At 41.1% G+C, this 121,929-nt stretch overlaps 3 protein-coding genes across 3 annotated transcripts in view; 2 read left to right on the top strand and 1 right to left on the bottom strand.

Moving 5' to 3' along the window:
• The first annotated feature begins 1,339 nt into the window (after positions 1-1,339).
• Positions 1,340-30,331, top strand: Arl8 (ADP-ribosylation factor-like protein 8). The gene is made up of 4 exons (XM_068393166.1): positions 1,340-1,529; positions 8,718-8,872; positions 20,403-20,564; positions 27,801-30,331. The coding sequence occupies exons 1-4, from the start codon at positions 1,407-1,409 to the stop codon at positions 27,919-27,921; spliced, it is 561 nt and encodes a 186-aa protein (XP_068249267.1). The 5' UTR covers positions 1,340-1,406; the 3' UTR covers positions 27,922-30,331.
• An 86-nt stretch (positions 30,332-30,417) lies between these two features.
• On the bottom strand, positions 30,418-93,871 carry BBS1 (Bardet-Biedl syndrome 1). Its single transcript, XM_068393164.1, has 12 exons — positions 93,550-93,871; positions 89,395-89,542; positions 78,958-79,057; positions 73,355-73,470; positions 62,703-62,876; positions 50,693-50,824; positions 48,898-49,125; positions 44,643-44,871; positions 44,211-44,366; positions 41,508-41,641; positions 38,143-38,277; positions 30,418-30,876 (listed from the first exon to the last, which is right to left on the bottom strand). Exons 1-12 carry the CDS (start codon positions 93,567-93,569, stop codon positions 30,703-30,705), a joined length of 1,746 nt encoding a protein of 581 aa, XP_068249265.1. The 5' UTR covers positions 93,570-93,871; the 3' UTR covers positions 30,418-30,702.
• A 5,327-nt stretch (positions 93,872-99,198) lies between these two features.
• Positions 99,199-121,929, top strand: part of LOC137658442 (cytochrome c oxidase subunit 6A, mitochondrial-like) — a 23,344-nt gene continuing 613 nt past the window's right edge. Inside the window, exons 1-2 of the mRNA XM_068393163.1 lie at positions 99,199-99,356; positions 111,409-111,554. Coding sequence (XP_068249264.1) covers positions 99,263-99,356; positions 111,409-111,554 — 240 coding nt within the window. The 5' untranslated portion in view covers positions 99,199-99,262. The remainder of the gene's footprint in view (positions 99,357-111,408; positions 111,555-121,929) is intronic.

Below are 121,929 nucleotides of genomic sequence, written 5' to 3'. Positions count from 1 at the left end.
CTCTCTCTCATCTCTCTCTCTCTCTCTCTCTCTCAATTAATGGATTGAACTTAATCCTGACACCCAACCATAACTAGTCCGCTGTTAGACAAAGACCTCAGACATGTCCTTCCACTCCCATCAGCTTAGGATCTTTCTATGTTATTTAGAACCCGCCAATATTCTTAGTTCGTCAATCCACCGTCTTCTCTCCCTTCCCTTGCTTCTTTTAGGTATCTCTAGGGACCCATTCTGCTGTTCTTAATGTCCGTCTGTTATCAGCCATTCTCAGTTTAAGTCCTGTCCATGTCCATTTCTTTTTTTCTTAACTGTTGTTAGAATATCCTCTACTTTAGTTTGTTCCTTACTGTTATTCCCATTATTATTCTTTCCACAGCTCTTCAAGTTGTAACTAGCCTATGTTCTAAGGCTTTAGTAAGGTACCATGTTTTTTTATGCATAAGTTAATACTGTAGGACCATCTCTTCAAAATACTTTTCTCTTTAGAGAATATATCTTTCAATATCTATCTGTCTATCTATCTATCTATCTATCTATATATATATATATATATATATATATATATATATATATATAGAGAGAGAGAGAGAGAGAGAGAGAGAGAGAGAGAGAGAGAGAGAGAGAGAGAGAGAGAGAGAGAGAGAGAGTTTCGAAAAAATATGACCTTCGAAGATCGGATTTGTCAAGTAAAGAACGTAGTTTTTCCTCGAAATAGCAGTTCACGTGGTTGCATGATTATTATTCGTGTTAATGGTCTCCTCTTTTGTACAACACAAACATACTGTACGTACACACTCCCCAGAGAGATGAGAGAGAGAGAGAGAGACGAGAGAGAGAGAGAGAGAGAGAAGAGAGAGAGAGCATGTACGGATATTAGTTCATTTGCTTTCAATGTGTTATTGCATATTATTGTGAATTTCTTCGATTTTCTTGATGAAATCTTGTGATCAATATAACAATTTACGGAGAATTTTGGTCATTGGTTACTGCGCTGGGACCTAAGTTCCAGATGTTACTCCAAGTAGGATATCAATCGTTTCCTTAAAGCGTTAACTCAAGCATAAACACTATAGTCACGTGTTCTAATTAGTTTATAGCCAATATACATCGTAATAACTGTGTTCAGGTAAACCCAATAGATCCCATTTTCACATCCAGCTCTAGACTCGGCTAAAGATACGAAGAAAACCCAACCAAATGAACTGGGTTCACCTTCGACACCTTATAAATCAGGTGTAGGAAAGATCTGGTAGATAATGAAGCGATGCTCTTTTGTTAGTAAGGTTCCCAATCCCTTATAGATAATCAAAGTCTTCTTTCGTCTATTGGTGTTTGGGTGCTGCTGTTTAGTCATAGTACAAGTGACAGCGAATCGGGTGTTTTTCCAGTCTCGTGACCCTTCTAAGATGCTGGCCTTAATCAACAGAATATTGGACTGGTTTAAGAGCCTCTTTTGGAAGGAGGAAATGGAACTTACTCTCGTAGGGTTACAATATTCAGGAAAAACGACTTTTGTCAATGTTATTGCCGTAAGTATTGGTGTTTTCTTTAGGCGTTGGCGACGTCACTTATTGTTCCAAGATTGGTTTCGGCTTAGCAAATACTGCCCTTATTTTAATATTTAATCCTATATTATTTTCGTAAAACGGAGTTTTATTTCTTTATCAAGTAATTAGCTGTACTGCATTTCATTATGATACTTTTTTCATTATTTACGGACCTTGAGAGTAACGGGATATAAAAGGTATAGCCTGGCGGCGCCTTACCATTGATTAAAGCTTTTGGAGAAGTCTGTCTAGCCTAATTTATGTCTAGGTAATATTTCTTCTTAATGTTTTGAGTTTTATATTGAACTTTTAATGGGAAATCAATGAGCTTCTTGTTCTTTTACTCTTTTTGACAAGCCGATTGTAAGAGATTTTTTTTTATCAAGTCCAATCTGTCATGTCATATTTGACATAATTTGCCTTGTGTAATAATTAGTTATTATATAATTACTCTTGCTTTGGTATTTAATTTGACATGTGGAGTAAAATAATAAGTAAGGTAGAAGCTGCAGTTCTCTGATATCATAATTTCATGTTTGGAACAAAGCCTAACCCAACCTAATTTGGTGAATGACCCTTTCTAACATCTGATACTACTTCAGTTCCATTCCTTCAATAGTTTAGCTATGCATATCTGAGGTATTATTCTACTGTATTACAGGGCATTGTAACTAGGAAAAAAACTACTTTTTTCCTATAGAAAAAATCATGTTATTTACTACAGGAAAACATATTTTCTGTTCGAAATCAGAATCTTTGATAAAGTAAAACTTTACCATATCTGATACTCTACAGTCTGCAAACAACACTTAAAAGTTCTAGACTGACCAAAAATCATGGAATTCCTTTACCCTCACAATTCCTATGTTAGCACCTTACATCATATTGGTACTAAACTTTATATTAAAGTGAGGGAGCCTTTGTATATCAGCGGCCAGTTCCTCCTGCTTGTATAAAAAATAGACAACTAACCTAAACTACAAGTCGTGTCCTTACCTAAGAGGGGACGCCTAACGCTCCCCTGCGACCCCCCTTTTGACTGCCGTATTCTAAGTCAGCCGTCATCATACATGCAGGTGGCCGCTATCATACATGCACCCCAAAGTGACAAACTACATTGAAAATTGGCGGTAAGGAATATTAAGTGGTGGTCTCAGTATTTGAGTTGTAATGAATCTTAATTAATTGATGTTTTTATCTAACACCCTAATTAGCTGGCATACGAAGGTACCCAATTCTTGTAGGTTCCAAAGGTACCCAATTCTTGTAGGTTCCAAAGGTACCCAATTCTTGTAGGTTCCAAAGGTACCCAATTCTTGTAGGTTCCAAAGGTGCCCAATTCTTGTAAGTTGTTTCAAGATTTTTATTCTTATTGTCAAGTCTGCCTTGATGTTTTGGTTTCTGTTCCCAACAATAACAATGATCTTATTGTCGATATTGTATGTTCGTGCAAATCAAACTTCATAGGAGCTCTCATCATGGTTGATATATGAGGATTTATGTTTTATGCTTTTGTTTCAATATGAGGTGATGTGCCTGTGATCAGAAATCTCAGGGTTTTAGTGTTATGTTGCTCTCAAGGCATCCTTGGGCAGCCTATTGGTGGAGATTAGTTTTTGTAAACTGAGTATAATCTGTCATATCAAATCAAACTTACTAAGCTAAATGTGATTTTTGGTTATTGTATGATAGCTGTTGTTTGGTTATTTAACTTCTCGTCAATTACTTTTGATGTCAGGATGTCAGAGAACTTCAAGTGTTAGTTTCGAACGAGACTTTGAATGAGGTAAGGACTGTAGTTCTCCGTTATTTGTTTTCCATATTTCGGACAAAGTCTAAGTCAACCTAACTTGGTGATTGATCCTTTCTGATATCTGGTATTACTCCAGTGCAATTCACTCGACAGTTGAGCGATATAGATCTGATACCCCTCAGTCTGCAGACAACACTAAAGTTGTAGATTGACCAAATGTCATGGAATTCCTTAGACCTCACACTTCCTCTGTTAGCATCTGACATTTATATTAATAAACTTTTATTAAACAAATTGACAAACTTGGCCATTGAATCCTTGTAATAATTAATATCAAGTGGTTCTCATGACAGGGGTTGTAATGAATATTAATTGATTGATGTTTATATCAGACACCTTAATAGTCTGTCATAGAAAGGTACCAACTTCCAGCAATTTGTCACAGGGTTTTCATTCCTTTTGCCAATTTAGCTAAGTCTGCCTTGATGTTTCTTTGTTATCAACAGTAACAATCATCTTATTGTCTGTAATGCTGTATATGTTCCTGTGTATCAAACTTCATAGGAGCTCTCATGTTTGGGATGTTATATCTTGGTTTCAATATTATTTGTTATGTGTACTGAATTTCATAGATACAGTATTATTATTACTAGCTAAGCTACAACCCTAGTTGGAAAAGCAGGGTGCTATAAGTCCAAGGGATCCAACAGGGAAAAAAGCCCAGTGAGGAAAGGAAATTAAGAAATAAACTGCAAGAGAAGTTCAAGAACATTAATAACATAAGTAAATCTTTCTTATATACTGTAAACTATAATTTCAAAATAACAAGAGGAGAGAAAAGATAGAACAGTGTGCCTGAGTACCCTCAAGCAAGAGATCTCTATCCCAAGACAGTGGAAGACCATGGTATAGAGGCTGTGGCACTACCCAAGACTAGAGAACAATGGTTTGATTTTGAAGTGTCCTTCTCTTAGTAGAGCAGCTCTTCTACCCTTACCAAGAGGAAAGTAGCCACTGAACAACTACATTGCAGTAGTTAACGTCTTGAGAGAAGAAGAATTCTTTGGTAATTTCAGTGTTGTCAAGTATATTAGGAAAAAGGAGATGTGCCGAGATTCATTCGATACCACTATCAGCACGCTTCATTCCAGGCAAGAAGAATGTGCTCGCTGACAACCTGAGCAGAGCAGCTCTGATAGTGAGTTCCGAATGGTCTTTGGATCATCCAGTAGCCAAGAAAGTCCTGACTTTGTGGGGTTCTCTGACGCTGGATCTCTTCATAACGGCTCTGAACTTCAGGCTCCCGTTGTATTGCTCCCCAGTCCCAGACCCTAAGGCTCTCTGGCAAGATGCATTCCAACAACGGTGGGACAACATTGACATGTACGCCTTTCCCCCGTTCTGTCTGATGAGGAGGGTACTCGACAAGACCAGAACATCAATCAACCTCTCAATGACCCTCATAGCTCCGCTGTAGGATCATGTGGAATGGTTCCCGGACCTTCTGCAACTCCTAACTGAGCCTCCAAGATAACTCCCTCCACGACATGATCTGCTCAGACAACCACATATCAACATCTACCACAAAACCGTAGCTTTGTTACGACTTTTCACCGGAAGACTATCTAGCATCTCCTCACTGAGAGAGGATTTTTGCATTAAGTTGCGAACAGGATGTCTGGATACCTGCGGAAATCAGCAGCAGCAGTCTACCCGGCAAAGTGGAATGTCTTCTTTGGGTGGTGTGGTGGAAGGGGTATTTCTCCACTTGATGCCACGATTCCAGCAATAGCGTAGTTCTTCGTGTATTTGCGTGAAGAAATGAGACTTTGTCTCGGTGGTAAAAAGCTATCGCTCAGCCTTAAGTCTCACTCTGAAACTGAATGGAATAGACATTTCCTCGTCGCTAGATCTTTCCTTACTCATACGGAGTTACTAACTTACCTATCCTCAGTCTGAAGTGAGACCTCCCCCATGGAACGTGGTTCGAGTTCTTTGGTCTCTAAAGAGGCATCACTATGAACCAATATGCCAGGCAACAGATCGCCACCTGACTTGGAAGACTGTGTTCCTGCTCGCTTTAGCTTCAGCCAAACGAGTCGCAAACTTCATGGTCTCATACGACGTCGTGTATTCAAGGGGATGGGGGTGAGGTATCGTTCAGCTTCGTCCCTGAGTTTGTTGCCAAGACTCTGAACCCGGGGGGTGCCAGATCCCCGATTCGACTCCTTCCAGATTACGAGGCTCTGCTCTATAACAGACAACCCAGACCATCTCTTACTCTGCCCAGGGAGGAGTTTGAGGCTTTACCTAAAAAAGACAGCAGCAGCCCGTCCCCATGTGCCCTCACTATTCGTCAGCACAGGGAGGAACAAGAGGAGGATCACCAAGAATACCATCTCTGGTTGGATTTGCAGGGTCATACACCATGCCCTGAATCCAGATCATCCTCCGTCACGTCGCCCCAGAGCCCACGATGTTAGGGGCTTAGCTACTTCTCTGGCCTTCAAAAGAAATTTCTCTGATGCATGTTGTACAGGCTGGGGTGTGGAAACACTAAACCACTCCAAGACGTGTCCCACAGGAGGCTAGATACGTTTTCTATTGGTCCTGTGGTGGCTCCACAACAGCTGGTCTAATACCTCAAGTTCCTTATTGGACAAGTAGTAGAAGGTTAAGGGCACTGTTACCCAGATTTAGTCTTCGTGAATGAAAAGGTATGATTGACTCTTATTCTTTTCTTCATCCTTCCCTCTCGAGGAAAGCAGCAGCCAGGGTTCTCTGCACAAGCTGACCTCAAACCACTGCAAGTAAACCATGCACCCTTGTGTACCAATTATTGGGTCATTACTGTTGCGTCCCCATACCCTATGAAGGTGGTACAGTATTGGGAAAGTCTCGGTTATAACAGTTTTTCCTATAAAGACTTTGAATAACTTTTACCTTGACAGTCACACTGCTTATCTTGAGACACAGCTTGCGTAGGCCGCAGACTTTACGTAGCAAGGTATAGCGTGGTGTAGGGACTCCTTATATTTGGTACCAACCTACTCAAGGAGCCCCGGGTAAAGCCAAGAAGCCAGATTGGCAGGGATGTCCACTCTCCTAATGGGGGAGTCACCCCTAATAAACAGCGTAGGTTTGTACTGTATTCCATTGACGGAACAAATGATGAATTCGGAGAAAATTTGTATTTTTCCTAACGATACAAACCTTTAGCTATTTATACAAACTTGCTCGCCGACTCTATCCCCCTTGAAGTCCTACCTCCGAGCAAAGTGAGCATAATTACAGGCGTGAGAGTGGGACGGGTAGCTAGCTACCCTCCCCCCCCCTCACCACTAATTAGCGGTATGGGTAGTTAACCCCTGCTAAATTTTAATGGCTCATCCTTTCAGTATCCCCGAAAGTAATATCTCTGATAAATAGCTAAAGGTTTGTATCGTTAGGAAAGATACAAATTATCTCCGAATTTGTCATTTTTATACAGTACTGTAGGCTATTTGTCATTTGAATTATTTTTATAAACTCACAACTGTTTGTTCCTATGCATATACAAATCTTTTGTCCTTTAAATAGGTAGATGTTTTCAGCATGAGTTGAAATGGCTGTTAATGGGGTAGTTAACAAGAGGGGATGAGAAGCCCGGCCCCTCCACTTGTCGGAAGAGCTTCATGTTGTTTTTGGCTGCAACTGAGTACAGACGTGCCTTAAATCAAACCTTTTATTTTCTTTTCTTTTTAATAAAATGAATGCTGGCTGTTGTTTGTTGTTGCAATGTATGTGAAGCAAGAGAGTTCCTCTAGTGTTCAATTTCTGGCCAACAATGGTGACACTCAAAAGTAAGAGATTCTAGATAATCCATTAAGAGACTTTACTATGAGAAGCTACCGTACGTCCATAGTACCTTCTCAGACACAAGATGATGCTGACGAGGGGAAGAAGGGTGGTGCCCATCAACTTCAAATCGGCAGCAGCAGCAGACACTCCTTCCCACTCGAGAGGGAGTACTCTTGCAAAATCTGAACTGCCAATAATGATATAGAAGGAAAAGCATAATATTAAAATGGCTAGTTGATGGAGCCTGCAGTATGTTTGTATTCTCCGATGGGTAATAACAAGGTGGATATTCAGTTTGCTGGATGGGGCTGGTGCTTTCCTGCCTCCTGTCAGTAACTACAGACATCTCATTATAAATTTCAGAATCTTAGTCCCAGCTATGCTAAAAACATATTCCTATCAAGTTAAGGAGGAAGCTTTGTATCTGTGTAGGAACATATATGAATAGAAATATTCCAGGCCAGGCAGAAGACGTGATAGCCCTGTGCAAGGCTCTTTTTAGCAAGAGCACTCTTCAAGTCATACACGCTCAATCGTTTGTGGCTGAAAGGCTTCAGTTCTCTCTCTCACTTGACCTGCTCATAATGAAGAAGAATAGGAAACTTCCTGGATTCTACCAGTCCCAGACTTTCACAAAAGTTCGACGACACCTTCCAACATCTTAGGGAATCCTAGACACTTACGCTTTTCCGCAATCTCGTTTCTCAGTTCACCAATTTCCCAAAACTTTAGAATCGGAGGGACCTTGATTGCTACCAAGCAGCCACATATCGAATGGTACCCAGATTTGACGTTTCTCTCTTTCATAGTCGGAGTTCCTTGATTTTCATGATAAAGTTACCACTTAGTCTATGATCCAGTTTTAAACTTGGAATCGGATTTGGACACTTAATGAGAATAGACAGGACTCTAGAGGAGGGGGGAGGACTGGTGCACAGTCTTGTCCTAGATACCTTGAGCCATATGGAGCATGGTGCGAATACTCAGGTCTTTTTAACAGACCCTGTTGAGCCACACGAACCATGTCATGAGTCCTCAGGTCTCTTAAATGGACCCACTCAAGTGGGAAATATCCTCGGCAAAGCTATGACTTATCCTTCAGTATGGAACAAAATAGGAAAGAGGTCCTAACAATGTTTTCTTTCTAGTTTTATGAAACTATCCCCTCAAAAATATTTACTTGTCTTGGGGATCACTTACAATAGAGTTCCCGTGTGTCAATAAAATTACAAAATATACTGTAATTAGAAAAAGAGGTCTATAAAATGATTTTGTGAAAGGCTCATAAGGTATTAACCATGTATACAATATGTATCAGTGTCATTAGTTTTATGCCTAGTATTGTAGTTTTATGTTTTTTGTAGGGTTAGTCAATTCATATTTCAGAAAGTTATTGGCAGTAGAGGAATTTAAGGGTTTTTGCTTGTGAGAGAGAGTTTTTCCTTTACACAAACTTAAAAATAGTTCAAGGTTTAAATATTTCAATATTAATTATGCTCTGTCTTATGGCAAAAATCTGGTCATGTTTTTGTGTTTAACATAATTAGCCTAAATTAATTAAAATGTGTCTTTTCCAGTCTGGGCAGTTCAGTGAAGATATGATACCAACAGTTGGTTTCAACATGAGGAAAATTACAAAGGGCAATGTTACCATAAAAGTTTGGGATATCGGAGGACAACCGAGATTTAGATCTATGTGGGAGCGATACTGCAGAGGTGTAAATGCCATAGTGTAAGTTTCCATTTTTTTGAGAAAGGTGGTTTCCGTGGGTAAATATATTATGTAGGTATTCAAAGAATGTTTTTCTTTTTTTCTAACTTTGTTCCCAACCACATTTTGTTATCTTATCTGTTGTTGATTTTTCTATATTTGCACATCAGTTTTAGACTTCTTTTTTTTTTATAACAGGCTGGTTAACAGTATTTTAGATTATCTTTATACTTTTTTTTTTTTTTTCTTGGTAACAGGCTGGGTTAACACTATTTTGTATAAGTTTGGCTTAAGGTATCTTAGTCTGGTAGACCCTCTCATTAGTCTGACCATAGCAGTATCTAGTGTACTGTCCTCTTTATTACATGTACTTGGTTTTATTTATTGTTAGTACGATATTGGCATCTCCAGATGTACAATTGTACTATTCCCTACAGGTATATTTATTGTTGATGCTGGTTTCACGATTTACTGAGTTATAAAGTAAAAAAAATATTTTACACACTGGTGGTTCACATACTTTGCACTACTGTTGAATATGAAATTGAATGTGCACATGGAAGAAATCTAGCTAGCTTGTAATGCCCCACACTAGAAAACTGTTGTACAAGAATATTTAATGGCTTATTATTTACATGCATTAATATGTTTTTGTACAGTATATTTGATCCTTTATGGTCGTGCCCTTCTGTTTAGATTTGCTTGACAGGTTTATGTCCTTTTTCTCAAAGTTTTCAATTTAGTTATGTTGAATCCTGTTAGATGGTTTTGTAGGTAGTTGGGAAGGAATTAGATGCTTGCTGATATAATGCATGTAATTTTGAAATAGGTTGACTCAATGCCTATGTATTATTGTAAAGAAAGTCATATTCCTTAGAAGGTGATCCTCATTTTGTTTTTGTATAGGTCATAAAAAAGCTTCAAGTTATGATATTACAGTACTGTGATACATGATCCTGTTCATATTTTGAAGGAAAAAAATTTCCTAATATGGTTTGACAAAGAAAAATGGTTTATCTTGAGGATAATTAATTGCATAAGTGCTACATCCTTGAAAGGCAATTGATGTCACAATCACCACATTGAACTTACTGTATTTGAAATTTTAGTGTAGACTACAGTAGTATTTGCATAAAAATAATTGCTCATCAGTTTCTGGTTATGTAAAGCCCATCAATTTCTGGTTATGTAAAGCCCATCAATTTCTAATAGAATTGGTCTGCTTTAGAACAGTTGCCAGGTGTACTGCTTTTCTTCATTAGGTTGAGAAGATAGAATAGATGAAAGGTGGTTTAGGGAAGTCAGTTTATATCTTTACCTTTATTATTACTCTGTGATGTTTTAATAACATTTGTTCCTACACATATACAAAACTTTTCTTTTAACTAATTAGACGAAGTGTTTTCAGCAGAGCTGGATCAGCCGTTGAATTTGTTAATAAGGTAGTTAACGACAGATGGCGAGCACTTTTGTCTTTAGCCTACTTTTGCGTTCTAACCAAAAGTTTTTATCTGCTTCTTTTTTTAGCTGAAAGTGAATGTTTGCCATTTGTTATGGACGTGAAGGAGATTCGTACTTGCTAGGGAAAAGACTTATGTTGTAACTGGTTTGTCTAAACTGGCTGTAGACACTTTTTTTTGTGCGTCGTGTAAGGGGCATGGTTGCTCGCAGTGATCTCCAAGTGTTAATTTAGGCCGTGGCCTCCTGTTCAGTGGCAAGTGTACATCTTAAAGGGTAGGAAAAGCTAAGCCTTCTTCAGTGTCTGTCTTGGCAATACCCAAGAAGACGCCAAGGAAGGCGCTGCTTCTGGGCGTACACCCCTGGCTCGGTCCCTGTTGTGAATGTGTCAGGAGCAAGGAGATATTGGGTCTATGTCTGTGTCCTTTACAGGTTCTGGTGGTGTGTGAGGCTCCCCCAGTGATTACAGCACACCATTGGAAGATGGAATCTCTTTTCCTGTTGCGGTACGAACTGCTGATAAGTGTGACCTAAGGAATGCTTGAGCCCCCTTAGATCTTTCTACCTTGTCCCTGTGTTCTTGATGTTGACACCAGTGACTAAAGGTATGGTTTGGTGTTACCCAGTGGTGTGGGATTTCAGTTGGCCCTCCTTATACACGGAGTATGTTAAGGTAACAGACAGGCACGAAGATGAGAATCTAAGAATGCTTCCTGCCCTAGGATGGGACTAACTCATAGCCTACCAACTCGCTGACCATTGCCTGCCTGCTTTTGACTAACACGCCAGGTAACTAACTGTACTGTGCTACGTTTTTTTCACATGCTTTATATCATGGTATTTTAGTTCGTAAGACTTTTCTCCAGTAATTTTACGTATTAACAGAGCTTCATTACAAGGTAAGACGTCACATAACACAAAAGTTATCGCACAACATACGATGTATTCATAATAAGTAAAAAAAATACTTGTTAATTTCTAACAATACAAGTCATGATTTTTTAGAATGCAATAATTTCTGCTTAAATTTGTCTGTCTGAGCTAACGAAATCTATTGTCATGTTTTAAGGTTTTATATACTGTACAGTATAATACTGTAAATGGCAAATTTGAAAGTAATTTATATTTTTCCTAATGATACCTTGAGCTCTTTGTTAGGGATATACTTTAGGCAAAACTGGAAGACTATCCACAAGACTTAGCGAGGTGACACGCACAACGGTTTTGTCTCGTTGCTTTTGATTGCAGGCAGAACTTAGAGGGGGACAGGTGATGGCAGGCCAATCTATATACAGAGCTCAAGATTTGTATCAATAGTAGTACCAGCCGAACTCAGTTGAGTTCCTCATCAGGCTGGGAGGGACGTAGAGAGGAAAGGTTCCTTTTTTTCATTTGTTTGATGTCGGCTACCCCCCAAAACTTGGGGAAGTGCCTTGGTATATAGATTGATAGGCTTTTCATGTAGGAGCATCAAGAGTGCAGGTTGCAAATTTCCTTTTCTTTTACCAAGAGAAGTGCCTTTCTGTTGCAGCTGTCAAAGGCTACTGCTCAGCCTTGAGCATGGTCTTTTGATTGAAGGGTATGGACTTCTGCTTGTGAGAGTTTTTAATGCGCATGAGGAGCTTGAAGCAGTCTTGCCCACTGCCAGGACCTAAATCCCCTGGAGTAGAACATGACCCTTGTTCTCAAGGTGCTTAACACAAACTCATTTCAAGCCATTGACAAGGTCATCAGACTGGGATATAACTCTCAAGATAGTCTTTGTTAGCCTTAGCATTAATGAAGGGAGTAGGCCAGTTGCACTGTTTCATACTTAGTTACCCATGCCGAGTGGTGGAAGGAGCTTTCCTTTAGTTTTGTGCCAGGGTTCATGACCTAAAAACCAGGTACTTTGGTACACAGTCCCAGGTTCGAGACCTTCTCCATCTCCTTTCTAAGGGAAGAGTCGAGTGGTGATCAAGAGGTAATGCTTTTGTGTGGTGTGAGGGCTGTGGCGCTAATGGAAAAGGATCCGACATCTCGGGCCCGAGTGTCAGTAACTCTTCCTTAGCACGGGCAGGATCAAGAAAAAGGTGTCAATGAACACGATCTTTCTGGCTTTGTGAGGTTATCCGTAGAACGTAAGCCTTGAGCTCTTAGAAGGTCAAGGTACAAACTAGGACCAGAGCTCACAATGTTAGGGGTATAGACCCCACCCTGACCTTTTAAGAGGAATCTTTCAATCGGCCAGATGATGAAGGCTGGGTAATCTCGTAATGCCAGACTACCTTCACTGGTTTCTACATGTGGTATTATACCCGCAAGTCCCTCGACACCCTTCTGCTTGATCCTGTGGTGGCTGCTCAAGTAATGGTGTAGTAAGGTTAGGTCCCACATGGGATAAGATGCATCTTGTTTATGGTAATTCATAGATGTAAGTTGGGAATGAAAGGTAGATTACTGACTTTTTTCATTTTTCTGCCCCCTCTCTTTGGGACAAAGCGGTTGAAGCATTACTTGGTGGATCTGACTTGATGCTAGTCAGCTACACTTCTGAGCCTCATTCTTTAGAATCTATAGAGGTATCTCCCCCATACTCCCTAGACGAGGTGAAGTATGTGGATTAGATGTCAACCTGTTGATGATCTTACACCATGTACTGTATAGTATTCCAGACTGCTATCACCTTTTTGAGGAATGGATTAGTCCTTTGAACACGTGCCAATCTTTATAGATAGATTATGTTCTATCAGCCTATTGTATTATTTGATAGACAGACAGATAAAGAAGTGGTTGGAGTCATCACCTTTGTTCCCATATGGTGCCTAGCACATTGACACATCCTGGGAAGAGAAACAACCATTTCTGTTCTAGGGTACCTTTCAAACCACCAAACAGTAAGACAGTTTTAAAGGATGAAAGGTATGTATATGTGTAGGAGCACATATCAAATTTTATAAGTAATTTGCATTTGTTCCAACACAGAGACTTACCTCGAACTACTTTGTTAGGAGGTACCTGGAATCTCCTCTCAACCGACCAGAGTTTTGTGTAGTTTACCCTACTTTCGTTTTACTGTGAGGACTACCCCAGGCGGAAGGATACGTGCCCTGAGGCTAGTCCCGGGCTAGGTCGCGTGTTTGCTTGGGTCTCGACCCTCAGTAAGTTCTCTGGTCGTGTCGTGATATCATCTCGACCCTCTCCTTGTCTCAGTGCGACCCTTTGTGTCCCCGACTCGTGTGTCCCACGTGGTTCCCGCGTGGCCCGCTATACTTTCCCTTGTGCTCTCGCGTGTCCGCTTGTTTTCCGTTGTGCTTTCCCTTGTGTTTTTAAAGTGTTCTCTTGCCCTTATTATTCTTTCCCGCTGCATTCCTGTGTCTTGCAGTATTGTGTTAGTGCAGTATGGAGCATCATCGCCGTTGTCCTGGGCCTAAGGCTGGAAAATCGTGTGGCGCCTTCTTGTCTAAGCCTGAGGTGGACCCGCACTCCCTTTGCTCTTCGTGCAGGGGTAGAGTTAGCTCTCCTTCGGACACGTGTCTGGAGTGTGTGTCGTGGACCGAAGTGCAGTGGGTGAGGTTTGGAACGAAGAAGTCGTCTTCTAAACGCTCGCCCAGGAAGTCCAGCATTTCTTCGACCGCGACGTCTACAGGAGAGAAGTCTGACAGGGTCCCTTCTTCATCCCCTACCCAGAGTAGGGGACGAGGGAAGTCCGTTGCGGGGAAGAAACCAATGGTTCTTCCCCAGGAGTCGTGTCTTCGGGATTCTGGGGTAGCTGATCCTGTGGGAGGCCTGAAAGTTTAATTTGTGGGGGTCCGCAAGACGATGCCCTTGTGCATGGGGGGCACGTCTCTTCGGACGACCCTATGTGGAATAAAGATGTCCCTGTATCTTCACCAGCTTCGTGGATTTATGTTTCAGGTGCCTCCGCAGCTGAAGGAGCCCCAGGAAAAGAAGATTCGCCGTTAGAAGATCCCTTCGGAAGGGGGCCCCCTGAGAACTCCCTGTACAGTAGGTCACCTTTGAGGGGAGAGGACGGCCTTGGGTCCTGGTTTTAGAATATTGATCGTCCGATCTCTCTCCCAGCCCCTCTATCAGCGGTTCCCGACGTCTTCCTTCAGCCTTCGACATCTGGTACCCAGAAAATGGTGAAAGCGGACGCGCCCGTCTCTCGGAACTGTTACGAGGAGTCGTCAGAGTCCTCGGAGGTATGCTCATCATTGTCGTCAGAGGAGGAAGCGTGGAGAAGACACCGTCGAAGGAGGGACAAATCCAGGAGACGGCGCTCCCCTCGAGGTCACGGCATGGGAGGAAGCGGTCAAGGTCCCCGAAGAAGAAAACCAGGAGTAATTCACCGAAGGAGCAATGGGTCCTCGTCCCCCGCATGAGCTCGCGGACTTTACTACTCTCCCGAGCACTGCGGGTTGGCTTCCCGGAGAGAGTCCTCCTAGAAGGGCCTCCACCAGCCATAGAGTTGACCCTCACAAAGACCCAAGGAGCTCTTCGGACAGGCGTAAGGCCGCGAAACAGGCTTCTCTACCTGCCCAGCGGAGGGAGTTGCCTTTTCGGATGGGCAGACTCGTCTAGTTGGCTCAGCCGAGCGATATAGATGGACGGCTTCCTCTGTCGGGCAAATCCACGGAAGCCTCGCCCCCTTTGAAGAAAGGAAAACGGAGGACGGAGGTTCCCGCGCCCTCCTCAATGCCCATCCTCGGACCACAACCTGGTGCGGAGGCCCCCGTCAGTACGGTTCCTCAACCTCGGACGGAGGGCGCGGACGCCCCCGTCAGTACGGTTCCTCAACCTCGGACGGAGGGCGCGGACGGCGACACTGAAGTCGCGCCAGCGGAGGACTCCGCTTATAGGAGGGTTATTGGTCTGATTCGCCATCACCACAGGATCGAGGAACAACTTCCTACGGACGAGGATGCCTGGCGGTCTAGCCTTAATAGACTAATGGAGGAGCCCGTCCAACAGAAGCCCTCCTTAGCCCTACCTGTAGCCAGAGATGTGAGGCTTGGCCGTGCTTACATAGACAAGGTTGTGGCACGAAATGCTGAAGGTTCCAAGGTTCAGGGGTCCTCTAAGTTACTCCAGGGGTTGAAGTCCCAAAGTAAATACTATTGGATGGAAGGACAGCCACAAGGAGCCAGCAAATTGGAAGACTCCTTGGAAGTTTTAGGTCAGGGAACTTCGGAAGACAGGGCTTCCTCAGCTCCTATCTGTTTTTCTCCATCGGAGGCGACGATGATAGACGAGATGTCCAAAGATCTCGTCAACGTTGCCTCATGGTTAGACTGGTGGGCCTCGACACTAGTAGGCATCGAGGCTTCCACCGACTCTGCAGTGCCGTCCAACCAAGCACTGTTAAAGGAACTTATCAGCTCCGGAGGGCGGGCCTTGAAGTTCCTAACTTTTCAGTCCCTAGCGTTATCCACCAACTGGGTTCTGCGACGAAGGGACACAGTCTTAAATAAATTGTCCAGGCGTATGCCGGACAGGGAGGCGAGGACCTTGAGGAACCTTTCTGTGTGGGATGACGGACTCTTTCCCCTGAAGCAGACAGAGGAAGTGGGGGAGAAACTGATGAAACGGAAGGAAGTGAACACTCCCAGACCTCATACCATGAGGAGGCCCACTTACAGAAGGCCTTCTCCGGATGGACCGTCGACGTCTCGAGCCCCCACTAACCAGGTGAGGAGAGAGGCCCCGGCTTCCCTGTGGTCTCAGCCTTCGCAGCCCTCCCTCAGGGGCGATTCCACAGGCCCAGCCTCCTATAGAACAGCCCACTCAGCTTCCAGGAGAGGCCAGTCAGGTCACTCCTCTAGAAGGAGGTAGGGTGAGAGGCTCACCACTCCTGCCCAAGCCTCAGGTAGGGGGATGCCTCAAACGATTTTGGCAAGCATGGAAGAATCACGGAGCGGAACCCTTGACGGTAACAGTGTTAAAAGAGGGGTACAGGCTCCCGTTCCTGGCAGATCCTCCACCTCAGGGACCCCTTGAAGAGGGAGGTCTTACAAGTAGTAGTCTCCACTATGTTAACGAAAGGGGCGATGGAAACGGTGCTACAACCGGGTCCAGGTTTCTACAGCCGTCTCTTCCTGGTGGAGAAAGCGACGGGAGGTTGGAGACCAGTCATAGATCAGTCAGCCCTCAACAAGTTTGTGTGCAAGACCAGCTTCAAGAAGTTGGTCCTGGAGTCCTTGAGGGAAGGAGACTTCATGATTACCATAGATCTCAAGGACGCCTATTTCCAGATCCCCATTCACCCCTCCAGCAGAAAGTACCTTTGGGTGAATTGGGAAACCCAGATCTTGCAATTCAAGACTCTTTGCTTCGGCCTGTCGACAGCACCTCAAATCTTCACAAGAATCTTCATGACTGTCTCCATATGGGCTCACGAACGGGGAATTCGTCTGATTCGCTACCTGGACGACTGGTTACTCCTTTCTTCCTCAGAGGCAGTTTTGTAGGAACAAGGTGCGAAGCTACTGCAATTCTGCAAGGTTCTGGGTATCACCATCAACCTGGAGAAGTCACACCTATCTCCCTCACCAGGAGGACGTACTTGGGGATGGTTCCAGACTCCCGACTAGTGAGAGTCTTCCCATCAGAGGAAAGGCTGAACAACCTGGACCAGATCCTCCGTCCCTTCCTATCAGGTCAGCCCAGGAGAGCGAAGGATTGGCAGAGATAGATAGGCCATTTAGTTTCCTTGGAGAAGCTGGTTCCCCAAGGGAGGATGAAACTCAGGGCCATCCAATGGAACCTGAAGGGGCTCTGGAACCAGGTAGGGTCGTCCTACGAAATAATTCCTGTTCTTCCAGGGACGAGGCAATCCTTGGAGTGGTGGAGAGACCGAGCAAACACCCTCAAGGGGATTCCCTTCGCAGGGGAGCCCCCGGAGATGCTCCTCTTCACGGACGCCTCCAAGGAAGGATGGGGAGCTCACCTTCGCGGGGAGTCAGCAAGGGGCTCTTGGATGGAGGTGGAAAAGACGCAGCATATCAACGTCCTGGAGATGAAGGCCGTTCAAAAAGCGTGCCTTCAGTTCGTCGGCCTTCTAAGGGGAAACGCAGTGGCGTTAATGTGCGACAACGCCACAGTAGTAGCCTACATAAAGAAGCAAGGCGGTCTAAAATTGAAGGAGTTGTGCGATCTCACGGAGATTCTGGAGTGGGCCGAGTCGTAACAAGTCGTAATAACAGCAAGGTTCATTCCGGGAAAGAGGAATGTCCTAGCCGACGGACTCAGCAAAATGGACCAGGTGGTAGGGACCGAATGGTCCCTTCATCCAGAGGTAGCAAGTCTCGTCATCCAAAAGTGGGGTTCACCGGTGATGGACCTCTTCACGACCAGACTGAACGCACAACTCCCCGTATTCTGCTCTCCTGTCCCAGACCCAAAGGCGGCATTGGAAGACGCCTTTCAACACAGGTGGGACAATCTCGACGTATATGCCTTCCCTCCCTTCACACTGATCAGGCAAGTGCTCAACAGAGTAAAAACGGCTCTCAATCTAAGGATGACTTTGGTAGCGCCTTGGTGGCCGGAGAGGGAATGGTTCGCGGATCTAAAAGAGCTAGCGTGCCTTCCCCCGTGGTCTCTGCCAGACAGACCAGATCTCCTAAGGCAACCACACTTCCGAAGGTTCCACGACAATCCACGATCTCTGCGCCTTCACGCGTGGAGGTTATCCAGCGGCTCCTGAGGAAAGAAGGTTATTCGGCAGGAACAGCTGAAAGAATGTCTCGTTATCTGAGGCACTCATCGGCAGCGGTGTACCAGGCAAAATGGGCCACTTTCACGAAATGGTGCACTTCCAGAAACATCAAGCCCTTAGGACCCTCGATTCCGGACATTGCGGATTTCCTCTTGCATCTCAGGGACGTGGTGGGCATGTCAATTCCAGCCATCAAGGGAGTCCGTGCAGCGTTAGGCCAAGTTTTCCTCTTGAAAGGCATTGATCTGGGTTCCTCTAGGCACATATCTATGCTTATCAGGAGCTTTGAGCAAACCTGTCCTCCTCATGCCTCCAGGGTGCCACAATGGGATGTAGCTAGAGTTCTGAAAATGCTGAGCGAGCCACCTTTTGAACCTTTGAAGGACATTGTAGATAGAAATCTCACGCTCAAGACGTCTTCCTGTTGGCCTTGGCTTCAGCTAAGAGGGTGGGCGAGATCCATGGTTTGTCCTACGAAGTCTCGCACACAAGAGGTTGGCGAGAGGTCTCCTTTAAGTTCGTTGCTACGTTTGTAGCTAAGACACAAAATCCAGCTGTCTGGGATCCGAGATTCGAAGGGTTCACTGTCCCAGCAATCCAGAAGATTTGAAGTTGTGTCCAGTCAGGGCCTTAAGGAAATATCTGGAGAGGACTGCTAGTTTCCGACCTGGTATCAAGAACCTCTTCGTCTCCACGGGCACAGTGAGAAAGCCGATCTCTAAGAATACCCTCTCCTTTTGGCTTCGACAGGTGACCATCAAGGCCTATAGTAGTGCCGGTCTTCCCCTTCCAGGTAAGCCCAGACCACATGACATTAGAGGTATAAGTACCTCTCTTGCCTTTGAGAGGAACATGGCAGTAGCGCAGATCCTCAGGGCAGGCACCTGGTCGAACCAATCTATTTTCACAGCCCACTACCTCAAGGAATGTTCGAGGAAGTCTCTAGACGGGTTCTTTATAGGGACAGTCATCTCCGCGCTACAAGCGATTTAACGGCCAAAGCCCCAGGTATAATCGCGGTTATCAAGACCAAAAAGACACTGGTTCGTTTTCCCTTTTCCCCTTGTCTTCTCTTTTCTCTCCTTTCCCCGGAGATTTGACCAAGTAGAGACTGAACAAGACATGGATTCACAGTTTCATCACTGGACACAACAGCAAGAAATTTTTGAAGGGTGAGTACTTAGACACTAGTGTGAGCTCTTTGTTTAGTTTTCTTACGGTTTGTTTTCTGTCAACCTTTGGAACCTAGTCTCCTATCTAGGTTCACAGCCGTTCTGCTTAGTTGGGTCTAGGTCAGGTAGACACTCCCACCTCCTAAAGTGTAAGTCTCCTAAGAAAGTAGTTCGAGGTAAGTCTCTGTGTTGGAACAAATCACAAATTTTTAGTAATTTGTATTTTTCCTAACATACTTACCGAGAACTACTTTCGGGTAATGGCCCTCCCTTCCTTCCCCGAGTGCCCTTCTGACCCTTAGTTAATTTTTAACTTCCAAGAACTTACTGAGGGTCGAGACCCAAGCTACCGCGCGACCTGGCTTGGGACTAGCCTCAGGGCACGTATCCCTCCACCTGGGGTAGTCCTCACAGTAAAACGGAAGTAGGGTAAACTACACAAAACTCTGGTCGGTTGAGAGGAGATTCCAGGTACCTCTTAAGAAAGTAGTTCTCGGTAAGTATGTTAGGAAAAATACAAATTACTAAAAATTTGTGATGTTTCCTAGCTATGCAAACCAGATTCATTTAAAGTTAAACTTCCCACCTCAACCATGTGGGCCAAAGATCAAAAGTGAAGAACTTCCAACAGGTATGGGGGTGATTACTAATCCATCTATCTATCATTAACTACTTTAACAAATTCAATGTCCGTTCCAGCTTTGCTGAAGATGTGTTCTCTATTTTAAAAGAGTCAGGTTTGTATGGCAAGGTAAAATACAAATTCCTTTTTAAAGAAAATTATTTTTCATTTTTTTTTTATACGGTAACTTGAAAGTATATTTGGTTCCTATAGTGTATTTTAACCTTTTTTACTAGTTTATCCTTTTGGAAATTTTAATAATTCAGAATATACCCTGTAATTAATATAATTTTAGCTATTTAGGTAAAGAGGTCTATATATAATTGTTGGTTTAGAAAGAGCATAAGATTGAACTTATTAATTTTTCCATTCACATTATTCTTCCACCAAAATGTAAACCATTTATTTGAAGGAACATCTTTATTCAGTTAGATCAGTTAATTTGAAAGATTGGTTATTCATATCTTTTCAGCAAGGTTAAGTAACTACAGTAATTTTATAGGGTTGTTACTTACAAAAAGATAAGATAGCTATTAACAATAAGGATGAATTTGATGTATCCTGTTGTCTTTGGAATGACTGAAGAAATTCTTTTTGCAGATATATGGTTGATGCAGCTGATCCAGAAAAGATAGAGGCATCACGGAATGAGCTTCATAACTTGTTAGATAAACCACAGCTAGCTGGTATTCCAGTTTTAGTTTTAGGTAACAAGAGGGACTTGCCGAATGCACTTGATGAAAAGGGTCTAATTGAAAGAATGTAAGTATCTTTTTAATGTTTTATTACCATGGGTGCTTTTATTAGTAGGAATTCAATGATAATTTGCAAGTATGACAATGTATAGTATTGTCCTAATTACCTGTACCATATAGAAAATTGGGTATTGTATTAAACATATATAATAGACGAGTACAGTGGTGACATGCCTAAATTTAAGTTGTTAGTATTTCTTTTTGCATTAAATATTGGTCAGCATTGCAATTATCATGTCTTTAATAGATGTGTAACAAGAATTGTTTTTATAAAACTTTCATGATGTTCATAATGCTTCTCCTGAAGTGTAATTTTCTATTGATGGTTACTTTAAAACTAAAGATTTTTTATTTTCTTATATTTTAATCAGCTTAGGTTTCTAGTTCAGTATTTAGATAATCTGACAGTTAATAGCAATAACCTCGGCATGAGTATTCTGCAGCTGTTTATCTTTTCAGTCCTCTTGTTGCTTCGCGTGGGGTGATTTTGTTATTTTCTCCCTCTCAATTGTAGTGTATCATAGGTTATTGGTTATTGTAAGGTACGCGGTCTTGTGGAATTGTTAGCAATTCCTTTGAGAGTTGCTGTAGGTAGTTATTTCTGTGCCAGTATGATCCTCACTCAATTTGTCTCATGACAGGGGCAATATTGTGACAAATAATGGTAGTGTAGAATGTACTACTTATAACATTCCTCGTATGGAGACATATGTTCAGGTGGTAGCATGTTATGAGTTCCAAGTGTAAAAGGAAATTGCTGTGAGCTCTGGAAAATCCTGAGAAGAATATGGTAATTATAGTTGGGATGATGATAATGCCTTTTCAGTTGTTATAAGCTTTCAGGGTTTGATGGTAAAGAACCTGATGAACTCTTTTGCTTCATTTGGTAAATCTAAGAAGACCAGCGAGTCCTGAGTCAAAGGCAGTGATCTTAGCCTAACCTACTCGGCTTCAAACCATTGGTTAGCTCCTCAAGTTTTGCCTAGTGGTTTAAGTGCACAAGTCAGTAACGTTTCTGATAGTGCTCAGCGCTGACTGATTTGATCGCCTATATATGAGCCTGGCACTCTTTTAAAAGTTACTTCAGGTCCTTCCAGTTTGAAACCTTCAAATTTCTGTTATCAATTTTGTTCTTTACGTACAACCATCAGATTCCAATATAAAAGATCAATCTGGTAGCTTGGATTTTAGTATCCCGCTGCTTGCTGAAGTAGGCCCCCATGATCAACCACTTTAGATAAGTCTCACTACGGGTGTTATTGCGAATATGTTTAGATCTTTGGATACTGAAAAAAATCCAGTTATTAGAAGGATTTATTAGAATCTAGAATGTAATATTTAAGGGTTTTCATTGGGCAAAGGGATCTTCTTTTATGATTAAATTATGATAAGTAACATATTTTTAGTGAATTACCAAAAAGGAATATAAAATTCATGATAATCATGGTTTATCAATATTGTCTTAGTAAAAACCATAGAAATACTTCTGAACAGTCATATCTCAAAACTATACTTTGGCCTTCAAAGTCTATCTTCTCCCTTAATTTTAAAGCTATAGCATTGCAATATGTTATATAACTTAGGAAGACATTATAGAACAATGAAACAACACAATTTTTTTCAATTTTTGTTTCATTTTTTCTTTTTTTCCCTTGGTTTATAGGGCTTATTTTTTTACCATTATGAAAAAAATCATATCTAGCAAAAAATCACTTTGAAGGAAAAGAAACTCTTCATTTGGTGGGAGGTCTGTATCAGGTCTATATATGGTAGTAATCAAAGGTCTTATATTAAGTATAAAGGGAGTAGAAAGAACGTGAAAAAATCTTATTTTCTGGACAAATTGCATGGGCATCACAAAACAGAATGTCAAGAGACATAAATCATTTGCAGTTGGGAGATATCACAAGTAAGTGATATTTGAACAAGACTAAATATGTAAGGGGGAGGTTTCTAGTTTCTTTGGGGTTAGGATGTCAAATCGTCCCCTTTCAAAAAATAGTATATCATTTCTTGTTGGAAGTTTAATTGCAGAAGCTCAGCTAATTCAATCCAAGTGAGATGACATGCTTGGAAGGAAAATTTCATCATAGAGATGCAGCTACATTTCTTATTGTGGAAATCCTATTATAGAGGTAGTCTTGGCAGCAGCTTATCGACCTACCAAGTCAGTGTTTGCTAAGCATTATCCTAGAGAAACATGGTTTTTCTATGAAAATTGATAGGTTTTAGGTGCTGTAGAAGCAGTGGGGGATGGGGTTTAATGAGAATTTTCATTTGTATAAGTTTAATAGTCACAGTATTAGTTTTTTTTTTTTTTTTTTTTTTTGTGAAAATACCCTGTTGAGTAATTTTTTAGTGTATATTTTGGTATTGGAATTTGGAACACAATCTGGGGCCTCAAGTTATAATAATACAGCTTATTTGGTGATCATTGGTTACCATGGTGCTAGGCCAAGAGTTGAGTGTCAGGTGCTAAACAACTTTATTATTTAACGACTTAACATTTAATTATCACTTTCCTTCAGTGACCCCTTCCATTAGTGTAAGGGAAGCAAGATTATGAACAACAGGGTATTTTCATGAACAGAATTTTTATAAAACTGGTTTATTATTTTTAGATTCATCTAATGTTCATATACTATACATAACCCCCTCCTCCCCATTGACTAGTCATGTCAAATGGATAGAGTTATATTTTATTAGGATAGCAAGAGAGGGATATCCTTCTTTCTTCCCAGCAGTAAGAAAAATAAGGCTATTACTGAAAATATGGGTCCCTAACCTTTAAATTTTAATGAAAAAGTGATGAAGTAATTTAAGATTAAGAAGGGGACATACCCATATAAACAAGTAAATCCTTACAAATTGAGTGGTAAACATTCTTTCTTTATCAGGATTTGCTGACCATGAGCTTTAGTATTTGTAAATAGCCCTCCAGAATGATACTGGCTAAAAACTTAGTCAATAAATGTTACAACACCTCCTGCAGCACTATAACTTCCCCCTAATTATATCATACTAAATTACTCATGTGAATTGATTCAAATAGATGCCCCATGTAGGATTTTCTGTTTAATGATATAATTTTTTAGTGAAATAGAAAAGTTTTGTCACCTAATGATGCATCTATTTTCCTAGCAGAACTGTTTGTAATATGGTCAGAAGTCAAAATAACAGTATTAAAATCAATCTGCATAAAAAAATTTTAAATCTGTTATGGGAAGTGCTTTATAATCCCTTTTAAGTAATCGCTCATAAAATACTTTCATTCAAAAGTTAAATTACACAAATTATATATTTTGAAATATGTTGGATCTTTACATTTACAAATATTAAGTTAAATGAGGATTCATATAAACCAACTATTTATAATATTTTACCTATCAAAATACCTGTTTCTGTAAGTGATTTTGAATTATCTCCATAACCCAACATATCTAGCTAATGGCAGGCATTATGGAATAATGAATCTCATGATAAAAAATATTAAATAGTCAAAACTATCTGATATTGGGGTGTTCTTCACAAAAAAAAAAAAAAAAAAAAAATGCTACATTTATTTAATACCATTCTATGACATACTAACTCTCATAACTAACAACTCATGCTCCCAATGTAGGACAGCCCTTACAATCAAACGAGGGGTTTTGACGTAAGAAAAACTTAATTTTGGGCAGGGGCTGTATTATTTTTATGCTTGCCAGTTTTCAATTCAGAGCTCTTATTCCCTGTTGGTGTGGTTAGTAATATTAGGGCACCTTATACAGTGCATATCATTGATAAAAAGTCTTTCTTTAGCTCCAAACTGCACTCACTTTATAATCATCTATTTTTTTCTTGTTTTCTTTCTTCCGTCTTACTATCCAACCTCTTGACCATTACACTATAGCCTCGGTATGAATGGCCTCCCCATTCATATGGCCCAAAAGCCCATAAATTTACTAAGACTAACCCTTTTGGGCAGCCCTATGAGACCTAAGAAAATCATGTCAAGTGATCTGGTTAGTGAATTTATATAGTAGGGATAATTAAATGAAAAGTCCATGTGATAGTACTGTATAAAATTATTAAAGTATGTTAGATAAAATCTCTCTAAACTCCTTTGGCCGGGCCTATGAGAGGAATGCTTTTCAACTTTGTTTGAATTACATGTTGAATTTTTGTTAAAATTCAAAATAAACTATCATGTTGATGACTGAATATTTAATGTTCTTAAAACACATCTCGATAGAAAATTTCAAACTTTGTGAAGGGATGAATCCAATAGCAGCACATAAGCCCTTGGGCTTATAGCATCCTGCTTTTCCGACTGGGATTTTAGCTTAGCAAATACAGATCTATTTTAATGTTGTTACTGTTTTTAAAATATTTTATGATCATTATTTCTTAAGTAGTTTATCTCCTTTCATCACTGAACTATTTTTCCCTGTTAGAACCCTTGAGCTTATAGCATCCTGCTTTTCTGACTCGTATTTTAGCTCAGCAAATACAGATCTATTTTAATGTTGTTACTGTTTTTAAAATATTTTATGATCATTATTTCTTAAGTAGTTTATCTCCTTTCATCACTGAACTATTTTTCCCTGTTAGAACCCTTGGGCTTATAGCATCCTGCTTTTCCAACTAGGGTTGTAGCTTAGCAAGTAATAAAAATAATAATAATGTGGTTATTGTAGCTCTAATCCTACCAATTACCACCCAATTTGCGTAACTCATGTTATTTAAAGTTTATGAATGTTTTGGCAAAACGTCTTAAATAGGTATTCTGAATGTGGTCATCTTTTCTCTAATTTGCAGTTTGGAACATGTGATGACCTTTTTACAATTTTTAATGTTGTACAGAAATCCCTTGATTGTTGTCAGGGATTGCACATGATTGGTCTAGATTTAGTGGTGCTTTTGACTTGGTTAATGATGAGGCACTTGTTTTCAAACTTTTAACAGATGGGAGTCGGTGGGTGTTTTCTTAATATTATTGAATTTTTAAGTAATAGATTGCAGAGAGTATTGATGGGCACCTTAGTGACTTTTGGAATGCAATATCTGGTGTTCTTCAAGATAATGTTCTCGGTCCATTACTTTTCATACTAGGCTATATACGTATATGTGGTTTGGCTTAGAAAACTACTTTGTTGCTTATGCAGATGATGCTACTTTTTTCGCATCAATCCTAACTCCTAAATGTACACTTTTGGTTGCTGAATTCCTTAATAGAGTTATAGCTAAAATTAGTGTATGGTGCAAATTACTATCTATCTATATTCCAAGGCACATCCCCCAATTTTGGGGGGTAGCCAACTTCAAAAATATGAAAAAACTAACAAAACTAAGTATGAATGCAAGTACAGTAGGTAAAGGATAGTGGCACCTCAACATTTAAGATCTTTGCATTGACAGTGTCTCTTTAACTATATACAATTAATTTAAAATTTGAGGTGTGGTTTTTTATTTTGAATCTAATTTTGAGAATCACATTCGGTCTGTTGTTTCTTCTATTGCACAAAAAGTAGTCCAATTGAGAAAGCCCTGAAGAAATTTTTTTTATTCTACCATACTTTGAGTATTGTTCTGTCTGTTCTTCAGCTACTGACTTTCATCTTAATTTGTTGAATAGAAACCTGCGGTCTATTAAATTCCTTATTCCTGATCTGCAAAAGATTTTTCATAATTCAGATCTTCCAGACTGTACCATCCTGTACATAGTACTAGGTATGCAGTTATTTATAACAGTCATGTCTTCTACTATCATAAGGCACAATACCACAACATATTCTTACAGATTTAGTCCATCTGGGACCAAATTAAAGAATAATTTACCTAATCTGGCCAAGGAATCGGTGGAACTTCTTTAGTTGATCTAAGTCATGTCTTCTCCTATCATAAGGCACAATACCACAACATATTCTTGCAGATTTAGTCCAGCTGGGACCAAATTAAAGAATAATTTACCTAATCCGGCCAAGGAATCAGTGGAACTTATTTAGTTCAAACTTTTTTTTATAAATTCAATTTTGTTGAACAGGTTGACATAAGTCTCATTCTTTACTGTAGCTTTTATACGAGTGATGTATTTCAACGTTGTTACTGATCTAGAAATATTTTGTAGCTTTTATTCATTACTTAAACTTACTTTATTTGGCATTTTCTTCCCTCAATGGGCTACTTTCCACATTGGAGCCCTTGGTTTTGTAGCAGTCTGCTTTTCCAACCAGAGTTGTAGCTCGGCTAGTTATAATAATAATAATAATAATAATAATAATAATGAGGATAATGATAATAAAGGTCCTTAACTTACAAACTTATGGGTTTCAAGAAGCTGCTTGAAAGTCAATTTTTTTTCTTAATTTTGGCCTAGGCTAGGCTTAACGTGACTCCAGCTACAAAAGTCAACAAATACAGTAGCCCCAGTTCATATGAAATATATATCAGGTTATTACAAATGTTGTTTTGCTTACTGTTTTGAATCATATATTGTTTTATTACTGTGTTTCTTTATCTAATTACAGTATACAAACTTTTGATACAATATCTGAAATTTATGATTTCAGTTGGATTTGTGTTTGTACTGTATCTGAATGTTTGCAAGTTGAGGACCTTTTGTAATCATAATAATATGCATTCTGGTACTCTAGCCCATTGATTTTTCCATATTACTGATTTCACTAAGGTGATGAATGAAAGATAATGAACAGTTATATTCCAATTATCCCCAGTTGCTATACTAATTAAATGCTGATGAAATGGATAGAGTATATTTCCAAAATTAGTAGATATCATTTTCGAAAATGCTATATATATTGTTAATAAATTTTAAGAAAGATATTAATGTATGAATTTTATACAATACCAGTAACATGGAATTTTTGTGACTGTTTTGTTTAGTACTTCTAAAAATATGGATGCTTAAAGGGTTGTTTGTTATGCATCAAAGGCAAGCTATTCTACTCTAAAAACTTGAATTAAGAAAATTATTCAAGCAGTTTATTAAGAGCATGTTACAATGCAAGAAGAGGAGGGAGTCATTCCCAAGTGGTTATCCTAGTTTCCTTCGAAGAGCAACATGGTCTGCCCTTCAGGTTATGATGTAATAGTTTAAGAAAGGCATTGGTTTGTATTTAAGAAGAAATAATTCATATTTAATTTCATGTCTGGAAATAGTTTCTTAATTTGCCGAGGGAAAGACATTACTGTACAATTTATCTTTAATTTTACACCTCTGAAATATATTTTATAATTCCAGGAATTTGTCTGCGATTCAAGATCGAGAGATATGTTGCTATTCGATATCATGCAAAGAGAAGGATAACATCGATATAACACTTCAATGGTTAATTTCTCACTCAAAGTCTGGAGGTCGTTAGGTCATGATTGAGTGGTCAGATGAATGCCTATGTAGAACTTTTGGAATTGGTGACGTCCAGAGATTTTAAGGATTGACATTTCTTGCTGTAGTTTCTAAAGGTAAAATTTAGTCCAACATTTGATAAAAAGTAGATTGAAATTAATTAATCAGTAGAAAACATATGCTTTGATAAATTTCTAGTTTATTTCAGATTCTTGGATTGACAATTTAAGTTAACTACATTACATGGAAAATAATTAAGTGGGAATGAAAATTTAGGAAATTTAATTAAAGATTTTTTTATCAAACTTGGATATTCGGTCACCTTTAAAGAGATAGAGGTAGACATAATACTGTAGTATGATAGTAACCGAACTTTTTAGGAGGAGGGACTTGCAGCGTGTTGTGAGCGCAAATAAATTACATGTATCTTTTTGTATAGCTTTTATACTGTCAGTATTTTCTGCTGTTGGTTTGGATCAGTGCATTTTAGTTTGCAAGTGTTACCCTTACGTACTCCTTCAATTCTGCAACTTTTCTCTTAATCTTCTTGTAAAGCCATTATTAAGTTTAAGAAATTTGTGAATATTTTTTAACTTACGCTTAAATGTAATTTGAAATGTAACTAGTACAGTACCTAATTGTATTTTATTAATGTCTCCTTGAATTTTTCTGAATATATACAGCATAAGTGAATATTAAGTGTATAATTCATTATTAGATTATGTATATTTGTAATTTGGAAGTACAGTTGTTTATAATTTCTTAATTTACCTTTAGTATGGGAAATATTGCTTAGTGTCTTGCCCTGTATCTGGGTAGTACAGTATAACCAATTTAAAATCCACACTGGCAATTTGTGAAAATGAGTTAACTAAGGTCATCTCATGGAAGAAATAATTTTTCTAAAAGTAGCTAAAGATTTATTTTATAGAACATAGCCCCCTTTTTCCTTCTTGCTCTCTTTTAATAGAAAGAGTGGACCATTCCTCAGCACTTGGCTTGAAGTTGTCATATCAATTGCTCTGTGTTTTTGTCTGGTGCATGTCTGGTCTCCATAAGTATGTGTATTTTGGCTTGTAAGTGTGCCTGTGTTAGGTTTGTGACTGTTGTAGAATGCCTGGTCATCTTTTTGTAATCCATCACAGATTATTGAAGGTTTATGATGAACTTCTAAGCTTCAACGCCAGAGTTTATGGTCTGACAGGTTGGTTGCTATTCATGAGAATTACATATTAAGTGAATTAGCACGTATTAGTGCTCCAAGTTGCTGGTAGCTGGTAGCTGGTCAGGGTGTCTCGTTTACAGGTTGATAGGAGAATCCCGACGGAAATGGTTAGAATTAGTTAACTGTTACCAATTTTTTCTGTAGTCAGACGATGTTAACTACTTCTAAGCATTTTTATAAATGGTCTTTTATATTTGACTCCTAATAGATTATGAAAAGACAACATAGTAACCCATCAGGTAATTTGTATTTTCAACAACATTTACATTGAACATATTCCAAGATTACTTAACCTGATTGATGTGATTAGTATTCAGTGTGGTGCAATTAATGAAGGCTGAAAGAAATGCCTTTCTCCCTGATGTACATATTTTTATCTCTCTGAGGTATTAGCTCTTAACCACATGTGTGGCAATGACAAACTTTTTTAGACCAAATTTATTCTACAAAATTTGATTTGCTTTTTGCTAGACCCTGACCGTGTAAGACATATTTTTTAGGAAATATTTCTAACGTAGCTCTTAAAAATACCATGTAGAATTAGAAAGAGAAAGATCTGATAAATATATTGACCCTAGAGACTATATATGCTAATAGTACATGTAGATAAAGTCACACACACAAAATATGTTGGGCCAGATTTAGTTCAGGAGTTGCGCAGAATATAAAATCTATATATATGTATACACATTTGTATATACAGTATATGAAAGCAGGTGTGTGTTGATTGGACTGTCTGAGCCTTAGAACTTTGTGCTATTACCATGAATCATGGACATTGCAGGCCTAAAATGTTTTCTTATGAATAAATCTTTCAGTAAAGCACTTGGTCACACTCATGTCACTACACTTTTGTGAATTATATAGGAATAATTAATGTTAGTCTATCACCCATTTTAGTGACCTGAATTAATAGTGCTTGCCATTTGTTATAAATGGTTCTTATCTGCCTACTGAAACTTGTGAATACAGCATGTTCTGTTGTCAAAAGTATATTAGTTTATTTAAGTTTGTTAATACAGTATGTAGAAGTGAATAGTCATTAAAGCTTATTATGATTTCCTGTTTGAAAACTGAATTGATGTTATTGCAATTATATGTTTAGTCTGTGATGTTTTGTTATAACCTAATATAAGATTTTTCACATTATTATTTTTATTCATATGATGTACATGTTAAAGAATATATGCTAATATTTGAATTTTTTGTCAGTTACCTCATTGCATGTTGAAAAATTACCTAAAGATTGTAATTTATATTACTTTGGAAGGAATTGAAACCCAAATAGTAAGAAGTGTAGAGAATATATTAATTTAGTGCTTACAATTGTGTAATTGCCATCACATTTTAATATTAACAGTTTGTTCCTTTAAAATTTGTGCATTCAATTAAATGCTCTGTCCTATTGCATTAATATAAATATACAGTATACATTGTACAAAAGTAACATGGTAACTTTGTTATATCTAAAATAGTAAGTGTTTTTATATTCAACTTTGCTATATCATATGCTCACCAGTTTCATGAGATCATAATTTCTTGTCAGCATCACAGTTGTCATTGACATAGATTTTAGGATGCCATGAAGACTTCTGCAACAGGCATATTAATAACTGCTGTAAGTAATGGTTTTGTTGTCTTGCCCTTTACCACAAATACGCGTACAGTGTCTGAGATTCCTAGCTCAGATATACAGGTTACCAGTGTTTCTGCAACATGGATGATGCCAGGCACAAGCATTGGAATCTGAAAATAGAGAATTAGAAAATTACAAGAGGATACTGTAATAGGTCTACTCATTTGGAAATTTATTTGTTCCGACACTATATACAAACCATTACTCTGAAAACCACCGGTTAAGCTTTTTACAAGATGTAATTACACTCTGGAAGGAGCAGGGTGTAGACCAGCCACCCCACTCACACCTGCACTAGTAGCAAATCATTACTTTTCATTTCAGCCCTCCCATTAAAAACCACAAGACCAATACAATTGAAGAACAGACATAAAAGCAAAAATTTCTTTCTTTTTCTTTTCAGGTGTGCCTGTCCATGGGATTGGTAACCATGCAAGTTTGTCCTAGTGTTGAAGGGCACAGTTGCAGCACCTTCATGTCTGCTGTGGAGACCAATCCTCACTGCTTCTGCCCTCCATGTAGGGATCACCCTTGCACGCAGGATTCTCCCTGTGAGGAGTGTCGGGAGTAGTTGCCTTCATAGTAGATGAGGTTTAGCAGGCAACGGAAGAAGGTGGCAAAGAAGGATTCTTCCCTTTCAGGTTCATAATTGAAAAGGAAGAAACCTTGCCATTCCGACTGCTCAGTTAGACTTTCTCTGGGGGTCGGTTGAGTATTAGTGTCGCCCATATGACTGGGACAACCCTGCACTCCGGAGGAATCTGTTGCTTCCCCTAGCGAGGTAGCGCCAGCCAGGATTGCATGGGAGTCGCATCAGCTGTGGCCCTCCTTAGGGCTCAACGGTCCCCTGTTAGGATAAGGCTTCAGAGTTCTTGTGGTTGGACACGCAGCGGGACCATATAGTGTCCAGGTGCTGATTTCCATCTTCCTCCTCGAAACTTCGTAGATTGTGAAGCGAAAGTCTTTATGTGCACGACCGTCTCAACCTCAACCCCAACGTTAGTTCTTCCTGGGTGGACGGGCGCGAGTTTGGGGGGGAAGGGGGGGGCTGAACCCTGGGACCGGGGGGAAGTAGTGTGAGCTGCCCTGAAGTCTGCCTCCAGGTGTCGGGCAACTTTCCTTTAGAGTTGGAGTTACTCTACAAGAACTGCTGGCAGAAGCGAACAGCTTTTGACCAACCATCCCGTCTGAGGGAGAGGCAGCCTTCCCCGTAGTCGTCTTCACTCCCCTGGGGATATCGTTGAGGGGCATTGGCCTTGTCCATGCCCTGAAGTCTGCCTCCAGGTGTCGGGCAACTTTCCTTTAGAGTTGGAGTTACTCTACAAGAACTGCTGGCAGAAGCGAACAGCTTTTGACCAACCATCCCGTCTGAGGGAGAGGCGGCCTTCCCCGTAGTCGTCTTCACTCCCCTGAGGATATCGTTGAGGGGCATTGGACTTGTCCATGCCCTGAAGTCTGCCTCCAGGTGTCGGGCAACTTTCCTTTAGAGTTGGAGTTACTCTACAAGAACTGCTGGCAGAAGCGAACAGCTTTTGACCAACCATCCCGTCTGAGGGAGAGGCGGCCTTCCCTGTAGTCATCTTCACTCCCCTGGGGATACCGTTGAAGGGCATTGGACTTGTCCATGCCCTGCTCTAGTTCTTTGAACCCTGGGACCGAGGAGAAGTAGAGTGAGCTGCCCTGAAGTCTGCCTCCAGGTGTCGGGCAACTTTCCTTAAGAGTTGGAGTTACCCTACAAGAACTGCTGGCAGAAGCGAACAGCTTTTGACCAACCATCCCGTCTGAGGGAGAGGCAGCCTTCCCCGTAGTCGTCTTCACTCCCCTGGGGATACCGTTGAAGGGCATTGGACTTGTCCATGCCCTGCTCTAGTTCTTTGCAGCTGGATGACAAAGGAGTGAGGTGATTGCCTGCAATTCCTTCTCGTCAACATTGTGACAGTGCTTGTCCATCTGCAAGGCCAGGTTCTGAAGAACTTGCAACTTTGGCTTTTAGCTCTCGCGAGGTAAAACCTGCTTCTCTACTTGCGCACAAGCATTCAGCAGCTGCATGTCCTTCCTTTCCCTTGCTGGATAGGAAGGCTGCTTGCCTATTCCCTTGATAGGATTAGAAGAGCAACAGATTTTCTCTCCTTGACACGCTAACCTCAGTCTAATGGACAGGTCTCGCGCGCTGCTGTGCACTGAACCACCTAGTGAGGTGGGCAGGCGAGCTCTTATTCCTGATAGGGGTGCATGTGCTACCCCTACAATGCACGCGTTGCCAATTATGATAAATCTTACCACCTTAACTCGCAAGTGCAAGAAGGGTTGACTACGCGCTCTACGTCTACTTCGCGCTTCACTCGTTATGACAAGTCTTACCACCTTGAACAGCGAGCGCTAGAAGGGTTGACTACCAAAGCTCAGCTGAGCTCTCCTTCGCTAGCACGCTCGGCGCAGGTGACTAGGCAAAAACAGGTAGTAGACACTTTACCTGTGCTCACAGATGAGGCTGCATGTGCTAGCATACCTTATCAGCCTTCGCCTCACCAGTGCACACCTTATCATCAGTCTTCCTACCAGGGTGAACAGCAAGTTCCCTTACAGAGTGAGAATGATGTGCCTTCATTACCTGTTCGGCCAAGTAGTCATCATGACAGCACTCTCTTCACTATGGAAGCTGAGCTTAGGGAAGAGCACAAGAAGACATCCACTCACGCTCTACCTGTCCTTGACACCCCACTGAAGTTAAGGAAGCAGTCTTCAGACGCCCCTTCAGGAACAATTCCATTCTCAAAGGACACACCTGGACCTAGTCCAGGCAGTGAAGCAGGCTGTCGCCGGAATGGCTAACCTTCCTCAAACAGTCCCACCTCCGGACACCCCCAACCATCCCACTGGAGGTGTTGAGTTCCTCCAAGGGAGTGGAGGCTCTACTGACCCTAATGCAGTGGTTCTGCTGCACAGGTTCCTCCTCGTACTGCCACCAGACTTCCTTCTCAGAAGTGCTCGAGGTACCAGAAATACTAGGCTCCCAAACCAGAAATACTTGGTTATCAATGCTTATCTTCCATCGGCCATCACCTTATCTGGGAGAACCTGGGCGATTCCCATCATCCTGCAGAAGAGTAAATGGGGTCATAGGGTAGAGATTCTCCCCGCCGGAGGATTCGGTTCACCCCCGAACCTGAAGAGGATCAAGATCTCTAAGGAAGGTCTCTGTCATGAACACCTCAACTATAGTCTGTCGCCTACGGAGGAAGCCCTACCATAGCATTGCGCTGCAGTAGCAGAGGCTCCTCCTCCCACTTCCTTGGAAGGTGCAGGGTCTAAGGAGGCAGAGAGGAGACTAAGAGTTCTTCTCTTCTCGCAGACTTCAACATTCACCCGCAAGAAACGAAGTAAATTAAGACTATTCCTAAGAACTGGCACTCTAGGCCTGAGATCCCATTTCAAGGGAAAGGTCAATCGGTTTTAGTGTCTGTTTACGTAAGATTGGAACATAGTGGCCTTCCTCTGAGGGCTCATTCCTCTGCGAGAAGGACCTAAGTTAACAACCTAGACCTTTCCCCGGACAGAGCTATGGGTGCAAGCTCGGAGGAGGAAGAACCATATGATGACAGATCAGAACACTCCAATGGGGTGCTGCCTGTGTCAGCCAGCCCGAAGATCTCCCCCTTGGAATAGAAAGATAGTCATGTCTTTCTGCAAGTCTTATCTTGCATTTGGGTAAACAGGATCAGCTTCCAGAGTAGGGCAAGGGCAAAGTCCTAGACTTTTTTTACGACATCGCAGTCCCTCCAGCCTGTGAACTTGTCTCGTTTACTTCCTCTGCCTAGGTACGTCAGAAGTAGTTTTACGAGATAGTAGAGGACTCTCATTCTCCACTACCCTTGGATCTGGCCATTCTGGCCTTTATGCAAAATTCTTCTATGAACAAACTGCTTACTTTGCAAATGAACTTCTCTACGGCGCACACTGTCAACATGGAATAGGTTGCGAAGTGTGCTCTGCAATATGTTACATGGCTTGACCACTGGTTAGGGTCAGTGGGCTACCTCGTCAAGAATGAGGATTCACTACCCAGAAGAGGGAAGTTATGTCAGCCTTCATCCTCTTAGGAGCTGGAATACTGGAGTTCCTGACGCAAAACATCGTTAACCAGTGGGTCAATTGAATTTTGAGAAGGCATGACGCACTTATCTCAAAATCCAGGGCTAAGACTTTACAGTACACCCTTACTACGTGGTACCACTACCGCATAGATAGTACCAAACGAAATGCCAGGGTGCAAAGAAGATTGCACAATCTCAAGGCCCTAAGCAGCCCTTTTGATCAAAGGATGCAAAAAAGGGCAGAGGTGGCAAAAGGGGGAAATGCAAACATTCCTAATAAGGAAGGGCATTCCCCTGACCAGTCCACAGGGTGGGGATGCTCCACGAGGCTGAAGCTTGGTCGGTCTCCATACTTCTAGAGGGATATAGCGTACCGTTCATGCTCTCTCGCTTAACTCTAACCCTCCTTCCAACTATGTCAGGTTCCTACGTAAAAGATCCGCAAAGGAACAGGCCCTTCAAGTCGAGTTCCAGACTGAGCTAGAAAAGGACGCTCTCCGAGAGGTCCTGGACGGGTCTCCAGGCTTCTACAGTATCGACTTTGCAGCCCTGAACAAGTTTGTCCAACAAACACTGTCCAACAGTGGGTCCCCAGGCTTCTGCAGTATCGACCTCTCGGCCCTGAACGAGTTTGTCCAACAGACTCCATTCAAGATAGAGATGGCCCAGACGATCAGGCAGTCTGTTAGACCAGAGGACCACATGATACCGTTAGATCTCAGGGATGCGTTCTTCCAGATCCCCATTTATCCATCCTCAAGAAGTACCAGTTCAAGGTGCTGTCCACAGCACATAGGGTGTTTACTCGGATTTTTACCCTCGTGTCCACTGGGGCCCACAAGATCAGTGCAGGTTATCAACGGTTAGGTTATTATTGAATAATCCAAATGGTTGTATTTCATTGTGTTTAGTACAGTTTATCCTTATAAAAATTCAATGAGGTGTTTTTGTAGGGCTTGGAACAAATTAGGCTATTTATTATTATTATTATTATAATAAGCAAAGCTACCACCCTACTGTAATTGGAAAAGCAAGATCCTATAAGCCCAAGGGCTCCAACAGAGAAAAATAGCCCAGTACAGAAAGGAAGCAAGAAAATGAATACATTACAAGAGAAGAATACAAAAAAAAAATATTTTGAGAACTAACAACATTAAATTAGATCTGTCATATAAAAACTTAAAAAGCAAGATAAATAAGATAGAACAGCGTGTCCAAGTGTACCCTAGAGCAAGAGAACTTTAATCCAAGACAATGGAAGGCTATGACACTACCAAAGACTAGAGAACAATGCAATTTTGGAGTGTCCTCCTAGAAGGCAACCCATTATGTGAAAAAATCACGGTACAAAACACACTGGAACCAATTAATTTCGTATTGTAAAGCCCTGTCCACATGGTTGAGCATGCCCGACGGGCAAACAGTGATACCCAGGCCACAATATTTGGTGAAAATGAGGGTTGATGACGTCAGAAGCGGGAAAACTAAAGGCAGGGATCTGGCAACACACTATGATGCTAGATCCCTGTCTGTGGTTTTCCCACTTCTGACGTCATTAACCTTCATTCTTAATAACTATTGTGGTCTGGTATCACTGTTTGCCCGTTGGGCATGCTCGATCGTGTGGACAGGGCTTAAGGCATTACTGTAAAGCCATACTGCCTTCATTAACCAACAGTACTGTGATAGAAAACCAAAAGCAGCTGCAGCTATCCACTAGTAATGCTAAATTACCAGTAGTGAGGACCCTATGGGATGGGTACCTGTCAGTCACATGTCTACGCAAGAAACCAGCAAAGGTCAAAATTGTTTGATTTTGGAGTGTCCTCCTAGAAGGCAACCCATTATGTGAAAAAATTGCGGTACAAAACACTATGGAACCAATTAATTTTGTATTTTAAGGCATTACTGTAAAGCCATACTGCCTTCAAAACCAACAGAACTGTGATAGGAAACCAAAAGCAGCTGCAGCTATCCACTGGTAATGACAAGTTACCAGTAGTAAGGACCCTATGGGATGGGTACCTGTCAGTCACATGTCTACACAAGAAACCAGCAAAGATCAAAATCTCCTCCTGTCTGGCAATATCCCCTGTGGACCAGTGAGCCTAGAGAGAATGAGCTAGAAAAGCAGAATAGGAATGAAATTTTCTACTCCAGGTCTAAGGGAGGGGATGTTACTGCCAAAGATTCAAGCAAAAACCTTTTGGCCTTTTACGCTTAGTTCCATACTTCAATCACTGCGAACAAGACTAGCCAGTTTACTTTTGTAATAAAATCCTACTGAAATTATAGGAAAAATTGTATATCTAAAATAAAAGTAGACAAAGTAACCATATACTCTCCCAGGACACCTACTCCCTCTGGATGGTATGAAAAACTTTGTTATTATTCACTGTTCAACTAATAAAATATAAAGCAAAGATGATTCACACTCCTACAATACCTCCAACAACAAACTAAAAGATTTCCACAACAATGAAGATAATAGTACTTAAAAGCAGCTGGAGAACAGATGTCAACAGTCGGGCAAGTGGTGGGTGGACCACTCGCCTGCACGCTATAAATTAACTCCTATGTTAACAAACCAGGCAACATTCCTGTATAAAATATGAGTTTGTACTGTATTCTCGTACGAACACCTAACTTGAAGATAACGGCAAGTTTATCATTAGCTAACAGGTTAGAAATTAGGTTAAAGTGAGCAACTTACCAAACCCTAATTAAACATAACAATAAATAAAATCAATACGCAATATTGTTTCCTCTGAACAGGCAAAGCAGTTTGAACTGAAATAAACTCGTAGAAAAGTCTAGCAAGGAAATGGAATGAAGTAGAAAAAGCATGACTAGAATAAATCTATCTTTATATTGGAACTAAGTACGCAAAAAATAACAAGAAAAATATCTGGTATATCAGGGAATGAATGACATCAAAACTGAGCTTCTGGCAAGTTGAAGTGTGTACAGTAAACACTACTGACATCATGATGAATGTGGTGAATCATGACATTAAATATTATTCATAACATAGGACAGTTTATGGGAACTCAAAAAAAAGGTTACGTAACTATACATGGATTAAGTAGTCGATTCTTGCTCACAAATATGATGCATCATGGAAGTTTCAGACAATTCTATTATCATGGGAAGAAATGGCCCAATCCATATAATAGTTTGCAGTATTATACAATGTCAAACATAGCCTTCCCAGATGGTGATTGATGTTCAGCCAAAAATGTTAAAATTTTATCAAAGAATACTATACTATAAGTACTTTACCTGAATATAAGATTTGTTAACTGTGTAAATGCGGTCATCACAGTGGAATACAACTGCAACCTGCAGCGAAGGCACTGAAACTGAAGTATTTTGAAGCTCTACCCTTAACTTGAATGTTGGACCAAGACCAAGTACCTAAAGAAGCAAACCTTGTTTAAAAAGCAATGTATTGAGATAATTTCCAAACATCAGGAAAAGAAATAGATGTTAAGAACTCGGATTCAATATTCTAAACAAAATATGACTAATTATGAATAAGAATGTACATAACTCATACTGTAGAGTAATATATTGATTTACATGTAACTAAAAATACCAGCAAGTCAATAGGCCTTTTTTGTGGACAAGTATTAATCAGACTAATATGCAATGCATAGAAAAGTCATGCAGTACCCATACACCACCCAAGCAGTGTTACCGTAATTTTAAAACTATTTTGTTTCACCCTAGCTCACATGGGACCCCACTCAAACCTGAACTCCTTCACTATCTCCACAGTACTCATACAAGCATCACCTAATGTTATCTTTCAAGTGTCTGTAGAGGTGCTCCTTGTAATGTTGTGACTGCGTGTTTTTTAAAGAATTGTGATTGCTATTGTTTAGGTCAAGTTAACAGTATGATTACCTTATAGAAGTGAAAAGATTTGCTTATGGCAGACCTGGTAAAAATGTACAATCATATAACGTACATGTGTTATAATTTTTAAGAAAAAAAAAAGAAGTACAAACAATTGATGCTGCAAAAACAGTGCTTACAATAAAAAAATAACAGCCATGTGTTTTTCATAATGTGGACAACGTACTTCTCATTTGGATCAACGAGAAGTATTTAACAGGAGATAACAGAAAACATTATTTTGTATGCTGACCTTTTGAAAAATGAGTCGGGTACATCAGCAGACAAAGAAAAAGGAACATGAAGAAAAGGTAATTTCAGGTCACAAGCTCATGAAAGAGCGTCTAACCCTGATGTTATGTGCTAATGCCAGGGGGAATTCCAAAATCAACCTCTCCTGGTGTATCACTCTGAGAATGCACAAGCCTTCAAAAATACAAGGTGCTGAAGAAGTAACTGAACTTTAAATGAAGGTCAAACTACAAGGCTTGGCATTTTGTTTGCTGAATGGGTCAATGAGGTTTTTGGTCCTGAGGTCGAAAAGTACCTCCCACTCCAAGCCTTGTTGCTTATGGACAATGATCCTACCCATCATCCAGCCATTGAAAAGTCCTAATGGAGGAATTCAAATTCAGTAGAATCAAGTTCCTGTTGCACAACGCCCCTCCAATTCTCCAACCCAAGAATCAGCAGGTGATCTCAAATTTTAAAAACCTTTACACAAAGACAATGTTCCACTGATATTTCGAGGTAAACGAAGGGACCAAGCTCCACCTTCCAAGAATTTTGGAAAGAACAATTCCACCTTGCCAGCTACCTCAAAATGATTTATAAAGCCTTTATTTCTAAGGAAATTCTTCTTAGTTTATGAGCCTTTATGAACTACTGTATCTGCAAATTTCAGGGCTAAAATCTGTTACTGTCATAATGATAATGCAGCCACTTTACGTCTTGTTAAGATGAGATGGATTCAAGAATTTGAGCCATTTACCTGGTATTAGGGGCAGTCATTCACCACAGGACAAAACCCCTAAGTTATATTATGAAGTAAAAGTTGAAGAGGTCAAATGGAAATATGGAAGAAAGGACGAGGGAACAAAAGTAAAATCGACGACTAAAAAGTGGATATTTTAGGGTCAAAGGGATGCTACAAGGACTTTCTAGTAATCTTTAGAGTGCACTGAGTGAGGTGCACTGAAGGCATTTGACCTCCCTTGGGTTCACCTTGTAGTGTGCAACTGACAAATTATTTTCTAAATAAAAAACTCTCAATCATACACTTGATTCTCAACCTAGAACTTGTATTTTGTATTCACAAAGAATTCTAAAGAGAAATTTTTAATTCCAATAATCTCAGGTGTGAAAAATATGAAAGAATGGCCTAAACAATGTTGTTAAATTGTTAGTGGAATTGCCCTTATGTGTGGTGACAAATATGCTGCTCAACCTTAGGTATATTTAATATATCTAATAGGCTTGTGAATTTCTCAAGTTTCAAAGTATTGCATTACTATGGTAACAATTTTGCTACAATAAAATATCATTAGAAGCAAGGTCTGGCACTTGTTATAGCACACAAGAGGGGCAAAATATTATATGACTGAAGAGAAGTGGCTAGTGAAACATACTGTATACAGTAGAGACAAAACTTTTAAATAAAAGTGATTAAAGTTAGGGATTCCACTGAGAGAGGCTACAGGTAAATAAAAAAAAATCGTGAATGGAGACACCTATAAGGTACTGGAATACTGTACAGTACTTTGAGAAAGAGGACATTTATCTGGAGAGGCATAACAAGAACAAAAAAAAAATCAATCTGCTACTAAATCATAAGAATATGGCCCTTAAAAAAATACTGTTAATAATCAAGTCTGAAATATTTACTTTCATACATTATGAGATAAGGGGAATAAAGTATTATGCATGGAAATTAGGGAAACTGTCCTTATACAGTATAGCAGGCCATATGCTGTGCCCTTAAAATTTCATTTTGCATTACATGAATCTACATCCACAAGTTCTGAGAAGTATCTGAAAATTGGCTTCAAAAGAAGGATGAGCAGGCTTAAAAATTTGTCCGATGACAAGAAGTGGTAATAATATATAACTCTTATTTATTTATCCTATACTATATACAAACATCTCCATCTTAACTTTGCCTTACAGGACAGGACTTCTTAATTAAAAGTCAGATCATTCTGTATATTAAAGAGAGCTTAGTTTTTAAGGTATCCAACTATTAAGAGGAGCCCTTCACCATAAGAGGAACTCTCTACTCATCATTATTTGATTCCTTGGAGAGTTGAAGCAGATGAGAACACTCCCATTGAAATTAAGAGGCTTGAATTCGAGGAACATGAAAATTGCCTACTATTGTATTCATACAATGTACAAACATCAGACTTCGCTTAAAATGAATTGCTACTCAGAGACGCTTTCACAACTCTACAACACGGTTAATCGATTAGAAAGTTTACAATAAGTAGCTGCATTCTTTGGAAATACTGAACAGTATGAGCATTACAAAAAGGCCAATACAGTAACTTAGATGATATTAACTTATTTGATGTTTGGCTCATACTGGTATGTCACATACATAAAGTACATAAATCAAAATTGGTCTGAAGATTTATGACAAGAGATCAATAATGAAGAAAATTTTTTGTAAAATAATATTTCTTTTAATACTGTACTCTACAATTTTCATCAAGTTAGGAGTGATGTAACTTTTAAAACCATAATCTTACCTGAGCCGATAATTTTAAGGGTTCTGTCTGTGATAAGGAAACTGGATTGCTACTTGTCTCTAAAGCTTGCACATATGCTCGAGCTGTGTTCAGTCGAAGGCGATACAGATCATGCTGGAAAATTCGATGCATCACTAAGGGAAAAAAGAAATTAAAAAGATAATTAGTCTTAACTTCAAATTCTTTTGTCATTATAGAAATAGAAAACACACAAGTGGTAATACTGATCTCTTTCCTCTCTTGAAAGGTAAATATTGTTATTCTTAACATTAATATATATACCCAAACAGTTGTAAGAGAAAAAATTCAAGTTTCAGTTTGAGGTTCTTGATGCATCTCAAGACTTTTTATTCATATAAAGCAATAGCTAAAACTTTGCAGATAATGGATAACAAAATTCCTAAGTACAAAACTGATCATCCCCAATTGACAAAGCTGGATACCATTTATAAACTTTTTAAGGTCCCAACAGCAGGACCAATGTAAAAACAGAGCCAATATTTTTGGGGTTAGGCTGTTGTGTGGTCAGCAGATTCTGTCCTGTTAACGCTAGAACAGGGAATCCAATACAGTATACAGTATATTAAATAAATATTGGGACCAGTGTATCAATGTATAAAGCACAGACTCAGTGTGTCTAACAGAGATCCAGAGTTCAAGTTCTACTGAACCAGCCACAGCTTCTCCAATGCTAAAGCTGAAGACACGGCTTACCAAGATTGTTTTTTTCCCGGGAAACCATTTTTTCACTGGCCATCGCTCTGAGAAGTTATATCACTTTGGCCTCTTTACTCGATATTCATAGTATTCTACCTCAACTTCTAAGCTAAGTACAGTTAATTAGGTTCTGAATTTATTATTGATAAGTTTTTAGTGCTAGTTAGTAGTGTTGATCATAGTTAGGGGTAAGCATGCACTGCTATTTTGATTGCTTTGCTTTGATAATGAAAACACAGTCGCACGTGACAGCCATTACAATTCCAGCTCTCAGACAACACAGGAATTGATGATGATAGATTAATTCTATTTTGTTACAAAAATCAATTTTAATTTTGTTACATTCTCTTACTATGAGTTTTAATTTGGTTTCATAACAAGTAGATTTAGCATAGCCTAGATTTGTTTGTGACAGTTTATATATAAACATACAAAGGACAGCTTTCTACTTGGGATATTTTTGCGAGTGATATACCAGAGAATTTTACCTGTAGAGATATCACAGGGTTATAACCCCGGAGCAAATATCTCGAAAGATAATGTGTATGTAACAAGGACATGTTTAAAACAACCATGGCTATCCTTCCCCGAATAGAGTTAACCTTGTCAAGAAGGATATGGGACAGGATTGGATACGTGGGAGAGCCGTTACGATTCCGATACTAGTGTATTACTGTAAACGCGTTCGCTGGTTCGCCATTCCTTTTAGCAGTGCCCTTTTGGTTAAGTACTTGGAAGTTTTCGGCTTTGTTTTCTCAAAGTTTTGGTGAATTTTGACGAAGGATGCTTCTACTTCTGCTTCACCTTTTAAGTTGAGTACTTTGTGGTTTGTTTTGGGTGAGAATTTAATTTCTCCCCCATTTCATTTTACGTGATGCGTACGTTTTTCTATTCCCTTCCATCGTGTGGTCGAGGCCGGGGGCTCATAAATTCAAATTCCTCAGTGATTCATATGAATTTCTTAGCTAACACTTTTGTCATTATTCTAGGTTAGGCATTTGCATTTTTGCATGCTTGTCTTTCCTAGTCTATGCCTGGGCTAGCTTTTCCCTCCAAACCCCCTCCCCTTCTTGCCACAGGATTGTATGATTCACCTCCTTGAAGGGATCCCTTGGGAGTTTATAGATAGGTGGTTCACTGTCGACCTAGGTCTATCCTAGCCTTAGTTTTTGGATAGGCGGCACTGGTTGAGCGAATTCGTTCCCTTTGCCTACTTACTGTTGGTCCCTTAGAACAAACTCGGCTCTAATATCAACAGGTAGGCCTTCCTTTCCTGCCGCCTTACCCTTCTTCTAGGCTACTGTCCTTAGTCTCTGATTAAGCGGCAGCTGGTTCGATGAATTCGTTCTCTTCGCCTACTTACATGAACAAATTCGGTTTTGTTCTAATACTGCAGTTGGATGGATGGAGTGAAGAAAGCTCTAGGTAATAGGAGGATAGATGTGAGAGGAGCAAGAGAGCGTGCTAGAAATAGGAATGAATGGCGAGCGATTGTGACGCAGTTCCCCTATGCCCTGCTGCTTCCTCCGATCGCCTTGGATGACCGCGAAGGTAGCAGTAGTAGGGGATTCAGCGTTATGAAGCTTCACCTGTGGTGGATAATGGGGAAGGGTGGGCTGTGGCACCCTAGCAGTACCAGCCAAACTCAGTTGAGTCCCTTGTCAGGCTGGGAGGAACGTAGAGAGCAAAGGTCCCCCTTTTTTTTTTTTCATTTGTTTGACGTTGGCTACCCCCAAAATTGGGGAAAGTGCCTTGGTATATGTATGTATGTATATGTAGACCAGTTAGTTTTCCAATTATTTAACAGTAGGATAGTATACTGTACATAATTTATACATACTATACAATCATATGATACATGAATAGTCTTTGAATAAATGTTGAATGACCCACAAAGAAATTTTGAATACGCTTGAGGTACAGATGGATAAATTTAAAAAAAAAAAGTTAATACTGTATAAAAAACTATCAATGTACTGTACTTACAAACTGAATTCTCTCTTTCTCGCATTGTCTGGTCAACAAATAATTTAGTCTTTTTAGGGATATTAAGCTTGAGAGCACTGGCATGAGTGGGTCCTTGATTCTCATCTATCTCAAAACGAGCAGTTCTCTTCAATATTTTGATGATGAGTCCTCCACCTGAAACAAAGAAGTAAACTATTTTTCTCATACTGTAATTTTTTTGGTCACCTTTATTACACAACTTTTATGGGAAAGAAAAACAGCACAGATCCTTTATTATATAGATCTTTTTCCTGACAGAGCTTTCTCAAACTGTTAAGTCATGAGGACACCTACTAATTAATGGGTTAAATGGAAGTTATCAAAAGCCACAGAATGCAAAACGCTATCAAGTTATATTTACTCTTTCTATAAATAACCCACTTAATTATATTACTGCATATAATACATTACCTTTTAAAACTAGTATCAACGTGTTATCTTCTCTTCCAAAGCGACCAAACCGCATTGCTGCTACACTGTCTTCTGTATGGATTGTATCAACTAGATGTTTATCCCGATAAATCAGCACTCTGTTATCAGACATCCCTAAGGCAGTAAGTTTGAGGCCTAATGTTCGAATCTCTAAGGTTTCTATGCACATAACAGGGGCAGGCAAGTTTAACGACCACAAACGTTTACCCTGTAAAAGACAAACCACAGTATATTGCCATGGCAAAGAGTAGTTTCACGGTAATATGTATTTCACATAAACTATTTCTGAGCTACAAAGTATTTCCGTGTTAGTGTTTCTGCTAAAATTCCCTTGACTTCAATTCTTTTTAATCCTACAAAATGTTTTATAAAAATCCAATCTGTTATATGAGATCGATAGACATATGAGAATCACTGAATGTAGCTAGTAATGTAGAACCTGATGCCAGTGGTCCTATATATCACTAATTCTTTTTGGCTATATTATCAATTAACCGATTTAAAGGGTTGAATGGTATGTGCTCACAAGTGTGAATGGATAATTTTTATCCTGTATTATGAATGAAGTATTTTAAGACATAGGACTTAAATTACTTGCATGCATAAGCTGGTTAACAGTAACATCATTGCTAATGGTTAAGGAGAGAACAAACATTAAGTTAAATGGCTCTAATAAAGTAACAAATTAAATCATTTCAAATGTTACTTGTATTGCCTAAAGATTAGAAGCTATTAACAGGAAATATCACCAATCACTCACATTTCTACCTGCATTTATCCTGGCTCAACAAAAGCGGAATATCTAAGTCATACCATAGAATGGTGATATGAGAATGGCAACCAATGAGTGAAAGGAAAGGAAACTCTTGTGAATACAGAACTGTCTTACAAGAATCAACAAGTTTCTTTGTTTTACTACACCTACAAATGATCATAAACCATGTCTTCTTGTTCAACCTAGATTTACAATCTGTAAGCAGACCTTACAAAAGAAATTACCAATAAAAAGAAGTTACTTTTAAATAATCCAGTCATTAAAATTTATAATACAACAGAACTACTATTCCCATCAACATTATATCAATAATAAATACTAAATCATGATGAAGGGTAGACGGAGATGGTTTGGGCATGTTCTTCACACTCCCTTACGAAAGATTAGTTCACCAAACATTCAGCTGGGCTCCACAAGGCACTAGAAGAGTTGGAAGACCCAGACCTACATGGCTGAGGACTATGAAGCGTGAAGTAGGAGATGATCAATGGAGCAGTATTGAATTACAAGCTCAAGATAGAGACGACTGGCGAAATCTAACCGAGGCCCTTTGCGTCAATAGGCGTAGGAGATGATGATGATGAAATCCGCCTAAAAATTCATCATCATCTCCTTCTACGCCTACTGACGCAAAGGGCCTTACTTAGATTTCGCCAGTCATCTCTATCTTGACCTTTTAATTCAATACTTCTCCATTTATCATCTCCTGCTTCACGCTTCATAGTCTTCAGCCATGTAGGTCTGGGTCTTCCAACTCTTCTAGTGCCTTGTGGAGCCCAGTTAAAAGTTTGTTGAACTAATCTTCCGTAAGGGAGTGCGAAGAACATGCCCAAACCATTTCCATTTACCCATCAACATGATCTCATTCACATATGGCACTCAAGCATTCTCTATTATAGTTTCAGTTCTAATCCTGTCTTGCTATTTAACTCCCAATACTCTTCCGAGGATTTAGTTCTAAAATCGACAAAATCTGATGGATATTGTTTCATTGTCATACCATGACTCATGTCCATATATTAACACTGCTCTCACTAAACTGATATATAATCTAATTTTTATATGTAATTTCAGGCAATTTGATTTCCAAATTTCACTTAGCCTAGCCATTGTCTGATTTGCTTTTTTTTTTAATCTTTCATTAAACTCCAATTCTAAAGTCCCAGTATTTGAGACTATAGTTCCTAAATACTTAAATTATTTTACTTCATTATTCCTTTCTCCCTCTAATGATATTTCATCTTCCATTCTCATCCTCTGTCTGTCTTCTATTTATCTTGAGCCCAATCTCATGTGATTTTTCATGCATTCTGGTAAGCATACATTGCAAATCCTGTGGTGATCTTCTAACAATGATAGCGTCATCAGCATACTCTAGGTCAGCTAATCTCCCATTACCAATCCAGTCCAATCCTTCTCCACCATCTTCAAATGTTTTACGCATTACAAAATCCATGAAAAGGATAAATACGTAACATAGGTGACAACATATTCCCTTGAAGTACTGTACTCCACATTTCACTGGAAATTCATTTGATAGGACTTCATTAACATTAACTTTGCACATGGTATGCTCATGAACAGACTTAATCAAATTTACATATTTATGGAGAACTCCATGATGACGCAGGACTCTCCACAAAACTGGCCGGTGCATATTATCAGAGGCTTTTTCAGTCCACAAATGCCATCAAAAGTTAATTTCTACATTCTACACACAACTTGTACTTTTTCTAAATCCTACTTATTCATCTCTCAGCGTTTCATCAATCTTTCCCTCTAGTCTCTTTAGAATATGCGTACTATATAGTTTCATGACAACTGACGTAAGTGTGATGCCATTGTAATTATTGCAATCAGCCAGATCTTTGTTTGCCATTTTCACCAACACTCCTAGCTCCCACTCATCAGGTTTTGCCTCTTTATGCAACATCCTACAAAATAATCTTGTAAGTATTCTGGGAGACACTTCATTTCCGGCCAATATCATCTCGGCACTTATTCCATCGTATCCAGGGGCTTTCCATCGCTTGAGATTTTTAATGATAGCTTCAATTTCAAACACACTGAATTCATTCATGGGCACATCAAGGTCTTCCTCAGCTTTGGTACATCAATCAAATTATTCCTTTCATATCTTCTATGCATGACCTCACTAAAGTGTTTCACCCAACATTGCCTTTCTTCATCTTTTGTTGCTATAACAGATCCATCTCTCTTTTTGATAGGTATATGCTTCTTCTTCTTTGCCCCGAGTAGAGATTTCATTGATAATTTTAAGAGCAATTCTTACCCCATAGCCACTCCCTGAAGTCATAGCTTTGTCAGCCTCATCTGCTTTCCTGTCTAAATATCCTTTCCAGTCATTCCTGATTTTTCTTTTGACCTCCCTGTCAATACTGGAATACTTAGCAGGCTTTACCTTGTAATTTTCATTACTTCCTCAAAAACTTTCAACACTAAATTTGTCTTTGTCTCCTTTTTATAGTATCCAAAGTATCATTTGATATCAATGGCTTTTGTCTTGTAACTGCATGTCCCAAACTTCACTTCCAACTGACTGATATATGTCCTTAATATCACACCATTCTTATTTCATTGTCTGCTCTTCATCTTTTGAAGTCTCTAAGACTGCAAATTAATTCCTACATTCAATTGCAAAGGTTTCTCTGAGCTCATCTTCTACAAGCTTAGTTGTATCAAACCTAGGTATTCTATCTACCTTTCTGTTTGGTGCTTTCAGTTTTAATTTCACTGTGGCAGTGAGGAGCTGTTGATCACTACCAATATCTGCACCTCTATAGCTTCTTACATTTCTTAGAGTCCTCATTTTCTCTTTATTTAATGGCTATGTGATCTATTTGATGTTTGTAATTGCATCATGGTGAAATCCATATATATTTGTGGATGCCCTTGTGCTGGAAAATAGAACTTCCAATAACAACATTGTTTATTGAACAAAAAACTTATAAAATATGCTCCATTTTCTTTTGCAACTTTGCCAAGACCCTCAACATTCATCACATTCTCTATACCTTGATTATTCATTCCAACTTTAGCATTGAGGTCACCAATTACAATTTTCAAATCTCTCTCTGGGATCTCATCTATTACACTGCAGTTCTTCATAGTATTCATCTTTCCATCCTTCCTTCAGTGGAAAATTTTTTTTATTATTATTACTTACTAAGCTAAAACACTAGTTGGAAAAGCCAAGGGGCTCCAACAGGGAAAATAGCCCAGTTAGGGATGGAGGGGTGTTAAGTTTAAACACATAGTATACAAAAGGGATATGACTTTGGTATCACAAGTACTGTATTATACTAACTACTTAAATGCTATTCACTTGTGTGCCGTATTATCCTTTCAAAAGTTACAACTTTTGCATTTCCATTTGTTCATGATCATATATAGGAGATTCTAAACTAACATATATATCAATTAACTAATATATCTTACCTTGTTATTGAAACAATGAAGATTTTGGTCCATTGTGACAACGACAATACTTTTGTCTCTACGAAGCAATCCAATTGGTTGCGATGGTAACTCTGCTGTAGGACGGCCTACCTTAGTCCCACGTTTCAAAGTATAAACATGACCATTACGACAGGCTACAATGATTCTATATTCAACGTCATACAAACCTGACACTGATAGGAATACAGGAACACTGGGCAGAGTCATCTGAAAAGATTTTCAAGTATTGTAAACAATTTCAATTTTAAAAATGAATATTTCCATACCTAAAATTTTGAGTAAAACTATGTTACAAACACACAAAACAAAAGAAATAAAATTTCTAACAGAATTTTTAGCTAATATTATTATCTCCTTCCACAAGGGGTGAAATATTTACACATACTGTACCTCTGTACCTGCTATGATTGATAAGTGCAATGCAAGGTGGTTAACAGGAAATTTGTTAGAACTTCTAGAATAAAGTATAACAAATGTTAAAAGCAATTTTTATTTTTCCTTTAAAATAGGGAATATCCTCAGTGAAGATGACAAGCGGTAATGGAAGACAGGTAGCCCAGCCCAACCCCATGTTGAAGACTCTCAACTTCTGTCCTTTGGCTCAGGACTGAGAGGGGTAGTTGAGATGGGAATTTTAACGATAAAGATCTCAGATTTGTAAAGTACGAAAAATTACAAATTACTTTTAAAATCTATATGTTCCTACATGTGTATAAACATTCCAACCTTTAAAATAGGGAGATACACTAATTGGTGTGTCGGCAATCCAGAGAGCTGTACTGATGGTGGGTCGGAAATCCCCAGAACTGAACTGATAAGTTTCTTTTCCCTGGAAATGTCAGTCTCCCTGGTTCCGTATGGGTGGAAAGGAGATGACTCCAGCAACCCGCTATCTGCCTATCATTGGGATGAATAGGCCAATATGGCTTGGTCTGTACCAAAAACATTGGCATGTGGTCAAAGAAGGAATCCCTTCTTTAGGTCAAACTACTCATTGCCAGTCAGGAGAAGAGCTTCCAACCTTTGTTAGGGTGCGGCGATCACTGAGGGAACTCCATACACACCACCAAAGCCTTAAAAATCCACCAACACAGTTACGAGACCTCTTTGTCCCTGCTGCATACTCTCCAGGGACTGATCCAGGGACGTATATTAAAGAAGCCACACTTGCTTGCACAATGGATGGGGGAAAGCAAAAGTTTTAAGAAATTTACTCGATGTCTTCTTGGGCATTGGCAAGAGCTACCTCAGAGGAGGCTTAGCTCTCTTAGTACCCTTCAAAGCATGCTCTCGCCACTACACAAGAGGCCACGATCTATGCTAGGCACAAAAGAATGATTGCAAACACTGATGCCTCCTACAAGAAGCGGAGAGTGGATCCACGGTTTAGCCATAAACCGATTGCAGCACTTATCTTTCCCTCGCAAATACGAATCTCATGCTTTACATAAATTGTCAACAAACAGCATTCACTTCAGGAATATAAAATAAAAAGATCAAAGCCTTCGGTTCGGTCGCAACAGTACATCCGTCCTCATTGAGACTGAAGAAAAAAAATTAAATCTTCGACAAGCAGGTGGATAGGACTACTTGTCCGCGAACACCAACTGAAGACATTCCTATTTGAAAGGATGAAAGGTTTGTATACACATACAAACAATTAATAATAAATACCAATCACCATTCCACACTTTTTTACAATTGCTCACAACAGTTTCTTATACCCATACACTTTCCTCTCATGTAAAATGTTAAAAGGTTATGTCATACTTACACTATTCAAAATTGTGAAGGCTTCTGGATCCAAAATAAATATATTGGCACTCTCTGTGCCCAGTATTAAACAGGATATTGCATCATCTTCAGCATGGCTCTTTTTCATGGTAGAAAAACATGTTACCACAGTCTGAAATATAAAATTTGAAGTGGTGATGTGTACTTTGTTGTATAAAAGATAATGTTTACAATGGTATTTGGGGCAATTAAAAAAGTCTTCCTAAACTATAATGCTGTATATATTGATAAATAAGATCCACAATCTCATATATTAACTTATTACCGAGGCTAGTTGGGGTTGAGACTATATAATGAAAAAGCGTGTGATTCAAAATAAATTTGACATACCACAGAAGTTTACTCAGATATACATCAATTCCAAGGATGAAAACTTTCAGTTCTAGTGAAATGCTTCTAACATTTAGAATGAAAGAAGAATCAGACCTTTAGTTATCTTCCATTCCTTATCAGTTTGTCTGAGCTTTGTCATTCTTTTCCAGATGAATGGGAGATCACTAAAACATTACAACCAGAAATAATTGCGACCAAGTAGACAATATTTAGGAAATCAGGTATTTTATCCATTTTGTATTAAAATAAAAATATAGGAATAGTAGAGGATTACAGACTAACAGAGCATTAAAAGTAAAGCCAAATTCATAAGTCCTCCTTTCTATGTTGGTGAACATAGTGCAATCTCTACACACGTGAAGTAATGATCTGAGTGTGTCATCACACTATTGAATTTAACTGAACACATCATATGATCCTATGGGCCCAGAGCAACTCCATCCATCTGCCTATCTGCCTCAAAACATTAATCCTTCATTGCCTTAGTAATAGTTGCTGCTGTTACTGTTGTGCATACTTGATTGATTGATTCATTGATTATGAGTTACCTGGCATCCTGACATTTAAGGTCATTGAGGCTGATATTTCTAATAATTAAATAAATAAATATTTATTCAGTTTAAAAAAATAAAAGCAAAATCATCCTTATAACAGTTAGATAGCTTTCAGAAGACCTGCTTATGAAATAAATTTAAAAATACCACTATCATTGTACGACACATGTCCGAGAATCTTGGCAAGGATGAACTTGCCATCCTTACCTTGAGCCTCAAACAGATGTGTACTTTTTTCAGTACTATAAATGGGATATTCTATCAACAAATGTCTCACTGTCAAGGGCACCAAACAGTTGTCGCAATAGGGTTAGTGTTGGCCACTTAGCAGAAACTTGTGTGTTAACCGAGTGTGACCAATGCGGAGACAACAGAGACGTCTCCCACTTTCGGGGCATCATGTTATACCTCCAAGGAGATATGCTATTTGTTACTACTCTCATTTTATTGTCATTTACATTATCCCAGTGTTGTTGCGTATTATTATGAAACAGTTTCTTGATGGTAGGTAGGAAATCATTACAGGGAATGGGATACCTTCTTGGCAGCAACTCGGATGCAGCATTCTTTGCCAGTAAATCTGCCTTCTCATTCCCAGACACACCTACATGTGCTGGAACCCAACAAAATCAACCCAATATACCTCTCAGTCCAATAATAAAAAGCCATTCTAAAATCTTTAAAACTAGAGGGTTACTAGAATTAAAAACTTCTAAAGCTTGAAGGACACTCTTTGCATCACTAAAAATGTTCGGCAGCAAATATGAAAGCTGTTAGAGGAAGTGCACCTCTATAATTAAAACCATTACTATGTACATGTGAAGTAATGATCTGAGTGTGTCATCAGACTACCGAATTTAACTGAACACAACATATGATCCTATGGGCCCAGAGCAACTCCATCCATCTGCCTCAAAACATTGATCCATTGCCTTAGTAATAGTTGCTGCTGCTGCTGTTGTGCATGCTGGATTTTACTGATAGTTACAGTCCAGTGGTCTGTTACTCCATTGGTATTTAAATGACTACTTTTAATTTTTACTAATGCAGAAGATATTTCTAACACAGGATCAACTATTGATAAACAAAGAGGAGGTGGACCTTGACGTGTAATTTGGTTCAATGAATAGGGGGCCTTTTAAGATATAATCTAGTTCAAAGATGAGGTGGCCCTTAAGTTATAATCTGGTTCAATCAGGGCTAAAGAATTTTGGTGCACTCTACCCTTTCCTGGATGGAGAAGCAGTGAATGGGTAATCCTGGCCTGGCAGGGAATGACAAAACGCTGATGCAAAGTAGAGTCACGAGAATTACAACAATCTCCATGTAAGCTCTGCGCTTGAGCCTGCTCTAATAACAATTTTGTATTATACTCCACTATACTGCCAAAGCTTTTTTTCTTTTACTCAAAAGGAAACATAAATGAAATTGGGCTAGAAATCTAAAGGTACTTACAACACACAGTATACCACCTAAGCACTCCATATTCCAAGCAAGAATTACAGTTTAAAGCCCTTTGAAGGAAAATTTGATTTGCCAAATTAAACTCCTATCTGTGAAGAGTATGTGCTTGCTATTTCTACACAAGTGCCAATATTGACAATAGGGCTGTAGAATAATTTCTCCTATGCTGTAATTTTTAACTATGCCATTTGAACATCTCATACTGTATTTCATTAGAATATTACATCTAACTAGGCATTAAAACTATTCAATATCTACTTCAGTCTCATAAAAAAAAACCCTTTATACTATCATGAAAGAAATTTCAAATCCTAAATACCTCTATACAGTCCATGTCTTTTTATCAAATAACCTTACATGATCGAATTTACAATTATAGCACACACCAAATGTATCCTTAAATACAGTACAGTACTGATGTTCGCTTTTTATTAAATCAACTTCCTGTGATGTAATCAATATTGAAAAGAATATTTCTATCTTAAGTTACATGTATAAGCTATAGGAATACTTTTGTGCATATAAAGATGGAAAAATGACAAATTTGGAAATCATTTTTATTTTTCCTGACTATATAAACATTGAGGTTTTTACAATGAATATCATTTTGGCGAATGCTGAAATCTAGCTATAAGACTTTACAGCAAGGTATAACTACCAGCTACTAGTTAGCAGGGGGGAGGGGGGTTAGCTGAGGTAGACTAGATGCTCCGCTAATGCACTCACCGGTTGAGTAAAGTCACTTTTTAAATTGCAGAAAGGACTCGCCCGGGGGATAGGTGATAACGGGTCAGGTATATGTAAAGAACTTCAAGGTTTGTATAGTTAGGAAAAATACAAATTATTTCCAAATTTGTCATTTGTTCTGACACTATTACAAACTCTTTTGCTCTTTACAGTGGAGACTCATCCTTAGGTGGGTGGAAGTCCTAAAACCAATTGGCTGGTTCTTGTCCCAAGGTGTTAATTTGTACTTCGCACAAGCTTAATAGATACACCCTGATACCTCGCTAATTCTGCAAATGTGTGAGAGATTTAACAGCCTGGGCAATCTAGTGAATGTGTGAGAACTCAGCAATGTGACTTGACCAGGTAAGGTAATATTTGGAGCTAAACTCCACACTTAACCTACCTAGACATTGCCTGATTCCACCTCGCAGGGATATCGGGGACATAAATATATGCTTATATCAGGTTGCCCAAGGGATGATGGTACCCACCTGCACTTAGAGGTCAGCTTGTAAAGTTCCTTGGTTGCTGCACTTCAAGAGAGGAGAATGAAAGATGAAAAGGCCAGTCACTCATACATTAATTCTAGTCTTATACCGGATAATATCTGCCTTCAACCAACTTCTATTTGTCCTACAAGGGAGCAGAGGTGCTTGTGACCACATTTTGTGCCGCCACACAGGACCTATGGAGAAAGTGTCCAGGTTCCTGTGGATTACATCTTGCAGGTAGTGAGCTGAGAAGGTCATTTGATGCTTCCACACCCCACCTTGTAATACCTGCGCAAAATAGCAGTTCTTTTTGAACGCCAAGGATGTGCTTATACCCCTGACGCCATGAGCCCTGGGTCTTCGAGTCTGGAATAAGAGCTCTTTCTATCACTTGCCTAATCCAGGCGAAGATAGTATTGCATGTTATTTTCCTCTTGACCCTGCCCATGCTGACCAAAAGTCTGTTAATCCCTGGGCGAGCTCCTGTGGTTCGTTTGAGATAAGACCTCAGCTCCCTAATAGGGCATAATAGTAGGTGATCTGGATTGTCTGCTACATAAAGTACTCTCTCAATATGGAAGGGACCGAATCTAGGACCTTGTACAGCTGGATATTGAGTCTTAGCAACAAACTCACGGACGAAACTCAGTGTCACCCGCTCCAATCCCCTTGAGTGGACGATGTCGTATGATATACATGTGACTCTCTTTGCAGAGGCTTGGGCTAGGAGAAAAACTGTCTCGAGTGTCAAGTCACGATCTGACGACTGATGTAAAGGCTCATAAGGTGCTCCTTTCAGTGCTGATAGTACACATACTACGTTCCAAGGAGGGGGCCTAACTTCTAACTGAGGGCAGGAGCACTCAAAGCTCCATATGAGGAGAGACAATTCCATCAAGGAAGAAATGTTAACTCATTTCAATCTCAAGGCGAGGCTCAAGGCTGAGCGATAGCATTTCACCGCCAAGATCGAGCAGAGTTTTTCCTCCCCGAGGTATAATAGAAACTACACTATCACAGCGATAGTGGCTTCAAGAGAAGCAATACTCCTTTCACAACATCAATCACAAAAGAATAGACTACTTCACAGATAGCTAGGTTGGTAGCGTCGCGGGCTTCTGTTTCAGAGGTCCCGAGTTCGCATCCCCCCTTAGGCACGAATAGTGCGAGACCTTCTACCGGGGGTACTCCTCAGGGTGGCGCCTGGGGGGGAGGTTATAGGGGGCTAGTGATAGTCCCAGCTGGCTCATGGTTGCCCGAAGAGATGATGAAGATCGTTTCAGGGGAGACCTAAAACGCGCAACCTTGACTTTAACCTGGTATACGGCAGCTGAAGAGTCCCAGAGGTATCCAGAAATACTTTTCAAAACTGGTTGTGAAAAGCCTCTCCTAGAGAGACGCTGGATAACCTCCAGGTGTAAAGTTGTAGCAAAGCTAAGGCTTTGTGAAATATTTTGGCATATGGTTGTTTGAGTATCTCGGGAAGAAGTGGTAGCTCTCTCGGAGCTTCTGTGAGCAGATGTAGAAGGTCTGAGACCCATTCTGCATTCTGCCACATCTGAGTTATGAGGGTCATTGAGAGATCTTGTGGTGCCCTTACTTTGTTTATGAGTAGTCTTACTAGGCAAAATGGGGGAAACTTTAATGTACAACCTGTCCCATGGATGTTGGAAGGCATCATGCCAGATGGCCTGGGGATCTGGTATTGACGAGCAATATACCGGAAGTTTCCAGTTAAGGGACATTGCGAAGAGGTAGATTGTCGGAGAACCCCATAGAGTCAGGAATTTTTTTGCAATCTGATGATTCAAAGACCAATCGGAGCCAACTATCCGCGTCTTCCTGCTCAGTTTGTCTGCCAGAACATTCCCCTTGCCTGGAATGAATCGGGCCGAGGGCTACAGATTTGTCCTCCGTCCATCTCAACATTTCCACAGCTAGATGGCAGAGGGACTGTGATAAAGTACCTCCTTGTTTGTTAATGTAAGCCACTACCATGGTATTGATGCTCATCAGCACCACGAGTATCCTGAAAGGAGCTGGTGGAATTGCTTCAGGGCTAGAAAAGCTGCTCTCATTTCAAGGAGGTTTATGTGGCATTGTCACTCAGACTCGGACTACACTCTAGAGGCCGTGTGGTGCAACATGTGAGCCCATGCTCTTCTTTTAGACACATCAGTAAAAAGCATTGATTCCAGGGTAAGAGAGAGAAGGTCTACTCCCCTGAGGAGTTTGGTGTCTGACACCCATCAAATTAGGTGTCACTTTTGCTCTAATCCTATCGGAACCCGGAGGTTTGGAGGGTCTTTGCCCTGAGACCAATAGGTCTTCAGTTACCACTGTAAAGAACGGATACAAAGACGGCCATTGGGCACCAGCCTCTCTAGTGAGAACAGGTGACCTAGTAGCCTTTGCCACTGACAAGCTGGTAGCTTGTCTTATAATGTATTAAAAATTGGCTATTTTCCTGTCTCGATCTTTATATTCTGTGTAAGCACAGGAAGACTTTGCCTGGCTTTGTGTTGATACTCATTCCAAGATATACCAGGTTCTGTATAGGGAGTAGAGAGGACTTCTTGTGATTTACCACAATTCGCAGATTGTAGTAAAACTCGAGAAGTTTGTCTCGATGTAGGAGAAGGATCTCCATCAAGTCTGCTATATGCTGTTCTTGTGCCCTCATGTTGACACCAGGAAAGACACCACTGTGAAGACCTGAGGTGCTATGGACAGGCCGAAGCACAGGACTTTGAACTGTTTATATCCTGTTTTTGAAGACGAACCTTAAATACTTCCTTGATGACTGAAGGATTGGGATCAGGTAGTATGTGTCTTTGAGGTCTAGCCTTATCATGAAATCTTATGGTCTGACAGCCTGTCTGACCGTTTGAGCTATTTTCATTTTGAACTGAGTCTGCTGAAGAAACTCATACAGAGCTGAGAGGTCTATGACTGGTCTCCAGCCTCCAGACACCTTCTCGACAAGAAAGAGTCAACTGTAGAAGCCTGGAGACTTATCCTGGACCTCTTGGATACCATCCCTCTCTAGCATGGTCTGAACCTTGGCCCGAAGGGCCTGTTCCTTTGCTGATCCCATTGCATAGAAGCTCAACATTGCTTGATTGTGTGTTAGAGAGAGCGTGAATGGAATGAGGTATACTGTTTGGAGGTTGGAGATTGACCAAGGCTCAGCCCCGTAAAGACTCTGTCTCTGCTACCTGCTCTTCAGGCATCCTCCCACCATTGGACTAGTCAGAGAAATGAACCCCCTAGCGGATGCGACCGCGTTTGCCACCTCTGCCTCCTCTCCCTCTCGGGCCTCGGGAGCAAAAAGATAGATTGGGTCCCTGCTTCCTAGAAGTCGGTTGTCTTGGGGGTTGAGTTTTCTTTTGCCCCTGTCGTGGTACTGGTGATGACTTCCCTGGCTGCGATACTCCGGATTATTGGCGAGATGTCACTACCCTATGGAGGAGAGTCGTAGCTCGCCTTCTTCCATCCTTGTTTTACAGGCTCAATGTCCACATTAAAGAAGGAGGTGTCGTCCATCGAGGAGTTTTGAAGCTTCATTGCTTCTCTCCGAGATACCTGCTTCTTGAACTTTGAGAGCGAGAGTCTTCTCAAAATCCAGTTGACCCATTAGTTGAGGACATTGTGGTTGAGGAATTCCACCATCCTGGTGCCTAAAAGGAAGAATGCTGACATAGCCTCCTTCTGGTCAGGGGAAATGTTTTCATTCTTGAAGAGGTAACCCACTGTCCCTAACAAAAAATCAACCATGAAGTGGGCTGCAAAAAGCACTTTACAACCCACTCCATCTTTGCAGCGTCGGCACCCAAGAAGGTCACTGGTAGAGCTGCCAGCTTGTCAAATAGCATATTCTAGATTAGAGCAAGTGGGAAGCCTTGTAGGTAAATTTTAAGATACGGTAATTGAAGCTTCACGTTTTAATAATGTTAATATGAGTGAATTTCTATTTAGAAATACTATATATTACTCTGTAAAGGGCAAAATTTTAAGACCAGTTTTGGATGAAAAAAGTCAGGGTTTGCTCATTAACACGAGAGATGCTTTTGGAATTATGAAAATATTATTTTTCTTGACATCTGTTTTGTTGTTGTTAGGGTATTCTAATAGCATAAGGATCATTAATAGGCTAGTATTTTGGAAGGATTGACTTAAAATCATATAATATACTCATCTTAATTATGGTATATAGTTTTATGTTTAAGTAAAATAAGAATATTTACCAGTACTTTTATCTTTATTTATTTACAGTGCTGTATTCGGGCTCGGTTGTGTAAATCTGATGTTAGGCTAGCCTAATTGTCCGAAACCTAGAATTTTCCACATTTGTACCGGTAATTAATTTTTCAACTTACATAATGGTTGGGAAGGATTAACTTAACAGCGTATATGCTCAGCATAATTATACACTGTAGTTGTGTGCTTAAATAAAATAAAAATAACAATAATTTTTTATTTATTACGATACTTCCGTCACCAAAAACTTGTTTTGGACAACTAGGAATGTTTACATTATTTGCCAAGAGGGGTGGTTGTCCGAAACCTCAAAATTTGCAGGTTACGAGTACCTTACTATGATATACAGGAAAACAATAATGCAAAGAAGTTTAAACAAAGGAAAAAAAATTAAACTTAATAAACTTGAAATTCCCGGTAGTTAGGTAAGCACCAGCTGCTGTATAAAAATGGTTGTTTGCCATTTAAGGGCTATGGCAATCAGGTATAGCAAAGTTGCCAGACAACTACTGTACTGCTAGTTATCGAGAAAGCAGTTTGGAAGGATTAACTTAGAATCATATATGCTTATTACAATTATATAGTTGTATTTAAAGGTAAGTTTATTAAAAATAAGACTATTTAATTCTATCTTTATTGCAAAAAATTTCGCAAAACAGCCGCTCCTTTATGACCGTGAATCACCTGCTTCTCGGCGGCAATTAGACACAATGCTTTCACACACAAGACGAGATTATGTCGTGTCTACTGAACTGCGTTTCTCAGCGTATTACGTCACAACTAACACCTATTCACTCACTCACTCTCGTCTTTCTCTAAAATCTAATTTACAGTATTTCTTTACGATATCAACTAACTTCATTTGTCTCTCTAACTCTTAATGAAAAAAGTTATGAAATAATTAATTACATACATTTATATCTCATCCAATATGAATATATATGAAATAACTCATATCCTGACACCTCTTAATGGACCTCTGTCTGACCCTCATCCCACTGCTGCCACCAATTTGTGAAGCCTCATAGGTAACTTTTAAGATAATTGAAGCTTCACATTTTAATAATGTTGCCAAGACAATCTTATATGAGTTAGGGGGTCCTTTGACTGGCCAGCCAGTACTACATTGGATCCTTCTCTCTGGTTACAGTTCTTTCCCTTTGCCTACACAGACACCAAATAGTCTGGCCTATTCTTTACAGATTCTCCTCTGTCCTCATACACCTGACAACACTGAGATTACCAAACAATTCTTCTTCACCCAAGGGGTTAACTACGGCAATGTAATTGTTCAGTGGCTACTTTCCTCTTGGTGAGGGTAGAAGAGCCTCTTTAGCTATGGGAAGCAGCTCTTCTAGGAGAAGGACACTCCAAAATCAAACCATTGTTCTCTAGTCTTGGGTAGTGCTATAGCCTCTGTACCAGGGTCTTCCACTGTCTTGGGTTAGAGTTCTCTTGCTTGAGGGTACACTCGGGCACACTTCTATCTAGTTTCTCTTCCTCTTGTTTTGATGAAGTTTTTATTGTTTATATAGGAAATAATTATTTTAATGTTACTATTCTTAAAATATTTAATTTTTCCTTGTATCTTTCCTCACTGAGCTATTTTCCCAGTTGGGACCCCTGGGCTTATAACATCCTGCTTTTCCAACTAGGGTTGTAACTGCTTTTCCAACTAGGGTTGTAACTTAGCATTTAACAATAATAATACTAATAATAATAATAATTGTTGGTGAGGTAAACGTTGTCTCGGAAAGCGTTGGCAAGGCGAATGCTGTCGAGGAGAGCATTGGTGAGGAGATTGCTGGTGAGGTGAACACTGGTCAGGAGAATGCTATTGAGGCGATTATTGACAGGGAAACCTCTGTCACGTTGAATGCTGCCGAGGTGAGCACTAGCGAGGGGAATACTGATGAGGTGAACGAAGTAACCTCGTTGATTGCATGCAGCATATCTGGGAAGACATCGAAGCCAAAGGTTTGCGAGGAGGCGAGGATTGTAAGACAAACTCGTTACTCTGGAACAGCGAGGATATGGTAAAAGAGTTAAAACATTTGCCAAGCAGAAAAGTTTGCCCACCCCCTCTCTAAGAGTAGGTGGATGGGCACGCTCTCCAGCAAGGTGAGAATCTGTGTCAGTTTGCTCGTAGAGAGACGAACTAGACACTGACTGATGAGGTTCACGCTGCCATGATTGATTGATTGATTATTAGATATCATCTGGCATCATAACAGCAATGGTTATTGATGTCAAAATATTTACTTAACGATCATTATACTACAGTATATAATTCCTATCTCAAATCATGATTGGATCTTATCAAATAAATTAATCGCCACAAGAAAATTGAAAAGACAATCTTCATTGCATTCAGGTCCAAAAATTTTAGATAACGTAAATACCACTGCTATCCTTGCAATTATGAAAATGGCGCAATCTCTCGGTCAAGTAACTTGAACATTTGGTTAATATAGGCTTTACAGTCAATGGCACCAAGTAATCTTCAAAGAATGGCCGATGTTCTCAATTCATCAAAAAGTTGTACAGTATGTTAATCTGCTGTGACCAATTCTCATTCGGCACAGCAACACTCGCCCCTGGACGAGATAACAACAATTTCTCTCATTTTCTGATTTTCCAACTCCCAATAAAAATGCCAAGTTTCTCTAAGTATGGACTGTATAACAGGGTACATATCTTCAGCAAGTCCCATAAAGTTATTTCTTATACACCTATAAACTGCCTCCTTTTTCAGACAGTACCCTTTCTCAGAAGGACCTTAGGTGCTATTCCCGGAGAAGTAAGCGTAACAGGACGGAAACTGGCGAGAAGCGGGAGCTATAACCCACCACCAGACCCTTTCATCATCTCATTCTGACAAGCTAAGGTCTGAAGAGCTTGAAGGCAGCATGGAGGAGTCTCGTACTCTCTTGTGTAAACCTCTGGGTGGTGACTTACCACGAGAAGGGCATCAAACTTGTGGACATGACGGGCGGACATCTGTTGATAGAGGAAGTAAACTTTGCATACCCTCAGCCTCCTGAGAAAACTCAGGCTGAGGGCGGGCACTGAAAGCAACAGGTAATCTGGACGCAGCCAGTTTCTGGATTCACCACGAAGGGATCCTCCAACAGGAGCACTAGAGGGGTACTCGTCAACAATGTCTCTTGTCTCGTTACCAAAGTAGCTCAAATATGAGATTGAGAAGTTAAGACTACTGCTGGTAAGGACACTGGAGGTTCCTTAGGCATATGGCCTTTAGAATCTCTAAGGGGGGGGAGACCAAACTCTTCCCCTTGCAGGGCAGGTGTGCATTCCTCCTGTGTCCCAGCCCAAGCCTCAACAAGCAGTTCCTTATAGGGGGAACCCGAAATCCCCAAGTAAGGCCATCACTTCCGCAGAATGTCAGAAGAATGCGACTACTTTACATTCGAGGGTGACACCACTTCACAAGGGGAAACAACGGTGCCTTCTACGCAAGATTGTCCGCCATCAAAGGGCCACTACTCTTACTCGAACAGTCCCCAGAGGAAAGCAATCGAACAGATTCGGAACAGCAAGATCAAGCCGACGAAGAAGTTATTCTGGGCTTCTTCCCTTTCAAGGATGAACCAGAAGGGGAAGCGTCCCGCTTAGACTTCTTTCGCCCGCCTAGCAAATCTCTGCAACTCGAGGGATGGCCAATCCCTACATAAATTACATGGAGATTCTTTTAAGCATGGATGGCTCCTGCAGGAAGGACACAGTTGTAGAATGCGCAACAATGCCCCTCCATACCAGGGCAAACCCACATAGTTTGAAATGTCACAGCACAACACTTTCACTCCTGAAAAGAAAAAAAGATTTCAAGAGAATTAGTCAGTCATCAAAGGTTGATGGGAGAGACTGGAAGGAGCGTCCGATCTCTACCGAGCCTAAATAAAAAGTGATGTTACTCGAACAGTGAGTGTATGAATCGGGCGACTAGTTTAACCCTCGCTAAAATGTCTTTTGGCTAGTCTTCAGCATTCGCAGAAATAATATCCATTGTAAAGAGTATTCATGTCGGAACAATCAGATTTTAACATTTGTTAGAAAAATACATTTGTTGACATCTTATCCCATTAATTATTGAAAATAAATAAAAAATAAAAGTTTGCACTCTTTATACTGTACTTACTTGTCGTTTAAGAATGAACCCTTTGTGTTGATCAAGGAAGGCAACTTGTGCAGCATTATCGGAGCACATCAGAAATCGCTGAGACCTAGTAGTAAGGCCACACTCTCCCACCTCTTGTCTTAAAGAGTCCAAAATTTCATACAGCATAGCAACATCGAGTAGTTCATCTCTTGCCTAATTATGGAAAGAAGTTAATTCTCTTAATAACTGTACAGAAAGATTCAAATCAAAAGTTATGAATACAAAATTCATTGAATATCTGGAATTAGTCAACCTACTATAGTAATAGTTTAAAAAATTTACATTAATTTTGAAATAAAATACACTTAACTTCCATAACAGTAACTGGTTTACAATTATAGTTGCAGGCCACCTATAAGAATCAAAGTTTGGCCTAATTCATTATCATTTGCTTCTCAAATTTTAATACTACCTATATATGTATGCATTCTCATCTGGAACTCCTCTCCCTTTGTAGAGTGACAAGTACTAAACAACAAATCATATAGTTGGTATTAGATTCACTCTGCTCCAATTACAATGGTTCTTTATCTATACTAATAAATCTGGTGATTGTCTGTGTGTGTGTTTCTGCGTGTTCGCTATAGAAAAATTGTACAAGGAACTTACAGAATATTTAATGATCGAATCTTATGTAATATTTATCGAGAAAGCTAACGCCACTATTTCCATTTTGATCAAAATCCACCTTGGGGGTCTACGGGCCCCATAATTACAGAGCCCCTAAAACTGTATTCCATGAAATCGGGCCAAATAGGGCAGGCTGCCACCGTAGACTTCAACTTTTTAAACATAATTATTTAACAATCAAGAAATCTAACGTTGCTATTTTTATTTTGATCAAGAACTACCTTGGGGGGTCTATGGGCCTCATAATTACAAACCCCCTAAAACTGCATTAAAAAAATAATGAACCAATTACAATGAATTTCAACATAGCGATTGTATGAACATAGGAGATTATTTAGGGCTACATTAATTTGGAATTTACCCCAAAAAAGGGGATCCTTGGGTGTTGGCACCACACACACACACACAGTATACACTGATTTTCTTTATGTGATAAAAATTACTAAAATTTACAGAATATTTAATGATTGAGTCTTATGAAATTTATGTATTTTTTTCAGTTTTCTACAAAATGATGCCTCCTATAAAGAGGTTCTCATTTGGTATTTCCGATAAAGCAATTTCAGTGAAAAGAAGATAACAGGAAACAGAAGACAGAAGGGTTTATGGAGGGAAAAAAATGCAAAAAGAATGGCATCTAGACATGAGACAAAGGATGAAGAACAAAGAAAAACTCATGCAAATAGAATGTAAGCTAGCCATAAAGTAGAAAATGAAGAGCAGATGGATATAAAAAGGAACACTAATGCAAGCAGAATGGCAGCTAGACGTGAGGCAGAGGACAAAGAGCAGATGAATTTGAGACCGAACACTAATATAAGGAGAATGGCAGCCACACATGAAGCCAAAGATGAAGAGCAGAGGAATTCAAGAAGGAACTCCAATGCAAGAAGAATGATAACACAAAAAGAGATTCTACAGAATATTTAATGGTTGAGTCTTATATAATTTTTATATATTTTTCAGTTTTCTATTAAATGATGCCACCCAAAAAGAGGTTTTCATTCTGTAGATCCAATAAAGCAAATTCGGTGAAAAGAAGATAGCAGGAAAAAGAAGAGCAGAGTAATTTACGTAGGGAAACAAATGCTAGAAGAATGGCAGCTAGATGTGAGATACAGAATGAAAACAAAGAAAAACTCATGCAAGTAAAATGGCAACTAGGCACAAAGCAGAAAATGAAGAGCAGATGGATTTAAGAAGGAACACTAATACATGCAGAATGGCAGTTAGACGTCAAGCCGCAGATGAAGAGCAGAGGAATTTAAGAAGGAACACCAATGCAAGCAGAATGTCAGCTAGACGTGAAGGAGAAGATGAAAAGCAAGTGAATTTAAAAAGGAACATAATGCAAGCAGAATGGCAGCTAGACATGAAGCAGAAGACGAAGAATAGATGAATTTAAAAAGGAACACTAACGCCAGCAGTATCGCAGCTAGACATGAAGCAGAAGACGAAGATCAGATGAATTTAAGAAGGAACACTAATGCAAGAAAAATAGCAGCTAGATGTGAGGCAGAAGACAAAGACCAGATGAATTTAAGAAGGAACACTAATACAAGCAGAATGGCAGCTTGTCGTGAAACCGAAGACAAAGAGCAAAGGAATTTAAGAAGGAACACCAATGCATGCAGTATGTCAGGTAGACATGAAGCAGAAGACGAAAAGCAGGTGAATTTAAGAAGGAACACTAATGCAAGCAGAATGGCAGCTAGACGTGAAGAAGAAGAAGACGAATAGCAGATGTATTTAAGAAGGAACACTAATGCAAACAGAATGGCAACTAGACGTGAAGCACAGGATGAAGACTAAAGAAATTCTCGCCTTAAAAATAATAAACAAAGAATAGGAGCTATAAGAAATCAGGAATCAAGAAATCAAAGAATGACTCGACTTCAGGATAACCAGCAAAGAATGATTGTCCACTGAAACCAAGAAAAATTGAAAGGACCCGGGAATAGTTACCATGTTGATAGCCATGCAAGCGAAAGCAAGAGCACGTCTTTTTAATGCTGTACAATGGCATCTTGGTGACTTCACTTATAATCCAAGATACATACATACATACATATACCAAGACACTTCCCCCAATTTTTGGGGGATAGCCGACATCAAACAACTGAAACAAAAAAAAGGACCTCTCCTCTCTACGTTCCTCCCAGCCTGACAAGGGACTCAACCGAGTACGGCTGGTACTGCTAGGGTGCCACAGCCCATCCTCCCCGTTATCCACAACAGAAGAAGCCTCATAATGCTGAATCCCTTACTGCTGCTACCTCCGCGGTCATCTAAGGCACCGGAGGAAGCAGCAGGGCCTACCGGAACTGCGTCACAATCGCTCGCCATTCATTCCTATTTCTAGAAGACATAGTACAATTTGGCTTATTGTCACAACAATGTAATCATTGTGATGCTCAGAAATGGAAGAATGAACCTCCTGGATTGTGTTGCACTGAAGGGAAAATTAGACTGGCTTTGTTAGCTGAAACTCCTGAATATCTAAATAAACTTCTCAATGGAACATCCCACCATTCAAAACGTTTTCTTGAAAACATACTACTATAAAATAATGCTTTCCAGATGACTTTATTTGGAACAAAATTTGTGAATGAGGGGGGATTTATAACCACATTCAAAATCCAAGGGTAAATATACCCGGGCAATGCCGGGTAACCCTGCTAGTCTATATATATAAGATAGATGTTCGGTATAGAAGCTTACCTGCATCAAGTCCAACCCTGCGAATACAGTAAGAGCAGGACCGCTGCTCCCCAAAGGAAGCAACAGGAAAGAGTAAAGCGGGTCGGACACTCTCGCTCCTCATTGATAGACTTACGTTGCGACCGCTATTCTAAATGAGATATTTCTTGGCCTGTGAAGAAGCTAGGTATGCTACACAACTTGCTGAGCAACTACCATAGATCCCAGTGATTGATTGATTGATTTGAAGTTTTCTGGCATCCTGACATCTAAGGTCATTGACGCCGATATCATTTATTATAAATAAAGAATAAAAGAATATTCAATTAAAACTATAAAAGCAAAGATGTCATTTTAAAAGTTAAATGGCTTCCAGAAGACCTGCTTCTGAAATAAATCTAAAAATACCGCTAGCAAAATATGACATATCATGTCCAAGATTCTTGGCAAGGATGAACCTGCCATCCTCACCTCGAGCCTTAAACAGATATCTATTTCTTTCAGTACTATAAGTTGAGCATTTTGTCAACAAATACCTGTTAAAGGTACCAAACAGTCGTCACAATATGGCTATGGCTGGTATTGGCCAGTTATAGCAGAAATTCATGTTATGCAATTGTGACCAATGAGGAGATGACAAAGAATAGTCTCCCACTTTCAGGGCATTATGTTATACTGTACTTCCAAGGGGATATAACATTTGTTATTTCTCTCATTTTATTTTCAACTAAACTATCCTAATGCAGATGCCAATTATTATAAATCAAATTCTTAATGCTGGGTAAATAATCATCACAGATAATGTGATACCTTCTTGGTAGTAACTCAGCTGAAGTACTTTTTGCCAGTAAATCTGCCTTCTCATTTCCAGACGCACCTAAGTTTGCCAGAATCCAGCAATATCGAACTGTTATACCTCTTAGTCCAATAATAAAAAGCCATTCTAAAATCTTTAAAACTAAAGGGTTACTGGAATTAAAAACTTCTAAAAACTTGGACACTCCTTGCATCACTAAACATGGTAAAATTACCCTTCTCCTCCAATGGTATTTTCTCAATAGCAGTTAGTATGCCATACACTTCGGCAGTAAATATAGAAGCTGTTAAGAGGTACTGCACCTCTATAATTAAAAGCATTACTATATACTCAAAATCAAATGCCAGCATCAGATTTGGAGCCATCAGTATATATAGAAGATGATTCCTTATGTTCTGCAACATGTTCTTTAAAAAGAGACCTTGCTTTTAAGTCAGTCATATTCTTTTTAACACCAATAAAATATTTACAAAAAGGTATCTATGGTAATTTCCATGTAGGGGTTGATGATACCTTAAATGGAATCCCCTTACTTCTATCTATATCAAGACTGTGTATCAATTGTTTCATCCAAAAACCATAAGGTTGAGGAGACTTTGGGTGCAACTTAAAGTACAGTATGTTGAGTGCCTTACAAAGGTTTGCACTCTTGATACGCTAAAGAATTAGGAAGTTTTTGCAACCTAAACCATTACCGAACAATTGAAAACTTTCGGTAAAGGTCTAGGTAACTCTCCAGTGCCAACAAGGAGGTTTGGGACAGGCAAAGTTGTAAAGGCTCCTGTGGCCAATCTGATACCAATATGGTGTATAGAATCTAAAATCTTTAGTTGACTTGGGGTGGATGAGGAGTATACTCAAATCCATAACTAATTTAAAAAAAAATTAAGGCCCTGTATAACCTAAAAATAGTTTTGTGGTCTGCCCCCTGGATGTATGGGACAAGACTTTCAGGTGATTCAGAGCCTCAAGACACTTTACTTCTAAAGCTTTCAAGTGAGGAACCCATGTAAGCCTACAATCAAATATCAATCCTAAAAATCTAACTTCACTTACACAAGGGGTCCGTTAACCTTTGATGTATATATCCGGGTCTGGGTGCACTCGCTGAATACGAATGAAATGGACAACAACAGTTTTGCTTATTGAAAACTTAAATCCATTCATATCAGCCCATTTAATTGTTTTGTATATTGAGAGTTGTAAAACAGTCCACTTAGCCTGGTATACTGAAGCCTAAGATCTCCAAAGGTATTCAGATATGCTTTTCGCAACTTGCTGCAAAAAGCCTCTCTGACAGGAGATGCTAGATAGTCTCCAGGCGTGAAGTCATAGGGATACTACAGCTTTGTGAAAGATGTTCACGTGTGGCTGTCCGAGTAAATCAGTTCATGGTGGGAGTTCACTCGGGACTTCCATCAGAAGCTGAAGAAGGTCCAGGAACCATTCGGCGTAATGTCATAGTGGTGTTATGAGGGTCACTCACAGGTTCTTGGATGATCTGGTCTTGTTGAGTACTCTTCTCATCAGACAATGGGGGGAAAGGCGTCAACCTCGATGTTGTCCCACTGTTGTTGAAATGCATCTTGCCAGAAACCCTGAGGATCTGGGACTGGGGAGCAGTAGACCGGGAGCCTGTTGTTCAGGAATGTCGAGAACAGATCCACAATCGGGAAGCCCACAAAGTCAGGACTTTGTTAGCTACTAGATGATTCAAAGAGCACTCGGAGCCAAATATCTAAGTCGCTATGTTCAGATTGTCCGCAAGCACATTCCGCTTGTCCGGAATAGAGCGAACTGATAGGGACACAGTCATCTCCTACCTATCTTAACATCTCCACTGATAGATGGCAAAGGGGCTGCAAAAAGGTACCACCTTTCTCTTTTCCGCAAACTACAACCATGTTGTCGCTCATCAACACTACAGAGTGCCCCGCAAGGAACTGATGGAACTGCTGTAGGACTAGAAAAGCTGCCCTCTTATCTTAAAGATTTATATGCTGGTACCTTTTGGATTCTGACCAGAGTCCGGAGGTCGTGTGGTGCAGCATGTGTGTCCCCCACCCTTCTTTTGATGCATCTCAAAAGAGCATCAATTCTGGGGGAGGAACGAAAAAGTCGACCCCTCAGCGGAGATTCTCGTCTGCCACCCACCACCTTCAGTCCGTCCACTGCTCGGGTCCCATGGGGACCAACGTATCCGGGGATTTCTCGTGCTGAACCCACCTGGATTTTAGCCGCCACTCAAGAGATCAAATTCGGAGGTGGCCGTTGAGAACTAGACAGACCAGGGATGACAGATGACCTAGGAGACATAACTTTGGCCTAGAGGGCCAGCTCTTTTACAGATCCTTTTGTATAGGAACTCGATGGAATCGGATTCAAAGTCAATGGAGGAAGATATTGAGTGAACAGAATGCGATATCCCAAACAAATCACAGAGATTGTCCAGGGTTAGGCCCAGTGCTGCAGCCACCTCTTCCACCGGCATTGCAGGCATCCCCTACTGGTGGGCAAGTGGGAGGATCATCCTCCTAGCAGGAGTGGCTTCGCCCAACACCTCTACTTCCTCTTCCTCCACAATTGGACTTACTGCCCTTCTGGTCTCTGGCAGGAAAGGGTTTTTTCGACAAATTCCTAGAGGATCCAGCAGTCCTGATTGTCTGCAGCCTGGTTGTCTGCGGCTTACTAGGAGGGGGCGCTGCTCCATAGGACTTTAATGTCATGGCCCTCTCAGGGAGAGCGTCCTGGTTGGACTTTTTCTAGCACTTAGCTGCCCGCTCGACATCTTATGACCTGAAAAGAGAGAGTCCTTCCAACATAACATTCCTGACCCTAGTCACTTCCGTTTTTGGGACTTGTCGGCGGAACTTTTCAATTATTGAGTCCCTTCTCTTGAGAATAGTTTGCCCACAGGTTGCCAACCTGGTGGGAGAGAAACTCAGTTGTCCAGATACCCGACAAGAGAAAGGTCGCCATCGACTTCCTCATGGTGTCCTTAAACCAATCTCCGATCCTGATTAGGTGATCCACTAACCCCGACCATAGATACAGCCACAATGTTGCCTACATGGCAAACTTCGTGACCTTCTCCATGTTCAGGGTGTTCACAGCAGTGAAAGTGACCAGAAGGCCTGAAAGTCTATCGTAGGAGACCCCTCTTGTAAGGGCTTGTATGGTTGGATCTAGAGGGAGGGGCAGAAGAGGCTCATCGGACACTTCATAGTATCTTCTATGCCAGACAAAAGGAGGTGATAGCAGCTTTGAGGAAGAGCCTGCTCGGCAGGAACTGGTACAACTGGCTATCTGGCAAAGGCCCTCTACCTGGCTCCCTTTAATCCCCAAAATCAGAGCAAAACTGTGCTGGCCTTGGGAGGTCATTGGGTGCCTTAGATGTGGTCGAGGATGACGTCCTTGCACTCTTGAGGGACCACAGCCAAGTCATCTAGGCCATTGATTTCTCTCATGCTGGCCAGGACCTGCCAGAAGGCACATTCGGAATCCTTTTATTCCGCCTCGGTGTATGTAGGACTAGCGACCCTTGGAAGGTAGCCCTTCATCTCTGAGTCTTGGTTGTCATCCACCCAGTAGGAGCCCAGGGTGGGTCGGGTCAGGTCGGCATCATATCTAGGAACTGAAGGCATGCTCCCGCTGCTGCCAGAGACGTCCAGCGAGTCTTCTCCTGAATCTGCTGGGAAGATCTGTTGTGCTATTCTTGGGGGCCGTCTTAGCATCCTTACTTTCTCTTCGGGCAGGAAGGAACTCCTCAAGCAGCTAAGGTCTAGAGATATCCCTGCTCCTACTGGAAACTGGAGCTGCCAGGGACCAGTCCATACTCTTGGAGGTGGTACGCTGCTCCGGCTGAATGATCTCGATGGGGGAAAGATGGTAGTTTGATGTTAAGATCTCCCCAGGAAATCGCAAACACCAGCTTGTATGGGGGTGCAAAAGTGTCTTCCAGAGGAGGTGTGGGGTTCTTCTATCTCTTCTTCTTGGTGGTCAGTGCCACAGCTACCCGCATCTTCTAAAGTGGGGAGATGATCATCTGAGGTGGAGGTTCCCTGGAAGGGTCCAGCAACGTGGGTCTCTGTCTAGGATCAGATGAAGGAGAGGAAAACGAAGGAGAGGAAGACGTAGAAGAACCAGACTTTTCCAGCAGAATTTTGGATGTGCTGGCCACTGCAGGCTGCTTAGTAGCAGGGGCAGCTCCTGAAACAGCCCGATTCACTGCCTTCACCAAGGCGTTGAACAACAGAAATTCCTTCTCAAAAGAACGAAGGAAGCTTCTCACTGGGGAGACTACGAGGTGGAGACTGCCTCCCAGGAGTCCGCAGTTTCGGCACCTGAAAATGAGGGGAGAGAGGTTGCTTACCTAGCCTTATAGGAACCGGCACATCATCTCGCTCTGGCTTGAAAGAGCGATGCAGAGAGCTTGCTGGATGTGTTGTAACATATTTATGCTCCTTTAATGTGTCCTTACGGGTGGCGGGGAACGGAACTGGTCAGCTGTGATTAGCTGGCTACGTAAAACCTGACGCTGACACGTTGGCTGGCTTGAAGCTACCTCCTCACGAGCTGTCGGGAGGTTGCGAGCAGGAGAGACATGTACAGGGCCAGATCTAGGCGAGAGAGTATCAGAGGAATGTGACGGAGCTGGCTCGCACGATGGTCGTTCTCGTACATTTGGGAGAAGGTTCGTCATGGTAGCGTGCCGGAGGACAATCACGTGTTGAATGATAGTCACTCTCTGGGTGGCAATCAGGCGTAGACCGTAAGTCACGAGCAGCCAAGTAGTTGCGAGAAGCAGGATGATCATGATCAGGACAAACGGGCTCACGATGACAACCCCATGATCTGAGGTGTAGCGATGATCTGGAGATGAGTGACAAGTCGGAGAGCTCTCACGAGAAAAAGTAAGGTACCAGTCTCGTCAACGATGCGCTTCCTGGTAGCGTGAGGTGTAGGAGCATGCTGAACTACACTGGCGAGCAGGAGAGTGGTCTCTAGAAGAAGTGTGCTGGCAAACAGGTGGACAATTACACACTGGAGAGCTCCTAGGAAAAGGGTGAAGAGAACGCCTATCTCGAGGGTCATCCTAGGTACGTCTTCTGCTGTAGGGAGAGGGCGAGAGCAGGGAAGTGCGGTGTGGACTACACTCTGCTGACGAAGGTGCGTAGGATCCTCTACAGTGGTGATGATGACTCCCAGAGTCAGATGCAGGAGCAGGACAAGAAGAAGTCACTCGTCGAGCTCGCCGTTGACAAGTATCCTCCGTGGAGGAGAAGCAGGGCAACGCCTAGAAGAACCATGAAGCGGAGAACATTCAGGGGAGGACCTCACCTGTGAATGGGAAAGGGGAGTATCCAGAGGAGCAGGAACATGCCTTGGACCTTGCTCCCCCTTTGCAAGGTGTGCAAACTCAGGAGGAGGAGAAGCGCAGTCTTCGGATGCAGAAGTTGCGGCAGACAACGGCAAACTTGGACCCGGCTGAATGTCACTGGCAGCAGAATTGGAGAACTCCTTCGGCACAAAACCTTTGGCACTCCTCGCGGGGTTTCCAACTCTACCTCTGAAGAAGCCGGTGTTCGATTCTTCTCAGCTCCCAGGACTTTGACAAGGCATTCCTTCGATAGGGGATCAGCAACAACCACTGAAGGCAAAATCTTTAAAATATCATCAAATGAAAAGGCTCCCGCGAGGGAAAGGGCGGCGGCACTTTGCTAGGGGAAGCGACAGCGTCCTCTGAACCTTAGGTTTGTCCTTGTGTTAAATGGTCAACACTCCTGTTCGACTGATCCCTGTAGGAAACCGAGTAGACCGGAGCTTCAAGAAGAGACCAGAGGGTTAAAGAAGACGTCCGAGATTTCTTTGACTTCGAGGATGACCCCGAAGGAGAAGAGTCCTTCTTAGACTTCTTCTTACGCCACCATCCAAATCTCTCACAATGGGAGGAAGACCACTCCCGGCATTCCTCGCAGATGTCATCCTGTATACAAGCCCATGGACACAATGAATGAGGGTCGGTCTCAACCGAGGACATGAAGGTATCATATGAGTGTCCCTCAGGTCTTGGATAGGTCCGTATGATGACCAAAGAAAGAAACAGTCACACCTGAAAAGAAAAAAGAAAAATAGAATTAGTTAAATGGCAGTCAGAATTGGGAGGCAGAGAGAGATAACGCCGCTCTCGGCCGAGCCAAAAGAAAAAGTGGCGAGAAAACACGTGTGTGTGTGTGTGTGTGTGTGTGTGTGTGTGTGTGTGTGTGTGTGAGCGGGGTAGCCAGTTAACACCCCTACCCCCGCTAACTAGCGGTGGGGTAGTTACACCTCGCTAAAAGTGTCATGGCTAGTCTTCCAGCTTCACCAAAAGTATACCCCTAATAAAGAACAAAAGGTTTTATATTTAGTGTCGGAACAATTGTAATTTTATATAGCCTACATACAATAGAGTACTAATTTAAAAATCATAAAATAAACAATATACCTGGCTCCATGCATCAAATTCAGTAGGATTCACTTCCAAAGTTGGTAATGTAAACTTGAAGTAAGGACGAAGGTTTTTGTATATATAAATGTAACTACCAGATGCAACAGCAACAGCTGGAATAAAAACAAATTAGTCAGTGTAGTGGAAACTAATAATCTCATTAACAAGGAACAATGTGTGGTACTAAAGACTTTTCTCACTGCTATAAATATCAAATTCATATAATAGTAAATAATAGCATTTATGCATGATCTAATAGACTTTATTTTATCAAATTAACAATTGTAATGATAATGCACATTAATACTGTACAATAACCATACAATACGTAGTGTTGCACTTCAAGAAAACAAATTCATTGGTATGCTACAGGAACTAAACCACAAAAATACTCCTGAAATCACAATTTAAACAAGCTAATTCTGACCTGGTATGTAACAAAGGAAAACAAAACATTGATCAGAAAAAGAAGTACAGTAATGGCAACAAATAACATCATTAATTATTAACACTTAATTATGCAGAATAAAAAAGACATTTCAATTATTCAGCAAATGATCATACATGAAGGATGATAAAGGTGAATTGAAAGTAAAACATAATCTGCAACATAATAGTCATCAGATGAATCATTAATTACTGTAATACTGTACATGCAAACAGAAAAATAACAAATTTGGAAATAATTTGTATTTCTCCTAGTAATACTATACTAACCTGGAGCTCTTTACTATGGCCTATTTATTTCGACGAAGCTAAAACTAAACGATAAGCTTTTTTTCAAGGTGTAACTACCTACCACTAGTTAGCGGGGGAGGAGCAGGGTAGGCTAGCTCCCCTGCTCACACCAACACTAGCGACTAACCGTCACTTTTGCAATTGCGGCAGGACTTTCCAGGGGTAGGTGCTGCCGGGTGCAGTACAGTACAGTATGTGTAAAGAGTTCCAGGTTTGTGCTGGCAATTTGTCTCTCAAGAGAAAGCTCTGGGTTATCTCTCTTAGTCTCTTTATCCGATCCTCAGATGGAAAGATTTTGTCAAGTGTGGTCCTGATATACTATATCTTGGACCAATTGCAGATGAGACTTCTCGCAATTTATCAAGATCCCCAGATACTGACAAAATGCGAGGAGTTTGTCTCAATGGAGGTGAAGGGTCTCCCTTGAGTCTACCAGAATCAGCCAATCGTCTAGGTACCGAAGGAGAAGAATGCCGTTCTTGTGTGCCCAGATGGACACTAGAGTAAAGACCCCTGCAAACACCTGAGGTGCATTGAGTAGGCCAAAGCACAGCACTTTGAACTGGTATATCTGTTCTGCTATGGTGAATCGTAGGTACTGTACTTCCTGAATGCAGGATGTATTGGGATCTGGGAGTACACAATTTTAGATCGAACTATATCATGAAATCGTGAGGTCTAACAGCCTGTCTAACCATACGAGTTGTCTCCCTCTTAAACAGAGTCTACTGGACAGACTAGTTCAAGGCTGAGAGCTCGATGACTGGTCTCAAGCCTCCAGATGCCTCTTAGAGAGTGTCCTTCTCTTAGCATGGTCTGTACTTCGGTCCGAAGGGCCTGGTCCTTTGTAGATCCTTTCGCATTAGACTCTGCCATCGTTAGCACAAGAGGTGATGGTAGCTAAGGGCGAGAGGTGACCACCCGTTGGAGGAGTGTCCTGACTGACTCTTCTCAACCTGTCCGCGACCTCCTCGATAATGTCACGGTTGAACAGGGAAGGGCTGTATATTAGGGCGTCCCGGAGCTTCATGGCTTCTCTTCGACACCTGCCTCTGGAATTTTGAAACGACAGCATCTCGTCATTTCAGAACCCAGTTGACCCATTGGGTAATCACGTTCTTGGTAAAAAATTCAAGGGTCCTGGCCCCCGAGAGTAGTAAAGCAAGCAGTGCCTTTCTCCTCTTGGGTATCAAGAAGTCCTCGTTCTTAACGAGGTATCCGATCATGAAAAACTAATGGTCCATCCACGAAATGGATTGTAAAGAACACTTGGTAACCCGTTTCATGTTGGCGGTGTCAGCCACTGAGAACTGAACTGGCAGTCACCAGTTTGGCCAAAGACGAGCCTTGGGTCAACAACACAATGGCTAGATCGAATAGGAGGGGGGAGATCGTCTTCCACAACCTCCCAGTACTTCTTCTGCCTTACATATGGCAGAGGTAGAAGCCTCGAAGAATCCCATGCCTGATGAGACCATAACGTGCCTGCAACTTGCGCATATGGTTTTTTCTTCGCTACCTTAACCCCCCTTGACCAAGGTAAGGCTACCTTGGGATTGGTGGGCTTCAGCGCGTCTGAAAACAGATCCAGCACCCTCTCAATGCCCTTGGCCAGGATCTGATCAGATTCTCTAAGGTTGGTGACCTTCTTGATGAATGCAAGCAACTGCAAGAAGATACGGTCGGAGTCTTTTTGCACAATAAGAGAAATTTTTTGGTTGCCGGAAGCTGGCAGCACTCCGTCTGAATGTTCTGAACCGTCATCAAAAGGTTCTTCCTACTACGAGCTAGCACCAATAGCAGCCTGAGAAGGGTGGAGGTCGTCAATGTGGCTTCTTCCTGCTGAAGAGCGGGCTCTCGGGGGTAGTCCGCTATGATCCGGTCTTACGGGAGTGAATTGGATCGATGAGCGTTCCCCTCGAGTCTGATGTCCGTACATAAAACGCCAGTTCTTGAGTAACATCTTCTAGTCCTTCCTCTCTCTCGGACAAACATCAAATTCGTCCAGAAGGGAGGACTCTTCCTTCCTGGTCACTTCCACAGGTTTTGAGCCTTCGGAAATGTCTGGAGGAGGGGGATCCTTCGCCATCGAGGTGGAAGGTCGTTTTCAGCCAACTTCTATAGGCGATAGCCTATAGTTCTCCATCATGGCAATCTCTTTATGGGATCTAGATCCCCTACTCGTACGTAGGTGGATCGTATCTCTAGGCGTGGGGGGGAGGATGAAGGCCCCTCAGTTCCTTCTCCTCTTCTTGATCATAATCAGAATCACGACCAAGTTCTCCAATGCAGGATCTTGGAAGTTAATATACTTGGAGTTCAGGTAATCCTTATACCTCGAAGACCTTTGAGGAGGAGGAGGAGAAGGCTGTCCAGCTAGGCTAAACTGCCTAGGGTCTATGGGGAGGTCACTCCCTTGTGAGGGCTCCAATGGGATGCTCGGTATGTTTGGAGGAAAAGTATGCCTGGCTGCCTCATTGCTTGCACAAGGTCCTTGAACCATGCAGTATCCTTTGAGAACATACTTCCCGGAGGTACTCCCTTGTGTTTCCTGGGCTTAAAAAGTGTGCCCTGGAAGGGGAGAGGACGAGCAGACCTGGAGTCATACTGGAAGTCCTGCTACCGTTGCTCCCTTCCTATCTGTGCACACTGATGGTGAGAGTTCTGAAAGAGCTCATGAACCTGAGCGCCTTGATCAATCCTCACTGGAAGAGAACAGTCTTCCTGTGAGCGTTGGCGAGACGAGGGATAGTCATACTGTACACAATAGCGTGTGCGCTCTTACCTGACCACTCGGGTGGAGGTGCATGTTCGCAAGGCGAGAGTCGGAACTGAACGCTGGCTTACACACTATTCCCAGCTCTCTCAAGTGGTTGTTTTACCTGTGTGAGCTTGCGAGGTGACTGGCCACGATAGTGAGGGAAGAGTTGGTGTGACGCGCTAGCCTCATCGCCTTCCTCAACTCGTCCTAAGACTATGTCTATCTGCTCGCGATAGCTGTACGCTCATTGACCTCTCCAAGGTTCAAGCTCAGTGCACGTAGTCAGGCTGGGGCTCGCCTTTTCCCCAGGATAGGGATCTAAGGGGATGCATGGGTTCTTGCGCTTATCTGACTCAAGCGAATTACCTTTCCTTCCCTCCTCCGTGAGAGAAAGGTCTGCACGCTCCCTTACGAGAGCATCCAGGAGAGGAGCTCTCCTGCTCACCAAGTTTCCCATAGGAGAAAGGCGAGCTGTCTTCCTTTCCTCAAAGGGCAAGGGAGGACAAGAGGCTGGGGCTTGCGCGCCACTAACGAAGAAGGTTCTAACTCTGGTGAGTTAACTTGGACGCGGTCTCATGAGAGACTGGTCTAGCGTAGTGCATAGCATTTTACTGTGCCCTAAAGGCACGATAACAAGAAGGGGAAAGAGATAGCAACTGCCTCCCCTCCTCATCATCTAGATCCGAAAAGTTGTGCTACGATGGACTGGAGCTGGGCATAGATGAATCTAACGCCCTTTGGCGGGAACCCCATGGGGGTGACCACTCAGGAGAAGAACGTCTCTCCAACGAACAGGAAGGTCGATCAATTCCTTTTCCTCTTGACAATGCATCTCCTCGTGGGCAATGAATCAGACGCACAGAAGGTGGCAAAGAGTTGTCCTCCCTCGGAAGGGTAGACTGGAGGCAAATCTCTGGGCTGCACACTTCGTTTCTCCTCCGTACGGGTGAACCCGGCCAGAGGATAAACTCCATGTACAGCCTCCAGAACACAGCTGAAGCTAGTTCCTGAGGTCACAGGATCTCTAGACAAGACACTTCGAGGAGTGCTACTCCTCAACTACTCACGTTCACCTGCCAGAATAGTACAAATGTCGTGGAGAGCGGATGATGAGCCTCTGTACTTGAGTGTGCATGAATATCCAACCGTAAAACTTCTTGCAGCCTTTCCTTAGACAGAGGACCTGTCAACCCAAAGGAAGGCTACAACAGATGAACAGTGTCATCTGACAGACTCCTACGGAGGCGGCTGACGCTACCCCACTGAGGCAACGGAGGGTTGTCCTGGTGTTACTTGTGCGCCAATTGTACTCGACCGGCCCCCAAGGGGAAGCCGTTCGAGCAAAGTTGGAATGGCAAAATCGACACGAAGGAGAAAGACGGCGAAACTTCTTCCCCTTCGAGGCTGAGCTCGAGGAGGAAGAATCTCTTTTAGCCTTCTTTTTTCTGCTGCTTACAAAATCTCTGCTACTGTGAGGGCGACCACTCCATACACTCAATGCCAGGTGAATCCTGCGAGCAAGTATGACCTCAACACACAGAACAAGACCGTGAAGATTAGTCTCCTTCACCGACATGAAGGTGCCGCACCGGTGCACTTCTGTGTCCAGACAAACCCGCATAATTGGGATCCTCACGGGCACTCACACCAGAAAAAGTTACAGAAAGTTTAGCTTTAATGACAGTTTATGAAATTTTTATTTGGTTTGTTAACAGGGGAGTGAGTCACGTCTGCACTCCCCTGAGCTGAATTTAAAAGTGACGGTTAGTCGCTAGTGCTAGTGTGAGCTGGGGGCTAGTCTACCCACTCCTCCCCACTACCTAGCGGTGGGTAGTTACATACTGAGAAAAAGCTTATCGGCTAGTTTCAGGTTCGCCAAATGATTGCTAAATACTCCATATAAAGAGTGGAAGGTTTGTATTTTTCTGCTGGAACAAATCCTCTTATACAAAGTTAACTCATACACACACTCCAGTAATTACCACAGGTACCTCCGTAGGAGTTACACTAATTCTTTTTATTTCTATTTTGTTTTCTTATGTCTAGTATATAATATAAAAATAAGAAAATTATTATGTAAATAGGCTCACATTAAACTTACCAGGAACTCTTGGTTCGGTAGTATCCATGTGAAATGTAATCACTCCTGTTGGAAGATCTATTAAAGTATTTTCTGACATTAAAGATGTACCTTTGTAGACCTGAAATAAAACAGACATACAGTACTGTATTAGTATTGTGTGAAGGAAATAGGATTGGACTCGACTGTGATCTCTGAACTTCATACATGTCTGGGTGGTGTCCAGTAAATTGCTTGAAAACAAAATCCTTGAAATCAATTGCTGGAAAAATTATTCCTCGAACTATCAATTCCTTAAAAGACAGATTGCTTGAAAGCAAGTAACTTCGAGAATTTTATTTTTGAGCAATTGAACTGAAAAAAGAGACAGATTGCTTGAAAATAAAAGCAATCATTTGATTATATAATTAATACAAACTAAAATTCATAAATCTATCTGTCTTTACAATTAAAAAGCAAAAGCAAAAAACATTTATTCGCTACAGAAATTCATAAATTTACTTGCCTTTACTATTATAAAAGAAAACAAAAAACATTTATTCGCTACTGTATCAATGTGTAATATTGTTGTGAGCAGCACTTCTTAAACATTCTTCAACATTTCCCGTGTCATCATAGCTAGATACAACATATTCTACTCTTTGCACGCAGTCACAGCATTTTCTTCTGCTTCCAAGTACACTAACACCTCACACATTTTCTTTTTTGCTTTCTACAAAACTTGAATCCATCTTGATGGTTCAGGTTTCCAGAAATAATTATGAAAAATGACTAAAACTAAAAATAAGAGGGTTTAGAAAACAAAGTCATTAACGGCAAAGATAATGGTACTTATCAATAGCTTTTAACTCTTTAAATATTTTTATTCAACTAAAAATAAGAAGGTTTATAAAATAAAGTCATTAATGGCTAAGATAAAGATATATAGCAATTATTATTATTATTATTATTATTATTACTAGATAAGCTACAACCCTAGTTGGAAAAGGAAGATGCTATAAGCTAAAGGGCTCCAACAGGTAAAAATAGCCCAGTGAGGAAAGGAACTAAGGAAATAAATAAATAGAATGTGAATCACATTTCAAATAGTTTAAAGAATGAATAGCGGCTTTCGTCCAATCGGTCTTTCGAGGAATTTATGGTTTGAGAAATAATTTTTCAAGCAATTTATTTCAAGCCTTTTGTTTATGAGCAATTTACCTGGAATCTGTCTGGATATCATAGTCACAATGTCTAAGCAAAATGAAATATGTACTAAGTCTGACTATATTCCATGTGGAGATCCTGTACGACAGCTTATATGGTTGATTAGTTCTGTGTTGTTACCCGTGTTAAAGAATTATTCTCCAGATATTAATCTGGGTTTGAATACTATACGGCCATATTCCAAAAATAACAAAATTTATATACACTGTAATTTGAGATGACAAAAATGTAAGTTGTAGCACAGAGTGAGTAAAAATACATGATCCACAAATTATGACATACTGTATATGTATACAATTGTTTTGAGAGTAGATAATGGGTAATTCAAAAGTGTAACAAATGGGTATAGGTACTTTCAGGAAAAAACTCTTGAATAATATTCATTTGATGACATACAAAATCTCTTCCTTTAGAAAATTACATTAATATAATTTGTATTTTTCCAAGCTATAAAAGCTGAGCCATTTATATGTTTTCTATGACCGGCCAATCAAAAATTTGGTTTGATTGTACCATGCTTCATTGCTAGGCAACCATAGCGCATGTGCAAGGAGCAAGACGACTCTTGCTCACATCGTCATCGTCTCCTCACAACAACAGACTGGTCAAAGACTTGAGGGATTGTTGAGGTGGGAACTTTGATAAATGACTCTGGTTTGTATGGCTAGGAAAAGCACAAATTGTATTAAAATTTGTTGTGTATTCCTATGTGGATAAAAACTTCTAAGTCATTTATATGGCAGTCTTTCTTAGGAGGAAGTCTCCGTGAAGTTAAGAGGTATACACTTCCTCTCTGAAAGATGCTATTACTGTAAGTAATAACAAGACATCAATGTGAATTGTTAAAGAATAGTGTATCCAGCTCGTAAAGAGGCAAGGCCATACTTCTGATGTTTTCTAAGAGTGAAGTCTCCGTGAAGTTGAGAGGTATACCCATCCTCTCTGATACAATTACTGTAAGCAATAGCAAGAGACCAAAGAGAACCACCAGAGAACAGAGAAGCCGGCTTGTAAAGAGGCAAGAATACACGTTTGAATCCAAAATGGGAATCTTCGTCAGGAGTGAAGTGGTATGAACATCATGCTACATAACAAAAATGCAATTTCAGTATACTGTATCATCAAATATCAAAGAAATTTGAGGTATTCTCATTTGCATTAAGGTGAAAACCAATGGCAGGCTTCAAGTTCAATCAAGATCACTATCCACCTCAGTGTCTATTATACCAAATAATGCATAGAATAATTACGCATGAGGCTAGAACCGGCACATGTCCCATGAGGGTTGACAGTTAGGTTATTTGTTGCACTGCAACCATAATGCCTACTGAGAGGGTGTCCAAAAAATGTATGTATCAGCTTTAAGATAATTGTTTGTAAAGGTGGGTTTTCTCTTTCATCCTTCAGCCGGGCAAAAACATAAATACAGTACAGAGATTAACATAAATACAGTACAGAGATTTACCAGACATAAAGCACTTACTCATAACTCACAGATGATGAATAGTAACTCAAGTGACCATGAATAAAAGAAAAACATAAGTCAAGATCACTAAACACTAAAAGGGTAGGCAAGATGAATGCAAAAGCCTCGATTGTAGAGAAGAAGTGAGAGCACACCCTCTCCACTTCGCGATCAGCAGTGTTGTGGGGAGACAATGATGATGTGAGCAAGAGTCCTCTTGCTCCACGCGCTGGCGCTATGGTGACCCAGCAACGAAGCATGGTGCAATCAAACCAAATTTTTGATTGGTCGGTCGTAGAAAACATGACTAGCAGTAACCCATATAAATGACTGAGAAGTTTGTATCAGCATAAGAATGAATGATTTATAAGACAACTATGCATAAAAAATTGAGACAAAATTTCTGCCTCGCAAAAAGTTTCCATATCATGGAAAGAATTTTAAATCTATATTCTTCTATAAAAAAATTACTTCAATTGTTCTTGAATTTGTAGAGTAATATACAGTACTGTATTTGGTCTTTAAAGTTTAGAATTTTACATTTAATTTACTTTACTCCTTCTTATAATTCAGAATAATTAATAATTACCAGCAAAGAGTGGATTGTTTTTTAAGAACCCAATTCTCAAATCAAGTTGGCTAAAAAATTATCTAAATATGTTATTTTTATTAGTAAAATAAATTTTTGAATATACTTACCCGATAATCATGTAGCTGTCAACTCCGTTGCCCGACAGAATTCTATGGAGGGATACGCCAGCTATCACAATACTAGAAGGGGGTGTATTTACCAGCGCCACCTGTGGCCAGGTACTCAAGTACTTCTTGTTGACACCTCCTCAATTATTCCTCGGTCCACTGGTTCTCTATGGGGAGGAAGGGAGGGTCGATTAAATCATGATTATCGGGTAAGTATATTCAAAAATTTATTTTACTAATAAAAATAACATTTTTCAATATTAAACTTACCCGATAATCATGTAGCTGATTCACACCCAGGGGGGTGGGTGAAAAACCAGTGTACAAGACTAAAGGATAGCTAAGTATCCCGTATTTCATATAAACAGTTATCCACAATAACAATGAAATAATAAGTACCTGGTAAGGAAGTCAACTTGAACCGTTACTCTGCCTTTAATAAGATCGTCTTCCTTACTGAGCGCAGCGTTCCTCTTGGGAGGCTGAATCAACTCAAAGGTGCTAAAGTATACAGGGCTGCAACCCATACTAAAGGACCTCATCACAACCTTTAACCTCGGCGCTTCTCAAGAAAGAATTGACCACCCGCCAAATCAACAAGGATGTGGAAGGCTTCTTAGCCGACCGTACAACCCATAAAAAGTATTCAAGAGAAAGGTTAAAAGGTTATGGGATTATGGGAATGTAGTGGCTGAGCCCTCGCCTACTACTGCATTCGTTGCTACGAATGGTCCCAGGGTGTAGCAGTACTCGTAAAGAGACTGGACATCTTTGAGATAGAGTGATGCGAACACTGACTTGCTTCTCCAATAGGTTGCATCCATAACACTCTGCAGAGAATGGTTCTGTTTGAAGGCCACTGAAGTAGCCACAGCTCCCACTTCATGTGTCCTTACCTTCAGCAAAGCAAGGTCTTCTTCCTTCAGACGAGAATGTGTTTCTCTAATCAGAAGCCTGAAAAGTAAGAAACTGAGTTCTTAGAACTTGGAAAAGAAGGTTTCTTGATAGCACACTATAAGGCTTCTGATTGTCCTTGTAAAGGTTAAGACCTTTTTAAATAGTACCTAAGAGCTCTAACTGGGCAAAGTACTCTTTTCAGATCATTCCCCACTAAGTTGGACAGGCTTGGGATCTCGAACGACTTAGGCCAAGGACGTGAAGGAAGCTCGTTTAGCAAAAACCGAGCTGCAAGGAACATGTAGCCGTTTCAGATGTGAAAACAATGATCCTGCTGAAGGCGTGGATCTCACTTACTCTTTTAGCTGTTGTCAAGCACACGAGGAAAAGAGTTTTTAATGTGAGGTCCTAAAAAGAGGCTGATTGGAGAGGTTCAAATCTTGATGACATAAGGAACCTTAGGACCACGTCTAGATTCCAGCCTGGAGTGGACAACCGACGTTCCTTTGAGGTCTCAAAAGACCTAGGGAGGTCCTGTAGATCTTTGTTGGTCGAAAGATCCAAGCCTCTGTGGCGGAAAACCGCTGCCAACATACTTCTGTAACCCTTGATCGTAGGAGCTGAAAGGGATCTTACTTTCCTTAGATATAACAGGAAGTCAGCAATCTGGGTTACAGTGGTACTGGTTGAGGAAACTGCATTGGTCTTGTACCAGCTACGGAAGACTTCCCCTTGAGACTGATAGATTCTGAGAGTGGATGTTCTCCTTGCTTTGGCAATCGCTCTGGCTGCCTCCTTCGAAAAGCCCCTAGCTCTTGAGAGTCTTTCGAAAGTCTGAAGGCAGTCAGACGAAGAGCGTGGAGGATTGGGTGTACCTTCTTTACGTGAGGTAGACTTAGAAGGTTCACTCCTAGAGGAAGAGTCCTGGGAATGTCGACCAGCCATTGCAGTACCTCTAAGAACCATTCTCTCGCGGACCAGAGCGGAGCCAACCAACGTCAGCCGTGTCCCTTAGTGAGAGGAGAACTTCTGAAGTCCTCTGTTGACAATCTTGAACGGCGGGAATGCATACAGGTCGAGATGGAACCAATCCAGCAGAAAAGCATCCACGTGAACTGCTGCTGGGTCTGGAATCGGAGAACAATACAACAGGAGTCTCTAGGTTATCGAGGTAGTGAACAGATCTATGGTTGGCTGACCCCACAGGGCCCAAAGTCTGTTGCAAACATTCTTGAGAAGGGTCCACTCTGTGGGGATGACCTGACCCTTCCGTCTGAGGTGATCTGCCATGACATTCATACCGCCCTGAATGAACCTCGTTACCAGTTAGCTTTCGATCTAAAGACCAGATGAGTAGGTCCCTTGCGATCTAGAACAACTTCCACGAAAGAGTCCCTCCCTGCTTGAAGATGTAAGCCAGGGCTGTGGTGTTGTCAGAGTCCACCTCCACCACTTTGTTAAGCTGGAGGGACTTGAAGTTTATCAAGGCCAGAATAACCGCCAACAACTTCTTGCAAATGATGTGAAGTGTCCTTTGCTCCTGATTCCATGTTCCCGAGCATTCTTGTCCGTCCAAAGTCGCACCCCAGCCCGTGTCTGATGCGTCCGAGAGGAGACGGCGGTCGTGTTTCTGAACAGCCAAAGGTAGCCTTCCTTGAGAAGAAAGCTGTTCTTACACCACGCGAGAGAAGACCTCCTCTCTTCGGAAACAGGAACTGAGACCGTCTCTAGTGTCATGTCCTTTATCCAGTGAGCAGCTAGATGATACTGAAGGGAGGGGAGGTGGAGTCTCCCTAACACGATGAACAGGGCCAGCGATGAAAGTGTCCCTGTTAGACTCATCCACTACCTGACTGAGCATCGGTTCCTTCTCAGCATGCTCTGGATGCATTCTAGGGCTTGGAAGATCCTTGGGGCCGACGGAAAAGTCCGAAAAGCTCGACTCTGAAGATCCATACCCAAGGAGACAATGGTCTGGGATGGAACGAGCTGAGACTCCTCAAAATTGACCAGGAGGCCCAGTTCCTTGGTCAGATCCATAGTCCATTTGAAAATCTCCAGACAGCGACGACTTGTGGGAGCTCTTAAAAGCCAGTCGTCTGACGGAGCCGGACACAAGATCATGATACTGCTGCACAGTCTGTGAACTGTCAATCATGGGCAAGCGAGGAAGTACAGTGACAACCCAAATCTGTCTAGACTGTCTGGGTCGTACAGACAACTCCTTAACGGGTTGCTGAGGTTGCCGCACTGCGTCACAACAAGTCACTTCTGTTGGTTGTTGAACGTCTTCCCCGTGACACATTGACTCCGTAAACAAAAAATCCTCTAACAAGGACTAAGCTTGGACTGCATGTCATGCAACACAGCTCAAGGTCTATGGGAGAAGGTGTGGTAACAGACGGGATTAGCGACTGAAGTGGAACCATAACCTTCCCTGTAAGCATGTTATGCTTAAATAAAAGTCCATAAGAGGTTATGCAGCTAAAGGCTCCCTCCAAATGACAGAGTCCTCAAGGGAATATCAGAAGGAGGGAGAAAAGAACTTTCTCATCTACAGGGACCTTATCCTAGAAAAGCTAAGTTCTCTGAGTGAGGGTTCACTAGTGCAAAAGCAGCAGACTAGAAGGCAACGTTATGAAACTGCTTGACAGTCTAGTGAGTTGGCAACAACCCAAGATGTGTGACTGAGAAGCATGCGGTAAGGTATGCAGAGCATGATGTATGCAGAGTATGCTGTATGCAGAGCATGCTGTATGTAGAGCATGTTGTATGCAGAGCATGCTGAATGCAGAGCATGCTGTATGCAGAGCATGTTGTATGCAGAGCATGCTGAATGCAGAGCATGCTGTATGCTGAGCATGTAGTAAGCAGAGCCTGCTGTAAGCAGAGCCTGTTGTAAGGAAAGCAGAGCGTGTGCATGGCGTTTAACATTTCTCAGAAATTCCATGACCAGTGCTAGAGTGCTTTATGCATGCTTGCATGGGGTTTAAAAATCAACATAATGTTTACCTTACATTCATAACTCATGATTCATATTTTTGCCATGGTTTGAAAATGGAGGTAAGGTATGCTGAACAGCAGAGTCAGAACGAGCTGGAACAACAATAGTTGTGGTTTCCTCTTCAAGACTCTGTTGAGGGAACACCTGAGGCTCAGTCTGCAAAGGCTGAATAAAAGACAAGCAGAAGGAAGGCGCATGGGTGGAGGAGGCTGACTCCTAGCATGAGTGGTTGAACCCAAGGGTTGCGCTTGCTGAGCGGTTGGCGGAAGCGGAGTAGCAAGTTCCAGTTCCTGTGGTGTGAGCGGAGCGCGATGAGGAAGAGGCTGCGCAGAACAAGGTAAATGTCTCGCAAGCTGAGGCTCCTGAGGCGCAAGGCTAAGGTGTTGTGGTGCTTGCCTTGTGGAGAGTTGAGCTCGCTGCAGCGAGAGCTGAGGAGACTGACTCATGGACGGGAGAGGTTGTTGTACCTCAACCGAGTGTTGCATCACTGGTGGAACAGCAAGTGGAGGCGGAGGAAGAGAGGTATAATCCTCCTGATCCCATTGTAAAGGTTGCCTTAAGGAAGGCGGAGGCTGAACACCACTGGGAACAGCAAACTCAGCACGTGGCTCAACATCGTACGCCTGGCAGGTGGTACTGCGATCAGGCGGAGCGAGCGTAGGCGGAGGGAGTGTAGGCGGAGGCGGAGGAGCAACACTCTCAGCCCGACACTCACGCATCAAGTCCGAAAGCTGTGCTTGCATGGACTGTAGTAGAGTCCACAACATCGTACGCCTGGCAGGTGGTACTGCGATCAGGCGGAGCGAGTGTAGGCGGAGGGAGTGTAGGCGGAGGCGGAGGAGCAACACTCTCAGCCCGACACTCACGCATCAAGTCCGAAAGCTGTGCTTGCATGGACTGTAGTAGAGTCCACAACATCGTACGCCTGGCAGGTGGTACTGCGATCAGGCGGAGCGAGTGTAGGCGGAGGGAGTGTAGGCGGAGGCGGAGGAGCAACACTCTCAGCCCGACACTCACGCATCAAGTCCGAAAGCTGTGCTTGCATGGACTGTAGTAGAGTCCACAACATCGTACGCCTGGCAGGTGGTACTGCGATCAGGCGGAGCGAGCATAGGCGGAGGGAGTGTAGGCGGAGGCGGAGGCGCAACACTCTCAGCCCGACACTCACGCATCAAGTCCGAAAGCAGTGCTTGCATGGACTGTAGTAGAGTCCACTTGGGGTCGGCAGAAACTACAGTAGGCTGAGGTAAAGCCTTAACAGTCGAGCTCTGTTGTGGCAGAACCTTACTCCTCTTAGGCGGAGTGCATTCAACTGATGACTGAGGAGAGTCAGAGCTAACCCAATGACTGTGAACTCTAACTTCGTACGTCTGGCATAGGTCTGGACTTTACGTTTAAAAGGTCTTGAGACCTGAGACCAGCGTTTTCTCCCCTAAATTCTTCTGCAGACGAGCAAAATAAGGGCTCAATCGTCTGCGGGTGGGAGTGACGGTCTCGGTAAGACACGCCCACAACCACCGAGGATACTTCTGTGCGCCGATCAAGGCCTGCTGAACCCTTCTGCCCTTCGACATTGCTTCTCCCCTGGGCTTGGGAGCTTGCAAGAGGTCCCGGACTGGGAGGACGACTGGCGCGCACAAAAGTACCCTCACGCACAACACTGACATACTTTGCGCTAATCACTTATCACTTTGATTTCTGTTTGCACTTATTTCACTGAACTCGAAACTTTAAGTGGTTTGTACCTGAAACACGCAATTCTATCCTTTCTCAAAAGTTAGTAATTGCGAAAACAGAATTACAATGTAACAGAAAAATCTAATGAAAGATAATTCAGTGGCTGGAAAGAGACTAAACACTAGATACTCTAGAAACGTTTAGTTTCTTCCCCTAAAGAGACTAGGGAGAAGAGCAAAAACGATAACGACGTTACTCGTACGCCTGGCAGGCTTGAATGAAACGTTTATCCTCTTTCTCCCTCCGTCTCTATCTCTCTCTCTCTCTCTCTCTCTTGACTTAGAACCTGAGAGAAGAGCCCAATCATATATATCGTTAAAACATATTATTGTTAAAGGAAAAACTGAAAAGTTCCTTTATTAGGATCAAAACCATTAAGTTAAGAAAGAATGAACAAAACGCTAGACACGGTTACTCTTACTGCAACGTGAAACCGTGAACATTCTTTCTCTATCGTAACGATAGAGTGCAAGTTGAACGTTCTGAACGTCAACAACTGCAGAGACAAAACAAAACGTTAGTTCAACTTTGAAAACAGTACGAGACTATCAAAGAAATTCTTTCAAACTCTGTGGCGGAAATAGCATAATATGTTAACAGGTAAAACCGAAATGACGGGCTCAATGTTAATTAACTTCGGTACCAAGAAAAGACCGCCTACTATTAGGAAGGTCGAATATAAACAAATATAAAAATTAATTTTAATAAGTTTATAATAAAAGGAAGTTAATCGAAGAGGCCTATAAGAGGCGGAGAGATATAAAATAAATCTATAACTTTTGTTAAGCAAAATTAAGAAAGAGAGTCTATACTCTCTTAGACACCAACACTTCCGTCTAAGGGAAGGGTCGGCCATTTAAAGGTGAACGAGAGTTCATACTCTCTACGTCACCATAATTAATCAAATTAATTCCAAAAGCTAACTAAGCTAATATAGAAGTTTCCAGTAAAGCGACAGCCGAAATCAAAGAGAAATACTTCACCAAAGTCGTGAAAATACTCCAAGAACATAAGCGTATCCCAGAACGTCTTGCCGTAAGCACGACAGAGGAATAATTGAGGAGGTGTCAACAAGAAGTACTTGAGTACCTGGCCACAGGTGGCGCTGGTAAATACACCCCCTTCTAGTATTGTGATAGCTGGCGTATCCCTCCATAGAATTCTGTCGGGCAACGGAGTTGACAGCTACATGATTATCGGGTAAGTTTAATATTGAAAACTACATCGTTCCGTCTTTTTTTAATATTTCAAAGAGCCCATCATAGACGCTCGACAGGCAATCTGCGATTAAAATCTTTTTTGTAAAAATGTGTGATTTATATATACAGTAGTATACCTCGTACAGTAACTTTTTACCTCCATCAAACAAAAACATGCACACCATACATACATATAATGGTTATTCAAATTCTATGAAATTATCCTGGAAAGGAAAATAAAGAGAACCTACCTTTAGCTTCATATTATATGCCCCCGTCCCTAGGTCAGCTATAATAAGCTTCCAATCGCCATCACCATGAAGATCCGCTAGGGCTATACTGCAACTGAAGGTGTACAATGACGCCAGTGGGTCATTGTGAGCAGTGAGCCAGCGTTCGCTAGGAAGGAAAAGAAAAGATAGTTAATTACTATACTGAATATTCTCAGAAATAGTGAAAAGATAATAAATACTAGGGGTAACCTATTCATCAGGGAGAGAATAAAGTCACTTACATGTTTCCTTTACAGTACACATGTGCTGAACACAAAAAAGTACTTACAACCTGCTAAATATTTTATAGAAACCACATACTGTACCTACATTAATAAGCTTCTATGTGAAGTACACTAATGAACAGCTGAGTATTTCTTCATTATTACACAAAATTGAGACTGACATAAGTTCAGTAAAACAAAGTAGCATGGATTTTAATTTCATATTTGATTTTTAAGGATGAGCAACAAAAAGTCAGATCTGACGTATGTCGAAACGACAAAAAGAGGGGTATTACTATAAAAACTACAGTAGCACAGTACTGTACTTTTACATAACTAATCAAATGATTAGAAGACTGTAGCAGTCTCCATAATGGTCTATCAGGTTACAAGATTCAACTAATAATGAATAAATCATCAGGTGATGGGGTTATGCACATTCTGAGTGAGTGCCACTGTCTTCCCATTAAACATAGAACAGAACATTCAAGTAAACCAAGTGTTTAGATGTAAAACACACTGAGATACATAATACAAAAATATGGCAAATTTGAAAATAATTTGTATTTTTCCTAATGATACAAACCTGTAGCTATTTATTAGGGATTATCTTTCGGCAAAGATGGAAGACTAGCCATTAGGACTTTAAGAGAGATGGCAACTACCCAACCCATGTTAGCGGGGGGTATTGAGGGGTAGAGGGGGTTGCCAGCTACCCCTCTTACTCACACACCAGAGTATTTGAACCACTTTAGATTGCAGGCAGGACTTAATCTGAGGGACAGGTGATGGTGGGACCATGTTGGAGAAGGGGGCTCTCCAAGAGGTCCTTGACAGCTCCCCAGGCTTCTTCAGTCGACTCTTTCTTGTGAAAAAGGTGTCTGGAGGCTGAGGACCAGTCATCAATCTCTTGGCTCTGAACAAGTTTGTCCTTCAGACTTCGTTCAGGATGGAGCCAGCAAGCACAGTCACATAAGCAGTAAGACCACAGGACTTCATGTGCACAAAGAGATATCAAAGATACACACTTCCAGATCCCAATCCATCCATCTTCAAGGAAGTATCTTTGGATCATACACAAGAACAGGCAATACCAGTACAAAGTGCTGTGCTTCGGTCTTTCCACAGCACCCCAGATCTTTACAAGGGTGTTTGCCCTAGTGTCATCTTGGGCTCACAGGATCGGCATTTGTCTCTTAAGCTGTTAAGCGTCCCACAACCACCGGACAACCTTGCTGCTAACGTACCTTCATGCTTTTTAGCAGTTAGCGGTCATTTCACTAATGATAATTTTTAACAGGTTACGAGGAGGAGAGAGGTCTTGTGGAGGTTGTTTTCCCTTGTAGCACGAGGTTCTGGGTTCCTCTAGTGCTTGGCCTCTAAGGGATTACCAAAGCTTGTACCAGGCTCGTAAAAGAGAGCAGGTAGAGCTATCATGAGCTTGGGAGGGTTTCCTAACCTCATGTAGGGTGTTGCAGGGAGGAGTCAGAGAACAATGTCTCTCTCTCTCTCACTCACCCTATCTTGCTGTTTCTCAACCGTATCTACATCAGCAAGTTCATACGCCAATTCAATCTGTAAAAACTTCGACAAACTATGTCTATGATCATTAAGTGAACTAGGTCTTAATTCCCTCTCCTCTCAGTGCGGAGGAAGGGGAGAGGAAGAAACCGCAGTTACTGATCGAGTGGTAGGTTCAGTTCTAGCAGGACGGTTAAATCTAGGGTTACAATTGTTAGGGGCTGGAGCAGTAAAGAAAATGCTTAGACCTATTCAAGCTTATCCCTGAGAAACTATGCTCCACAGAGCTGGAGCATGGGACAGAAGATTAGCGGGCACACTTGGTAAGGCCTCTAGGAGGAGACCAATCGGGCAAACATCTAGTTTCATCCGGAGGGGAGGACGAACAACACTCACAACTGATGTGAGCTGATTATCCCGCTAGCAGGGCAATGGGCGGGAGGGTGTTCTTCCCTAGAGTGGGAGGCTAGGCCTACACGAAGAGAATCCCCAAGTGAGAGATTTTCCGATGGAATATTCCGAGGAGTATTTGTCTCAAGAAAACTAGCATCAGGCGAAGCTAACCATGACGGGGAACACTTACACCTCAAGGCCTTGTTAATAGAAGAAGCATCGCTCGTACATCCTTTACCGCGGCGGAGAAACTCTAAAAAATGTTCTCTCGATGGCGGGCCCAAAAGACAAGCGTAGGCCAAAGTTGTCGCAAGGAATCGAAACATCAGGAGGAGAAGTCGGTGTTGTTTCTCTGCAGGTTAGGCAAAACTCAGTTAGAACATTAAATTCCCTCTGGAGCAGAGAAGCTGCCAAAAGGCAAGATGAATTAGGCTCTGAGTTCATCATCTTCCTTATTGGAAGAGAAAAAAACAACTCTAAAGGTAAGGGGGGGGGAGGCAAGAGGCTGCTTACAATCACCCCTTCCCGTAGGTACACAACACATGGTGCTTCAAAGTTTTATATCTCTATAGCAACAAAACTTACTTCACCGCATCCTTATCTTTCAATGTGCTTTCATTTACAAGGTAGAGTGCTCGCAAAAAAAATAAAACCTTTAACACAAACATATGTAAGAAAAGATCCAACACTCAGGAAAGTAACGCAATGGCGCATATGTGCTGGCCGCAGCCAAAGAAATACAGTACAGTATGGCTATTCTGTGAAAGGCAGGTAGATGGGGATTAATTCTCCAGCCACCTGTTATTAACCAACAATCATGTTAACAATACAACATTCCAGTAATGCCGTAGACATATCCTAGTTTAAAAAAGAAAAGGTTTGTATTCGCATAGAAACAAAAATAAAAATTTGTTACCACTGCAGACATATCCTAGTTTAAAAAAGAAAAGGTAATTTTTTTACTATGTTACATTGCCCTGTAATACACTACAATAATACCCATACTCATACCAAATTAATACAACCTTATTTAATCTCATCCAATCTAAGCAAACTTCGTAAATGAATTTGGAGCCTTTGTATATCATAGGCCAGTTCCTTAAGCGTTGATCAAAAATGGACATAAACTAACCTAAACTTTCCCCCCTAACCTAACCTACAAGCCGTGTCCTTACCTACATACTTAACGGGAAGGCTAACGCCCCCCTGCGACCCCCCTTACACTGCCGTATTCTAAATCATTCATAATAATACATACAGGTGGCTGCTATCATACATACACCCCATGAATTTCAACTTTTGTCCCCCAAAACCAATCCACAGTACATTCCAATCTCCAGAAAACCCTAAAGTAAACTTCAATGGGCCTTAACCCTGAATTTCTATTGCACTAGTATGTCCACGGCAACAATTTCTTGGATACCCTCCCAGAGGCCTACACTTCCAATATTTACTATTAATGTACCTTGGAATAAATGTGGAAACCAGGTACTGTACCAGTATATTTTCACCATATGTATATTATTATTATTATTATTATTATTATTATTATTATTATTATTATTACTAGCCAAGCTACAACCCTAGTTGGAAAATAAAATGCTATAAGCCCAAGGGCTCCAATAGGGAAAATAGACCAATGAGGAAAGGAAATAAGGAAATATATAAATGAGAACAAATTAACATTAAATAATTCTAAAAACAGTAACAACACCAAAACAGATATGTCATATAAACTATTAACAACGTCAAAAAAGATATGTCATATAAACTATTAACAACGTCAAAACAGATATGTCATATATAAACTATTAACAACGTCAAAACAGTTATGTCATATATAAACTATTAACAACTTCAAAACAGATATGTCATATATAAACTATTAACAACATCAAAACAGATATGTCATATATAAACTATTAACAACATCAAAACAAATATGTCAAATATAAACTATAAAAACACTCATGTCAGCAGGTTATAATAAACTTACCTCTCAGATCTTATCGACATCTTAGATGATTCCAGGATGAATAGCCTTATTAACGATGATGCTGAGTATAATGAGCAAGACAACCAGGAAACTACCGTGGCCTAGTTGAAGCTAGTTTTCAACTAGCAGCTTAACCTTGAGTATATGATCCGTGTTATATGGTTGAAATAAAATTATATTACTCACTTAGAAACAGTCATGAATAAAACCACCATTACGACTACCCTTCATGCTGTCATAAAGTGTCAATGATGGTTTAAGCTTGAATGGAAATACCTCTAAATCATCTTAGTCTCATAAATCCACCTCGGCAGGTCTGTATAATTAATATTAATTAGCACGTATCAAGTAAAGAGAGTTTAAACTATATCATTTAGTAATTTATGGACAGCAATGTACGTAAATTACATTACTTTCGCACTCTACAACGTCAGTCTCCACTCTCAAGTCACTGTTATTGTTTACATACCACGTTGCCATGGAAACCAACCGGCCCAACACCACTTTTTTTCTCAACTATGAATTAATTTCATTAAGTTATTATAAATCAAGATACTATAAATGTTCATAAAATTATCTGGAAGTTTGGTACGGAAACTGACACAATAAGATAATAAACAAAACAGTTTCATGATAATGTATAATCGCAGTTTTCTGGTTAGACCTATGATTGAGCATTTTTACATTAGCTTTTATTGAAATTAACTTATGATGCTGATTAATGAGCCTTTCTTGGAGCATAAACTTAACTACAAATAGTGCACAGCCATTCACCAGGGGCAGGGTCCTGGGGACAGTGGCTTTGGATATACAGCACATAAAAAATTCGATATAACTGTACACAACCGAACAACCAGTTAACATTTTACAATAACTGAGGCAAGTTGACTTAGGCAGGAATAATTGAGACAATGTTAAAATCACAAAGGGGAAGCTAAGATTAACACAAATAGTGATTTACAATTGAAGGAAAAATAAAACATAGGGGGCCAGTAAAGGTTTTGCATTTTTCTGTAGTGTCACAATGATAAGATGCTGTGAAGAAATCATTTTAAGTTTTATTTAGTGCCAGAATAAAATTTATTTGCTGAATAATCTCACTAAATTAATGTTCATTGAAACGGTTCCTGGAATTTTTTTACAGGTAATGAATATTCTCTTATTTTCGATCCAATATTTAAAGTATCAGTCTATTAGTTTTTAAAACTTCATAATCACAAGTTTTTTTCTTTGGGGGGGGGGAGCCCACTACGTCTATAATTTCTAATAATTATTCACGATCTCTGATTTAACTAAGAAAGATAACCTATAGTAATATGTTGGCCAAGGAACCAGCCACCCGTTGAGATACAACCGCTAGACTATAGAGAGTTACTGGAGCCATCTCCCTGGTTACAACTCATTTTGTCTTTGCCTACACATGCACCAAATACTAAATAGTCTGGTCTATTCTTTCCACATACTCCTCTGTCCTCATGCACCTGACAACACTGAGATTACCAAACAATTTTTCTTCACTTAAAGGATTAACTACTGCGTTGTAATTGTTCAGTGGCTACTTTCCTTTTGGTAGGGGTATAAGGGACTCTCTAGCTATGGTAAGAAGCTCTTCTAGGAGAAGAGCACTCCGAAATCAAACCATTGTTCTCTTGTCTTGGGTAGTGCCATAGCCTTTGTACCATGGCCTTCCGGTGTCTTGGGTTAGAGTTCTCTTGCTAGAGGGTTCACTCTGGCAAGCTTTTCTTAGGCTATTTCTCTTCCTCCTGTTTTTTAAGCTTTTATAGTTTATATATGAAAAAAATCTAATTTAAGATTGTTAATTTTGGTTGTTAATTACTTCTGTAATTTTTCATTTCTTTGTTTCCTTTCCTCACTGGGCTATTTTTCCTTATTGGAGCCCTTTGGGCCTATAACATCTTGCCTTTCCAACTAGGGTTATAGCTTGGCTTGTAGTAATAATAATAATAATAATAATAATAATAATAATAATAATAATAATAATAATAATAATAATAATAATGATAATAATAATAATAATAATAATCAGCCTTTGTATACCAATATTACCAGGAATTTACACGCTAATCACAAGATAACCAATTTCTTTTCTGTTTATGATAAGAATTAACGTACTGAAATAAACTGAAGATAGCCGAAGAAAATATAACATTTACAATTAACACATAAAGCTATAAGAATTTAAATCAATGCAGTGTTATTCTATAACGCCAATGCAGGAATATCCAGCCTTTACACCAATCCCACCATTTACCAATACAACGTGCTTCTCATTTTGTTGGCGGTGTTTGTACATAGCACTTCCCATTTTTCCTTTTCTTAGTAATCTATTGGAAAGACAGAACATGATTTCCTATTTATCAATTACCCCGTGTGAAGCAAGGTCGTTAGTAGGGTGTCTGTTGAAAATTTACTTATCTTTGTTTTCAAGCTTGTAGAGAAAGAAGTCTGTATCTCACTGTCTCTCTTCCAACTGCAGCTTAAACAAAACCATTTATATCAGACCGAGGAAACTATCAAGAGGTTCAAAATAAACACTTGAACACCTTTGTACATTTAATTCTATTAACAGATGAAAAGGCCCTTTCCACAGTAGCACTGTTATGTGGTAAGCACATTAATGTTTGAATAAATTTTGATAAATTGGGAAACATCCACTTGTCTTACCGATAATACTTTAATCCAAAATTCCTCTGGATTCAATAAAAATCACTGTTCGTGTCCATTGACCTTCTCCTCCTTTCCTTAATAAATTTCGTCAAGACATTTTTTTTTTCTTTCCAGATGTAATGACATCAGACTATAAGCGTACTTAAAGCATTCAAGCTATCCACTTAAAACAAATCTCACGATATAAGAAGCAACAACCTTATGCCTAGAAACACTCATGAAACAAGAACGTTATATCACAATGGCAAATGTCTCCAGTATTCAGTTTGATGCTTATATTATCAGAACAAAAAGGTCAGAATTCTTTCTATACCAAAATATTTAGGTATCTAGTTAGATACAACATATGGATACTGTTATCAAATACTGTTGACAATGTCACTTTAATAATCCTACACATAAGGGAATATTGTAGGAGTTCGTAGATTATTTTTTTGGTAAGAAAATAAGTAGATTTGGTTTATTTTTGGGAACTTTTATTGAAATTGTAAATACATTCAGCAAAAATCTGTAGATTTTACTCTATTTGAGAGAAAAATCTGAGAATCAGAGACATTGAAAAAAAAAATCTTTAGAAATCAGATTAATCTGTAGATGTGGCACACTACTTATATTATCAATCGCTGAAATTTTCTCATTTTACTTTAAATTTTGTGGTTTTAATTAGTTCGACACCATAAATCAAATAATACATCAAATCGAAAACAGACTTTGTCTCTATGGACAAAGTGTCTCTGTTATTATAAACTACATCATAATAAATTCTACATTTAAAAGAAATAATATACACACGTATCATCATTGTAATATGTAGCTAAAATTTTACCATATGAGATTAATTATCACTAAAATCTCAATATTAATTATTAAAAATATAATGATGAACAAAAACTTAAAAAGAATAATGCTTCGGTTGTACATCAGCTGATTGCACACTTGCACGTAATGTTCGTCGCAAAGCTAGCGCATAAAACTATTCTGGAGAAGCAAACATCAATGCAACACATTCGATGCCGAGCTGTGGCCACTCTGTGTGTGTGGGTGTGTTGAGACTATATTTGATTTATTTTCAATGAATAAGCTAGGGAAGCTTATTGTTCGATTTGTTTTCAATAGTGAATACCTGTCTGAGACAGAAGAAAATCTAAATAATTGTAGTTGTAGATGCAATGATTTCTCTATACAATACCGGACAACTTTTTTTTCGCATCTCCCTTGTCTAGAAATGAAACGGTAAGTTCTGATAAATATCACCACCTTCTTGGTTAAGATACTGCTTGTGCTATAAAGATGGGGAGAGAGTTTGTGTGTAGTTATATATCTATATAGGAAAAATATGGGAATTAACATTATCGGGGAATGACTTACATATATAAGGTATGCAGATGTCATATACAATAGTTCTGTTTAGTGCATCATGGGATAAATTTCAAAAGATGACAGAAGTTTTGAATAGAGGACGCAGAAATTAGTACTGAAAATGAATATGAGTAAAACTAAGATAGTGTTCAATGATAATGCTGAGACAACAAATGATGGTTATAGATGAACCTCAAGAGATTGTTACTGGATATATATATATATATATATATATATATATATATATATATATATATATATATATATATATATATATATATATATTAGAACCGACAGTGTTTACCCAGGTCATGAAACCGAAATTAATAGAAGGACAAACATGTAATGGATAAATTTGGGCAAACCAAATGAGATTATGAAAAGTAGAATGCAATTCTCTCGAAAAAGAAAAGTATTTAATCAAATGGCTCTACCAGTATTAACTTATGCAACAGAAACTTGGAACCTTACTAAAGCCTTCGAACATGAGCTAGTTACATCTCAAAAATTATGGAAAGAATAGTAATGGGATTAACAGCAAGAGGCAGAAAAAGAACAACATGGACATGATAGCAAACTAAAGTAGAGGGCATTTTTACAAAATGTAAGAAAATGAAATGGACATTGGTAGGACATACAATGAGAATGACAGATAATAGATAAACAAAAACAATGCCAGAATGAGTCCCTATAGATTGCGAACAAAGCAGGAGAAGGGAGAGAAGACGATGGATTGCAAGCTTAGAAAATTTGAGTGTACAGACTGGCATAGAAAGACCACAAACAGGGGTGAGAGGAAGGGCTTGTCTTAGACCTTTGTCCAGCAGTGGACTAACAACAGCTGTTGATGATGAGGATTATGAATCACATAAATCTTAAATCTAATAAGACACACTGACTTGTACTAAATCATAAGACATGAAGTGAAATGGTTAAAAAGAAAAATCCTCTAGATGGATGATAGCAGCAATAAAGTTGGAGTTATCCACATACTAGGATACTCATAAGTGAATTAATAATGCATAATTCATATCCTGGATAATGTGGTGTACTTAGATCACAATTTCACTGCATTAGCCAGCTGATAGGGGATGAACAGAGCAATATGCGAATATTTACCGCACATATTAATTCTTCATACAAGATACCACAAGGATAAATGATCCTAGTATAATACTACATGCATGCTATGTATGATCTCGCATATATTAGATTTCCATGTTATCTCGTATACAATTGGAGATCTATCGAAAACATAAAGACAGTAGCAATAAAGTTGGAGTTATCTAAACACTAGGCTACTCATAGGTCAACTAATAATACATAATTCATATCCTTAATAATATGGTGTCACTTTACACCACAATTTCGCTGTATTAGTCAGCTGATGTGGGATTAACAGAGCAATATGCGATTATTTACCACACATATTTTTCTTCATACAAGATACCACGAGGAAAAATTATCCAAAAATAATACCACATGCATGCTATGAATGATCTCGCATACATTTGATTTCTATGTAATTTCGTATATAATTGGAAATTTGTCGAAAACATAATTTGATACCTTTATTGTACGCTGAAAAACAGAGCCGAGTCCGGACCTTGAAAATCACTAAGCAATCTTCAGTCGAGGAGTAGTCGACGACTTTCCATTCTGCAAAATGGCTGCCTCACTTGTTCGCCTTTCACGACGTTCTTTCCAAACGGCGCTGCTCAATGCGTCAGCTAAGGCCGAAGGTCATGCTGGTCATGGAGGTAATATATTGATATGTAGATTAAGAAAAAAATTGCGGTTATTTTTAAGGTTGAAATTTGGGTACAGATTTCGTACCCTACATAGTGGGGCCGGTTGGGTCCAGGGTTGTTTTGATTTTACACCCATCGTTTTGATGCTTTAATGCAACCCACCAATGGAAATCTAATTTAGATCAAGCAAAAATCTAAAGTGATTGAAGGTAATTGTGAGATTTCCAAAAGCTTGTGTACTTTTCCGGACTTTTCTGATAGACTAGGCTATCTGTTTGTATCTACTGTAGGGTACTTCACGGTAGCTCGTAGTACGAGAATAGACTGCGGCACCGAATTTACCGTGTTATATATTCAAATGAGTATTGTAGGCATGTAAAGGTTGAATGTTGATAGACAACATTCAATCCACCGGTAGACATGAGTCTTTTTATAGTTTATTTATGACATATTTGTTTTTGTTGTTGTCAATAGTTTATATATGACATGTCTGTTTTGACGTTGTTACTTATTTTAGAATGATTTATTGTTAATTTGTTCTCTTCATTGATTTATTTCCTTATTTCCTTTCCTCACTGGGCTATTTTTCCCTGTTGGGGCCCCTGGGCTTATAGCATCTTGCTTTTCCAACTAGGGTTGTAGCTTGGATAGTAATAATAATAATAATATAGAAAGGTGCAATTAATACTATGTAGAAAATCGGGTATTACTGTACTTACCGTCAGGGTAACCTTTCATAGTAAAAACCTACATTTCCCCCATTTTTTTCCTAGGTTACATTGCCCTGTAATACAGTACAATAATACCACATATATTTATATCCACCGAGAAAGGGGGAACCCCCAGTGGGAACTCCGGGTTTTGGGTGGGGAAACAGTATATGATGGTAAAACAGGGATGAATGTAGTTTGTTGGGACAGGGTAAACTAAGATTACGGTAGTTGCAACAGGGCGTAGATCCCACCCCCTGTGGGTAAGCAGGTGAGGAAATGGCTCCTAGGTTAGGTTAGGTAGGGAAACTTAGGTTAGCCAGGGTTTTTGGGTTTGTTTTTTCAGTCTGTCCCAACGAACTACAAAGGCTCCGACTACCATAACAGAAAAGCAATGGCTTTGCGCTAGGTATTGTAATCAATTACATTCGAAACACCTGGAAATAGTATACTTGTCCAATTGTCTTGGTATATAAATTAACTTTTTAAAACCTTCCATCAGTCATTGTCATTAAGTCAAAATAAAATAATTTTCAATATTAAACTTACCCGATAATCATGTAGCTGTCAACTCCGTTGCCCGACAGAATTCTATGGAGGGATACGCCAGCTATCACAATACTAGAAGGGGGTGTATTTACCAGCGCCACCTGTGGCCAGGTACTCAAGTACTTCTTGTTGACACCTCCTCAATTATTCCTCTGTCGTGCTTCCGGCAAGACGTTCTGGGATACGCTTATGTTCTTGGAGTATTTTCACGACTTTGGTGAAGTATTTCTCTTTGATTTCGGCTGTCGCTTTACTGGAAACTTCTATATTAGCTTAGTTAGCTTTTGGAATTAATTTGATTAATTATGGTGACGAAGAGAGTATGAACTCTCGTTCACCTTTCAATGGCCGACCCTTCCCTTAGACGGAAGTGTTGGTGTCTAAGAGAGTATAGACTCTCTTTCTTAATTTTGCTTAACAAAAGTTATAGATTTATTTTATATCTCTCCGCCTCTTATAGGCCTCTTCGATTAACTTCCTTTTATTATAAACTTATTAAAATTAATTTTTATATTTGTTTATATTCGACCTTCCTAATAGTAGGCGGTCTTTTCTTGGTACCGAAGTTAATTAACATTGAGCCCGTCATTTCGGTTTTACCTGTTAACATATTATGCTATTTCCGCCACAGAGTTTGAAAGAATTTCTTTGATAGTCTCGTACTTTTTCAAAGTTGAACTAACGTTTTGTTTTGTCTCTGCAGTTGTTGACGTTCAGAACGTTCAACTTGCACTCTATCGTTACGATAGAGAAAGAATGTTCACGGTTTCACGTTGCAGTAAGAGTAACCGTGTCTAGCGTTTTGTTCATTCTTTCTTAACTTAATGGTTTTGATCCTGATAAAGGAACTTTTCATTTTGGGAAATATTTCAGTTTTTTCCTTTAACAATAATATGTTTTAACGATATATATGATTGGGCTCTTCTCTCAGGTTCTAAGTCAAGAGAGAGAGAGAGAGAGAGAGAGAGAGAGAGATAGAGACGGAGGGAGAAAAATAGGATAAACGTTTCATTCAAGCCTGCCAGGCGTACGAGTAACGTCGTTATCGTTTTTGCTCTTCTCCCTAGTCTCTTTAGGGGAAGAAACTAAACGTTTCTAGAGTGATCTAGTGTTTAGTCTCTTTCCAGCCACTGAATTATCTTTCATTAGATTTTTCTGTTACATTGTAATTCTGTTTTCGCAATTACTAACTTTTGAGAAAGGATAGAATTGCGTGTTTCAGGTACAAACCACTTAAAGTTTCGAGTTCAGTGAAATAAGTGCAAACAGAAATCAAAGTGATAAGTGATTAGCGCAAAGTACGTCAGTGTTGTGCGTGAGGGTACTTCTGTGCGCGCCAGTCGTCCTCCCAGTCCGGGACCTCTTGCAAGCTCCCAAGCCCAGGGGAGAAGCAATGTCGAAGGGCATAAGGGTTCAGCAGGCCTTGATCGGCGCACAGAAGTATCCTCGGTGGTTGTGGGCGTGTCTTACCGAGACCGTCACTCCCACCCGCAGACGATTGAGCCCTTATTTTGCTCGTCTGCAGAAGAGATTTAGGGGAGAAAATAAAGGCAGAGTAACGCTGGTCTCAGGTCTCAAGACCTCTTAACGTAAAGTCCAGACCTATGCCAGACGTACGAAGTTAAAGTTCAACAACCTGGATGCAGTCATTGGGTTAGCTCTGACTCTCCTCAGTCATCAGTTGAATGCACTCCGCCTAAGAGGAGTAAGGTTCTGCCGCAACAGATCTCTGCTGTTAAGGCTTTACCTCAGCAGACCTTAGTGTCTGCCGACCCCAAGTTGACTCTACTGCAGTCCATGCAGTCACAACTTTCGGTCTTGATGCGTGAGTGTCGGGCTGAGAGTGTTGCGCCTCCGCCTACACTCCCTCCGCCTACGCTCGCTCCGCCTGATCGCAGTACCACCTGCCAGGCGTACGATGTTGTGGACTCTACTACAGTCCATGCAAGCACAGCTTTCGGACTTGATGCGTGAGTTTCGGGCTGAGAGTGTTGCTCCTCCGCCTCCGCCTACACTCCCTCCGCCTACGCTCGCTCCGCCTGATCGCAGTACCACCTGCCAGGCGTACGATGTTGAGCCACGTGCTGAGTTTGCTGTTCCCAGTGGTGTTCAGCCTCCGCCTTCCTTAAGGCAACCTTTACAATGGGATCAGGAGGATTATACCTCTCTTCCTCCGCCTCCACTTGCTGCTCCACCAGTGATGCAACACTCGGTTGAGGTACAACAACCTCTCCCGTCCATGAGTCAGTCTCCTCAGCTCTCGCTGCAGCGAGCTCAACCCTCCACAAGGCAAGCACCACAACACCTTAGCCTTGCGCCTCAGGAGCCTCAGCTTGCGAGACATTTACCTTGTTCTGCGCAGCCTCTTCCTCATCGCGCTCCGCTCACACCACAGGAACTGGAACTTGCTACTCCGCTTCCGCCAACCGCTCAGCAAGCGCAACCCTTGGGTTCAACCACTCATGCTAGGAGTCAGCCTCCTCCACCCATGCGCCTTCCTTCTGCTTGTCTTTTATTCAGCCTTTGCAGACTGAGCCTCAGGTGTTCCCTCAACAGAGTCTTGAAGAGGAAACCACAACTATTGTTGTTCCAGCTCGTTCTGACTCTGCTGTTCAGCATACCTTACCTCCATTTTCAAACCATATGATAATGGAGGTTATTTGTATTTCTTATAAAAATATATTTGTATTCCTTGCAATATATTTTTAACAAGATCGCAAAATATGGCAAAAATATGAATCATGAGTTATGAATGTAAGGTAAATATTATGTTGATATTAAAACCCCATGCAAGCATGCATAAAGCACTCTAGCACTGGTCATGGAATTTCTGAGAAATGTTAAACGCCATGCACACGCTCTGCTTTCCTTACAGCAGGCTCTGCTTACAGCAGGCTCTGCTTACTACATGCTCTGCATACAGCATGCTCTGCATACAGCATGCTCTGCATACAACATGCTCTGCATACAGCATGCTCTGCATTCAGCATGCTCTGCATACAACATGCTCTGCATACAGCATGCTCTGCATTCAGCATGCTCTGCATACAACATGCTCTACATACAGCATGCTCTGCAGACAGCATACTCTGCATACATCATGCTCTGCATACCTTACCGCATGCTTCTCAGTCACACATCTTTGGTTGTTGCCAACTCACTAGACTGTCAAGCAGTTTCATAACGTTGCCTTCTAGTCTGCTGCTTTTGCACCAGTGAACCCTCACTGAGAGAACTTAGCTTTTCTAGGATATGGTCCCTGTAGATGAGAAAGTTCTTTTCTCCCTCCTTCTGATATTCCCTTGAGGACTCTGTCATTTGGAGGGAGCCTTTAGCTGCATAACCTCTTATGGACTTTTATTTAAGCATAACATGCTTCCAGGGAAGGTAATGGTTCCACTTCAGTCGCTAATCCCGTCTGTTACCACACCTGCTCCCATAGACCTTGAGCTGTGTTGCATGACATGCAGTCCAAGCTTAGTCCTTGTTAGAGGATTTTTTGTTTACGGAGTCAATGTGTCACGGGGAAGACGTTCAACAACCAACAGAAGTGACTTGTTGTGACGCAGTGCGGCAACCTCAGCAACCCGATAAGGAGTTGTCTGTACGACCCAGACAGTCTAGACAGATTCGGGTTGTCACTGTACTTCCTCGCTTGCCCATGATTGACAGTTCACAGACTGTGCAGCAGTATCATGATCTTGTGTCCGGCTCCGTCAGACGACTGGCTTTTAAGAGCTCCCACAAGTCGTCGCTGTCTGGAGATTTTCAAATGGACTATGGATCTGACCAAGGAACTGGGCCTCCTGGTCAATTTTGAGAAGTCTCAGCTCGTTCCATCCCAGACCATTGTCTCCTTGGGTATGGATCTTCAGAGTCGAGCTTTTCGGACTTTTCCGTCGGCCCCAAGGATCTTCCAAGCCCTAGAATGCATCCAGAGCATGCTGAGAAGGAACCGATGCTCAGTCAGGTAGTGGATGAGTCTAACAGGGACACTTTCATCGCTGGCCCTGTTCATCGTGTTAGGGAGACTCCACCTTCCCCCCCTTCAGTATCATCTAGCTGCTCACTGGATAAAGGACATGACGCTAGAGACGGTCTCAGTTCCTGTTTCCGAAGAGAGGAGGTCTTCTCTCGCGTGGTGTAAGAACAGCTTTCTTCTCAAGGAAGTCTACCTTTGGCTGTTCAGAAACACGACCGCCGTCTCCTCTCGGACGCATCAGACATGGGCTGGGGTGCGACTTTGGACGGACAAGAATGCTCGGGAACATGGAATCAGGAGCAAAGGACACTTCACATCATTTGCAAGAAGTTGTTGGCGGTTATTCTGGCCTTGATAAACTTCAAGTCCCTCCAGCTTAACAAAGTGGTGGAGGTGGACTCTGACAACACCACAGCCCTGGCTTACATCTTCAAGCAGGGAGGGACTTTTTCGTGGAAGTTGTTCTAGATCGCAAGGGACCTACTCATCTGGTCTTAAGATCGAAAGCTAACTGGTAACGAGGTTCATTCAGGGCGGTATGAATGTCATGGCAGATCACCTCAGACGGAAGGGTCAGGTCATCCCCACAGAGTGGACCCTTCTCAAGAATGTTTGCAACAGACTTTGGGCCCTGTGGGGTCAGCCAACCATAGATCTGTTCACTACCTCGATAACCTAGAGACTCCTGTTGTATTGTTCTCCGATTCCAGACCCAGCAGCAGTTCACGTGGATGCTTTTCTGCTGGATTGGTTCCACCTCGACCTGTATGCATTCCCGCCGTTCAAGATTGTCAACAGGGTACTTCAGAAATTCTCCTCTCACAAAGGGACACGGCTGACGTTGGTTGGCTCCGCTCTGGTCCGCGAGAGAATGGTTCTTAGAGGTACTGCATGGCTGGTCGACATTCCCAGGACTCTTCCTCTAGGAGTGAACCTTCTAAGTCTACCTCACGTAAAGAAGGTACACCCAATCCTCCACGCTCTTCGTCTGACTGCCTTCAGACTTTCGAAACACTCTCAAGAGCTAGGGGCTTTTCGAAGGAGGCAGCCAGAGCGATTGCCAAAGCAAGGAGAACATCCACTCTCAGAATCTATCAGTCTCAAGGGGAAGTCTTCCGTAGCTGGTACAAGACCAATGCAGTTTCCTCAACCAGTACCACTGTAACCCAGATTGCTGACTTCCTGTTATATCTAAGGAAAGTAAGATCCCTTTCAGCTCCTACGATCAAGGGTTACAGAAGTATGTTGGCAGCGGTTTTCCGCCACAGAGGCTTGGATCTTTCCACCAACAAAGATCTACAGGACCTCCCTAGGTCTTTTGAGACCTCAAAGGAACGTCGGTTGTCCACTCCAGGCTGGAATCTAGACGTGGTCCTAAGGTTCCTTATGTCATCAAGATTTGAACCTCTCCAATCAGCCTCTTTTTAGGACCTCACATTAAAAACTCTTTTCCTCGTGTGCTTGACAACAGCTAAAAGAGTAAGTGAGATCCACGCCTTCAGCAGGATCATTGTTTTCACATCTGAAACGGCTACATGTTCCTTGCAGCTCGGTTTTTGCTAAACGAGCTTCCTTCACGTCCTTGGCCTAAGTCGTTCGAGATCCCAAGCCTGTCCAACTTGGTGGGGAATGATCTGAAGAGAGTACTTTGCCCAGTTAGAGCTCTTAGGTACTATCTAAAAAGGTCTTAACCTTTACAAGGACAATCAGAAGCCTTATAGTGTGCTATCAAGAAACCTTCTTTTCCAAGTTCTAAGAACTCAGTTTCTTACTATTCAGGCTTCTGATTAGAGAAACACATTCTCATCTGAAGGAAGAAGACCTTGCTTTGCTGAAGGTAAGGACACATGAAGTGGGAGCTGTGGCTACTTCAGTGGCCTTCAAACAGAACCATTCTCTGCAGAGTGTTATGGATGCAACCTATTGGAGAAGCAAGTCAGTGTTCGCATCATTCTATCTCAAAGATGTCCAGTCTCTTTACGAGTACTGCTACACCCTGGGATCATTCGTAGCAACGAATGCAGTAGTAGGCGAGGGCTCAGCCACTACATTCCCATAATCCCATAACCTTTTAACCTTTCTCTTGAATACTTTTTATGGGTTGTACGGTCGGCTAAGAAGCCTTCCACATCCTTGTTGATTTGGCGGGTGGTCAATTCTTTCTTGAGAAGCGCCGAGGTTAAAGGTTGTGATGAGGTCCTTTAGTATGGGTTGCAGCCCTGTATACTTTAGCACCTTTGAGTTGATTCAGCCTCCCAAGAGGAACGCTGCGCTCAGTAAGGAAGACGATCTTATTAAAGGCAGAGTAACGGTTCAAGTCGACTTCCTTACCAGGTACTTATTATTTCATTGTTATTGTGTATAACTGATTATATGAAATACGGGATACTTAGCTATCCTTTAGTCTTGTACACTGGTTTTTCACCCACCCCCCTGGGTGTGAATCAGCTACATGATTATCGGGTAAGTTTAATATTGAAAAATGTTATTTTTATTAGTAAAATAAATTTTTGAATATACTTACCCGATAATCATGATTTAATCGACCCTCCCTTCCTCCCCATAGAGAACCAGTGGACCGAGGAATAATTGAGGAGGTGTCAACAAGAAGTACTTGAGTACCTGGCCACAGGTGGCGCTGGTAAATACACCCCCTTCTAGTATTGTGATAGCTGGCGTATCCCTCCATAGAATTCTGTCGGGCAACGGAGTTGACAGCTACATGATTATCGGGTAAGTATATTCAAAAATTTATTTTACTAATAAAAATAACATATTACCGTAATCGAAACTGAGTAATAGTAATGAAACTTAAAATACCGGAGCTTTTGTTTGCCAGTACTTCTGGACGCAAAGAGAACGGAGATTTCTATCCCATTTTCTATGGACTCGTTCCTAAGTGTTCAATCATTGTACTACAAATACCTCATCACTTAATTGAGCCAATGAGTTATTAATTTTTACTCTGCCATATGCTCGCTATTAAACATTATCACTATTGCTATGTTCTGGCAAGCGGAACATGTTTTGCTACGTGTGCTATCCCTGTGGATTAGCAGTTTTATATTAATTATCAATTATACACTTATCAAAGGGGTGAGTTGTAGCTTCATGCTTCAGCATCTGTTCAAACATGGACTTGGTTTCCATTTTCAATGATCAGACTAAAGATATCGAACAGATATTTGTACCCTAACCTTTTATTATGAACATGATCAATAAAATAAGAGCTATGATTTTATTGCATACTCCAAAATTGAAAGTGAATAACAAAAGTTTGAAATATAAAACGTTGGGCCCTTTATTCTGTTTGAACACTTAACTTATGGCAGAATCATCACCTATCAGTGTTTTTCTGAACTACCGGCTGGAAGGAGGCTCCTATAATAGTGCTATAAGGACAAAAGCTCTAAATTTGTTAATAGAGGTTTCCGCCAGTAGTATATGGTATACAAAATATATTTGCAAAGATTTATTCAAGTTTGAGTTTCAATTTCTTATTTAAAATTAAACCATTCTTTAAGTGAACTGTATTTAACAAAGGCTGAGTTCCTAGCTTACTACCAGAATGAAAAATATTAAATTTGACATTGTGACTAGGGCGGGTAATAGTTCTTGGGTAGTATGTAGAAAAGGTAATTGGGATGGGGGTTGTAGTGGGTGTTTAAGCCCCCCCCCTCCCTCCTGTGGTAATGAGATGCTGAAGTGGGTAAGATAAGAGATAATTTAGGTAAGGCTACATCTCTCTCATTTGGTGAAATGGAATTAAACTTCACCTTTTCTATTATGATAAATATTTACCCCTTCATATATACCCAAGCCAGTGCTTATAAACCCTATAAAGTGGAATGAAACCCTAGGTTGGTGTGAATGTAGAATTGCGGGTAGGATGCTAGGTGATTAATTGTGTGCATGAATGTACAATGTAGAAGCGGCCAACTAACAAGCATTTGGAGAATGAATTAACAAAGCGGTGGCAAGCAGGGTAAATGGATCGGATAAACTAGGTAATTTTATGATCTTCACAAGTAGTTTATGTAAAAGCCAATCTAAATGATCATGGAGTATTCATGTAAAAATAGATATGGTTAGTTAAGATAGTCTAAGGTTTTGAGGTATGTTGAGCAATTACTATCAAATCACCTCTCAACGAAACCCCTTCGATCATATGGGAAGCCCTATTTGAATTGATGTTTTGGATGGGATAAAATGAAAACTAACAAATAACAGATGCTAATGGCAGCAGAAATAAGAGGGTGAAACCAAACCTACGGACTAACTGCTGCAGTTTTCTCTCGAGCACTGTTATTTTTCTAACCATTTTTTCTCTTTCTGATCGAACACTGACTTCTCAATCTTTAACATGGTCCAGTTTTAAAATGGAAACAAAACCAGGACACCACCTAACCTAACGTTCCCTACTTGACCTAACAGAGGAGCCATATCTTTCCCCAGCCGGGTGATGGAGCCCCCTTAGATAGCCATATTCTTAGCTTGCACTGAGACTCGGTTTGTGTTGTCTTATCTTAATAGTCGAATTATGAATAATCCGCAAAAATCCCACACACTAGGAATTTTCCTGCCATACCCATATTTAGACTTCCCAAACTTCGACTTGTCCATTTTTACATAAATGTCTGGATCGCCTCTATTTTTACTTAAATTTCTGGATTGACTCGTCTATTTTTACATACATGTCTGGAGCTCCAATTGGTGGCTGGTTAGCTGCAAACCGTTCAGTTACCTCAAAACAAAAACTCCAACTGTTAACAGTTGCTTCAGAACCCAAATTTAGCTTCTGGGTAATGTCCAAATGTGTAAATCATCTATAGCCATAGTTTACAAAAATAATTAATTTCCTGGGTTCAAAATTGTGCATATCCACAAAACTACCCTTGCAATCGCTCAGAGAAAGTGCACTGAATACTGTATAGTGCTTTCTAACTTTGCTCTGACCTAAAGTATTGTAATGTCGATTTATATGTAAAGTGCACGGCTTGGAACACTACTTCTGACGGAATTACTTCGTGATTATGTAGAAATTTCAAGTTTCTTTGTTAGTTAAAATAGTCTAATAGTTTTGTGAAGGGTGTATTCACATCTTATCTCAAAGGGTAGCCATGAATGAGCTAAGTATTTTTTATTTGTATATCAGCCACTGAAGGCATTCTTTAACGAATTTCAACAAGAACCAATTTAAAGGAGTGATTAAAACATATCTGGATTCTGATTGGCCAATTGGAAGTAAAGATCATCTAAAGGGGGGAGAAGAGCATTAAGAATGATCAGGCATGTGCAAGCAGGTCATGGACAAACAAATCATTAACTGAAGAGTTCAGCAAAATCTAATAGTCAATAGTATTTAAAAAAGGTACTGCGTTTCCATTGCGGAACCTAGCTCAGAGGGTGTAGCTACTGCACATTTTGGCAAATAATCACTACACAATGGGGAGATGTTAAGTAGGTTGGGAATAAACAAATGAGCATAACAAGTGCTACTTGTCACTGCAAACATGAACAAGGAACTTAGAACAAATTCTTATAAATTTTGTTTAAGTATGCATTTGCACAGATAATGTACAGAGAAGTGTTTAGTTTCCACCTGTTTTACCTAAGACAAATATAAATTTGAGCAAAGGTGGGAGGGAGTCTTACCAAAATCTAACCAAGTTTTTCCCTAAAGATTTTGCAACACTGGCAAATTATTATTCTAAGACAGGGCTGTATTATAAAGTTTAAAACTTATATTTTATATATTTATATTTTTCCATAGCGTAATGTGGTTCTACTTGATTAGTGTACTGTTCAATAGGCATAGGAGGAGGAGGAGATGATTATGAGGAAAACTAGGTTTCCTGTTTTCAGTCAGGTCATTAGGTTGTTCACTCTTTAAGCAAGAACAAGGCATCATAGGTTAGGTAGGACTTTGAGGATTGATGTTTAGTGGTGACTGTGCACTGCTTGAAGATAAAGAATACCAGGTACTGGACCCCTCCATTGCTAACAATAGGCAAGGACCTCATTGGGCAATAGGCCTAATTTCATCTTATTTGTGTTGATTTTAAAGAATGTGTACTGTTGGCCTCTCTTATTCGCGGGAGCTAGGTAACAGCAGAAATCCACGAATGCCTGGCAATTTAGTGTGGGTTAAGTCATAATCCTTCTGAAACACAGACCACTAACTGCACAATTTGTACATTGTTTTCACATGGTTTTTATCACAGTATTGTAGTTCATACTACTTTTTAGAAGTACTGTAATGATATTTAATACAGCTAGTACAAGATAAGACAGCTCATAACACATGTTATTTTCACACCACCCAGTGTAAGTAACAACAAAACACTAGTTTGTATCTAACAACACGCTGATACTGTAGATTAAAAAAATTCATTAATTGTTGATGGTTAAAATGCCCCCAAATTGAAAAAAGTACAAAAATGCTTTATTGAAGCCTAGATATCTTTTTAAAAATTATTTTTAGGGTGCAATAGTGTTGTGTACTTACACTAGTCAGTTACCTGACAAAATCAAATGCCATGTTTTATGCTCTAGCCTATGGTATTTTGTATACAATGAACATCTTAATATTTATCCTACCTCAAGTGAATGATATAAAAGATGACTTAAATTTGTTTTCTCTCTCTCTCTCTCTCTCTCTCTCTCTCTCTCTCTCTCTCTCTCTCTCTCTCTCTCTCTCTCTCTCTCTCTCTCTCTCTCTCTCTCTCTCTCGTGTCCAGTTCATGTTTACTTTAGCACAGAGCAAGAGTAATTTTTTACCATCAGATTTGTGTAGTTATTTCTTCATTTATTGTTTCAGCTGCTGCCATGAAGCAATGGAAAATGGTATCAATTTTAGTGGCAATCCCTTCAGTTGCCCTGTGCATGGTTAATGCATTTGTTGGCGTTGAACATGAAGCTCCTCCAGAGTTTGTGGCCTACGAGCACCTGCGTCTCCGAAACAAGGTAATTCTACTGTGCTGAAGTTGATGAATATTACAATACAGTATATGATAATTTGTATATTGAATTTATAAAAGTTTTTTTTTCAATATTTAACTTAGCCGGTGATTATAATAGCTGCAACTCTGTTGCTCGACAGAAAAACTCTACAGAAAAATTCGCCAGCGATCGCTACACAGGTAGGGGGTGTACTCAACAGCGCCATCTGTCGTTCAGATACCCAGTACTCATTGTAAACAAAGAACTCAATTTTCTCTCTGTCGGGCTACCGGCAAGACCTACTAATTCGCTGTTGCTAACTGGATTTGTTTTCACAACTATTTGGTGAAGTACACTATTCTAGTTTTGAGCTTTCGCTATGCAGGTGTTTTATCTTCATCTTAAAACTTGAACTCGTTTTGGATAGATTTAATTATGGTGACAAAGAGAGTATGGACTTTCTTTCACTTTTATATGGCCGACCCTTCCCTTAGACGGAAGTGTGTTTAGGCTTTTAGTAATTATCTTATCACGTTAAGATTTTCCCCTATATATTTTATATCTCTCCGCCTTTTTTAGGCTTCTTCGATTAACTTTCCATTTTTTTTATAAACATATAAAAATAAATTTTAATGCTTTGTTTATATAGACCTTTCCTGAGAGTAGGCGGTCCTAACTTGGAAACCGAAGTTAATCAACGTTGAGCCCTTTATATCGTCTTTAGCTTTTAAAGAGCTAAGGATTTAAAACTTTTTAAATGTAATATTTTATGAAAGAATTTCTTTGATAGTCTTCGTACTGTTTTCAAAGATGAACTAACGTTTAGTTTTTTATGCTACGCAGTTGTTGACGTTCAGGACGTTCAACATGCGCTCTATCGTTACGATAGAGAGAGTGTGTATCACGGTTTCACTTTGCAGTAAGAGTAATCGATTCTGACGTTTTGTTCATTCTTTCTTAGCTTAAATGTTTTAAATTCTAATTTAAAGGAACTTTTTATTTGAAAAACCTTTCAGTTTTTTCCTTTAATCAAATAACAGGTTTTTTTTTGACGATATATAATTGGGCTCTTCTCTTAGGTGCGAAATCAAGAGAGAAAGAGAGAGAGAGATAGAGACGGAGGGAGAGAGAGGAGAGAAAACGTTCCGTTCAAGCGGGTAACGTTGTTCTCGTGTTACTCACGTCCCTAGTCGCTGTACGGGGAGGAAGGATAAAACGTTTTTAGGTTTTTATTCTCGTCCCCAGGCTATGTGCGGTGAGAGATTGAAAACGTAGTTATATGAACTAGTATTTAGTCTCTTTCCCAGCCACTGATTTTTCTTTTTATCTTAAAATATGTTTTCTGTTTTTTGCTGGTATTATGAGCTTGCATTATACGACTAATTTCGCAATTACTACCTTTTAATGAAGGGTAGAATTGCGTGTTTCAGGTAGAAATAAGTGCAAAACAGAAAATCGAAGTGATAAAGTGATATGCGCAAAGTGTTACAGTGTTGCGTCCGAGGGTTCGTCTGTTCGTGCCTGTCGTTCACCTAGTCCGGGACCTCTTACATGCTCCCAAGCCCAGGGGAGAAGTAATGTCAAACGACTTATGGGTTCGAGAGGCCTTGACCAACGAACAGACGTTTTCCCTCTATGGTATCGGGTGTATCTTACCAAGATCTCCCCTACCATAAGACGAGAGAGACTTTGTTTCTCCTCGCCATCCGTAGGCTTTTCGCATAAGAAACCTGTCACAAGGTTTCGAAGCCCTTAAGCGAAAGTCAGTCCTTTCAGGACAGGTCCAGCGTCCTGGTTACAGCCATTAGGACAGCTCTGACCCTATGCAGTCATCGGATAACTGCTCGCCGCCTAACAAAAGCGTAACACAGACTCCGAGAGTCTTTTTTTGTAGGCAAAGTGTTGCGGTCACAGACGTTACCCTCGTCTATTACCACAACCATTTCCGTTGATCCTTAAAGGGTTGTATGGCAAAACATGCAGTATATGCTTGCCTCCCTTATGGAAGACTATTCTGCCGATTAGTCCGTTGAGTCTAGCCGTTTATCTCATCGATATCCTGGCTTTCAGCCAACCTAACGTTCCTTTGTGCTTACTGTTGACGTTGGCGTAGCTTAGTCACGTCAGTCAGGTTGTTTAGAACCACACTCGATGCGGTCTCGTGTGGTTTTTCAGCCGCATTTGGACGTTAGGCCACTGGCTGATGCTCCTGTTGACGTTCAAGACGTTCACTAACAATCGGAGTTGACTTGTTTTGACGCTGTGCGTCAACCTCCGCATTCTAGAGTTGTTTTGACTGCTCAGTCTAGGCAGTCAAAGCAGTCTCGAGTGGACGCTGTGCGTCCTCACGCACCTGTTGTGGTTGACAGTTCAGTTGTTGACAGTTCACAGACTGTCAAGCAGTTACATGACGTTGCGTTCTGGTCCGCTACTAATGCACCAGTAAGAGACTCGGCTTTTATCGGACAAGGTTCCTGTAGATGAGGAAGTTGCTGTTCTCCCTCCTACTGATATTCCCTTGAGGACTCTGTCAGATGGAGAGGAGCCTAAAGCTGCTTAGCCTCCTATGGACTTTAATTAAATCATGATGATTTTTTTAAGGATCTTCGTCCGGATCTTTTTGTAACTGCAGCTCCTCGTTCGCCTAAACGTCAGAGCTTACACTAGGCCTAGCTACTTCGAAGCCGTTGTTTTTAAGCTAGTGCTCTCTCGCTCTCCTAGAGAGCGTTACGTTGGCTAGGCGACTGGTTTTTCACCAGGAGGAGTTTGGGGGATACAGCCTTGGCTTTCCCTTCTTTTAAACTGGTTTATAGAGCGAGAGTCTGATATGACACGAGAGAAGTTCTCGGCTTGGGAGTTCATGCCTCTGCCCAGATAGACTTCTCAATTCTGGTAGACTCTCCCTGGCGCCTAGCCAGGAGACGCTCCAAGTTGTTTACAGGTCAACTTCACAGCTGTTGTCGAGCCTTTGAAGTTTTGCTGTACTATTATGTCACGCATAACAAGGCTTTCAGGGATGGTAAACGGTTCCGCCTCAGTCGCTAACCCCGTCTGTTGCCACACCTGCTCCCGTAGACCCTAAATGGGCTTTGCTGCAAGACATGCAGTCCAAGCTTGCGTCCTTGATAGAGGACTTAAATGCGGAGAAGAACCTTCTGGCCAACAACCTTCCAACCGGTCGGTTGTGCGCCCTGTTGACGCTGAGGTAACCTACTCGCGTCTGCCAGTTGAGGTGGTTCCTCCACCGATGCGACCCAGTGTGGGTTGCCAGCCGCACGTTGACGTTAAGCGACGCTCGGAGGTGGTTGTTGACGTTCAGGACGTTCAACAACCAGCAGAGGTGACTTGTTTTGACGCAGTGCGTCAACCTCAGCAACCCGGTAGGGTGTTGACTGCACAACCCAGACGGTCTAGACAGTCTCGGGTTGACGCTGTGCTTCCTCGCGCACCCATGGTTGTTGACAGTTCACAGACTGTGCAGCAGTTCCATGATATTGCATCCGGCTCCGTCACGCATCCACCAGTGCGACCGGATTCAGCGAGCCAGACGTTGCCCACTCCGTTGCCGTTTCCTCATCAGTTTCGGATGAGGAACCCTCTGATGAGGACGTTGCTGAACAACAAGACGATCAGCCCCCAGCCCTGCTATCCATCCAGAAGATGCTGAAGAAGGAACGCTGCTCAGTCAGGCTGTGGATGAGTCTGGTAGGGACGCTGTCATCCGTGGATCAATTTGTGTCACTAGGAAGACTACACCTCCGTCCTCTTCAATACCATCTAGCTTTTCACTGGAAAAAGGACAAGACGCTAGAAGCGATCTCGATCCCGGTTTCCGAAAAGATAAAGTCTTGTCTGACTTGGTGAAAGGACAATATCAACCTAAGAGAGGGTCTTCCCCTGGCGGTTCAGACTCCCAACCACGTTCTCTTCTCGGACGCATCGGACGTAGGCTGGGGTGCGACATTAGACGCTCGGGAATATGGAACTCGAGTCAAAGGACAATGCATTTCAACTGCAAGGAGCTACTGGCAGTACGTCTGGCCTGGAAAAGCTTCAGGTCTCTCCTTCAAGGCAAAGTGGTGGAGGTGAACTCGGACAACACCACGGCTTTGGCGTACATCTCCAAGCAAGGAGGGACCTACTCTCTGACGTTGTACGAGATCGCAAGGGACCTCCTCACCTGGTCAAAAGGTCTAAACATATCACTAGTAACGAGGTTCATCCAAGGCAACTTGAATGTCATGGCAGATTGTCTCAGTCGGAAGGGACAAATAATTCCAACAGAATGGACCCTCCACAAGGATGTATGCAAGAGACTTTGGGCCACCTGGGGCCAGCCAACCATAGATCTCTTTGCAACCTCGATGACCAAGAGGCTCCCAATATTTTGCTCACCAATCCCGGACCCAGCAGCAGTTCATATAGATGCCTTTCTCCTAGATTGGTCACATCTAGATCTATATGCATTCCCTCCGTTCAAGATTGTCAACAAGGTACTGCAGAAGTTCGCCTCTCACGAAGGGACAAGGTTGACGCTAGTTGCTCCCCTCTGGCCCGCGAGAGAATGGTTCACCGAGGTACTTCGATGGCTAGTAGACGTTCCCAGAACACTTCCCCTAAGGGTGGACCTTCTACGTCAGCCACACGTAAAGAAGGTACACCAAGGCCTCCACGCTCTTCGTCTGACTGCCTTCAGACTATCGAAAGACACTCGAGAGCTAGAGGCTTTTCGAAGGAGGCAGCCAGAGCGATTGCTAGAGCAAGGAGAACATCCACCCTTAGAGTCTACCAATCGAAGTGGGAAATCTTCCGAAACTGGTGCAAGTCAGTATCTGTATCCTCGACCAGTACCTCTGTAACTCAAATAGCTGACTTCCTCTTATATCTGAGGAAAGAACGATCTCTTTCAGCTCCCACTATCAAGGGTTACAGAAGCATGTTGGCATCAGTCTTCCGTCACAGAGGCTTAGATCTTTCCAACAATAAAGATCTACAGGACCTCCTTAAGTCTTTTGAGACCACGAAGGAGCGTCGTTTGGTTACACCTGGTTGGAATTTAGACGTGGTACTAAGATTCCTTATGTCAGACAGGTTCGAGCCGCTACAATCAGCCTCCCTGAAAGATCTCACCTTAAAGACACTTTTCCTGGTATGCTTAGCCACAGCTAAAAGAGTCAGTGAGATTCATGCCTTCAGCAAGAACATCGGATTCTCATCTGAAACGGCTACATGTTCTCTACAACTTGGTTTTCTAGCCAAAAACGAGCTGCCTTCTCGACCTTGGCCAAAATCGTTCGATATTCCAAGCTTATCGTATGGTTGGAAATGAACTAGAAAGAGTCTTATGCCCTGTAAGAGCTCTTAAGTTCTATTTAAAACGAACTAAACCTTTACGAGGCCCGTCTGAAGCTTTATGGTGTTCAGTTAAGAAACCATCTTTGCCTATGTCAAAGAATGCTTTATCCTATTTTATCAGACTGTTAATATGAGAAGCTCATTCCCATCTGAATGAGGAAGACCAAGCTTTGCTGAAGGTAAGGACACACGAAGTTAGAGCTGTCGCAACTTCCGTGGCCTTTAAACAAAATAGATCTCAGCGAAGTATAATCGACGCAACCTATTGGAAAAGCAAGTCAGTGTTCGCGTCTTTTTATCTTAAGGATGTCCAGTCTCTTTACGAGAACTGCTACACTCTGGGACCATTCGTAGCAGCGAGTGCAGTAGTGGGTGAGGGCTCAACCACTACAATTCCTTAATTCCATAACCTTTTTAATCTTTCTCTTGAAATGTTTTTATTGTTGTTTTTGGGTTGTCCGGAAGGCTAAGAAGCCTTTCGCATCCTAGTTGATTTGGCGGGTGGTCAAAGTCATTTCTTGAGAAGCGCCTAGATTAGAGGTTTTGATGAGGTCCTGTTGTATGGGTTGCAACCCTTGATACTTCAGCTCCTAGGGGTCACTCAGCATCCTAAGAGGATCGCGAGGCTCCGTAAGGAAGACGTACTTAAAAAGGCAGAGTAATTGTTCAAGTCGACTTCCTTACCAGGTACCTATTTATTTTGTTTAGTTATTTTGATAACTTCTAAAATGAAATAAAAATTCATAGCTCATATGATGTAAACATATTTTGCTGGTCTCTACCCATCCCCCTGGGTGTGAATCAGCTATTATAATCACCGGCTAAGTTAAATATTGAAAAATGTTATTTTGATAATAAAATAAATTTTTGAATATACTTACCCGGTGATTATAAATTAAAGGACCCTCCCTTCCTCCCCAATAGAGACCCAGTGGACCGAGGAGAAAATTGAGTTCTTTGTTTACAATGAGTACTGGGTATCTGAACGACAGATGGCGCTGTTGAGTACACCCCCTACCTGTGTAGCGATCGCTGGCGAATTTTTCTGTAGAGTTTTTCTGTCGAGCAACAGAGTTGCAGCTATTATAATCACCGGGTAAGTATATTCAAAAATTTATTTTATTATAAAAATAACATATTTCATTGAATTTTTTGAGGTTTGCTGCGGTTTCACAACTGGCAAGCTCTCTTCTTACAAAAGTACAAACCTTCGTTCTTTAATAAGATAATTAATTTAAATGCATCTGAAACTCGGCAGTTAAAAACTTATAACAATGTGTTGGGCCTAGCTAGTAGTTAGTGGTTGGCTGTGGGGAAACCCTGTCCATTCTGCCAGTCCACTGAACAGTTAATAGTTCTCATACTAACATACCTTATGTTATTTATTGTGGATATATTTTCAGCGGAGCTGGAAGGCAGCCATTAGATCTAAAATATGTGGTGGCAACCCTTCCTACCCACTTATAGTGGGTTGGTGGGGGTATCTACTCATGCTTCAATGAATCACATCACTTTTTGCTTTTGGCTGGTAAAGAGCGGACGTCTCCGCTCTCTCCTATCAAGGCTTAACCATTAAGACTAATTACTTTACAGTCATCCTTTTTCTCTTACAGATGTGACTGTTTTTCTCTCTTGACACTCCATTAGAGTAGTTTTGCTTTATTCTGACATGAACACTTACCGCGTCCCAATAATTAGGAGTTTACTTTTATTGTCTTCTATCCGGCCAGAATTTCCCCCCCTCCCCAACAGTCCACCTCCGAACTCCCCCTTCTCACCTGTGCAACCCTGTCCTTCTTGTTTCCCAGCATGCCCTAGCGGCACGCTTTGGACGACCTCATGTCGCCATTATTCTTTCTCTGGCCGTGTTGAGATACATGCGTTCTCGTTTCGCTTGTGTTCGTCAGAGTTTATCCCTAGACCTCAAAGATGAATATTTCCAGATCCCAGTGCACCCATCCAGCAGGAAGTTCCTCAAGTTCAAGTGGGGAGATGCAGTCTTCCAGTTCCGCACCCTCTGTTTTGGCCTGTCAACAGTGCCTCCAGTCTTCACAGGTGTCTCTTTTTCCTGGTCTCCCAGTGGGCCCACGAGAGAGGGATGAGACTATTGAAGTATCTCGACGACTGGTTACTCCTCTCGGAGTCCAGAGAGCAGTTGTCAGAGCAGATGGAAGAGTTAGTAACCTTCTTTACAGAACTGTGGGTAGAGTTCAACTTGAAGAAGTCACAGCCCTTCCCAACCACGAGAACAGTGTACCTGGGAGTGGAAATGTACTCTGTGCAAGTCAGGGCCATCCCGACGAAGGAGAGGATCGGGAATCTGGGAAGCATGGCTAAGTCCTTCATCAGGGGAAAACCGGCCTTGTTAAAGGGGTGACAGGCTGGTAGGCCACCTGGTGTCCCTGGAGCTCATTCCCAAGGGAAGGTTGATGCTGCTCCTGGCCCAGTGGGACCTGAAAGGGGTACAGGCCCTAGCAATGCAGTATCCACCCCTAGAGCTTTCCCAATCCCAGTCAACCTGGGAGGCACACCAGTGGTGGTTGGAACCAAGGAACAATTGAGCGGGAGTTTCACTCCTGGATCCTCCTCCGGAAGTCTTTTTCACGGGTGCATCCAGGGAGAGATGGGAAGCCCACCTGCCGGGCAAAATGGCCGGAGGTTATTGGTCCTCATAGGAGCAGACCCTCCACATAAACGAACTCGAGCTGCTGGCAGCGCAGAAGGCGCTCGTCGTCTTGGGGAGTTCGTTATTGGGGAGAAAGGTTGCTTTGATGAGCGACAATGCCACCGTTGTCGCATATGTCAAGAAACATGGAGGTTTGCGCAAGAGCCAAAATCTCACTAACACGAGCACCAGAAGCCATTGCAATTAGAAAAATTTCTTTTTGAGTCAGAACACGCATAGACGCAGTTTGATTGTCAATTTCCGAAGCAAATTGTAACACTTTATCCAAAGACCAGGAGATAGGTTTCGGCAGAGCCGACGGTCTTAACCTTGCACAAGCTTTTGGAATCTTATTTAAGAGGTCCTAGTTGAAATCGATATTGAAAGCATATAGAGTGGGTCTAGCAAGGGGTGACTTGTACGACGAAATCCTGGAGGAAACCAGACCTTGCGCATGTAAGTCAATCAAAAACCCCAAACAGAAATCCATGGTAAAAGAATCTGGATTCTTGTCCTTAACGTACTTAACCCATTTCTTCCGCGATGTTTCATACTGGGTCAAAGTAGTGGAAGATTTATAATTTTCTGCAAACGCCAACTTATCACATTGAATTTGGAACCTCTTTTCCAGAGCTAATGTGAAAAAATCATGAGATGAAGGTTGATAGTGTTCCATGATGAAGCGTAGACAATCTTCCTCTGTACTTCCTGGGACAAACTCGGGTTGGGCAACAGCACCAACTTGGCGTTCATTTCTGTCACCATGGGGAACCAGTTGCTTTTAGGCCACAGAGGAGCAACCAGGGCTGCTGTCCCGTTGAACGATCGAATCTTGTCCAGAACGTTCATGAGAAGATTGAAGGGTGGAAACTGGTAGATCCTCTCCCACTGATTCCAATGCAGGGTCATCGCATCCATGCGCACTGCTGCTAGATCCATGTTTGGTGCTACATAGCAGGGAAGTTTCTTGTTAGGGCTCATTGCAAACAGATCCACTAGAAGACCAAGGACTTGATCCTGCACGAAAGAGAATGATTTTCCGTCTAGAGACCATTCCGTCTTTAGAGGTTGTGTCCGAGATTGGGAGTCCGCCATCACATTCCGTACTCCGTGAAGGTGGGATGCTGACAGATGCCACCCTTACCTCTGAGCCAACGTAAAGATGGCTAATGTTACATGATTTATTTGAGGAGACCTCGACCCTTGCCTGTTGATGCAATGGACTATTACTTTGCTGTCGAGGACTAAACGAATGTGAATGATGTTCTTCAAGTGTAACTTTTTGAGGGACAAGAAGACTGCCATGGCTTCCAGAATATTTATATGGAATTGTTGAAATTTCTAGGACCAACCACCTTGCACTTTCTTGTGTGGGGTATGACCCCCCAACCGTCCAATGAGGCGTCCGTATGAAGAATCACTACCAGAGGAGGGAAGTGCAACGGTATTGTCTGTGAAAGACTTTTGGCAGTAGACCACGGTCGAAGTTGTCTTCGGAGTAACAACGGGGTCTTCTTCTGATGGTTGCGAAGAGCTTTGGAGGATCTCCGTTCCCAAACTCTGCTTGCATCCTTGAGCCGTACTTTGATGACGGTTCGTTACCAATGCGAATTGCAGAGCCTAGAACCCTTTCCTGGCGTCGCCTGGTGGTCGTTTCCGACTTGACCAGAGACCAGACTGACTAAGCTATTTCTATCCTCTTGGAAGGAGGTATGGACAGGGAATGAGACTGTAGGTTCCAATGAATCCCCAGCCACTGGAAAGTCTGAGCTGGTGCCAGTCTCGACTTCTTGAAGTTGATCTGAAATCCTAGGGACTGCAGAAACTTGACAGCTTGAGAGGTTGCTTCCCGTGCACTCCAGTGCTGAGGGAGCCCACACTAGCCAGGTGTCCAGGTACGCCGCTACTTGAAGGCCTTTTCCCCAAAGTTGTTGAACGACTGCGTCGATAACCTTCGTGAAAATTCTCGAAGCTATGTTGTAGCTTAACATATAATAATGATAATATATTTAAAAACACTTGTGGTTTTCATTTTTTTTCAAATACTCTTTATTAAATTCTCTCTGCCAGTAATTTGTTAGGCATCAAACTATTGTTACTTGTGTATCCAATATCTAGCATCAATTGGACATGATAGTCCTCACTTTTATGAGGATATGATAGTTAAATATAACTTAAACACTTAATATAAGAGATAATTACAAACCAGGTATTCAGAGCATGCTAAAGTGCAAGTATAGCAATCAAGAGACATTAACCCTTTTACCCCCAAAGGACGTACTGGTACGTTTCACAAAACTCATCCCTTTACCCCCATGGACGTACCGGTACGTCCTTGCAAAAAACTGCTATTTAAATTTTTTTCATAATTTTGATAAT

This window comes from Palaemon carinicauda, chromosome 19 (genome assembly GCF_036898095.1).
Source record: "Palaemon carinicauda isolate YSFRI2023 chromosome 19, ASM3689809v2, whole genome shotgun sequence".
Classification (NCBI taxonomy): Eukaryota; Metazoa; Arthropoda; class Malacostraca; order Decapoda; family Palaemonidae; genus Palaemon; species Palaemon carinicauda.
Note: the sequence above shows the minus strand (reverse complement) of the source record. Positions and strands in the feature narration are given on the sequence as shown.

What these genes read in the sequence shown, in the direction of transcription:
- BBS1 (XM_068393164.1), bottom strand. Translation starts at nt 93,569, where the DNA reads ATGTCGATAAGATCTGAGAG. An exon ending in AATTTGATGCATGGAGCCAG is followed by an intron (nt 62,877 to 73,354) that starts GTATATTGTTTA and finishes TTCCATAATTAG; the next exon opens with GCAAGAGATGAACTACTCGA. An exon ending in AGAAAGAGAGAATTCAGTTT is followed by an intron (nt 41,642 to 44,210) that starts GTAAGTACAGTA and finishes TTTTTCCCTTAG; the next exon opens with TGATGCATCGAATTTTCCAG.
- Arl8 (XM_068393166.1), top strand. Translation starts at nt 1,407, where the DNA reads ATGCTGGCCTTAATCAACAGAATATTGGACTGGTTTAAGAGCCTCTTT. An exon ending in CTTTTGTCAATGTTATTGCC is followed by an intron (nt 1,530 to 8,717) that starts GTAAGTATTGGT and finishes TGTCTTTTCCAG; the next exon opens with TCTGGGCAGTTCAGTGAAGA. An exon ending in AAGGGTCTAATTGAAAGAAT is followed by an intron (nt 20,565 to 27,800) that starts GTAAGTATCTTT and finishes TTATAATTCCAG; the next exon opens with GAATTTGTCTGCGATTCAAG.